Raw genomic sequence first — 144,179 nt, forward strand, 5'->3', positions numbered from 1 at the left:
AAAGAAAGCCCCGAGGTGGGGAAGAGGCGAGGGCCCGAAGGCGGCGTGCGCGGTACAGCCCGCCCTCCTGAGGGGTCTCCCGGCAGCAGCGTACGCCCGAAAGGCACGTTATTGCTCCTCAGCATGAGGATCGGAGTTGCCAGCCCCCGGTTCCTCCTGCGGCCGCCTCGGCGGAAGCTGCCGTCCCCTCAGCGGGAGCGGCGGCCCTCGGCTCGGCTCGCGGCCAGCCGCCTCGCGGGAGTAAGTTCTTCTCGGCCGTAAGCCCCCAGCCCTGCGAAAGCTGGCCTTTTGGGCGGTGGGGTTACTCGCCCCAGTAGGTCGTGCTGTAGTGCGGAAAGGGAGTGTCCATTTTCCGTGCGAGTCTTCGTTTTCCATAACGCTCCCCTGAGCAGGTGCTTAGCAGAGCACGCTGGAAGGCCAGGGCATAACTTCCCTTCCCTTCCCTTCCCTTCCCTCGCCTTCAGCTGGCTTCAGAATTTGGCCCAGATTACAGATTATATTACTTTTAATAGGCTGTGTCAATGAGCTCATAAAACCCCAGTGAGGAATAAGGCATTGATTTGCTCCTGAGCAGGTGTAGCCTGGCAAAGTCATCGGTCCGTCCATCCGTGCACTGTCACCTGTGATTACAGCTGCGGTTTCTGACTTTTAGCAACTTTCTAAACGCTTTCTTTTTGCTCATAGGAAGCGAGTTGAAACCATTCAGAGAAGGAAAAGGTGTTACACTGCTCTTGTGTACTTCTGCAATGTGATTTTGTTGTCCAAATGTTGCTTTCTTTTCCATCTCCCCTTTTTCAACTTTTTCCCTATCACATTCATGTTCTTCCTGCGCAAAAATGCCAAACAAAGAACGAGGAGCCCTACAGCAAGTTTAAACACAGGTCTCCAAATTAGTATTTCAGGTTCCTGTGTACTATTAAGTGCCTCAAGCAGACCATAAGTTCTGTATAACACAGATGTTAACGTAGCTCCGTACTGAATGAACTAGTAATATATACTGTAAACATGGCGCGTTTCCCATTTTTAAAACAGCAAATAGCACAGCTGAAAAAAGACAAGTTTCTCTCTCTTTTAGACTAAAGCAAATACATTATTTTCCCACGTAAGCCTAAGTAATTTCAAAACTGAAGTACTTTTCTGTGGAGTGAGTCTTTCATATTGACTAGCTGAGGTGAATTCACAAAGTGCTTAGCAAATAACCCATACTATCTTAATTAAATACACTTATGTTAGGTGCTCATTCTGTAGCTATGGTTCTAATTACGCTGGCGTGTGTTTTGTAACATAGACCTGGGTGAAATCAATATGGGTAAATAATTTGCAAAACATAGCAAGTTTTAGCATGATTAGGAAGGCCAATGAAAAATCAAAGAAAGGAGGAAGGTAGACAATTGTGTAGAAGAAAACATGGTCTTAAACCAGCTATTGACTCCTAATAGAAAAACTAGCTTGGAAAACTGACAGTAGAAGTAGCATAACAGAGCTTCTTCCTTTATAATATTTTACTTCTTCCTTCATCAGCTACAGTCTAGTTGATTTTTTTTAAATTGGATTTTCACCACAAACTCTTCAGGACCAAACGGTGTCAGGCTTTTTTTGTGTGTGTGTCCACAGGTTTTGCAAGCCAGATCAGATCTTAGGGTACAATTACAAGATCTCACAGGCTTCATATAATGCTGCCAGTCACATGTAAATTTTAGGGTCACCAGCAGCATTATACAGGCATAAACAGTTAGAAACTCAGTATGTGATTATGCTGGGTACTCAAGGTGAACCTGAATCGCCGACAGCAGAGAGAAGGGGAGTAACAGATAACGGGGGCAATATAATATTTTTCATTCCCAAGTTTTTCATTTGTTAGTTTTTCATTCTTCTGCCTTAAAAAAATAACCCACAAAAGACCTACAAATTCTGCAAGCATGCAGACCATTCTGTTCTGTGACACACATGAAGAGATGCTGTAACAACAGTGCTTGAGAGTGGTGGGGAACTCACAGCTTAGGCTTTTGGTGACAAAGGGTCTTGTTTCATTGCTGTGTCGGATTGCCACACATGTTGTGGGAATTCTTACAATCTTCTGCAGCACTGATTTCTCCCTATTTTACTTAGCTTTCTTTTCTGAGCAGACTCAGAAAGGGTAGTTCCTTGTACCAGTTGATGAAAATAAGTGGTTGAATGCCTTGGCAATTAAATACCCTTTTGTCTAGAATGAGATTTAGGCAAGAGGAAATGTTTTGAACTAGATCAAAAGAGGGAAGTAAGCACCTAAAAGCTGATATTGCAACAGTTAAGGTTTGTGGGGAATCTGGAATCCCATCTTAGCCTCTTTAAGTATAGGTAATGCTGAAAAGCCCTATCTGTCACTCTTGAGTGGGGAATCTTTTTTATAGTCAATAGGAAGTAGTAGAGTACTGATCTGCTGTGAATCTAGCTGTTGTTCAGTGGTACAGAGATGTATCTTTGCTCATTTTTGATACGCATTCTAGCATCTTGTTTTCAAGGCAGGGTTTTAAACAATTTTTAAACCCAAGGAATTGCTGAAGCATTCATCTGGATGTATGAAACTGAAGTTCAATTTCTCTCTTTGCTTCGGAGATGCAGATCACACCTCCTGCATCATGCTGAAGTGTTCTAGTAATAGGAGCTCTTTTAAAGAATCCTTGGATGAGAGTTGTTGGACATTAATGAACAGCAACCTCTTGTCATTCCGAATTTTGTTGTGCTTTGTAATTGTACCCTAACTCCAAATTATTGTTGTGCCCAGCAGCCTACATGTATTCATGCTATTTAGACATTTGTATCAAGTATGTATGTTCATGTACAGAGTGAAATTAAATGCAAATGTTGGTTAAAGAGATTATTCATTACTGAAACAAACAGACTGGGTCACCAAAGAGTGAGAACTTTACCCCTTGTTGGGGCAAGCAGCCAGGTACAGAACATGAAACCAGAGCCAAAAAAACAAATGTAGGCATTTACATAAGTATGAAGTAAACCACTATGTATTTCAGTGTAGAAAAATGGCACAACTGTCTCCCAAATTAAATCAATTTAGCCTTTCACTCTGAAACTAATCTGACTCATCCAGCTGAGGATTTTGAAGGAGAGATTTGCTCTAAAAGTATCATGGTACACTGAGAGGCATTTTCTTTCTAATAGATGCAACTTCAGGTGTAATACAGACCGAGAACAGAATCCTAGTGGTCATAGTTGATAAAAAGGCCATAGCAAACCAGCTGGAGAAAAAGGAACTTTTCTACTTTTATCTTAGGATACATAGATTTTTAGTGTGGTTGCTTGTTTACCAGTACTGTCTGTTTTGGGAGTTGTGTGTAAATACCTTTATTTTCTTTTTACCTTGACCTGGTTTGAATGCAGAGTAACCAGAAAACAACTTTACTCCATAGTGTGGCACTCGGAAGCCTTACCAGTTACATAATTCCCTGTCACATTCTTTGGTGTTCCTGGAGAGGAAATACGTGTGTGCCTCCATTGAAGCAGCACTGGAACTAGGGGTTTGGAGAAGAAGAGTCTTTGGTGGTCAGTGGTGATCAGGTAGGGTCCTTGGCATGCAGCAGGACTTAGGGAAGCAGAGTTAAGCCTAGAAGATCACCACTGAGTTTGGAGTAGAGAGTATACTCTCTTCTACAAAAATTTGGCACACAAAAAGATTTTTCAGGATTATTGCAACCATAAAGAGGGAATGGGTTCTTGTTTTCTGGTAGTCGGAATGTTCCTTGGGGAGTGTTATTTATGACTTCTATCTAATGACTACTTTATATGTCAGGGCCCTGTTTATAGGCACCTTCTGAGGGCAGTAGCAATATTTTTCACAGCAATGGGTCCAGATCACCTTCAGCAGGGGAACTGAATCTGTTTTGTACGTTCTTGGTAACTGCTCTTCTTGCTAGCATATCATGTAATTGCGTGAACATAACCTCCATTTGTCTGTGGAAAAAGTGGCAGCTGCTCGTACATTTTAGGGGGAGCCCAGTCAAATAGCTTGTCAGGAGAGCGCACTAAGGGTGCATACTAAGTTGAGCCCCTGAGGGATTTCAGATGGACAAATCTTGATCTCTGGGAAAGAAATGTGATGTACAGGTGTATGAACACGCGTATAGTACAGTAACATTGAAGGAACTCATGCAGATGCAGATACATTGAGTACTCAGAAAAGAGCAAGAACAAGAATGGTTTGCCTGGATAGTAACTGTGGCACTGGGAAGTCTTAGCAAGTACCTATTCCCTAGGACATTGAAAAGATTTCTGGATTTATTTACCCCTTTATCTTCAATATCTCTGTTAAATATTACTTTTAAATTCAATCTTTTTTTTTTTTTCAAATGTGCTTTTAATGGAGATATGCTTAGCAGTGTTCAAAAAAACCAAAAGATGAAATTAATCATTGCTAACAAGTAGTTGTTTTTTCTTCTTCCTTGTTCATCCCAGTCAAACTTTCTCCTTTTACCAAGAGGATTATTTAAAAATCAAAGTAATCTTTTAAATGTTTTTGCAGTGACTTTTAGAGAGTAGTTTCCCAGGTCTCTGACAAACAGCGTCCGCGTCCTTGGTCAATGCTGTGGTCCCGCACTTCTGCGTGAACAGGGAGCGCTTGCGGGGCTCAGCTGGTTTCTGCCATCTGGCGGATACATGGCGTCACTACCTCACTACTGCTGGTCCCCACTAATTCTTAGGAACCAATATTTTAAACAACGAAGCAAGTTATCACCGAATCGCAGAAGGGTTGAGGCTGGCAGGGACCTCTGGAGGTCATCTGGTCCAGCCCCTTGCTCAAGCAGGGCCGCCTAGAGCCAGTTGCCCAGGACTGTCTGGATGGCTTTTGAATGTCTCCAAGGAGGGAGACTCCACCGCCTTTCTGAGCAACCTGTGCCTGTGTTCAGTCACCCTCACAGTGAAAAAGTGTTTTCTGATGTTCACAGGGAACCTTCTGTGTTTCAGTTTGTGCCCACTGTCTCTTGTCGTTCACTCATCACCACTGAGGAGAGTCCGGCTCCATCTTCTTTGCACCCTCCCTTCAGGTGTTTATAGACATTAACAGATCTTCCCTGAGCCTTCTTTTCTCCAGGCTGAATAGACGCACCTCTCTCAGCCTTTCCTTCTGAGAGAGTTGCTCCAGTCCCTTTGTCATATCTTTGTGGCCCTTCGCTGGACTCTGCAGTATGTCCATATCTCTCTTGTACAGAGGAGCCCAGAACCAGACACAGCACTCCAGGTGTGGCCTCACCAGTGCTGAGTGGAGGGGAAGGATCTCCCCCCTCAACCTGCTGGCAATGCTCTTCCTTATGCAGCCCAGGGTACCATCAGCCTTCTTTGCTGCAGGGGCACATCTCTGGCTCATGTTCAACTTCGTGTCCACCAGGACCCTCTGGTCCCTTTCTGCCAAGCTGCTTTCCAGTCAGGCAGCCCCCAGCATATACTGGTGCTTGGGGTGGCTATTCCCCAGGAGCAGGTCTTTGCAGGATTTTGGCTTCATGAGGTACTTGTACAGAGTACTTAATGAGTACTTTTAGAGAGGTTCTACGTAAGAAAGTAGATGATTTAGGAAAAAAGCTTTTTACATTTGGACACTTAGTAAAAAATCTCCTTCTCTTTGACATGTATTTTACTGGCTGATTCACGACATCTGTACTGTTGAATATTTGACCCATGCAGATTTATAAAAATGAACTGGCTAATTAAATCATAGGCATTTGTTCCATATCAATATACACACCAAATGCACTGTTTTCTGTTTTGACAGTTGCACTGATTTAGAGCATAACTACAGTTTTAGTGCAGAGTAGAGCTGGAATCAAGGGGCATATCTTGTGTGATAGCATGCAGTAAAAAGAAATGATCAATAGGACCCTAGGAATGCTCAGCATTTAGCAGTTCATTCCTTGTCGGAGTCAATCATTAAACACAGATCAAGCTTGCTGCTGAAGACTTGGTGGACACAGTTGGTCATGGTTGGGATGACTCATCAAATTACCATTCTGCATCTTGTTGACTATTTCTATCTCAGGATATGTTTGATTTTTCAGAGAGTAAGTTTTTAACCTTTAATTGTACACAGATTCATGTAGGGGAGAATCAGAACCTCAGTTTTATTTTGTTTATTTAGCACTTCTTTTTATTTTTGAAGTTAAAGACAGGTTGCAGGGAAGGAACAGTCCAACCTACTGGAAATGTATGACAAGTATTTTTTATAGGGACCAGAACTGACAAAAGCTCGTTACAGATTTTGTTGTCATGTGGCTGACTAAGAGTGCTAGATAAAAGCTGTCTGCAGATTTAAAAAGTTTCTCTCCTGTTCTGTTTTTCTGGTGTCCAGTTAATGCAGGAACTCGTCAGCCTTTTCTCCAGTTGAAGCAATTACCTTGGGTCTGTTCATGCAAAGCCTTCTTCCTTATCTTTTAAACCTCTGCCCTCTGTCAAAGTTCTCAGGTGTGTTCAGTCTGTCAGACACACACTGTTACTGCATATGGCCTCTTAATGTTAAGAATCCAGTGAAAAAAATGTACTTGGGTCTTGCATGTTGCAAGAACATGGGTGTTAGGGAGAAGGTTTAGCCACAAGGGGGTTTGCTTTCAAACGTTTAAAAGACTCATCAGACCAGCCTTCACACAGTTTGTTTTTCAGGGGGGTGTTAAATCCCTAGGAGGAACTAAAAGAATTTGTTTTTGTAGTGATTTAGAGCTGTCTCGCTGCTTTCTGTTTATCATCAAGCATTTGATACTTGTATTGTATCTCCAAAGGATTAAGTGGCTTCCTGTTGCTGCATAATGACTTGATCCCTATTTGGTGCTGGATGAAAATAAGAGTCAGTATTTCAGGTCAGAATGCTCCAGAATGAGATTATTTTATGGGAAAATTATGATTATGATTTAAGGATTAAATAGTCCTTCAACAATCCTTTTATCATGACAAGTATGCGATGCCCGTTTTTCAGATATGAAGCACATCCAAGTGCAGTAATGGAGGGGATTGCTTGTAGTTTCTTAACACAGGAGGAACACATCCAAAGCCATATAGGGAAAGAGTAGGAAAAGCTAAAAATAGAAGGCAAACCTTATAAACTTGCACCAGGTCATGATCATCTCCCTAGATATAATCTCTGGAAGATACAGGTGTACCTAGAACTGAGAATCATGAAAAGCTCAATCCTCTGGCCGCCACCGAAGTTATATGCATGAAACTTCAGGTTTATCTGCTAGCATGCAGAGTACCCACTATTCACTGTCAGGTGGACTATGGCAGCAAAAGTGATAGTGTTTAATGAATTGGGAGGAGGAGCTACTTTTTCCTCAGTCAAGCTTTTGAATCATCATTTAAGGAGAAAGCATATAGGACAAACACTGCAATGGAGCAAGCTCTGAACAACTTTGTATTTAAACAAGTACAGTTTCCTTTTTATTTCTTAGGAAGTTTACTGTTGAAAAAATGGTATGTATTAAAGCAAACACATTATACACAGAGATTAAACATCAGATAGCAAAACCTTACGGAATGAGCACTACTGGTTGTATTGTATAGGGTTTACAATCAAAGATATACTCAAAACCCCTCAAGAATTAATGTACTTCAAGGTAAATTAGGCACAAAATTTAGCTTGTAACTAGCTCTGCAAGCATCTCACTGTGATTTCACTGTTACAAAATATTACAAGTCATCAAAAACATAAGCTGACTTTTAAAATTTTTTAAATTTTATTTGTACTATGTGCTGAAACAGTACAAATGTATACAGCACTCCACCTTTCTTAAAAAAGCATGTAAAATAGGGACTATAAAGTAGAATCAAGGGGCTAAACAGGAAATTATCCCTTTATTTGGGCGTAGAATTAGTATGACATAAATCTATGGCTTTGCTTTGTGGACATATTTGAACTTGACTAAATCCTACAAATGTGGGGAAGAAACAAGAAGATATTCATAATGAATATGAGGTACAACAGCGATATTTTAAAGGAATATTTTTAGTAAGGAAACCAGCTGGTACTTGACATATATGCCTCCTTCAGTTTTTTGAATAGGATGCAAGACAAAATGTGAAATTTTAAAGAATGAGAGATTATCTCACAAAAAAAAAAAAAAGAAAAAAAAATCCATGGAGCAAAAAACCTTCAAGTGATTTACTGCAAGTTTTTAGCTTAGATGAGGCTTTAGCTTAGAAAGAATTACTAATTTGCAAGAAATGAGAGGGCAACAGCAAATCTGAGGACCATAATAAAATCTTACCTCACAGAAAACACAGGGATCTTCTAAATATACATATTAGAAAAGTGTTGGATTAAAATACCAGCTTTTTGTATCTTCCATTAGCAAAATATATTGCTGAAAGTTGTCCTTTTTTTCTTTTTTAAAATAAAACCCATTATGATTGCCACAGAAATGCAAGGAACGGCATACTTTCTAGGGGTACATTTTTACTGCATTGTACAAGAATTGCCTAATAGGTAAAAATAAACATCTTAAGTCTTAATGCTGTTTTTGATTAGCAGAAACATAAAAAGGAATGCACTGAAGCAAGATGATAACAGTATATCATGCAGTATTTTGGCTTCATGTATAGAATATTTCAAACCAATGATGTGACTGGAGGGTGGGAGTTTTAATCCATTACATTCACACGACATCATTTAGAATTAAAATTGTATGTGAAGGCAAACTGTGTGGAAATGTGAAAAGTACTGGGATGCCTAACAAAAGCGTGCCAGATGTGTTATTGTTTCTAGCATGCAGAGCTAATGCTTGAAGGCCTATCACAGCAGTATGAACTACTGCTACTTCTAGTTCTTTACATTACTGCTTTGTTTCTGCTGGCTGTGGTCTGGTCACGGTCAGCAAGTGCTCTATGGCGTTAGGAAGTTAACCCACAATCTCTGCAGGTTCAGTGACCAACTTAGATCCATCCCATGCTGTCTTGAACTGTTCAGGAACCGGAAATTCTTTCTGGTAAGAAACAAAAGCAACAATGATGGTTAAATAAACAGTGGATACCTCATGCAAACTGGTGGAATACTATTAGTGCTACATGACTGAGAAAGCATTGATAGCTCAGACATGCCAGGATTAGAGAGAAGCCTTCTTCATTACCCTAGGAAGCTAATTTACAATGCCACACAGGAAAAAGCCTTATTGCTACCCAGTTTCAAATAGCCTTGGTACGGTATTACTTTGCAATAATCCCTCTCACACCATTATTTGGAACAACTAAGTAAATAAGCCTCATGACAGAAATTACTTTAGATTCCATTAGTGTCTGGGTTGGAAGACAGTAGAAAGGATTTAAATGTGGAGACCGAGCGAGGAGACTAATTTTAAGGATGAAAGCAGTATTATAATATGGAAGAATTAAGAAAAGCAACCTATAATTTTAAGTGATACGCTTCAAAAAGACTCAGCATCCCTTGTGGGGTACACAAAATAAAGAATGTAAGAGAAAGTCTCCTTCCATCCCATGTATTGAGTGAAAGGATTGGGTCTTTCTCTGTTCCCAGTAAACAGAAAAAAGATGTGAAGAGAAGGTTATCCTCATTCAGACCTCAAAATGGTGTTTCGATAGCCAGTAATTGCAGATGATATGGTGATTTGAGGCAAGACTGATCAAAAGAACCCTTTTTTTTTTTAAGAAATAGGTGAATATGGACCCACTGAAAATTATTCCCTTTTTAATCTGAAGCTGGGCATCCAGCAGTCACTGTTGGAAATGTGGAGCATGGGAATTCTTGTTCCATGTTTTCTTTTATAAAGCCTAGACCCCTTTACCATAGAAAATTCCAGCCCAAAAGATTAGCCAGAAATTTAAGTTCTGTCTATTGCCATTCCATGCAATTTCAACACTGCTCTGTTCAGGAAACTAGGAAACTATTATGAGTACGCTTTGCCTGCATGATGCCTTGCTAGTGTGTGAAGTGACAGAGCATGACTTTACTAGAAATCCTGCAGGGAATAGTATGAAAATCTTACTAGAACAGAAAAGGAGCCGGGAAAATGCACAAGTAGCTTTTAAGGGCATATGTGGAAAATACTAGAAAGTACAACAGATGCTACCCATGTATCAACAGCTTTAGAAAAAACAAGTATATTATACTGTATTATTTCACCTGTAGTAGTACTATATTTATCTTCATTTAGCATCATTGTCTTCAGGCTTGAGTGCTCTTGTATGAAGTGAGTTTCTTTGGGTGATTACGTTTAGATATCAAAAAAGAAAATTAAATGGACAGGAGATGAAGCCATTATCTATCAAAATGGAAAGAAATAATGTGATGTCTGATCTCTGAAGTTATTTTGTGCCCCAGAAAATGAGTTCTTCCTGGACTGATAGCCGAGGTATCGGTACATAGAAATTCAATTGTTTTGGATCAGTTTTGGTGATGTCATATGTGTGGTATGTTAGTTTCTTTCCTAGGAGTTTGAATGCTATTAGCTACTAAGACTAGGGGCGGGGGAGGAAAGCTTTAAAAACACCTCACTCACATAATCACCATCTTGGGGGATGAGGATGTTCATCTCAGATGACTTGGCACTCACAATCTCACAATCTAATGATTCCTCACTGAGGTAGATGTGGCAGCCTTCTGTTTTGTTAATAGAAATGGTTGGCACTTTCCCCATCACCTGCAAAATAAAATTTTCTTAGTATCAAATCTTAAAATGCACACAAAGATACTGTTAATAAAGTCCTCATTGCCTGCCAAGTCTAATTTTGGCCACCAACATCTGATCTGGGTGTCAGCTGCCTGCATGATGCTTATATTTGATTCGTGAGACACTGTGAAAATTCTTGGTGGTGGTAACAAAGATCTGTACACAACAGCAAACATAATATACAGCAAGCTTTTAATACACAGTTTGATGAAAGTGCTTCCTTGATTCTCTCTAATTTCAGTGACACTTTTGTGCTGATATTTAGGCGGTGTTCACCCTGTTCATCAGTGAGAACTGGTTAAGAAATCAAACCTGTCACCTCCAACCCAGTAAGGGCAAATGAAAGATCCCAGCATACCATAGTACTCAACAAGTGATTTGTAATACGTTCTGAAGACTTCAAAGCTCTTCCAGGTTTTACAGCGTACAGTAGGAAAGGGTTTTTATCACCTTCAGGCAAGCTACAATTCTAAAAAAGTACTGAGATCAATTTAATTAAATCTCTAAAGGTATTTCTTATGTCACTTTAAAAGCAAGCACAAGATTTACTTGAGGGGAGAAACAGTAATCTTCTCTTGCTTACAGTTCTACAGATTAAAAGATTTCTTCATGGCTAACTGGCTGACTCACTTGTTGTCAGTAAAAATTCCTCCTTCTCCTCCTGCCCTCTGTAGCAGGGACAGCAATATACTCTGGACAATGCATCAAAAGGGCAGAGGTTATTCTGAGCCATAAACCAGTAACAGCATGTGATAGGTATGTACTTGTTAACGAAAGAGTGTCTCCCATCATTCAAGTTAAGAATGTATTTTCAGCTTCAGTTCCTTAAATGCGACAGCAAACAAAGAACAAATGGTCTGTCCTCTTGCATCCCACCCTGATCCTGAAGTTTGGTCTATGTAGTGGATCAACGCATCCTAAACTGACCTTTCTTTTCTTTAATGGGTTCTTATGCAATAGAGGACAAAAGGAGGAGGGTGTGTTTAATAAATTTTGCAAACATCTGGCAAGAAAAAAAATACCACTGAGAGAATGAAGAGCCAAGCAATATGGCAATGAATTAACTTTATAGCAAAATCTGTAGGATTAATTTACTGACATTTGTTGCATTAACATATCATGTATTTGCAAATTGTAGGCTCAGGTCTTTAAAATACTGAGAAAATGAGGTGCTCAGCACTTCGCGTACTCAAACCCTGCTGAAGCGGCCTGATTCAAGCAGCATATAGCATATAGCCAGACTCTACCTTCTTAAGTGGAACTCCACTCTGCTCCATGACATAGAAGCCTTATACAATATTCATAGAACCTGCTTAATCAAAAGAATTTTGATTCTTAGAAATGATATTTCCCCTTTATTTGGGTATTAACAAGCTGTGGTTTCACGATTCATTACATATGCATTTTTCAGCTTTTATGAATAGCTCTAGAAGTAATGATAAAAATCATCTAGTTATATAAAAAAAACCCAAATAAATTCCTGGGATCTTTTTCTTTAATGAACTGTCTCTGCCATAAGAAGACATGTAGTGATCATGAATAAAACTGCTTGTTACAGTTCAGGAGGTGATGCACAGCTGGTAGCAGTGTCAGTCACTTGCATGAGGTTCAAAATATAAAAGAAATCTTGCTATTATTCCCTGTGGTGGCTGTGACCAGTATTTCTGAAGCATGGAGCAGGATTGTCTACATTTAATCTCATACAGCAGCCAGAGCTTTTAAGCAAAAGACCTCACCTTTCTTGAAGACTGGCAGTTTGATATAATTTAATTAACACTTCATTTATTTTTCTTTTAAAATAACATCCTAAAGTCCTTTCTTGAGATTAGGTTGTGTATGTTGGACACAACCCAGTACTAGAGCATGTATAGTCAGACCTCTTTGGAACGAGATGAATGAAGTGCTGTGAATGTCAGGCAGACTGTCTATGCTTTGAAGAGGGCAAGTGTCCCCAGTAGAGAGGGCAATATATGGATTTAAAATACATCTATTTTCTTTTCACAAGAACCACAAGGAAGGTGATCTCTCATGAAGCTTTGCGTACTGGTTATCAATGACACAACCGGTAGAGGCTCATAGCTCATCTGTAGGCAAGTGGCTTCATTACTTACTCATGTAATGTGTCATGTCACTGGCAGGGGAAATTTTTTAAATCCCAGTGCCTACTTTCATTTTATGTCACTGTCTTTTGACAATCCATTTGACCATTTCTGTTGAGAAGTTAAGAAAAAAAGAAATAGCCATCTTCTGGGCTTAGAAATCAATTAGGTAACTGCCAGGATTTGTTCCATAAGCACTGCTGAACTTTCAAGTCCTAGGAGCTGTTTAACATGATGGCAAGAAAATGAGGGACAGAAGTAATAGTTCTTACAGTGTATAGATCTCTCAGCTTCACTGGAACCAGAAGGGACTGCGATAAGGGAGGTTTGTTCAGTGATGCTCAATAGTTTTCACAGGCATTTTCTAAATACATCAGCAGAATATAGTGCATATAAAGATACATTTTGATGCATCAATCTCTTACTTTTCTTGTGCTCCTGTGAGTTTTTAAAATCTCTTGTAGCTACATGTTGGGCTTTTTTTCCCTGCTTGTTCTCTGTCTATCTTTGTTTTTCAAATAGATGTTTACCTGAATCTGAATATCCCTGGAATTGATCACTTCCACGATTCCCACAACGTTGTCAAACACAAGGCCAAACTTTTTACAGTTGTCTAAAATAAAAGCAATCATAAATAAGACAGGCAAGATAAAATCAAATATACGTACACCTGCTACATTAACTATGAAAATTCCCAGTCTTGCACTGCATAGCTGAGCAGTTTTACTCACGTGATAAATCCATTAAAGTGAATGGAATGATTCAGATGCATTATTAATCACATAAGTAATTTTTTTTCAAGATTGGCATTTAAATCCCAGCTGAGCTATCCACTCACCAATAGTAATTGAATTGATTTTTCCTTTTATCTGAAGTGTAGATTTGTTACACTTAAAAATGTAGGCCACTTGCTTGAGTTCAGTGTTGTTAATGACCAGGTCGTTCTTATCCTCTTGATATTCCTATTTCAGAAGAAAGTTTATTTAATTGGTTGTCTTTAACTAGCTAACAGTCAGACAGAGTTTAGTACAACTTATCCTCCAGTCATTGCACCTTCACTTACAACAGAGCAGTATCCTTCCTGTGGCTTAAAAATCTAATCTGCTTGGTGATCAGATATTTCACCTAATTCATCCTTAGATGACATATGTATATTTGAGAGCTGCAGAACTGAAGAACTTCGCATAGACCATGGCAAAACCCATTAATTTTGTAGCAAAGGCATTATGCTCACAAGAATTTAAAAACGCACTTGCAAAACGGTTGCTTGGCTTCCATCCAATTTAGACTGGCACCTTGAAGAACAGAGCAAGTTTTTGTTCCCCCAAATGTTACATAATGGTCTATACATTTATGTGTTACGAACAGGTGCAGGCATTACCATATAAAATAAGGAGTAATAGGTGAAGAAATGTCCTTTCATTAGGAAGCTTGAAGGGCCATTTACGCTCCATGGATGTCCATGAAAGACTAGGGATCCACAAGGAAAGTTCCGTGTGCTATAACCCTAAAGCAACATAACACAGGCAAACGGTGGCTGCACCTTATGCAACCTCAACTCCACAGTAACGGTTGTGTATATAACTTTCTGCATGACTCAACTGTGTATTGTTTCCGCACCCTTTTAAACAACAGTCATGTGAATTTTCACTCATAGATTCTTTGGTATATGCCTACATAAGTTAACTACCAAACTTTAAACAAATCTATCTTTTCCATCTGTAGATTGAGCAAAAGGAAAACACTTCTTTACTTTTAAGAATGGGAGACATGCTTGCATGGAATGGGCGATGAAAAATAAATGTGTAATTCCATTGCTTAACAAAGCTGGAGAAAGTGCTCTGTGGTAACACTGTTATCTCTCACCCACACAAACAGCCTGCAAGAAGGGATTTTAACTGGAGTTCTCCACTGGACTTGTTTCTGGGGGATTGTCTGATTTTGCAAAGAATTTATATGCTGGTTCTGACATTCTCCAGTTCAGATGAATTAATTAGTATATGATTCTCAGAGACAAATGAATTAACTTTAAAAGCTACAAAATAGTAAAAGCTAAACTGTAGCAAGGCAGAGCAATGCAAGACTCAGCCCATTTTAGTTGCAACTTTGATTTGTTGCACCTTGATCACGGACAGCCTTTTGCAAGGTCTTTTGGTGCTCAAACTGGTTTGCAGTGTGCAGGGTGCAATCCAGAGGTGTGACTGGAACTCACCACTCTCCACTTCTTTCCCTCTAGCTCCAAGACAGGGGCATGGCTCTGCTGTGGGGAGTTCTTGGGAGAGGTGGGACTTGAAGTATGGCTTTTTGTCGGAGAACGAACAGAGGGACATTGGGCACGTAGGCTGGGGTTCTTGTGAGTCTTCTGGTCATCAGAGACATGTCGAAGCCCTAAAAAACCCAAAAGGGTGTTCATGAAAGAGAGTTTGTTTTCCAGTCCTAAGGATGTTCATATCTAAGCAGTAAAGGTTCATTTGTAATTGTGTTAAATTATTCTGTGAATTTACATTTTTATTTCCTCAAGGTTTGCCTAGGTAACAACTGCAAGTGTAACTGCCTTCATACTTCTAGCAGTTCATATAAAACCTCTTTTACTGTGGATGGGCTATCTTAGTATCTTTAACAGGAAATGCTGCAATGTCTTCTAGTCCCTCTCTGTCTGTAGCGAGCTCTGAGAGTTTCTTATATCATATTTTTCCATCCATAAAAATGAGATTCTTTTTCTAATTTATGACAATATTTGACCTATCCCTGCAGCATTAAAGGCAGATATATCAATTGTATGTATTTAAACTCACAGCCATCCACTTTAATTACAACTGTACAGTATTAATACAAAAAGTTTTATTATTGTACTCAATACAGATCTGTGAGCCATACCTTTTCACCTAGCACGTAACACATTTTGACACAGGATGATACACTAAATGTCAATCAGAAAGGGGGATAAATTTTTATTGCAATTGCAACTTAGAGGTTCACTAGCTACTGGGGATCAATCTTCAAAGATGTCCAGTGTGGCCGCCTTAAAATTAAAAGGATACCTTTAAATAAATGGTGTGAATTTCAGGTATGCTGAACATATTTGGGTGGTGTTGCTTCTAAAGGAGATTTTGGTATGCAGTCTCATCCATCAGACTCACTGCAAGCCTCAGAAAGATCTGAGTTGCTTAACCGTAACTTAAAAACTGTGATTTTTTTTCTCCTGACCTTTGGTAATTGCCTCTCCCTGGTTAAGCTGTGCAAATAGGGCTGAGCGAGATGCAGTTCCTTCATCCTTTACGGTTTCTGTATCAAAGATGGGGGGAGGTCCAGGTGGTGGTGGTGGTGGCGGTGGTGGGGAGAGACATGACCCGCTTGTTAGAACAGATCGCATAGACATGGGTGACGCAACAGGACCCTGTTTGAGATAGATAGATGGAAATTATTTTACATACAGTCTTTCAAGAAACATTGTGTTATGATGGCTCTTACTAGGCAGTCCCAGGCTCAGAAGAATTTCTGGTGCCATGATTGAATGTAATACTATGAATCTTTTCCTTTGCCAAAGCAGGCAAGCCTGGCAAGACTGACAGTACACCCGGCTGCCTTACTGGAGAACTACTCCACCTAAAATACTTCTCTCAAATGCTTGTCAAGACTGCTGTTAAAAATCTTGAGTAGTAAAGATTCCATAATTTATTCCAGTGTTTACTTACATAAAAGGGAAAATATTTCCTTTTTTTCAGATACCAAATTCAGTTAGCCATAGCTTGGTGTGCATTCAGAAACATACAGAAAATGTTTTGATCTAACACAAATAACTGGGAGGGTCGTGAGCTCTCAAGTTATACATAGACAACGTGCTAGATTGTATGCAAGATGTAAAATGCTATTCTTCAGACTATTCAAGTCATCTGCAAAGATTCAAATTATAGCAGAATGTAAAAGTACGGTGATTCAAGTCTCTTATTTCTGAAATTCAGTATTTGAGTTTTTAGTTCATTTTCTCAAATTCTTTTTCCTTTTTTTCAACTGCAGGAGATCACAGCACACAAGTTATTAGTGAGGGGGGCCTTGGTAAAGTAAGTAATCCAATCTTTCTTTCCGTTTGCATAATCAAAAGCACATGCTTTGGTCTGAATTATAATGCTTACATAGAATATTATCAAACAGAGAAAATTCTAATAATGATCTGATTAGAATGTTATGCATCCTAATTATAGAGGTTAGTTAGAATCAGAGAAACTGAGAATCCCTTTTTCTGTCTTGCCACTGAGTGTCACTCTGATCCCACCTCTCTGCTGCAAAGCAGAGACTGTTTTAAAAGAACCGTTGTGAAAAATCAGATTGGTTCTGACGAATTTAGCTATACAGACATTATGCATTGCACCAGTACATATTTATTAGGTGGGCAGATGCAATGGGGAAATGACAGGGACTTACAGAGTCACACCTCCTCTAATTGGCTACCTTTGTTAAGAGATACAGGTTGCTAAAAATGCATCCCTGCTAATCAATACTGGAAATAGATATCGCTTAGCTGGACTCAGAGGGTATTTTTAACCATTTATGATGCCACCCCTTTCTGCTTTCCACTAAACTGAAACAGCAGAGTAGCCATCTGGTTCATGCATCTCACATGAGTGAAAACTGTAGCTCTTTTTTAAAAAGTAAACTTGTCCTGTCTTGTAATCCCAAACTGATAGTGGGAGAAGGGATGAGGTGCACATGGTCTTTTTTTTTTACTATTCAGACATTCTTTTTTTTAAAAAAGAAGCCTCGCACATTTGAGTAAGTAACTGCATTCAAACCTCTTAGTCATTATGAACTAATCAGAGCAGCGTGGAAAGGTAATAATATTAGTTAGCCTTTTAACGTACACTCTCCACTGGCACATGCATCTTCAGCATGTAAGTACTGTTGCATTTGAAGGAGCTGTTTATGGAATATGTTAGTGATGAACACATAGCAAGGTTCTTTGTCAGATTAGTGACATTAAGATTGCACTGCACAAAAAAGACTGGTTGAATCCCCGGTGCTTGTGTGAGTAATGAAACTGATGTAGTCGTACAGTTTGATTGTTTCTGAAAGGATCCCAGATCTCTTAAGGGAATGAGCTCTCTCCTACGCTATTAAATCTTTTTGATCAAATGTAAATAAATGAGAAGAATCCCCTTCTGGAATTGATTATAATTTATTGTCAAGATAGACTGGAACGTATGTGGACTGCTTTTAGAGACATTTCATTGTTGCACGGATACATTCGAGACTGAGCGTTTCCGCTTACATACTTAGTAGTTACAAGTTATTGTTTTAGGCTGGAGACAACTTCTTCACTGGGCCCTCAATTTATAATGCCTGTCTTCCTGCCTCTGCTAATGCCAGTAATGTTACCTGCAGCAGAGTCAGCACAACTGTGAATTAGTATGATAAAAAAAAGAATGTAAGTAGATTTAGTGGCACAATCAGTTGTTGCTGCCCAAGGTACAATAGAGATCTTCCCTATCTGTTGCTTGCAACCATAGCAACTGAATCCACTATGTCCCGATTATCCAGAATTATGAACATTGCATTCGCAGGGCTTTTAAAAATACTCATACCCAGAAATGGCACTCACTGTGCACAATGCAGTGTGAACAGTTATGAATTATGTATGCTTTATGGGGACATTAATAGTAGTAGTGGTAGTGGTTAATAACTTGTAGTCTGAGATAAAAATTTCATTTCCCAAATTCCAGATTGACATCTGATTTCCCAAACATACCTTATTGCTTCCACCCGCATAAATACAGTGCTGTGATTTTCCAGAAATTTGTGTGTGTAAGACTCACATGTTCATTTGCGGTTGACACCAATTAAGTCCTACAAAGGCTGCAAAGATGCATTAGAGAAAAAAAAAAGATGTAGAAGTTATCTGGGTATTCTGCATACAACACAGAGTGGTGGGTCACTCTGCCAGTCTCTTTGCTTCAAGTGTCAAACTGAAGGCCATCGCAGATAATGCAGGATACTCCAGGCTCAACTGACGCTGCTGAGTAGTGCATCAGAGACAGTTTCCCAAAGGCCAGCAAAAGTATGGGAATGTCTATGTAACCGAGGTGGAAGCAAAACTCAGAGGCGTTTATCTGTGGAAGTGGATGACCTCTCTCCCAGAACTCTGAAAGAACTACCTTGTGAAAGTACAAACAAAAAGGAAGATTTTTAAATACATCAGTCAAGTTTGGACGAGATTTTTTATGTCTGGAGAACGTCTGTCTTACTTTTCAAGAAAGAGCAGAGGTAGGAAAGGATCTGGGAAACTAGGAGCATCTTTCCCTTCTAGAGCAGCACTGATGAAAAGACAAGTCTAGTAAAAAATCTCAATCCTTGACCTGGGGAACGAAGACATTCTAGTCCTTCGAGTGAGTTTCAAGAGTAGGAAAAAAAATTCCTATCCCTTGCACGCAGGCTGCCCATCTGCCTCCTCTTTTCTTTACGAGCCTGCTCCCACCACCAAAGTCAGTGTCTATCTCCACTGAGCTCAAAAGATTATGAGTTCGATCTAATTAAGAACATAGGAGCTGTCACAAGGTCTCAGAAGACACCTGGGGTTCAGTCACCCTTCCCACTTTTCCTCTTAATGTTGTGCAGTCACAGAAATAAAAGACGGACTGAACCTTTGTTGTTAGCTTTTCTCCTGCATGACAAATTCTTGTCTAGTTTATGATCTGAGTTACAGCTACACAAACTAACAGATATTGTACCGTGATATGTTCAATTATGTCTGAACATCTATGTCCATTCTGGAAACTGAACAACTGCATTCATAAATTAGGCCAGGCAAAATTGAAGGAGAAATCAAAGGAAAAAGGTCACTAAAATACAGGGAGGGATGAACTGCTCCACTGTAGATCTACTGTCTTGCGGCATGGACATATCCAGTGGGGCAATCCGCCATTGAAATAGAACAGCGCGGATAAGACAGACGAGTCTCACTCATGAGGGAGCGTAACAGAGACTTGCTGTAAAGAGGGGTTCAGTCTCACTCTGGCATTTGTCTTCTTTTCTTTGCCATTTTGCTTTACTTGACTGAAATCAAACAAACATTCAAGTGAGGTGAAATTGTGGGAAGAGTGGCTCAGGGCAACCTAACAAGGGGACAGAAAGCACAAAAGTGAACTGGAAATGCAGAAAACACTTTGCACTTCTCACATTCCCTGCATGCCAGGAAGGTGGGAGCTGTGCTGCACTCAAACACTCTGAGGCAAAGGGCAGTTTTACAATCAGCCTAGCAAAGTGGTTCCAGGAAGTTTCTTTTTTCATTCATTTTGAACTCGTATGCATAGACCTCCAAGTTACCAACCTAAGTCACTGGCAATTTATTTGCTTTCCTCAGTCACCCTTCCAAGACCACTTAGACCTTCAGGCTCTAGAATATTTCTGAACCAGACTCTTAAACTGTTCTGGTATCTGGCAATACTTGTGTATAATCCTATCCAATTTCAACTAAAGTGCCCTTCACAACGTCCATTCATTTCTGTTCTGTATAGGCTGGTGTTTGTGAGAGCTGCTGGGAATAAAATAGCATGTTACATGCCTGCAAAAGTTCATCTATCCTAAAGCAGCAGGTGCTTACCAGCATTGCTATTTGCAAACAACTCTTCAGATTAACTTCAAGCAGATGTTAACAACAGCGTATCTTTACACAAAGAGTATTTAGAGCCATTTGGACTAGCAAAGGCAGTTATTTGCAAGCCGCCTTTCTTCCTCTTTTATTTCAGCTGTTTGCCTCGGCAACAGCTGCTGTTCTCAGTGCTGTGGTGTCTATAGACATCACATCAAGTTATGCTGATAGCTGGCTGTTGCCATTAACATGTTAGCGTGGTCGTTTTTCCATCATTTGCAAATACACCCCTGGTAAGAATTATCAGGGGAATAGACAGCTTCAGCCTTACTTTGTGAAAATGTAACACAAAAGCAAGCCATTAGCTTTTAACCTGCTAGCTTTGTATCATAGTGAACTTGATGTGCTTTAAACCTTGCTCCTGGAGCTTTCTGAAATGGGGGAAAATGTAATTCTCCGAGTAAGGTCCTATCAAGAACAGGAGATGCGGGCCCTGCGGCCATGTAGTAACAGCTCTGTAGGGGATGGAACATTTCAGAAATTTCCTTCCAGGGAAAAAAATTGTCTTCAGTCTCCAACTGAACCATGCTCTGAATGGGGTGACAGGAACGGGTCAGGGTTTGCTCCTTGCTGGGTAGCCCAGAGCCATCTGCAGGGAGGCCCAAGGGACTCCCATTGACTGTGGCTCAGTAGCTTCTTCTAGTGACAGTGTCTGAAGCTGCTCATGGAGCTGGGTCTGATAAATGCATATTATCACTGGGCAAGGGTTTGCAGGATTGCAGTACAGCCTCAAAGTATGTTGTATTTCTCCCTTTATCTTGTAGGTCCGGCAGAAGGGTGAGGTACACTTCTCCTTGCTGGCTACCTAGATGGCTCAATGGAAGAAAGGAATGACTCTTTATGTTGAGGCAGCTGGCTGGTTAAAATCCATCCATGTTGAATCTCATTTAGTTCCCTTGAAATTACAGTAGAGATGAGTGAAGCCCTTTGCTTCTGAGAAGCTGGGCCTTGTTACAGCACATTTGTCCTAAAGGCTCCCCCTGGGGCACAGGGCAACAGCCAGTCTTGTTAAGAGAAATAAAATGCTGTTCATACATAACACAAGTGCTCTGGATGCCATACTGTCAGTAATTTTTGGTGGCCATATGCAGCTTGACATTTCTCTAGGTCTGAACCCAGCTACCGAGACAGTTAGAATTTCTTTTTTTGTCTTATCACAGATGTTACTATTTCCTGAGCTATTCTTGCTGAACAATTCCTTGGGTTAGCCTTCCATGTCACCATTACTATATTTGTAGCATTGTAGCAGCAAAGAGCCCTAGTCAGAGGCTCATATCTCTGGGGATACGAGGGGCTTATGTGCCAGGCTCTGTATAAACACCCGCGGTGCTCCTCTGTGTTTATCCAGCTTTAGGCTGACACACTGCAGCATAGAAACTGAGGGGAACAAAGTTCTTGTGGTGGGAACCTGCTGTGGAGCATTTAAATGAAGACACATTTCTTGTAGCTGCAATGTTGTTTTTACTCAGGACAAATAGTTTATAAACATCTATATAATACACAGAAATTAATTATATGTGCATGTGCGTAATATATAGTACGTATTTTATTAGTCATTCATATTAAGAGGTAAGTATCTATTTGCAGCTGAGGCAACAGGTGGCAGACACAGAGGCGTAAAATCCCTTCCTTAATTTATTGAAAAGCCTTCTTTTCATGGCAGATAAACAGGAATCCTAATGGGGACTACATTCTTCTCAAAAAAAAAAAAAAAAGATATCCCTGTTTTCTCCCCCGCCCCCCCTTAATAGTAATCCTAGTTTCACACCTAAAATGATTTCAGCATTCTGTATTGTTCTTTCCATACATATGCACAGCCAAAGAGAAGAATCATGAAGCTCAAAATATCACGTATCAACCTCTGGGAACAGGTGGACTGAGACTCAGGGCCACAGAGCTCTTGTTAAGGTGTTTTTTGTGTAAAAGCAGCTTAGCACAACAGTTCTATTACCTACCGTATTGAAGCCACCTGTCTGCAAGGGGTTATGCTGCACTGAGATCCACAATTTACTAGATGAAACAGCAGACTTACAGGGCCTGTAATCTTTGTGAGCTAAAACACAAACCATCAAAAACCAGGCCAGCCTCTTTTCTTGTTACCGGGTTTCTGCAGAATTATTTATCTATTGAGTCTGTAAACTTTGAAGCCCCTTAATATACTCCTGCCATTTATCACCTGTTCAGGGTTTAAAATGGCCCTTCCAACTTCACAGTTACCCAAACAAAAATGTTTTATGCAGCCAAGGTCCCCTAAATCATCTGAGAACTGTATGCTAATGTAATAGTCAACAAGTAACTTGCTCCCACAGGCACACTAAACCATCTTTTACTTATATAAACATTCAGTTAAAAAGAAGACCAATCCTTTTAGCAATATGGTAAAGTTTTAACAGATGTGCCTTTTCCTTGTCTCTCCATTTTACATACTTTCAATTTTCTTTTTCCTTTGCCTTTTCCACTGGAACTAGGTTGCATTATGTTACAGGTCAGGTAACATTTGTTTTGATGTGTAAATGGCGGGGGGACATTTGTCACTTGAGTGAAATTCTGTATTAGAAACTAAACACTGTAATGAAATTCACTGTTAGTCAGTAAATGTTTCCTGCTTGCAAACAGTCCTGCTGGCAAAATTTGTCCTGAATGACTGTTGTATACGAAGAACAAAAACTTAACTGCAGATCCACTCGCAACTGAGAGAAACATTCAAGACAATTATTCTTGAGCAAGATTTGTTTCTTAACACTTATTTGATGTACAGGAAACGAGAGCAATCTCTCATTAGTACTGATTGTTTTCTTGCTGCAAAGTTAACCTGCAGAAACAGGAGCAGAAGTTTCACTTCCCCCAGCTTACTCATGCAGTCCTTGTAGCAAACAAACTTTTATTAGGCATTCTTGTGAGCGTATATTACAGCTGTTCATTTCTTTGCATCACCAGAAAATGTAGAGAGGGAAGAAAGAGCCATACTTCAATACAATCCCTTATTAGGGGGGGGAAAAAAAAAAAAAGAAAAAAGGGCACTTGCTGTTTATCAGTGAGAACTGAAAAAAAGACATAGGTTACTGTTACGGCTGTAGATTTCATGTTAAAAGTCAGAAAGTTGTAGCAAGCAAAAATGACAGTTTCTGCATGGGTAAAATGCTACAATGGGCATTTAAAATTTTTCATTATAGTAACAGCTTTTGCATAAGACTCACTGACATCTGAGAATGTTGTATCTGGCAGCAGATTAAAACTTGCAAACCTCCATTAGGTTGGTAATTGCAATTGTTCCCGTTGTCAAGATGGTCAAATTGAGATGTAGTGACTATAGTGAACTGCTACTCACCACAGGGGATGTGTGGCAGAAGGCAGCTCACACTTTACATTCAAAAAAATTACACTTTTAAGGAAATACTGTAGAACCATGTGACTTCCAATGACAAGGATATTTCCCCTGATGTATGCACAATCAATTAATGAAAATGAATACTTCAGATCATGGCGAAAATACAGAGTGGAACATTTTACTCTCTGGGACAATCCTGCTCACAAACATATGTACTTTAAACATACAGTTTTCTTCTGTGAGCACAGTACCAACAGACATCCTAACCATATCCGTCATGTCTTGAAATGCCTGCCATTTTCGTAGGGTCCAGTTTTGTACCACCACTCCACATGGGTAGCAAAACAGGCTCAGATACACAAAGGTCTCAAGGTCCTTAACTCCACTGATTTCTTGACTTTCTCCTCACACAGTCCCATGCATTTCAATAGGATACCCTCAAGGAGTAAAATATTGTCACGCATCTTGGCAGAACCAGAGCCAAAGTGAATAAGGAGAGAGAACTGTGTTAGATCCAAAAATCTGTAAGCATCTGTTTTCATCACAAATTTATTATAAAGCTGATAGAGGTAACTGTTATTGTCAGAGCCGACTGCTTAGCCATTATTTCAACCTTTTGCACCTGTTTTAGTGTCTGTCTTGTAGTTTACTAAGACATTTCTTTCTCTTTCCTGAGAGAAATGAAGTGCCTGCCTGTGCTCACTGCCAGAGCCAGCAGCACTTCACTGTATGCGGCAGCGATCTCTTCCAAGGTTGGCTGCAGCTGCCCTGTGCCGCCTGATGGAAGGGCACAGCAGCGCTGGGAATGGCACAGCTTTGCCACGCTGCCACGGAGCATGGCCAGAAACGTGCGCACCACAGTATGCAGTATCTACAGGTAACGGGGCCAACTGCTCTCTAAAAAAACTGTCCCCTCCTTTTTGGAAACCCAAACATAGTCTGATCTAGGCTGATGCTCCTGGGGGTGTTGCTGCAGTTCAAACTATGAGAATACAGCCCTGAGAGCAGCAGTGGTTACTGTTCTCCCTGACTCTAGTCTCTTAAGAAATAACTCAAATACGCTACTTAATAGCTTTTTATATAAAGCTTCAAGCATTGCTTTGTTGACTTCTGCAGACATGAAGGTTAAATTATCGGTATAATGTACTTTAAAATGTGTACTTATACAGGTCAAAACCTTTCTCTCATTCTCTCTCCCTCTGTAACAAAACAGCATTTCTGTATCAACATCTCCCTGTCATAAATGTGCCACTTTCTCAATGCCTTGCCAAACTACTTTATTTTCCTTTTTTCCTTTTATGCATATAAGTGGAAGCTGCTGTGTGCAATGATTAACAACCGTGTCTGGAATATATCTACAGCTTTTATATATATCATATTTCTGTCTGGGCCCTGATTCTGCAGACCTTTACGCTTAAATTCACACAGCATGAATCTGTGACTTTCATTCTTACTTTAAAATGTATAACAAAAATCAAATTATCACTTGAGTAACTCATTGCTTTCTTGAATGTATTTGCTACTAAGCTTCATAGAAATATTTAAACAACATTTAAACAACAAGCTATTTAAACAACCTGCTAACTTACTGGATTCTAGTTTCCTTACACTCACATGAAATAAAACTTTAAAAAATTAAACATCCATAAAAATTTGTTTGTAATTTAATCTTTCTGACACACATTACATGAATGATAATTTAAATGAGCCATACTTCCATGACAACTTTTAGATCTGAGTGATATCCAAAGTGAGTGAAATCAATACTTCAGATGCAGTAATGGGCTCATCACTCATGATTGAATGAGCACCATTGGCAGGAAACTATGCTTAATATGAATAAATAAGTCACACCTCGATTTGTATTCAGCACTTCCTTGCACAACTGGAGAAAGGGAAATAGAGAGATGTGCTGGCTGAGATGCTGGTTTAAGACCAGTCAAATATAATCTGCAACAGCTACACTTCTGAGTAAGATTACCAGTTACTCCCAGCACTGACAGTTCCTCCTCTTTGATCAAATGGCTGTAACAAATCTTTATCTTATAACACTATTTCCATACTTGTAAAGTTCCATTAAAGGTGAAGATGATGATTCTTTCTCTGTATTAACAAAACTAAATTTGTCCCAGATTCTCAGGCTAATTCTGCTAACAGGGTACTACAATTTCTTTTCCTTATCTAATAACAATTCTAAAATCATTAGCTCTTCTCACATTCACTGATTAAAATAAAGTAGAATGTAGCACGTGTGAAATTTTGTACTAAATTAAGGAAGAGAATCGTGTTTAATATTTTAAATTTTTACTACAGAAACCTACAAAGTAGCAGAAAATTCCAGCCTTCTAATTTATCATGTTTAATATTTTTGCATTGCTTCATACTAAGAAGTACACGCAGATCATGGTCTCTCCTGTGTTTGAACTTGCACTTGAATACTTGAGTACTGTAAGGCCTTGTCCAATGTCTAATGAGGGTGTGAAGAAAAAGTTGCATAATCTGTTGCTGAGCAATCTGTTGCATTCTCTTACATAGTTATCACCTCCATACAGGGGGGGGATTAAGTAACTTTTCCAGGTACCACAGAATCATAGAATGGTTTGGATTGGAAGGGACATTTAAAGATCACCTAGACCAATCTTCATGCCATGGGCAGGGACATGTTTCATTAGACCAGGCTGCTCAAACCCTGTCCAACCTGACCTTGAATGTTTCCAGGGATGAGGCATCTACCACCTCTCTGGGCAACCTGCTCCAGTGTCTCACCACCCTCATGGTAAAAAATTTCTTCCTTGTATCCAATCTAAATCTACCCTCTTTCAGTTTAAAACTGTTGCCCCTTGCCCTGTCACTACAGGCCCTAGTAAAGTCTTTCTTCATCTTTCTTATAAGCCCCCTTCATATTTTGAAAGGCTGCAATAAGGTCTCCCCGGAGCCTTCTCTTCTCCAGGCTGAACAATCCCAATTCTCTCAGCCATTCTTCATAGGAGAAGGGTTCCAGCCCTTATTCCATGTTAAGATGCATTCCATCCAAAAGCTCTACATCACTTCCCTATGTTCCTGAGTTCTTACAATGGTTTGGTCTGGGAATTAAATTATCTGGTGGCCTACATAAGTCCTCTGAAGAGTCATTCAATTAAAAAAAAGAATATTGGCCTATACAGAAGAAATTATAAACTTGGTGTGAAAGACTGCCTGTGCAAATACGTGAGTGCACTGGTAAGTTTACGAGATGATAACAGCAAAGAGCTGGCTGCTTATATTTTTAATACACTTCAGCAATTCTCCTAACCTGATAATAAACATGATCACATTATTGGAATAATATAGAACATTCTGTCAATGTAGATATAAACTCTTACATTTATATCCAACAGAAAATTAATTCTTTACGTTTATTCCCAGAGAGGTGGTAGATGCTCCATCCCTGGAAACATTCCAGATCAGGTTGGATGGGGCTCTGAGCAACCTGATCTAGTTGAAGATGTCCCTGCTAATTGCAGGGGGCTTGGACTAGATGAACTTTAAAGGTCCCTTCCAACACAAACTATTTTATGATTCCATGATTCTATACCTCTTTTAGAGAACAATATTCATTGCCATCATCTGCTATGCATCTCAGATGTAACACACAGAAGACTTTTATATAAATATACAGAGTATAAATAGTTATGCATACAGTTATATTTTAATCTCTCCATATACATATTTCAGAAATTATTTCTGTATGTATGAAATAACAGTTTTATAAAGATAGATATCTATGAAGTAATAAGTTGGTATGTATCCCTTGTGTTTCTTTCTCCTGCTATTAAATAACTCTCTTTGTTCAGATTCTTTCCACCATTCTTCTCCTTTCCCCATCACGTTACCCCAATTTTCCTTTAGTCTGACATGTCCTTTAAATTTCTGGGGTTTGCTTTTGTTCCTACCTTCTGGTGTAGTAGGCCTGGAGAATTGTGTCTGCATCTCACCATCTGCAGCTGGGGGTTATGGCTATAATCATCACAAATAATTCTTCCTTCTTCCTCAAAACCTGTACCACAATGGCCTGACACGTCTTCTCCACCTGCCTTTCAAACCTTTATTGGTTTAGTTGGTAAGTCCATGGACCACGACTTCTGCTCCTGGCCTAAATATTTATTTTTCCTGAGCTAATGACCTGCATTAAAAGTCAAATTGGTTACTGGCATTTTATGGTTCTTCATGAAGAAGGAAAGAGTACTTACAGTTTTACTCCAAGTGAGACCTGTGGTATGATGCTCTTTGATATAAGCTTGAAGATCAGACCAGATGTTCAGATATGACTTCACCCAATCAACATGGCGTGCATCACTGTAAAAACAGAGACAGTATTTATATATGTGAATGTTTGTACTTAAAACCAGCTTAAAAGCATTGCTACTCTTGTTTAAAGCAGGTAAAACCCAACGTCTGCCTTAAAGCCAGGGACAAATCAATTAGCAGGCAGACAGCAGGCCAGCGCTGAAAATACTGAGGCCTCCGACACTGGAAAGCTTTTGGATCTTTCCAGAGGATGAACAAGGCAAAGGATGCCTCTAGCACAGAGTGCTTCCTGCTGGAAGGGTGTGTCATCATCCTGTTCAGGCTCAAAGGCTACTGAAGAAGCACTAAAGGTATATGGAGCTGTGCAGCAGCTACCCAGACACAGTCTCAGGGTGCTGAATTTTAGAAAATTAAATATCCATCGGTTCTGTGAGATATTCTAGCTTCCAAGTTCAAAGATAGCCAGGGTAATGTTGGATCACATTATAGTCACTAGACTAAAATATTTATACATCAAGAATTTTTGAAGTACAAGTCACAAGTTGGCTCTGGAATCATTATTTGGAAGGCTTAGTCTTCCAGTGGGACAGTAAGTGAAAATAAGAAATAGGCAGAGAGAGAGAAACTGCTTGTAAGATGGAGTCCCTACTTATGAAGATCCAGAAAAGGATTATTACTGAATAGTGACAGCTGTGGACTGGATGCTCACAAGGATTTGGGTGTCTACCTCCTATTTATTTCCTTTGGAGTTTGACGCTTAATACTGCTGAGGATCTGGATCAACAGCTTTAATCCAAAGCCTACTCAAGTCAAGGGAGAGCCTTCTACTGCTTTGGAAGACACTGTGATCTGACACAGTGAAAAACAGGAAAAGAATTTCTTATTAGGGAAAGAACTAAATACCTCACTAATGTACCCTGTCTATACTGTTATGTGAGACATTTTCTTCTCCAGATTAAGTACGTCTAAAGGTACACTGTAAAAATCTTCAGTTACCCCAGTAGGTACTACCTTCAGTAAGTAAAATAAGGCTGCAGGAATAATACATAATATATATATAACATATATTATATATAGTGTATAGTATATACTTATACATGTACTATAAATAGAAATATACACAAAAGTTTTTTATATATATAAAGTTCTCCTCACTAAAGAGGAAAAACAAAACTGCAAATACGGTTCTTCACTGGGATATGTAAATCAAGAGCCAAAATCTGGCCTCCAGACGTACCAAATCAACAGGATTTATATATGACTTTTTGTAAGAGGGCATAGGAAGGACCTGTATTTTTTCTCTTTCTCTGTCAGCTCACAGATCTCATTCATGGAACTTTGCTGTGAATTCCTTGTGCTCTTTAAGAACAATGCAGTGGTACAGAAAAAAAAAATCATTTGGGGAGCTACGGAATTAGATGCTCAGTTGTATACACCTACCAGCTAAATGCACATTTTCAAGCGAAGAGCAAGAACAGCAACAGTGTGAGTCCACAAGTGAGACAAGGATGCGTAGCAGGTAGCTAGCCACACACTGATATGTAAATATGCATTTGCATATAAGTTTATGATGCTGGAATACCAGAAAATTAAATATAATCCTATAATTTGCAGAGAGTGAAAACGAGCACTGCTAGTGCTGCTGCCATTCTCACTGCAACACACTGCAGGTCAAAGATGAGGAGGGGAAAATACACTACTGCAAGCAGATTTTATCAAATGCTTTTTAGTTTATAAAATGCTTTCTGTGATGACATTGTGAACCCTATTGGTATGATTAATGCTCTGTTCTCTGGCTAGCAGATACTGGGGCTTGGCAACATACCTGTGCTTGTAGTCCTTTAATACCCTGTTAGTATAAAAGGTAGCAGCATCATTCATCTCCTTGACATAAGGGCCTGGTTTAGGAGACTAGGACCATCAACCCATGGTAGCAGGAAACAACAGAAAGAGAAAGGAAGTAAAACATTAGTCAGACACCCTCCCTGATGTATTAGGTATATTATAAAACACCTTCTTGGGTGTAGTAGACTGAAGAACTATGCAGCTGAGACTGCAGAGTTCTGCAAGATTTGGAACTATTCTGGGCCACATCATCCAGAAGCACATTTACAGCTCTCCCAACCATCCTGTCTGTCACTCACCACTGCTATCCAGCCAAGGGCAGGTATGCTTTCACTGACGGCTGAGAGGTGGTTGAACATTTTACTTCCTCTGTTCCTTTCTCTGAAGTTCTGAATTTCCTGAATTTTCTCTGATATTGGCTTGAGAAGCATTGCTACCTCATTCTGAAAGAAAAGAAAAGAGAAAAGAGAAAAGAAAACAGAAAAGAAAAGAGAAAAGAAAAGAGAAAAGAAAAGAGAAGAAGAGAAAAGAAGAGAAAAGAAGAGAAGAGAAGAGAAAAGAAAAGAAAAGAGAAGAGAAGAGAAGAGAAGAGAAGAAAAGAAAAGAAAAGAAAAGAAAAGAAAAGAAAAGAAAAGAAAAGAAAAGAAAAGAAAAGAAAAGAAAAGAAAAGAAAAGAAAAGAAAAGAAAAGAAAAGAAAAGAAAAGAAAAGAAAAGAAAAGAAAAGAAAAGAAAAGAAAAGAAAAAGAAAAAGAAAAAGAAAAGACACTGCTGTTAAAATGGGTAGTCCAAAACCACCCTGTGGTTTAACATTGTCCTCCCCGCCCATTGATTTAACAGTTGGAAAGAAAGGTCAGCATATTCTCTACACTAAAGTAACAATTTAATTACTCTGCTCCGGTTGCAGCAGCAAAACGCACAGACGTTAAGTATTAATAATGTGTTGCAGGAAAAAATTGTTTTCAGCACTTGCCGCATTTTTACATGCTGCCCAGGTTAAGACCCATAGAGACCCTATCTCTCAGAGTCAGCAGAGTGCTTGTATCTTTTATCTGATATCCCTGAAACTTTTTGAGACTCTTTAGAGTGGCTTGAGCTTTTCATATTATTGACCAAGTTGTTCTTTCTGTAAGAATCACAAATGACTTGTTAGGTTAGTGGCCTCTTATCATCCGGCAATGAGATTGAGAAAGTAACACACTGAAGGCAATATCAATTTTAGCTTTCCCTATTGGAAAGTTTTAATGTTTCCTTTGTCTGCAAGTAATGTGGGAGGATTTCATGGGAAAAATACTGCCTGGAAGCCATGGCTTGGGGAAATTCTCCTGTGTTAATCAGAAACGAATGGTATCCAGGGGAATGACTGTTGAGTGGAAGGAATAGTGTCTGGAGTGAAGAGAAAAGCAGAATGGATGTTGAAGCTATCCAAGCTCCTTCCTGTGCAAAGTGAATGCTAATCACACTAGCCTAGTGTCTCAGAAAAACTAATTTAGAGCACTAACTTAATGGGAAAAATTACTCCACTCAGAAGCAGCACATTGAGGGACAAGGGGTCATTAGTTTACAAGCAGAACAACTGCTGTACCTTGCTACCCTATAAAATGTTTCTACAAAAACAGTCCAATACTTTATTGCAAAAGTATGCCTGCAGAACCCATAGTATGTCCCACCAAAGAGAGTGCACCATTGTGATTTTCCCTGGCACTTCACTCATAAATCACTCAGGATGTAGCAGGACTCTGCATTGTTTCTCACCTTTTCTCAGGACTACTTGTCTAATGGAATTAAGTGCTTGTTGGAGACAGCTAATCCTCATATTCTTGAGGACTAATGCTGTCGTGACACACAGAAGATGATGTGTGTGTATGCACTACTTGATCTCTGTCATCTGTAATACATTTCACCCTTCTGCAAGACCTCAGCTTTACAGAATTTTATGTCACCTTAAAATAAGCATATTTGCTATGGATCCACATAAGTCACAAGACACTTCCAAAAACAGGACAGAAGGAGGTTCTGCAGTTTTAGAAGAATTTTGATCCAACTATGGAGCCTTAATGTTCTAGTGGTAAGGTAATTTTGAGAAAGGCCTGTGCATCTGAAACACATGGGGCTATCTGGTCTTCTCCTACAACAAAGTGGGTTGGGAGAAAACAAATATTTACAGTATTACTGGGAGATGAAAAGATTTTTTGTTGATGGCTTAATGACCAGCATAAGCCATTAAGTCTGCAAAAGCCCTGAAACCTCCATGATTTGTAGTTCTTAAAAACTGATTTTGTTGCCATAACATGATAAAGTCTGCAGGAATTCTTCTTCCTAATTTTTGCTTGTTTACAACATGCTGCAGCTGGTTGGTTCTTTCTTATTTTGCAGGGAAATCTTTCAAGTATGACAGTAGTTAACAAAACTGAAATTTATGAAAGTGCTTATTCTGCTTTGAGATTATGCCAGTTTTCCTCCCATAAAGTCTAAGGGATATTTACAGTCTTTCGCTTACTGTGAATCTTCATGGCCCAGTTCCAGCCAAAGAGAGTATCGGGGCTAAAAATACAGCTCCACAGATGCCCGGTATATCTCGGCAGCACTGGGAGGCAGCATGTTTCTGTGGATAGGGCATAGAACTGGGAGTCAATAAACGGGGGTTCTCTCCCACCAAATTATCATCAGGTTTCAGGACAGTTGCGTTACCTTTTTGTGCTTCAACTTCCTATATATGAAATGATGCTAATATAGCTCTTTTATTTTGCAGAACACTTCGATAGCTACAGATAAGAAGGCAAAATTAGGGCCAAACAGTTTCCTGAACGGTACCATAAGACCCACGCTTCCTCCTCCTCTTACTAGAAAAACTCCCAGCAAGTCACTTTTGTGAGGGTTTTCTATCAGTGCTACAGACAGAATTTCTATCCCTCAGAAGACAGGACTTAACCTGTCCAGTGAATCAACTGTTTATAAAAATGTAGTGGGTTTATACTAATTTCACAGAAAAAGTGCCCTGTGGGAGTTTTAAAGGCGAAATATATATTGCTAAGGAAAGTCTCTCGAAGTAATCATTCACTTGGCACCGGAGTGACACCAGAAAGAGCCACAAAGGGCTTGAGGCTTTGCTCAGCTCTGTCCCATGTGAGATGTTCTGGGAGAGCAGCACAGCCTGCCTTCCCTTCCCTGGGCACTTGTCCTGCTGGGTAATGGCTGCTGGCTGGCTGCACAGAATGTGTGTGCCTGTCCCTGCAAGCCTCCTGTGATCCAAGTTGGTGTGTAAGGGTTGGACACAAAGGAATACCAGCCTGCAAGGAATCACTTAATTGAGTCCTGTCTCCCCGCAGTCAGTTCTAAATTTTTAGTTAGTGATTAAACTGCAGATGAATTATAGTGTATACGGCATACGAGTATAGAAAGGCTCATTAATTCTGGCAGCAATCAGTCTTGTTTGGCTCTACAACACAGAACCAGTTCTACTGAGGGTTCTAGAAGAACTCTTTATTGCCATGAATATTAAAACAGCTGTTTGTTAATAAAATGATTGTCTATACTGTATCTCTAAGAAAAAAAATAATTCAAGGAGATGAATCAGAGCTGTTGGAAAAATCTTCAGCATGCCGTTGGCATGTGCTAGATAAAATTTCTTGTCATTTAAGACACAGTACAGTTGTTTAACAGAAATTTAAGAGTCTTTGTACAAACACCATTCCTATTATAATATCAGTTTTGCTGAAAAGTTTAAAAATGCAACAGTGGCACAACTTAGAAATATCGAAAGTAATTCCTCGTATACCTTTGTCCTTTTAAAATAATTATTAAAACCAGATGGTCTTTTTAAATATTAATGCCTAAACAACCTGCCAGCTTTGATCCATGTCTTATAATTCATATTAAAAAATCAAAAGTAGTAAGACTTTAGTGATTAGCCAAAAAACTCCAAAAAAGTTACAGCATGCAATAAGAACTGCCTTAGGCTTTGGCTTCAGAGACTTAACAGTCTCAGCCCAGACTCATAAAATGGCCTGGCATATTGGTATTCCAACAGACCGCACCACTTTCTTCTCCTTCACATTTTTGTAATACTCACTCATATGAGAAGTTCCCCATATGACAGGTTTAACAGGACTAGGGCACATGGATTTAATTCAGGACAATGGCCAAACTTTTGTTTTTTGTGATTTCTGTGACTTCCCCTTGAAGTCCCACTGAGAGTGGCTTGCTTAACCTTTGGTTGCTTGACCCAGTGCTTACTTGAAAATCTCAGCTTTCATTTGAGAAAACTGGTATTTTCTCAGGAGCACTGTTGTCGAGAAACCTGCCAGCATGAATCATAAAGACATAAAACCCAGCAGGTAAATAAAAATACAGTTTTTAAAGATCTTATGTATTTTTAAGGTAATCTTACATGGTTTTGAGGGGTGAAATTGTTGACTGAAAATTTTTTATGTTGATGGGTGGCAACACAATTCAGACCTCACTATTGTAATGTTTAAATCAACCTAACCTATTATGAAAAAAACATGGCAAGGGAACAAATATCCTTTTAAGTTATGCTAGCTAAGGGGGTGGCAGCCTTTGGTGTAGGAGCAGTAAAAGAAAGCTGAGAGCATTTGGGATCAGTAGCCCCTTTATTTTACTCAGCTGCAGCCAGAACAGCACAACTACTACCTTTATTTCACGGTCTACAGTTCTGTTATTTTCTTCTGTCAGTTCAAAATCTCCATCATACTTACATTCTATTTTTCACAGGCAAGTTTGAAACATGGAGTTGATTTGAATCAGCGGTCTTTGTGTATGCTGGCAAGTAGTGCAGCCTAATAGGAATGGTTCTGTAGAGCAAAACAGTTGGTGCTGAAGACCTGACATTCACACTGCACACCTTTGGGGGGTGCTATTTTGGACTAGCTGTAAATTGTGGATTTGGTGCTGGCTGGGAGTGTATCTTCCATTTAACGTCACCAGAAAGATACCCATTTTGTATACCCTAACACTGTTCTACAGTGTGGATCACAGTATAGTAAATGGGGCTGATTTGAAGGAAAAATATCCCACTGTGAACTAAAACACTAATGTAGACACAGCCATTATCTCTGCAAACAGCCTAGTACAGTCCCATCCCACATTTCGTCCTTTCAGGGGATGAAAAATGTCATGGATAACGTCCGCCACACAGCTCTAAGTTTAAAATGTGAGCACCTGCTCTCTGCTGAGACTTGATTCCCTCTACTGTAAAGGAAGAAAGAGATGTCCCTGAGGAATTCATTCCACCTATTAATAGATGTTAGAAGACTACATATTAGGAGACATTAATAGATGTGAAGGGTGCACTCTAGAGGCGCTGCCATTTACTGTAAAGAGAGCCTAGGAAGACACCTTACACAACACGCCTACCTTGACAGTTAAAGCTGATAAGCAGAATCCCATCCTCTATCTATAGGAGTAAGATACTGGTAGCTTCAGTGATCACCAGTGAGATGCATTTCTGCTATGGGTGGCTATGATTTTAAAACTAAAATAGTTTTGGATTAACTGTACATTCCCATATTTTTATTTTGTAAAAGGCAATCTGTAAAGAAGACTTTAAAATATAAGTAAGTCCTTTTTTGTATTTGCGTGGTTTAAGAAAGGCCTGTCTTTGTTTTTTTGTAGCTGTGTATCAACAGTCTGAATGGAAACAGTGTTCAGATTAGGCTGAGAAATGACCTCTTTCTTTAAGTATATAGAAAATATTTTTTTTTCCAGAGGTGAATCTAAGCTAGTTTGTAACTTTGAGCCTCCCAGTGCTGCATCCAGATTCCTCAAATGCTTACTCTTTTTTTCTTTTCCTTACTACTTCCATAGTGAAATACTACCAGCTGTTGTTGGCGGCTGTCAAACTGTTCTTTTAACACAGCCTATCTCCATCTCTCCTTGCAGAAAGTATTTCACATTTGGTACCACACTTTTACTCTTAAAATCGCAGTATAAATGCAAGCATTTTCTAGTTGGCAGTAGAGACCATCAATGAGATCTTTCTCTACAATCACTACATTCATGTCCCTCTAGTATTCTGATCTTTTCAGGGTTCCAAGGTCTTTTCCTAACTACAGAGAGACATTAATTTATTCTGGTCTCATTTTCTTGGACTGTAAATCTTCAACATAGTGATGTAACAAGTGTTTGATTTGTTTGTCAATAGTACAAGTTTTGCCACCTCAACTCACTGCTGTGCAACAGCAGGACTATGACACAGAGAGACAGATCTGCAGAAATGTCTGGTCAGCTTCATCAGCACAGATGCTTAGACACATTTGTGTGCTTCCAAAGTGACTTAATTGGTATTTGGCTTTTATTCCTCTTAGATAGCACATAAATTCTCAATCTAACAGCCAATAGTAGCTGTAGCAACTTTGTGCTTCGTGGGGAAAAAAAAGGGAAGACCAAACCATAATCCCACATGACAAATTACTAGTTTAGTCATTTGTGGGTTTATTTTGAAATGTAAACTCTGAGGGAGGGCAAATGGAGAGGAACGTGAAAGACAAATAGCTTCTAACCAGCGGAGAAATCCAGGGCCCAATACAAACTGCATGCATCAGTTTACAGCAGAATCATACCCAACGCTTTTGGCCAGGACTCTGGCTCGTTTTTAAATGAACTTGAATGCTCTAGATACTGTTTTCCTGGCCACTACAGCTCTCCATGGGCAGTACATTCAACACAGAAGGGTCCTGCTGCTTTAAGCACACAGGCAACATCCCACACCTAATCAACAGGAACGATTACACAAATGAACTGTTTTCAACTTTTTGATTTACTACTCCTCAGTCTTTGCTGCTGTGATCATAGTCCATGTCAGTGACGCCCAGGGCATTCCAGGTAGCAAAGTTCTGCCAGAAAATGGTGTTCTGTTGAGTCACAATTGCTTTGTTCATAACGTCTGAGATCTGACGAGTCTTTGCTAAGGCCAATTAGGTTTCATCCCAGGACACGGACGACAGACGGTGCAGGATTCCAGTCTTGAACATTTATGTGTTTCACCTGAGATCTCCCCAGAGACAAACTGTAAAACTGCCAGGTTCAATAAGCAGTCCTGGAGTCTGCATAACCTTCAGAATTCAAAAACCACTAGTTGTGGTCTGATTTAGACTAGAGTGAAATTGGAAAAAATTGAAATAACCCGTGAACTGAAGGAACTACAAGGATACCTACAGAAATTAACTACATGAGCAGAAAATATAATGATCTTGAGGCTGGTTAAATGCAGTTGAGTGCCTTTGAGACAAAATTATGAGATAACAGGTGTCAGGAGGCTATCTGGCAATATGTTTACAATGAAGTAATAATCAAGGATTACAGTGGACCTGAAACTGAGTAAGAGTTTGCAGTGATATCCAAAAATGAGCCTGTGAACACTGTAAGGCAGCAGGCTAGACACTGAAAACTGTCAGTTGGTCCATCACTGCGGCTGTGACCAAATGCCGCATGCAGTTGTAGACTTGCTGATAACAGAAATATGTCAACAGTTTGGCAAGATTTCAGAGAACAGGAGTGGGGGGAAGGCGTTCCCTTTGGAGCTCAGGGATCTCAGGCCCTGTCCATGTCACTCTTGGCACCTCCTGTAAGTTTGGGACCTGAGGACCTTAAAAGGACTGAACTAAATTCTTCCTTAAGCTATTTCTAGATACAGAGGTGCAAGTTTGCAGCAGTCAACGAACTGAGTAGAATGGCAGCAAAACTTGGCTGAAACATTTTTGCATAAGTAAGTAATAAATTTATGAGGTGAGGAGTATCCTGCTCTTCATATTTTTGGAAGACAGTAAGGGTGATCCCAGTAAGTATGAGGAAAAGTAGTGGGAAATGGAATGACATAAGCAAGTCAAGGTAATTAGAAAACAAATCCTGCTAGGACGCAAAATAAGAAGTCCCAGGAGTCCTGTTATTTAAGTACTTTAAAAATAGAAGACAGGAAAAAATGAGCCATCCTGCACTGACAGAGAGCAGGGAACTGTCAATCTCCATCTTTGATTTCTACATAAAAATTCTGAGAATGAGTCCTTTATTCAAGGAAATTGCCACAACTATTCTGTTCCTACAATAGATTTTTTGCTTGACTATAAAAAATTTAAAACCTCAGGATTTGTTCTCATGGCTCTAAGTCTAACTTCAAATACAGTTTCTTGGGTTTCAGGGTTTTTTTTCCCTTTTCTATGAAAAAAAGGGAAAGCCCTCCTTTACCTCTCACTTTCTTCCACCCCTTTCCTCCCGCCTGTGTGTAGAATCTGGATAGTTAAGCTAGGTATTTAATTGGAATGTTTGTCTACACAATGTTAGTAATTAAATCCATGAGCTCTGGCAGTCATATGAACTCAGCATTTTTTTTTAATGAGAAGTTATGTAATCATTTATAGTCTGAACTGCATCTGTCGTTTAAATCTGTTTGTAGTACTTCTTATCATGACTATGCTCGCCCTGCATATGCTTATATTGATTCACAGAAAAACTTACCTCATTAATTAGTCCCCAGTATGGGAACAATGGATTATTCATGCCCTCAAAGCAACTCTTAAAATTCTTTGAACTCTTAAAGTGAAATGAAACAACTCATCAAGAGAAGACACTATGTAAGTTATCATTCACAAAGAATTCAGTGCAGTGACTTTGAGCAGTGATCTTGTAAGTTAGTATTCATGATTATAAACTAAAAAAAAAACCCCACATAAACTTGCTCAGGAACACTAATAACTTTCAAAATTACTATACAATAAAATAATAATGTTTCAATCAGAATTGTATTTGGCTTAGACTATGTGGAATAGAAAATTCAGATACAAACTATTTCATAATCTTTTGTGAAGGTTTATGTTAAAATGTATCTTCTGAATTGCGCAAGCAACGTGAACAATATGGTCCGAAAATACCTTTTAAAACAAATTCTTGGAGAATACAGCAGTATTCTAATTTATTTTCCCTTCTCTAACTTCTCTTTACTATCTCATATATAGTAAACAACTTATAATAGACATTTTTTGGCTTTAATGTTTGCAGTTTGGCGTCAGAAAATAATTACTAATAAGTGGATGAACTGAAGAATCCCATCTTGCTGAATGAGCCTGTATCCAGCAGCCATTAGCTGGGAACATACACAAGCAGGAATATCAGCCGGTGGTTTTGTCATGTGATCTCTTCCACTGCACATACAAATATAGAACATGACCATAAAAAGTAACAGAACATGCTCTCTGCGAAGTAATTTATTGCAGTGGATGCTAGATTGGTATGCCAGCTGGAATTACCTTCTCGGCTCCTACTATTTTCACATATACAGATAATAAAGGCTGTGCACTGCAACAGATTCCCAATGAAAAAATATCAACATTATTAACAAGAAGCAAAAGTCTGCAAAAGCAACTTCAGCCAGCTTAACTGTTTGAAAATGTTTGCTAGTGACTCATAGCAGGAGTTACAGAGCTAAATGAATAGCAGGGCTTCAACGTTTTCATAGAGGGGAAAAAATACTGCTTTTTGTACAATATACATTTCTCTCTCTGCTGAGCACAAAAAAAATCTAAGGATTATTACACATGTAGGAGCTTTCTTTTTGTTTGTATTCCTTATTCATTAGTTTGTAAGCTGCAAGAGCTGAGCTAATTTATTTTTCCAGGGCATTTTCCCCTCCCTCTTTTTTTTTAAAGGCACCATGTATGACATCCCAACATGACAGGAACTCAGTAAATCCCCTCAGTCTCCACACCGCTGTCTCTGAATGTCTACAAAGCTACTATGCCATAATCGCAACTCGCTGGCTCATTCACAGCTTTACATTATAAAGCAAACAGTCTAGACAGCTGAATGACAGAATTACTCTCTTTTCTCTTGCATTTATAGATATGCTGTCATCTTCATTTGCTTTTCTCTACTCTGTGCATTCTGATACGCTAATGATTAGCTTTCCTGTTTGGATTCCACACCGACTCCATGGCTCTAGGCTATAAATACAACCAGAGCCCAGATGACATCACATCGATAAGGTGCTGGGGCATGGGGGGGAGGACCCCTGCTTCTTTCCTTCTCCTAGGTTAGCTGGTGGTAACCAGCTTTTTCAAAATGGTTAACCAATGTGGCTTCACAATAGGCTTTTCTTCCCCACTGAGATGGAGATATAAAAAGCCTGGTGCCTGGAACCACCACTCTCTGGAGTGGAAAATACCATTCAAGTTGCACAGAATAGGCAGCCTTCAATTATTTTCAGGTCTGTCTATAGTATAGCTGAATGTATCATTGCAAAAAATATGTGCAAAATAGAGAAGAAGAATAAACAACAACATGTGTTTGGATGTCTATAAAAAATGTGTACCTAGCATTCTTTATGTTAAAAAAACTTAAGTAACTGGCCTGGGTTTGTTCTCACTGAGAAAGGAACTTTAGTCTGTAACATTCCTGGTATTTTGACATTGGAATGATGCGTACACACATTTCATGTGGCATTTCCCTGGTGCTAAAAGATTTAAATGATAAAAGTACATACTTTCTTGCCTTCAACAAGTTGCGGAAACCTATGCAAGCCTGATAACGTGCAACTAAGACATACGGATACACAAGGCCAGCTCTGGTGATGTTTATAGCAAGGTTTTTATTATTTATTGCTTTTCTTAATGCTTCTGTAACTGTTGTTCTGGATTGCTGGAGAGTCTCTTTTTACAGCTGTTTTTGTTTGCTTGTTTTGTTGCCATTTTTAAAATGAAAGTTTGTAAACTTTACGGTTGAAAAAATCTCAAAGCCTTGCCTTGAGGTCAGAAAGTTGTAAGGGTGAAAGTGGGGAGAAGCCATTGCCATTCTCACTCGAAAAGCAGAGAAAATCATATATCATAGCACATGAGCACAGGAAGCCAAACAGTGAGCCATAGCTTTTACTCTTAACAGAGCTGGGACAATACCAACACTTCAGAACGCTGCGTTACATTATGGGCCATCGGGAAGTTTTCATGGGGGAATATTTTACCTGTGAGCATGAAGAGTTTTGTGGGCCACTGGGTGCAATTGTATTCACAGCCAATATAAATGACTGACTGCTTGAGGCCTGTACCAATGGGAATTTTGCCTGGTCTCTGTGAGTCATGACCCAGTTTTACTCTCTGAGATCAGGGACAGCTGGAAAAACAACTGATCCCTTCTTGCTTGGAACTCTATAACTTGCCTGGAATATCTGTGCTTTTTTTTCCCCCTTGAGTACCCTTGCCATTAAAACATACTGATTAGAAAAACTTCTAATTTGTGTCTCTAAGAACAACAGCGACAGCAAAATTTCAGTAAGTTATACCAGTGGCAGAGAGTTCTGATTTGACAACGTGGAGTTTGATGAACTACGGAGCAGGAAGCTGGTGGAAAAAGACAGAACTGAAGGCCGTGGAGAGACTGTGCAAGGGAAGTTGTCATTCTCTGCACACTCCAAGAAGAAGGTTCAAGGGTGGTCCCACAGAAGGGCTGCATCATAGCTTTTCCCAGGAATGATAAAGTGTTATTGGCCAAAACCTTGTGCCCCCCAGAAACTACAGATGAGATTTCCTAACAACTCCGCAGCTTCCCTGAGCTTTTTAGTTGTGAGGAGAGGATTTAAATAGTTGCCACTACAATAAGTATATAAATCAACTTGATATAAATTGTTTTTTAATTTTCTTGACAAAATGCTTTGCCTTCCTTCCCGAACTGGCCTAACCTGGACCTCAGCTTGGAGAACACCGAGTCTGGGGACTAGTATTGATTTTTCTCTCAATAGCTTATGCCCTGACTTCAGATTCTGTCAGAGCAACCCTATGGGGCTAGCAAAAAGCCGTTCTATTTCATGGCATTTCCAGCTTTCCAGAGAAACACAGATCCCACTTACTTAAAGCTGTAAAGTGGAAATCTCCTTTGGTTTCTTCAATGATCTTTTATACATTGGTACAGAAAAGGTTCTTAACTCTGAAGCATGGCTTTCTGATTATTACAGTGCCATGGTAATAACACTGAAAGCAAGCATCTAAGTGCACTGTATAAATGACAAATAAAAGCAAATGCAGGGACTGATATTAAACATAAGGGAACACAGCCTTTTTAATACACTGCCTCTTGAAACGCTAGGTCACTTTTCTTACCTCTTGAGGCTCTTGACATTGGGACGCTAACACCAGGAAAGATCTCTGTGCTTGGAAAGCAGCACGTACCATCTCTGCCTGTAACAAAAAGAGGAATAGAAATTAAACCTTAGCCTGTAACCTCCAATACCTCTTCTTGGCAGCTCAAAGTCAAGTGTGACAGCTCAAATCTTTCTTGCTGCTTCTCATCTAAATCACAGCAATGCTGACTGGAAGAAATGTATTACAGTACTGGCTTAGCTATAAATTTTTTTGAAATCTAAGGTTAAGTTCCCTGTCTGCTTCAGATAGGAAATAAAACGAGTTGATATGCAGTCTTTTGGTTATCATTTATAAGATTAGTCACAGGAGGACTTAATTTAAATGCTTCAGAGAACTTCTAGGCATTTTAATGGCGATGTTTATACTCGAGTGCCTGATAACAACTTATTACCGCTGAGAATGGCAACCTGAAAACTTTCTGTTGAACTTCAACTTAGGCTGTAGCGATGTTTAAGAAGAGTTGAGCTTGGCATATTTGCTGAGGGACTATGCTGTAATTCATTCCTTGTCTGTCCTCTGTGAGCAGACCCTAAGATCAATGGCTATGAGAGACGGTGGCTGAAGATTTTTGGGCAATTTTCCCCCACAGAACTCTAGAATTTTCATTAAAGCTGCATCTGACAGCATGTTTACATGCTAATACTGTGGATGGGAGGTAAATCTCTACACTCCCCAGTGTTTCCTACTGTTCAAATTTCTGGGCATTTGGGGGTTTTTTGAACACTACACATTTTCTGTACATTATGTACTAATTATGATTAGAATCTAATCGCTATTTCCGTATCAGCTATACCTCATTCAAGTGGATGAGTAGTGACTAGGAGAAAGCATTATTGGTATAGAAAAGAACTATTCATAACGGATGTATATTGCTAAATAAAAACCAAATCAAACCAAATGCTGTTTGGTTAATCTAATATGAATGGGTACATTTATAATCACTTTGTGAAAGGGTGGAGAAGCTCATGCTGTTTTCCTTGGGGTTTCTTCAATCTAAAAAGAAAACAAGGACATTTTATATACAGGCCTATGTGGATGCAAATTAAGATACATAAAAGTCGGGAAATTTGAAGTTGTAGCAAAGTAAAACAGCCAAATTCTGTTTATTCATCTTAAAATGTGATGGCATGAATAAAACATAATCTGTTAGGAGGAAAATCACTGCGAGGAAGATGGTAAAAGAGGCCCAACTTGGACAGTATTTGAGGAGAAGGTGATATTATGGTCTGACAGGCTCAGATTTGGAAGAGGGTAATCATCTCTATAAATAGATAAAGAAATGAATAATAAGGGAAATTGTATGAGCATAGGAGACACAAATTTTCCAGACATAGACATAAATACCATCAATAATAGCAAGGTTTAGAAATTCTTAGACGTTTCAGAAGACTGACTTTTTGATACTGAAATTCATAAAACAACAAAGTGTGTGCTATTTTAAGCTTAGGGGTTTTGTGTGAGGAGGATCTTGCAGAACAGCTGACTAAAAACTAATGTTCTAGGAGGAAGTGATTATGAATGGATTCGGTTCTTAAATTGCGGGATGGACAAAAATGTATCTATAGTTAGGACTTGGTATTTTAGAATGGCAAACTTTTAGAAAATAGAAAAATCAGTGAGTGAAGATGACTGAGGAACTTAATGATTTGAATGCAGGAAAGGATGGATTTACATTAAGAATGGAAATTATCTATGCGTGCTAGACAGGAGGGAGAAATTGTAGGAAAGGGCTAGAGACTCTGAATGAAAAAATAACTAAAGCAAGATACTAAGAATAGATACAAAAGCCCCAAAGAGTGAGAAGAGGCCTTGACTATCAAGGAGAACTTTTTTTCAGGCATTATATAATATAGAAGCAAAGGATTGTTGAATAAATGCTTTTCCTCAATTTCAAGGAAGTTGATGTACATGATATTGAAAGGATAGCTAAGGAGAATGATGATAAATCAATGGGAATTACATCATTTGAAAGGAAAGTCAAATATACGTAGCTTAGTGTGACAAAATAATTGGGTCCATACCGTCTTCATTCTAGAGTACTGGAGACACTGGCAGATGGAAGCACAAGTAGAAAAGACTTTAAAGATATATCATCTGGAGATAGGACCAGATAACAGAATTATGCAATGATGGCTTGGGCAAATATGCACAAGAAGAGGAGGAAAAGGTATGTCAAGTGATTTCATGGCTGTTAGTTTGACTTCAGCACTGTGCACATTTAGAATGGATTTGAAACAAGTGATTAAAAACACATATGAAAATTAAAACTGGGGGAAATTACAATTGGATTATCTGTGGTTAAAATCATTACTTTTAGGGATTGCTTAGAGTTTTCAGTTCCTTAGACAAGGAGAATGTGTCAGATCTAGTATGTTTAGATATTATATAAAATGCTTATTGCAGATCCTCATAGGAAACTCATACTTTAAGTGGAAATGATGCAAATTAGTATAAAAACTCTTAATTTGGATAAGAAGCTGAATAAACAGAGACAACAATAGGGTATATTACAGCTGGTGTTATTTGAAAGGAGGAAAGTTACTAGTTGTGTTTCTCAGGAATTAGTTTTAGGAACCATCAATATGTTTGTTAGTGTCCTAAGAGCAAGAATTAGGTGTGCACTCATAAAATTCATGGGCAACACAAAGTTAGAAGGTTTTAATATTCTTGAGAAGGACTCACTCATCACTTGAGAAGAGTAAGACAACTTCGTTGACACAGGTAACGTGAACAGGATAAAATTTAGCAGTCCTTGCCCCCACCCCTTTAAAAAAATGCATAATTTTGGGTATAAACACAGAACCGATTAATTGGAAATGCTGAAGACTGGAACATGCAAATATAAAACCCAGGAAGGTGGCGTTGTGAAAAGAGCTTATGCAGTTCTACGATGGATGTGGCAAAATATTTTTAGTAGAGCTACAGAAGTGTTAGTATCATTGGAGAGGACCTCCTCTGGCATTCCGTGTAAAGCACTAGTCATCTGTGTTAAAGAAAGATGAACTTAAATCAGAATTGATGCAGAGAAAACCTGTTTGGATGCTTAGAGCAGTAAGTATCTGTCATACAAAGATAATTTTTTAAAGTTTCACTTGTTTTGCTTAGCAACACAGTGGCTGAGGAATATGATTCTTTTGCATATGGAATGTAAATAACAGAGAAAGAAGAAAATGGTAGTGTCAGCACATGATCACAGGTCTGTAAACTGAGTCAGAGTAATCATAGTCTCAAATTTAGAAGAAGATTTCCAACTATCCAAAAAGTGAAGTTTATGAGGGATTTTCCAAATTCCTACAAAGAACCAGCATTATTTTAAGATAAACCTTTAAATGAAGATGAGCAAAGTGCTCTTAGAAATAAAAAATCAAGATTGTTTTGTGAGTTCTTGAACATATACTGAGCTGGTAGCATCAATGAGGTTTGAAAAACATGTCTGTTGGGCACTTTGTTTACACTGCATTAAATCCATGCTTTTGGGTTCCCACTGGCCATTCATGGAGGCTGAGGAGAACTTTTTTCTCTGCTCAGAGCACAAAGTAACAACTGGTTTCTTGTCTCATTTTTCACCTCTTTCTGCTGAAGCACTGGAATTTGGTCAGAGCTGGAGACAGGCTGTTGGATGAGGTACACTGATGTTCCTAAAGACTGACATTCCTCGAGTATGCCTCATACATGTCTCTTGCTCATCTGACCAAGTTGAAACTATTGTTGGATGTGGCATCAGCTTGTACTTCTCCTCCAGACATGTATTACTTTTTTATGTTTATCACTCTTCCTTCTCTACTGCAGAGTGTGGCCAAGGCCACTTTCTCAAAATGTCTGGGAGCTGTCTTTAAGAAATCTTCTGCTATTGAGGGCACCCAAGCCATTGGTAACACTCTTTGAGTTACCTCTGGTGCATTAAAAGTGTGGCTTTTTGCATTTTCTTATTATCCTAAATTTATTATACGATGTTGGAAACATTAATTGGTCAGTGGACTAGATACTGATTGCAAGGCTTGTCCTGTATGCCCAAAATGTATCCAGCCCCAAGAGCTTTTAGTTGTGCAGGGATCAGAGCACTCACATCTCTCACCTTTGAATTTAAATCTTAATCAAAGGATCATGCTAACACAGGTTTTGCATTCTACAAGCAGAATTTTATAAGACTTCTGCCAGAGTTACTTCCTTCTTTCTCCAAGAGCATTAAAAATGGCATTCTGGGTTTTACTATTTCCAAGCATGCGATACTTCTTTCCATGCATCCCATCAAAGTAATAGAAGATCTTCTTCTCATTAAGAATGCATTAGTTCAGTCTATCACCATTCCCGTTCTTTCTTGTAGTCTTTGAAATGTGACACTTCATTGCCACCTCCTTCTACATAGCAGGCAGGCTGTGTACCTAAGCAGGCAGCACTATTTTTTACAGGGAGATGACTCTTTCATTAGACCCTCATATCCAGTGAAGACTAATAGGTGAAAACAGGCCGGGGGGCACATCTCAGCAACTTGGGCAGCTCAGTCAGAAGACTGCCACAGAGCAAATCAGCTGAAACTCAGTTATAATGAATTATGGTAATGAAGCCTGAGTGTCAAAAATGCATGGGAATCATGGGTAAATTTACTGGAGTAGACTAGAACACAAACTTGCACACATCTATCTGCAGATAGAAATGGGCATATTTTGGAGCAACAGATAATTGATGTCTAAAAACTTTGGGTAATCCTCTTGGCATTCTTGGGATTATGCATGGACACAGCAACCATCAGGCAGATTCCTCAGCTGAGGTGAATACTTTGAAGGAAACAAGTTCCTCAAAGCATTTCCTACTTTGCTTTTAACAGTTTGTTCTAGAACCTGGAGGAGAGGGCTGTGACTGTGGACCTGAATGCCAGGACCATGTGGCATTCCATTCACCACCTCAGTTTCTCCATCAGTAAAGTGGGGAATAAGGTGTCTTAATCCTCTACCTCAGGTGTGTTTGATAGCTGACTGACTTAGGTGATCGGTATGGCTGGAAGAGCCAAAGTCTGACATGTATGCCATGTCAGCCCAATTCCATGCCTGTTGAAACCTGGGGCTGACGACAGTGAGTGACCTCTCTGTCACCATCGCAGTAACAGCATAGACGGGCCTCTTTACAGTTAAGACTGCAGAAGTTAATGGAGGAATCATACATATTTAGAAATCATCTTTTTAACAGCAGTTGGTTTAGCCTTCTCTGTCACAATACAATGCCAACTTCTGATACTTCCCAGAAGCCGCTGCTTGAAAAACTGCCAGAGGCTCTGTGAGGGATGTCTAATGGTGGCAATGCTTCTGACCTGTTTGAAGTAGAGTGAGTATGGATTCCGCCTAAACTTGCACAGTTTCAGACTGAGTAGACATAGATGCACTGAACCTGAAGCTTAAACTACCAGTTTGCTTTAGCAAAGTCCAGCTCTCCAGAGCAGATGTGATTTTAGGATCTACCTCTTTCTCATTTTAAATGTTATATTCAATCTGCCATCACTCTGGTATCCAAGCAGTAATAAATACAAATATTATTTATGTGACAACAGTTTGGCAAACTACAAGAAGAAACAGGCACATGCATTCAGATCTCAAGATACAAGTAAATTCAGTTTTTGAAAAAAAACAAAACTAAATGGAAGTAAGATTAGGATTTCCTAATGAAATTTAGTCAAGAAAATTACCCTATTGACCTGATAATATTAAATTTGTCAAATATTATTATATTTAATAACATATTTCCTCAGAGTCATAGCGCTGAAAAGCATAATATAAATATCAGAATCCACTGGACTTCTGTTGTCAGAGAATAATACACATCTGCATATATATACATGCAAACTTTAACAGTGATAATTTGCAAATCAAAATACAGATCTATGTACGTTTTGTATGTCTAAAATGACTTTATTCTGAAACAAAATAGTAAAGAGGATGTGAGGGAAAAGAATTGGGATTTAGCGGTCCAGAGTTCTAATCATAGTTTCTACAGAAATAATTTTGGGTCCTTTGGGCTTAGCAAAAGACCATGACTGACAGCAAATGACAACTACAGATGGAGCTTCATTGTTATAAGCAAAGACCCCAGTCTTTCTCTAAAAGGGCCAGTTCTGCCAGAGAAGGAGAAACAGCTTGTCTTTTACATTCTGTTTTCAAGAGCCTCTTCAAAGTGAAGTGGTGAAGTGGCTGGTGGCTTGAAGGGGGAAGCAAGAAATGGAAAAAGAATGAAATCTACATTAAGTACGGGGCTGCCATAGGAACTATCCAGGACAGCTGAAGAGACAGGATTTATTTTGTACAGCTAATTGGCTGATAGAGATTTTTTTAAAACTGGGCCAAATGCTGAAGAGTCAGTGGCAGTTCTTCAAACAGAGCACTTTATACTGGAAAAGGAAAAGGAAAGAAAGAAAAAAAACCCGTCACCTTTCTCCTACTGGTCCATGCAGAAAACAGGGTTGAAATTCTAGTAAAAATTGAAGTCAATGGGAGATTTGCCATTTATTTTGATACAGCCAGACACCACCCCAGATACGTTCTTTTCTATTTTCAGATAGATACATTTGACTACTACCAATCAGCTGTCCTCTATTAGTGGGGGGTTTTTAGTGTTTTTTAGCCTCCATGGCTATGTCTATATTAGGAAATTTTTGCTAAAGTTTCTCAGCATTGCTACTGCCTGTCCAGCACCAATCTAAGGTTATATCAGTGCTGGTCTCTCTAGCTGTTTATATCTGCCAGTGTATTAAACACTCTGTCGTGTGCACAGTGCTAGGCAATATTACTCACTTCTTGTTTCAGAGTAGCATCTGTATCTACGTTCATTAACTTTACCTTTTAATAAGCTTGACTGTGACTTAAACCATTCAGAGCTCTTATAGCTCTTACCTCTAGTGGAGCTCAAACCATATTGATCTTAAAGATCTTTCAGTGCTAATGACATAAGACAGATGGATAACATTATTTGGGGTAAAGTGTTGCGCATCTCTCTGCCATTTTAGTTTTATGATACTGAACTGTACAGATGTAAGGGGACCAAAGGGGTATTTAAAGCCACGACAGTTGCTTTACATTAGTTACAAAATTATTGCCTTGTATAAAGAATATACAGGTTCTGCATCTTTTGCACCAATAAAATTTGCCCCAGTGTTCCAGAATCTCATCTAAGCTCTCCCAGTTTTGAGTAACATGAACTGTTTTGATTGATCTCAAGGGATTGTTAACTTTAAAACCTAATGAATACTATTTAAATGTCAGCTTTGTTAAATAATTAATTATTAATCTTGGTAGCAGAAGCAGTCAGTCATTTTGTTTGTCTGTCACTGTTTCAAACAGATAAAAATATTTGGCTGCAGGGCCATTGCGACTACTGATTACTGCCAAGTGAAGCAATAGGAGATCATATTCTCCGAAAATATCTCTAAAAACCTCCACCCACCAGAGAAGAAGAGCAAGTCCAGACCAAAGCTCTTGACTAGATGATGCTCTCCTAAAGCTCAGGCTGCTCTCCAGATTCATAACTTCTTCAGGAATCTCTTTTACAACAGCCAAAAATCTGCAACTCTCTTGACGTCTGTTCATTTCAACTTTTACATGGAAGTTCCAAAAACAGATGTAGTGTATTGGTAGCTAGGTATTCCAGAAGATTCAGCATAGAAAAATACTGAGAAGTGTGTGCAAAAATAAATAATCCACATATTAATGAAGATGTGGTCTATTTACAGACTAAGGGATTTTTTTTGTTTTCAGTACCTTTCTTTTCTGAACAGTTTTGAAGATGTTCAAGAATTCAAGTTTGCCATTTACATTGCAGACTGCTGTCTTCTGCAAGGAGTTAGTCACCTGCTGGAGATGTCAAAGCCACCTCATTGCACAGCATACAGTCATGGATCTACATTTAAAGGATTCCACTACAGTAGAAGTTGTTATTGGCACATTGCGACACCTGATATTCCAGACCCTGGTGCTTATCTATAGACTGGACATCCCCAAAATTGATTATCAGCTGCACAGAATTTGTGCTGTCATGTTCTGCCTTTATGATATGTAATTAGTGATAATCATAGAAACAAACAGCTGATAAAAGCAGCCAAACATTTCAGAACAAACATAAAAACCATAATGAGAATAAATCACTTCCCTACAGTGCAGAGGATACATCACTAAAATGTATACGAGGCCACCATTGTTGGTTGGAGCTTCTAATAACCAAAGACTGCCACAGTATATTTTATGAGCTTTAGAGCATGAGTAACAGCAAATAGTAATCAGTTGGTTTTGACTTGCCTCCAGTTTGTCCTCAGGACTCCTGAGGTGAAAGGCTAACACTGTAAAAGAATGACAGCTCAGAAAAGTACGCAGTTTTCCAGGGGGGATTAATTTAACTAATGACATGACAGGGATATCCTTTGTATTGCATATCAAATGTTACGCTGTGACAAAGTTGCCGTTTTTTTGGAATCAGTATTATGGAGAGAAGATAGAAAGCACCCCAACCTGCACAGGCACTTTCAGAAGATAGCCACAATCTTCCCGAGAGAGCTCTTATAGCTCTTCGTCCTGACTAGCCTGCAAAAGCAAGCAGGTTTCTCAAAAAGAGATGGGAAAGGAAAACCAGCCCACTTCAGAATTTCATTAGGAACAGAAACTGTAGTACATTAAAGTTTCACAGACTTCCAAAGCTTCTAGTTTCTACTATTACTTGGAGCTACGTTGTGTATCTCTGAAAGCGTGCATTAGTTCCTTAAATAGGAACCACATACAATGTACTGAATAGATGAAGTCTAAACTTTGGCTATTATCAAGTTCAACCATTGTTTAAATTCAGGTTCCTTTTTTTTCCCATGGACATCTGAGTTCAGAATTCTTTGGAGGGCGAAGTTGCCTGTGTCAAGGAATTATTTGTGGAGCTACCTCATTTCCCTGAGGAAAGGCAAACCTACATTTCCTACATGGAACAGATGCTGTAAACCACCACATGAGACAACCACAGAGATCTCAGGGACCTGCAGGTCGCATTGTCATCTGTACAAACATGCTTTTGCCTGCTCTGGCTGTAGGCACTCCAGTTATTTCTCTGATGTGCTGTTTTGCCCCTGAGGTCTGCTGCTAAGCAGTCCCACTCTCTATCCCCAACTATTCTCTCAGAAACCCTTCTCAGTGAAGGTCCAAATCCATGCTGAAGAAATTTCAGAAAAGGCTTTATGATTTCACAGGTTTGGGATGTTATTCATGTGTCCCTGTTTTAATAAATACAAGTTCTAGGAACTTCAGATGCGTATCTCTATAAATTAAAAAAGTTACAGTACTTGTTGGGGTATCACTTCATAAATATTCTTTTGACAATGTTCACCTGCCACCCTACTGTGGAGCTGATTTCTTGACTTTCTGTGTCTGACAAATACCAAATTCCCTGATATAAAGACTGGAGAACCATTCATTTCTAAGAAATTGCGCTGTCTTTGAGAGAGCTTTTGGATATAATAGGTTATTATATTGAAATGGCTTTGTGTATGTTCTTTCTCTCACACACTTCAGGACAACCAGTGACATTGCCCACCTCATCCTGCAAGTAGTCCCACTGAGCTCCTTGAAAGCAGCTCAAAGGCTAAAAGTGCCAGAATCTGTCTCCTTGTAACTTCACTTCCATTTTTATCACCTTGAAAGAATCCCAGACCCTGACCAAAATGTGCTAACATGGAAGGGAGTTCAAAGCTTAAAGCTGACACATCTATAATGATATTTAAGGTTTCTTCCCAACTGAACCATGCTCTTCTTTTCAGAGGTGCTAAATACCAAAAGCCTACATTTACTTGGAGTGGGGGCCTCAGCCTCTCTGAAAGGCAAGGTAGTCATTTACATGCACAGTGATGTGATTGAAAAGCAGATCTGACCTGAGGTGTTTTTTTAAACAGAACATGTATTAAAGCAACAAGAAAGAAATATTTCGGCCTCAAAGATCTACTTCAAGATTCTAAACCAATCTTTTTCTTACAGCTCTGGGATTTAGAATAAAATATAAAATTAAACCTATGAAACAAAATAGCAAAAATTAAACTGCTTTGCAGTTCAGATTATTTATGAAAATATATAGTTCAATGTATGGATGTAAACAGACAGAAGTTAGCAGTGACAGTGACATGGTTTAATCTATCCTAATGGACTCTCCGATATTCAGAAATCTGGCCATATTAGTAATGCAATTCATACTGGATAAAAAGAGGCAACACACATTTGCAGCCACATTCTACCCTCATCACTCCTGACAGTACTCCCAGCTTATTTAAAACAACATTCAAACCATGCACTGGTTTCCCTTGTGGCTTAATTCTCATTATTCACTGAACTCCTTTTTACTAGAAACTGACTGAAGAGCCAGATTCTGAGCTCATTGTTTGGTTTTTTGCTGACTACAATGAACAGCCTTCTCAGTTTCCAAGCCCAGCATTTCTATACACTCAAAACAGTTGCAACCACCAGCTAGCAAAATAAAAGCAGGTCAGGGATGGGGAGGCAGGATGAGTGAAAAGAGTGTGCACGTGCTTTTCAGAAAGAATGAGACTGAATATTAATAAAAGACTTGCTCATAGCTTCTAGCAACAAATGACATCAATCAAGCATGGAAGATGAGTTTCCCAAAACCAGAAAAAAATGTAAAAAAAAAAACAACATTCATGGATGCCTATTTCTCAGCTTGAAATAAATGGGCTTAAATAATGTTACTACTCCAACTTGAAAAATCGTAATTCTTCGCAACAGAAATAAGAACCATGGGCACTGATGCCAGTAAAGAGAGTTTTCAGTCATAAGAGGTTCATGCTGATGATGAAAACAGGGATACTTTCTCTCTTCTCCTCTGTCTTGGTCTTCCTGATGGATCAAGATAGTTTAATTTGCCAGTGGTTCACTGGAAATTAATGTTGTGAGAACCACAGACCTCACTGTTCTGAGGTTGAGTGCCTGAGATGACTGCTACCTATGCCCTTCCAATCCTGGACTGCTTTGAACCAGAGAGCAAAGTAAAAGTCTAATTACCTTATCAAGGCTTCCTCATGGACCTTGGATTTGTGCCAACTCCATGTCTCCAAATCCTCCCTAGTAAGTTTCTCCTTACTTTACACTGGCAAGTGTCCTATGCCATGACTTTGCAACAGGCTCACCAAGACACTCTCACACCCTATTTGTGGCTGTGAGTGCAACTGGTCCACACGTTAATGCTACCCGTCATTTAGCTAGATAATTGAGCCATGTAATTTTATCACCTTATGATTTTTCCTTAAGCTGACACAGTGGTTTTCAACCTGTGGGGCACTTATGCCTCTAGGTCTATACACTACTTCTGGAAAAACACCAAGAAAAACAGGTTTCCTGTCAGTAGACTCAAATTTGCTCCTAAAGGGCTTCTATGAAAAATTTTTAGAGATAGCAAAATTATCATGAGCCAGAGCCTATGATCAGTTCTGATTTAGACTTCAAACGGCTGAAAATATAATGTACGCCTTGATTAATTACTCCAATCATTAATTAAATTAATCGATAAAACATGGACCTTAAATCTAGTCTGAACACTGGATATTATTCTGAATTCATCTGGTTGATTAAAGAGCCCTTTACTATCAGAATTTTTTTCATATGAGCAAGTTATATTTTAACATTTTCTTGGGCAAACATGATGGAGTTTTTGGTTTCCCATTGCATATATGGTTTCCCATTGCATATATGGTTTCCCACTCAAATCATTCTGATATCTTTTTCCTGGCATCCTTTGGAGATCAGAAAATCCCATTGTACTGGGTAACCACATACAGATCTAATCCCTGCTTTTAGGGGCCAACAGCTTTAGACCCTTAAGCGGTCCCTGATCAACTGCACTACTTTGATATCAACAGAGCTACTTATGTGTTTTGTCGGGAACCACTCCATATGCAAAGAAGCCCCACGAAAGCTGTTGACAGCCTTGACTGTTTGTGTTCCTGATTTCTTGTATTTCTGACAGAGGGAATGCCATATGGAACGTTCTCATTATATATTCCCACCATCACCCCCCTAAATTTACAGGCACATGCTTCTCATGCCAGCAATACACAATTAAATGCCCGGTATTGGCTGCCATGGCATGTATTTGTCAATAGAGTCTGTTTGACTCTTGTCTCTTCCTTGCCTTTTTAAATAAGAAGAAAAGTAAGTGGTATTTACTGCAATGTCAGTGTCAAGAAACTAACAGCCTGATCCAGCTCCCATTAAAATTAATTAAAAACTCCCACTCTTTAGGGGGTGTTGGTCTAGACCCGCAATGGACAGGTTCTTCGTGCTCAGGAGCCATCTTTATTCCCAACCAGGTGTCTTACAGTCAGACAGGTGCAATGATGTCTGCACACCACTGCACCTGACCCAATAAATCCTGCTTGTTTGGAAAGCCAGATCCAATCAAAAGTTGTAAAAGCTCCTAAAAATTACACTTTTCCTGGATTAGCCACTTGGCTACATTGTGTATATTGCGTTTCCATCCTTATTCTCATACTAAGGTGAACATGCTTTATTGCTTATGTTATGAAGTATCTTGTAGTACACATACAGGGTGAGAAATATACCTGAATTAGCATTACAAAATCAACTTTAATATTGATAGATTTCCAAGGTTGGTTTTTTTGGTGATGACTATTTGGGGTTTTTTTCACTTTTGGTGGCTAGCAGTACTGTTTTCTACACTTAGTCTCTTTCTTTCAGCTGAGTGCATTTTGTATGCTGTAAAAAGTTTGTCTTTTTATTCTTTTTTATGTATTCTGCTTTTCCCAGTCCTGTGGTAGCTACTTGGTTTGGTGTTTATTTCACGTGGCAGAAAATATCTATCACAGAAATGCAAAGGCAGCCTGACAGCAAGCTTCTCTTCAGGCATGTTGACATCATCCTCCTCTCTGAGCTCTAATTCAACTTTCAACACAATGCCTAAACCCGTACAGCCTCGGGGCACAAAAGATGAACGGCAGAGTACACTTGTGCATTCTGTTGCCCTGTAAGCAAATTGCCTTGTTAATGAGGAATCAGTCAAATAATGGGTTTGATAGTCTGTGTTTAGATTAGGTAAGATAAAGTGCGAAAGTGTTTTTTGGTGTATCACAGACAGCAGCACTTCCTGTTCAAAGTTCAGGGCTGTGAAAGTCATTGACTAATTCTTCAGCATCTCTCACAAGGCAAGCTATAGCTATTACTTCATGTGTAATAAATACTCTTTGGAAAAAATGAGGAAGCTAGGATTTTTTAACTTCATTGATAGGTCAAAACAGAGTTGCACTTTGGAAAGTGCATATACGCCTCAAAAAAGGTAATTCCTGTTTTCAGTTGTCTGTCTATATTTGCATGGACTATGCCTGGAAGGAGGAGAGGAGAATGCCATTGCTTTCATGTAATAGATAAGGAAAAGAAACTCTGTGGGTACGTGCATACGAACAATGTTTGTGGGGTGAACATTGCTTCTCTTGCTCATGATGATAACAAATCAGTGCATGCACACAGAGAACCCCCGCAGATCAGAGAATGTGCTGTGAATTGCTGCTTTGTGCTATCTTGTTCGAGTAGTCATACATGTAATAAGCTGTATCTAGACTCTCTCCCAATAAGCAAGCTAACCAACAGCCTATTTATTTCTGAATGCTGGAAACCCACAATGTAGTTGGTTGTCTTTCTGAGCTCTGCATTTCAGCAGCTGGGAGTTCATGGAAGAGAGGAGGGAAAATGCATCCATATTTCTACAGTTTTCTTTTCCAAGCTAAATAGCTTGGATGAGAGAAGAGGGAACATAACTGAATCACTCAATCTGTTCTTTCAACTGGTGGGGTTAGGAGGTTAAAAGATTTTTATAAACAAACAATTAAAAAAACGCAAGTATTAGTTTATGTGCTTGACAGGAAGGCTGTAATTCTGCTCTGCTCTGTGCCACATAAAACACTAAAATATGGAAATTTTATGTTATCTGTCCTTCTCTTGTAGAACTAGTACATTCTCTTCTTATCATTATGTCTCATCTGGTACATTATTCAAACTCAAGCCAAAGTATTCCACCACTTGACATATCACACAAACAAAAACAATGTGAAGAAGCTCAATAAACACATTACAAAAACATGCTTCTTGGCCTTCTAAAATCTTGATTGCCTTGTTTTGACAGGGTGAAGAGCCCATCAAACCTGCTTGACCAGCTTCCTCACTGGGATACAATCTGAAGGTAGACCGTGTCTTCCACAGGCAGCCCATGTCTTCCACAGGCAGCTCTTTGTCATCCTCAGCACATTTTCTGTAGTGGTGGATGCATCTGGCCAAACAGCAGTGGGACTCGGGTCTCTGTGATCCAGCAATCAGCCAGTGCTATGCTATCTGCTGGGCGTAAGAGAACTTAAGAACGTAAGAACTTCTCTTAACGTAAGAGAAGCCTACGCGTAGACCCACAGTCTATTTTATACTGCTTTTGAATTTCCTTTATTCTGACAGAAGAATGGTTCAGCGTTGGCACACATGGTGAGTCAGCTTCAAGGCTGTAACAACCTGTAACAGTTCATGACAGCCTCCAAGACACTGGTATGTCAGGCCAAAGACAGCTGGTTGGTAGCAGTCCTGGCCATACTCATTCTTTTACTGACTTCACATGCTCTATAGTTATGACATGGACAGCCAAAAGTGGTTTCATAAAATCTGTGCCTGTAGGGGACTTCGTATTTCATAGAAGATTATCCATATAATCACCAGATTTTTATTCCAGTGACAGGACAGGAAAAGGATCTCATGTTAGACATTTAGAATAATTTGTTTGAAATAGACTTAAGTAAAAACCCTAGCCATTCTCTCGGTCTGTCTTTTAAAAAGTGGTTAGTTTCGCTAATGCAGTTGACCTCAGAGACTCACCACTGCATTGTACTGTAATTTGAATGAGAAATATGCTGCTTTCAAGATTGAGACTAAGCAGAACTCTTCTTTGATAAACTAATCTTCATAAAATCCACCATGCTGCTGTGGATGAGTGAGCTATCCAGGAGCTACCTATTAGTTCTCTTTTTTATTTTGCTCTTTTTCAACAGAATATTTAGAGTACAGTATGCCGAAAACATAGGAATGGGGGTCCCCAGTAGGTATTAGTTATGGCTGTATTCTTCTTTTCGCCAGAAACACAAACCACACAATCCTTACAGCAATCAGTATGAAACACATCATGTTAAATCCCTCATTTCTTTAGCATAATATGAAGTCTCTCTTTTCTCTCATGTTACCATTCTGGTCAGTCAGGTATGTGAGGTTTTTCTAGGCAACAGGTGTTTTTTGAAATAAAATACAATCTTCCCTTCAGCTCATTATGTGAAAGAGACAGCAGCTGCAAGTATAATGCTGAGGACACATGGTCTATAAGACACCCAGAAGAAAAATACTCCTTGTTCCACTTGTTAAGGTAAAGCACAGATGTTGCTTCAGTGATAAGCATGAGCATAAGGCAACCACAGTCTGCTTCATGTTGTAAATTCAGAATCTAGGATTTCAGAATATGTAATAGGCTGCAGTCAGAATCACCAGTTTCTTTATGTAAGGGAAAGTTGTTTATATCTAATCTCATAGTCCTAACAAATACTCCCTATCACAGTTTGCATTACACTATCAACAATATGCTAGAGACTATCCACAGACTTGGCAGATAAATTATTAATAATATTTTATATGGACTCAATGATGAGTATCAAATAGTGACAAATGTATAAATCAATACACTTACTGATTTAAATATTTACAGATAGTGTATATTAAAAAGGTTTTAGTAATTTAGAATGTTAAATGCCTTTTTTTTCCCTGCTTAGTGTTGATACTAAGGCTATTTCTGTATCTCTCAGATCTAGACTGTTGAGAAATCAGCTGCAAAATAATGGTGTCTGATGAACGTAATGACCAAACCTAGAACAGATCCTTTCCAGGGAGCAATTCTCTGCTCCGTTAGGTAGACAATTCCCTCCCCCTCCTTATTATTTTTTCCCTAATTTCTTTTAAGAAAAAAGTATGTACATAGTAATTTATAGTATAACTGTTAAGGTGAAAGGGCTTTTCCAAATAAAAAGGAAAATTTCCTTAGGAACACAAAGATCCCCTAGAATTGCCTGATCTCCTTACTCCCTCCAGTTTTCTAGGCCTAACTAGGTCAGAAACTCTACCCTACCAGCAAGAACATGTAACACCACAGAGAAAACACAGTTCACAGAATAATCCCAGAGCTCGTGCTCTGTTAGTAGACTGGTTACTTTGGCTGTCTTGCAAAATATTTATGCTGGCCTTGCAGCATAAATCCCAGTAGCTTGCAGGACTGCATGTTTCTCTGGCCACAGAGTTTGTTATGTAGAGCAGCAGCTGCAATGAATTGGGAAATGTACACATGGAGAAAGGCCTGGTGGCATGGTTCTACTAGGAAAAGTCAAAAGCTTCCCACTCCAGATCCAGCTCAAACTGACCCTGGTTCTTTTGTGGGTTTTTTGGTTTTTTTTTTCAAAATCTCTATTGGTCAGCTGTTGGTGAGTCCATCCTTTGTCATTCTATTACCACCAGTTTTACAGAAGATAGACTTAAAAAATAAAATGAAACAAACAAGCTCTGATCACAAGATATTATAAGGTTACAAAGTAATTTCATAAGGAAAATACTAGCATAGTACTTTCTTGCTATGACATATGTGGTAAAAAAGGGTCATTTAAATGCCTGACATACTCATTTTGTTTGCTATGTTGTTCCAAATGAGAGAGCTGTGAGTAAATAACAACACACAGTCAAAAGAACAAAATCTCTACATTAATTGGAATGATAATACACATGCTTAGAAGACAACCACAAGAAGTTCCCACTGCTCAGACCCACCTATTGTTTGCTGCTCTTGGTCTATTGACTCTTGGTCTTAATTGTGTTCCTGTTGTGCAAAGGGCTTAGCAGCCAACAGGACAATTCAAACTGCTTGTGACTGAGAATATTTATATATTTTGCATACTATGCTCTTCAACCTTTAGTAATGTAGAAGAGTAGTGTCTTCTTATGAATCCATACAGCCTTTTGCCCTTCCTGAACCAACCAACTGTCCTTAGTGTGTTATGCCAGGTCATTACTACAACAAGAACTAATAATTCAGGGTACTGCTATGAAGATTCTCCTCTACTCAGCAATCAAGGCTGAACACACAGATTCCAAGACTCGTACACTTATGTCATGGGGAGAAAATTTGAGTAAATACTCACATGTGTCTTCACGTCACCTTCAAGAATCTTGCTGTACCTGAGAAACTCAGCGACACTTCCGTTCAGCAGCCTATCAAAGGCCTCAACATATGGTGCTATGCCTGTAGAAGAATAACATTCCATTATAATAGGTTCATATAGTACATAATGCATAGGACATTCCTTTGTAGCAGATGGAGGACAAACACCATAGAAACAGGGGAAGCTGCTGTAAGCTGATTTCTGCCATACTCATTGATTTGTGAAATCAGTGAAAAAGGTTGTATAATGATTTTTTCCTAGCTAGAAAGGAAAAAGAAAAACCTGCTCTTGGTAGAACTTGGCTAGAAACTTGAAGAGAATTTACTCTGTGTAATGTAGTGGGAAGCCTCTTTTGTCTTAAAATAACAGGTGCTAAAATAAACATTTCTCAGCCCTTCAAAGGCCTAGTGGCCTGATAAAGCATGATTGTCTTAACAAAATTCTACATGTACGTAAAACAAGCATTACTCCCTAAAAAGAATCTGCACTGTACTGAACAACTATTTTTATATGACCCACCCATTCCTGAAGATCTTTGTATTGTTTGGTGGCTTTTAATAGCAAAAGATTCAATTTCTAGTAAGATAGTCTTTAGCATCTGTTGACAGTGGATTTATGCAGCGAGATGTGGCTTTGTAATATCCTTATTTTGTTGTCTGACCTTGCAAAACCGTCACTGGATAAAGAAAGCTCAAAGAAGTCTTCTAGATGGCACATCCCATTGACTATATACATGCTATACATTCTAACAGAGGAATAAAATGCTATTTTCTATATGGTATACAGAGGAGTTTCCTGATAAGTGGACATCAGAAAATGCAGATGAGACTCTCTCTTACGCACCTAGCTTCTAAATGGCTCTATGTGGTACCTTTTAAGACAGCAAAAGTAATGTTTCCTTGGATGCTTTCCAGCCCTCCCTTTACTCTCTGACATATCCTCATGTCTTGTCTATGCCCCAGAACCTTAGCCAGGTCCAGCATGAGTGATGCACATGTGAATTTATGGCATTCTCTAGGATCTGAGAGACCAAGGTTAAAATTCTTCCCAGCCTCTCTCCCTCATTAATGAAGCCTGAAGGTTGCTCTGAAGAGGTACTAGGCCTTCCCCAGAGAGTTTGCTTTAACCTTTTGGCACTATATGACAATTGTGTCCAAATTCATAATCTTGAAAGCCCTCTTTATTCCACAAGAGTCATCTGGCTCCTTGACAGAAAAAAGAAAGGCTCTGGCAATGGGTGTTTGCAATGGCCTGTGTGGAAAAAAAAATGTAGTTAGTCAGCTAGGGGGGATTTCAACGCTCCTTTTGTTTTCTTGGTGTCACTCACCTTCAATTCTGAGGAATTTCTGGGCTTTCTTCCATATTAAGTGTTTGTGTGTAAACCCCTCAAATGACTTAGTGTACAAAAGGTTTTAGTCATGGAGATGCTTTCCAAAGTCTGTTTATGTTCTTTGTAAAAATCTGTGTATGTCTCCAAGAGAATCATTTAACCTTTTACTTTAGAGCAGAGTTTTAAATAGCGGTTCACCAAATGGCAATTGTCCTATGCAAAACTAGAAAGCAACTATGCTATTTTTTACTATTCAATACAGCTAACTCCCAGGAGCATTTACGAGAATTTGCTGTGGGCCGTGCAGAGCAATTGAATGACTTGTTTGCAATCCTGCTGTTGTAATGCCATTTAGGAAAACAGCAGAGTTCTCCCATCCTCCTCATTATTTTGTTGTTTCTGAAAAAGTATTAATTGAAAAGTCAAGGTTATTTTTCATAGTAATTCTAATGATGGGGTGGTCTTTTAGGGGAGGGGGTCATGGTAGAAGCAAGCAATGTATCTCCATTTCCACTAGAGACTTAAAAAGATCACACTCTGGCTGAGTGTCAGTTTTAAAGAAGAAAGAGAGACCTGTTCTCTCAAGACTGTCAACTCGGCAGTTGCTGTGGAGATTAGTGAACCTCTGCAGAAGCACAGAAACACAGACATACAGAATGATGTTTGTGGCACTTACATGCGTATAAGTCGCCCAAACTGAAGAACTGGTAGAGTCTTTCCTAACTGCACCAGCAAAAGCTAATTCCCGAGTCCCCACGTGAGGCAGCTCTGCCTGGAGAGGCGGTGCAGGCTGGCAAGCGCCCCGTGGTGCCGCTCATCTCAGCTTCTTACTGCAGTCTCCCAGTGGGTGTGTTTTACAATCTCACTCCCACAAGGTTTGTCAGTTGGTTTCTTCTGGGGATCTGCTGGGGTTTTAAGGCTCTGCTTCCCTGGGGGGTGCATCTTTTCGCCTGATTGACCTCTCAGGTTAGGCCAAGGGTATAGCAGTTTTCACGGGAGTACCTCACATGGCGAGTTCACCTCCTCTTCTGAAAGCAGCCCTGATTCTGCAATACTGAGCTCCGGATTAATCTAGAGGTTAACCTAAATGGGTTCATTAGAGAACTGAATCCCATATTTTTTAAAAATGCGGTGGTGATTGATTGATTTGTCAGTTTGTACACGGATCGTGTTCCTCCATGACTTTCCTACGGCTTACTTGCTGTCTAGGTTTTCTCTGGACTATACGCACGTTATTACCGAAGCTTACGGTGACTGGCTGACGCGCCTGCTGTGGATGCCTGCTGGAAGACACTCCCTCCCTGCCGCAGAAACACGCTGCTTTTGGGCAGCTGCTCCCCAGCAGCTGCCAGCGTGTAGACCCACGGCACACATGACTGTGGGGAAGGTCCCTCACATGTGTCTTTGGGTAAGGGCCGGCGTACAGGGACAATAAAGCAGCTGACGTACACTGACTTGCTTCTGCATCAGTAAGGAAGCTGCCTGCAACTTTCTGCTTGTTCTGCAGCTTCTGTACAGCAACTGAGGCCATGCTGGGACGTGCTCTTCCCTGGAGAACGCAGGAAAGGGACAAGGGATACAGAAAGCAAAGAAGATGAAGCTAATAAATGGATATCTGTTGGGGTTCTGAGTGAAAAAAACCAAGCTCTGAGAAAGGGCACCTCTATTCAATCAGCATGCTAACTAACTGCCACATTTATAACGTTATCTACCCCGTAAACTTCAGCAACAACAAAAAAGATTAAGGAGTGAAAAAATAGGATTTGGTGATATGATGTGACTAAATGAAGATAGACTTGTTTGGTGTATTCTCCACCAGTGTAGGGGAGAGCACTCCTCCAGTAGTGCTCTGGAGGTTCACTTGAGAAGGGAGAGCTCTAGAGATAACACAAGGTGGCCATGTATGTGTGGCAGCCCTTAGTGAGCAAATGCTTATGAACAAACTCGTATTTGATTAAGGATATTAAACAATTAAATGAAGTAGGTTGGCAGTGTGAAATTCAGAGAGCTGGCAAATAAACTCAGTGTTTATATTGCTAACTTCTTTAGGAATATTTGTGCTGTAAATTTTGGGGATGTCTCATTTCTTCTGCTAATTCGGCTCAAGCAGACATTTTCATCTGGTGAGTTATCTACCACAATATAAATGCTAACATGGAAAGAGTGGTAAATCTTGAAATATGGACAGTATATTTAACAGACTAGTCAAATCTTGAATTTTCTAGGCTACATTAATTTAGAATTATGCATAAGCTAAGCTTGTTACACGACACTAAGCCTGTCACATGACATTTCTAAATTCATTTTTTAAAATACTACTTTCTTTTGACAAGGAATTCATAAGGGGTGGGATTGCACTCCCTCTTAGAAGACAAACACGTGCTCTACTTGCAATTTTTTAATAACAGAGACATGGTACTTCAGAAAACCAGACTTACTTCCATTGACTCCATTGATGGCATCACACTCCACTCCACCAGATCTGTGTGAATCTGAAAATAATGATTCAAGTCGAGTCACTGCTTTCTCCAGTCTCTCCATCAAACCATGAGTCTCTGCCATTCTGAAAAAATCATTAAGGATAGAAACAGCGTTAGACCCCTCTGAGTATGCTTTACTTCATGCTACCATGCTTTATTTCATGTTACAGTTCTGTTCATCTTGTGGCTTTATCTTTTATCAGCTTTTATGGTAAAACTCATGTATTTTTTAAATATTGTCTTTCTGGCATATAAGCAGTTGCAGTGAAGCAGCTGACATATGGTAACTTGCTGCTTTGTCAACAGGGAATATGATCAGTACTCAGCCCTGGTTTTTCATTGTAAACAGCAGATTCAAACCACTGGTAGAGTAGCTTTCGACAGTCTATATGTTGACAATTTATGACAAATATATGTCTGTGCTCCCAGTCAGACATTGAGATGACTGAAATACTTATAAATGTAATTGGTAAAAACTTATGCCTACAATGATTTGCATCAGCTATTTACAAAGGCAAAAATACAGACTCAATTAATACTTGAGTGAAAGCTAGACTTTACATTTATACCTCCTGATTTTTGAAAAGGTACATTCTGAAATTTGCCTCAGTCTTTTATGCTTTGTAGTAAGACTCAGACACTTTACTAAAGACTACACAAGAAGCCAGGAAGGTCTTCTGTTTGTTCTTCTCATATGATTTCCCATCACTTAATTTTTTTCTTACAAAAGTACCTGATGTGAATCAGTGTTTCCCAAGCTTTTTACATCAAACACTAACTAACCTTTGGAAAGAAAAGAAAAAATCCAGAGGCCTGCTTGTGCAGTACTGCTACAGTGCTTTTGATTTAAAATTAAATAGAAATAACTCACACATTACTTATTTTCAATGTGATTATCTGCTTTCTTACATGTGAGGAAGTGTGGGCACTGACATTTTTGAATACTGGCCAACGTCTCAGGGAACACAGTGCTATATACACTACAGGCTGAGAAATGGTTATGTAAGCAAAGACAAAGCGAGGTTTAAATCCCCCATCATTTACTATAACGAGTTTAATGTACAGGTTCCTCACGTAAGGTTGCAAGTGTTTCATCCCGCTAAGTGACATACAGTCAGGGGGGCGTGAGTGTGCGCGTGTCATCTATCGCACTTGATTAACGTGATCCGGATGCACAGTTCCAGCTCAGCTCCCACGCTGGGGCTACACCCTCTGCCCAGGACTGGGGTGTGCAGAAGCAGGGGCAACGGGGGGACTCGCATCCCCAGCTGAGGAAAGCAGGTAGTCGGTGGCTCTCTGGGGTCCCTACCCCGTGCACTCTGCCACAAGACACTGATTGCTGTATGGCTTGTAGGCTAGAAAGATTAGGCATACCTGGAATATCTGTGTAAATGTATTAGTTCCTAATGAACATCCTGCTAAAAGTGCTAGTATTTCAGAGATACTAAAGTGTAATAGTAGATTCCAATAAACTGCAATACTACGCAACCAAAACAAACAGTGCTGCTTCAGTGTCTCCGTACCCAGGGGAGAATGCCTAAATGTCATAATTAAAAAGTAAAGCAACATGAAAAGAAGGGGTTTGATTTACAAATTAGTATGAATAATTCTTATGAATAAAAATAATAATAGTATTTTAATTTTTAAAATTTAAATGTGAGAGAAGATTAGCTACTAGGACTGTAGAAACACATGCAGAGCTCTTGTGCTGAGTCATGCAGCCTGTCAAACAAGGTGGGACCTTCAGACTTTACCCTATAAATATAACGAGGTTTGTGTTTGACCTAAAAGTGAAGGAGAAGATTTTACAGTGAGAAACCCTCAGGAGAACCATTCTCATGAGAAAGTTTTGTCTGGAGTTTATGGTTTTTTCCTATTTACATTAAATAAAAAAGCAAACCCCTGAAAGAGGATATCATTAGACAGTGTGCATATAAACACTGTCAAAATTCAGAGGGGCTCTCTTTGCTTTTACTGAAAATGCACACTATTCTGTTTGAAAAACCAATGAATTTAAAAAAAAAAAACACGTTAACTTTTTGTAAGTTTACAAGTATCTTGGCAGGAATGAGATGAAGGTATCAGGAGAGCTTCTGAAATGTGCAAACTTTTGTGAGAATATTACACCTTTTCCTAAAACAAAGCACTGTTAATCCTCAAAAATACCACGGACATATTCTTTTCACATTTTACCCTGCTACATAAAAGCCTAAAATGCTGTCTATTTTAAAAGTTACGTTTTAAACCAGTCTAAAGCTAGGCTGTTAGCATACTAGCAGTAAACTTATTTCACCAATATTCTGAAGTATATTTCCAGTATAGTTCCTGTTTGTCTTTATTTGAAGATACAGTCTGGTAGGGTTGGTTTTTTTCACCTGCCTTAAAACTTTCCTTGATGACACATATAAATATATTCAGAAGACCTGTTACTTTTTGGCCTCTTCAGCCTGATTTTGCCTGTGGAAGGACCCAACTGTTTGACTACAAACCCAATGTGTTTGCACACACTTGGAGGTCTGAGGAATCTCACAAATGTACAGCGGTGTATTAGACTTGTAATGTTCTACCCAACAAACTGCCCTCTGTAAGATGCATACGTGGATTCTTGGTGTGGATATGCTAAGGATTACAGTGTCAAAAGGTCAAGGGAATAACCCAACTCAATAACCCTGTGGACGTTTTTATGCAACACTCTCCACCTGCAAACATAGACTTTCGCTCACTACAGTCTTCACAGCTTTGTTCTAGTCCCATTAGCTGGAGAGCTACAATATTATTCTTCCAAAAGCAGCCATCATCAGCAAGGCAATCACAGAATAATATACTGTTATAGTCTTTTTAGACAAAAGTGGGAACCCTTTTTACCACAAAATTAGGGATGCCAGGTTTTCATTGTTTTTATAAGGAACGTTACGCTTAACTCCTTGATCATTATGTTTACACTGAACCTACCTTTTATCTGTGTACTTGTATATTCATGACTACATGGTATTTGTATCTATGCTTATATATATGCATACACGTAAGCATACAGACAGGTATCCCTGTCACGTACAAATAAAGTGCAAGTATACTTTTGCCATTACTGTATATAACACTACAAGAGCAAATCAGTTGTACATATAATAACCTTACATTTACACTTCGCTTTACCATCAGTTGACTGGGTATCTATTTTACAAACCAGACTGGAATTAATGTTACTGTTCTGAAGTGAAGACTCCACTGAGCAATAGTAGGACAACTCTCTTCATCCGTTCTCAATCTAAACATTGACATCTTTGCCTATATTTAGGGATTCACATATTTGGCTCATGTTATGACAACCTTCAGCATTTTCTTGGCCTATATTCAGCTGTTCGTCTGATTACTTATCATTCCCCACTGCACTCTCTGTGGTCACACCAACACCGCAAAGCCACAGCTCAAAAGGAGTCAGAACACAAACAGTATCGCTTGACTCTGTGAAGATACTGTCTGTGCGATATAGCATCATATTATAAATATCATAAATAAATAATAATACTGGTCTACGTACAGTGCCAAATAAAATCTTTGCATGCTAATGAAAAGTAAAGAGAATGTAAATACGTCTATGGGATGCTTCTACTCCCATAAAGCACATTTTTACATCAAGACAGATTCTCTATCTCACCTCTACTAGGATTTTAATTGAAACTTTGATCTTGAAGTGGATTATCAGGGCTAATTATATATTTTTTCCTGGAGTTGATGCTGACCACCTATAAGGAGTTAAAAACAACAGTGCTTCAACTCCCATGTAATCCTGTATTCAGGTGCTCTCTTGGTGAAGTACACTGTCCTTCATCGAAAATAAGGTCAACGAAGAGCCAGGAAAGGTGTTAACCCACATCTACTGACAATCACTTAAATGCTGACATTGTTAACTGTCTCCTGCGCACAAAAAATAAAAGGGAGGATCCACAGATCTGCCTCGTTTACTGTTAGTGATATCTTTTTGCAGACTGCTAAAGGCATGTGGTAATACTACCATCTGTTGTTTCTTCCCCAAAAGAAACGAAGCCAAAACCAGGTAGAACAAGGCATGCTGAAGACCAAAAAGCAGGTATCTTTTTATAGACAGGCCTCGGGAGCATATCACTGCTTTTCTCCCCAATTTGACAGCTGTCTCAAAGCATCATTTATCTATCATCAAGGGAAAAAAAACTTGTCTGTAGACTAAAATTCCCTGACATACTCATCCCAAACATACTCTTATCACTGTATGTGGCTTACAACAGAGGACTGTATTGCTCTATCTCCAGAAGAAACAAACTGTAACGAGCCACAGAGAAAAGCAGTAGAGTAGCATAAGGAGAAAAAATAAACATTTGATGACTTATCAAGCATGAAAAAACATCAGTTTTGAACACAGGAATGGTACCACCCTGTAAAGTATGATATTATTCTGACAAACATCAGCAAGAGATAGTATAAAGTTCCACAGTTTGTTTCACTTCCTAGCACTCTTTTAATTTAGAAGAAAAAAACTTGTTCATTTATTTGATTTTTTCCCCCTAAGTACACATCCTTCCAAATCCACTTTGCATCTGAAAAATTAAACCAGGCCTCACTCATGCTCATCATCTGCAATGCTACAGGTCTGATTTTGCTTTTCCTCTCTATGCCAAAAAAGGGCAATTGCCTAAAACAGACTACAGGCAGCAATGAGGCATTTTAATTGTATCTAACATTCCTACACTGCTTGGAAAATCACAATCTTATTGAAAGTATGGTAGCCCGCACGTGTGTTTTCTCTTTAATCTTTTAATAATCTTTTAACCTCTTTAGTCTTTTAATAAATGGCTACTGAGATACAAAATAAAGTACACAAAAACCTAGATTGCCAGCTGGTCCCATCAGAGAGCCAGTTATGAACGTTTTACAGATCCAAAGTACTGTGTCTTCCAAGAGTTCTTCTGTACGATACGTATCAACCTATATCAAGGGAGGGGAAATGCGTACGCGTTCCTGAACATTCCCCCAAGTTACAAGAGCATCTTATGCTACTTCATTTCTGAAAAAAACCCAGTCAGCTTGAGCCTGAAATGGCTAGCCTTCCTACACTGCCATTCAGTAAAGCTGTGTTTAGCGAGAAGCCTTTTTGCCACCTTTGGCATCAGACCCAAATTCCTGCTGCACCCCATTCTGGTCCAGACAATGAAAACCCACAGGCTTGGTACTTCGGGGGGTTGCTCATTCCCAGACAGAGCTCAGAAGCAGCCTGGTACTGGCTGAGTGGCTAATGAAGAGCCCCTGAAGCTATTTGGGTTATTACTATAAAAGATTTTGGGTGGAGAATGAAAAGTGAGGGAGTATTTGTTAGAAGAAGGGGTATGTTGGTAGACAGACAGAAACATTGCCTTCTATGGTTTGTGTTTTGTTTCCCATTAGCTGTATGGGAGGAATGTAAACAGAGTCTTGTCAAACTGATGTCAAATTGGATTAAACCAGAAGACCTCTCAGTAAAGCCCTGTGTGAGGAGAATGATTCAGGGTTCAAATCAGAGCCTTTGGTGACCTTTTTTTCTTGTTTTACCCCTCTATCTGCTACAAACTCCTTTGGAAGCAATGTTCTTTTATAGACAAAAAATATCCTCTTTTATCCTAGTGAAAGATATAGTCTTGTATATCTAACAGTATTAGAATTTTGAAAACTTTTTGGGTTTTTGTTTGGTTGTTGTTTTTTTTTTAATGGACAAGTGTTACAGTTAGAATAGCAAAAAGACCAAAATGTCTGTGTGACTTCTGCTTTTCGTGGATGAGTGTGCCATTTTGACTGATGAGCTGGTTTGAAGTCTTGGCTAGCTATAATATACTTATCACAAAATATTTCTGTCTATAGCTCAGCGTGTGTGTTAAAACCACCAATATGCTACAAATGAGTCCTCTGTTGCTGTGCATAAGAGCGTGCTACCTACGTTATCTTGTCTGTGGACTTCTCTCTTTTGGCATGCTGTTTTTAATGGGTTATTGTTTATAAGCAAAAAATATTTTTGTGAAGAACAGGAAAAAGCAGGTTCATGTTGCACCTCTTCCATTTAACCTCAGTTTTTTTCCTTTGTCTGGCTTTATGCTGTTGGCACCACAAAGTATACTTTCCTGTTTGCATTCTGGCTCTTCCTCTGCTTCTCTCCCTCTCCCAGCAAGCAGGCTGCTGTCTGCACAAACATGCAGGAAAGGAATGGAGGCATTTTTGTATCCCACTATTTAAAAAACATTACTGTTGTGATTTAACCCCACAAACTGCTTTGTAAAACAATGTCTATTTTGACAAGTACCCCTAAGACTGTTGATGCATTTTAGATTTCTTATGACATCCCTGTTTAGTCCCATAATTATGGGTGAGCAACTGCATACGTCAAGCTGTGTGTCTACAAGTCAATGTAATAATGGTGTGGTCTGTGGTTAGGCCTCTGATAATTGAACATGAATTGTTTAAAATATGTCATGTGTTCATGTATGTGCTTAGTATCTCCTGGAGTATCAGTTCACTGTCTAATTATATGTAAGTTCTGTGAAGAACTCCTATCCCTTGCTGAATAATTTTGACTGTCTTATCAATTTTGTGATCACAAAGAACAGGTTCATTATTTAATGATATACTGAAGCAGTCAAGACTTGACAGTCTGTGTAAGCATGATTGACTTAAAATAACCAAGGCAACCCAGTTTCTAAGTACATTCTCCTATTCTTTTTATGCTCCCTTTTTATGTCGCCACTGCTCATAGTCCTTTGTCTTGGTTTTATTTTCTTCTGTCCCTCCAGTGAAGTGCATGAGTTTTAGGATCTCTCCAATCAACAGAAACACAATGTTCTTAGCCACCTCATTTACTATGTATTAGTGTGGTGCTTTTCATGTAATCAAGCATCCTAAAGGCCTTACAAGCCATTTAATTACCTGTCACAAGTCCAATTACTGTATGTAAGTAGGCTGCCTTGCTGAACCAAGAAAATACCGCATGCAGGCATTGATTTTATTCAAGTGCTTCAGTTAGTTCATAAAAACTGAACAGTAAGGTTCTTTATGCGATGGTCCCAACCAAATTGAATTTGCACTGTCCGAAAGGGTAAACTCCACAAAGTACAAACCTTTATGGAGTGTTTCACTTCAGGGATGTGAAAGGAGAAAAGCAAAGGGGGAAAAGTTAACACTAAACAGATAGTTTTGCAAGCTCTAAAAACACAAGCTTTGAAATGACTTCTGCAGAAAAGACAAGACTGTAGCGTTATTCAGTACCAAGGTTAGTAATGGTTTTGTTTGCTGTGACGGTGGCCTTTCACAACATTTCTACTTCTCATGCATATCCATACTACACCAAAGCCTAAATAGTTGGGCTTGATTTCAGCCAAGTTATCTAGTGTTCTTGCTCTTACCAGAACATCCTGCTGCAATTATGATCTCTGTGTCTGATGGTCTCAGGCTCATCGTGGCTGCCCTGCTCAGCCTGCAGCCTGTGGCTCTTCTTCCAGCATGGCAGCAGCCAGGGGGGCTGAAGCAAACTTTTTGCCATTTGAGTACTCCCTTTGCTCTGCAGCTCATTTGTGATCTTTATTGATCGCAAAAACTCAAGGCCTTCACCCATCTCCCATTCTAAAATTCAGCCCACTGAATTCTGCAGCACTGCTAGCATTGCAATGGGTTGTGCCATTGCTTCTGATTCAGGATGAAATGGGCCACCTGCTACTAGAAAAGACCTTTCTATTTCCTGCTATGACCTGGTTACTACTTAGACATCCTGAGTTTTAATGATAATACATGCAACCTTGCTCACTTACAAGATCTGAGACATTCAGCTATTTATCCCTCCTCTGTTTCAGTGTGAGGTGTCGTGAAGCCCAGAAAGATCAAACCAGACCCATCCTAGATGCTTGCAAAGTTAGCCTTTTCTATGACGGTTGCTTTAGAGGACCCAGAGCTATTAGGTGAATGATTCTGCTGTTTCTTCTCCCTAAACAATGATGATTACACATGGAAATGTAAATCATTCTTTGCATTCCTTCCAAAAAGCAATTAATGAAGTATTTAAACTAATACAAAAGATAACTTTAATGCACAGGATCTGAGCATGTCTTCCTGGAAAAATATGACATTATTCAATTATGTACTTGAGCATTTACCTGTTTTTTTAATACATGCTACAAAAGCATTAAGCCTTTGATTCCCAGCATACTACTACCGCTATTTTTGATATTACAAGAAATTTCTTTAGCCTGCTATTCTCTGAAAAATTGTGGGTCAGACAGAGCAATTTCCATTAGCATATACTCAGGAAAGTAGTCTCAGTGGGACCTTTTTTAGCAACAAAAAGTCCCTGAAATTTGATATAGTCAGAATACCTTACATACACAGGTGAAAGGAAGACAACAGTAGCCAGTATGTATATGGACTAAGGCTATGTCTATGCCATAAAGTCTTGCTAACATGGTGACAAAGATCACAGAATTTTAAGAAACCCCAAAACCCATCCCCTTGCTGAACTGGCTGAATCAGCATAATCTCTTCCATAGGTGCAGCTGTGCTGATATCTGCTTTTGTCATTTCAATGTACACGGCTTAGTAAAGGTGCTGATATCCTGGTATAGTTCTAGCAGTGACATTCTCAAAGAATAGCTGAGCCTTTAGAGTTCAAAGCATTTTTATCTGAAGAGTCAGCAAACCATATCTGCCAAAATTACTCATTTTTCAAAAATATGTGAGCAACTGGAGCTGACTCTGTACCTCAGGAAAATGACTAGTGCCCAATTGCTCCCCCTATTGCAAAAGATGCACTTAAAATTTTAAAGAAAGGAATTAAAATTATTTATATATATTAGGGGTGCTTTATCAAGCCAAATCTTTTAACCATTTCATAATAAAACAGCTGTCTGAGTAACTGCAGTAATTTGTACCTGATTTACCATAGTTGTTTCTTTGGTTTTGCCCCAATAAGCACGATTAAGTAAAGAATGTTCTCTTTCATGTAGTCAGATGTTCTAGTAGGCAGCAACTGCAACTATTGAGTTTGCTGCTGTTGCACATGATGTTAAAACTCATGCAGAACCACAAAGAGCATTTCTTTAATGTATTTGGCAGTTCACCTTTTCTCTCTCTAAAGTTCAAACCTATTGCAATGTTATTGTCACTGGCAGGCCACAGATTGAAACATGGAAAGACTACCTGACTTGCTCCAGGTAATGTCACAAGTCAATGATATCAAGGCTGGGAGCTGAATACAATTCATCTGGTTTCCAGCCCTCCTTGCTGCACTCTGCTTGTTTTCCAATACCTGCTAATTCAGATTCCCATGAATTTTAGTCCTGGGTGAATTTTAATTCTTCCCCCCCGCCTCAACTTAGGTACTCCAATGTATTTTAAATGGTTAATAAAAATTATACACTGGGATTAGAAAAAATAATGGGGGGAGTTAATATATGTCATCTTAGTACCCTTGCTCCTTATGGTATATCAAGAAGCCCTTTTCTCCACTGAACTGAGTGCCATAGCTGACAAAGAATTATGAAAACATGTCATGTGTTGGTTCTACTGTAATAGTAAATAATGCACATCCTCTTCATTTTTATTTAATTGAGAAAACGTGTTTTATTCATTACCTTTGGAGTTGTGCCTGTCCACCTTCCACATCCGAGCACCATTCGTTTGAGGGGGAAGACGCAGATGAATCATAAGAATATTCTGAAGACTAGCATTTTTGTTATGCCCAACACCTAAAAGAGCCATAGTGTTGTATATGCCTTGCTTTGCTACAGAAGGTGGCTTGCCTTTGTTCTTGTGCAAACTTGCTCAAAATAGAATCAGTGTTATGAAATCCTTGTGTTGAAAATGTAAAGAATCAGAAAAAAGGTTTATTATCATTTGCATGATAAGCAATTAAAATGAAATGCTAGAATAAAATCTGAATAAAATTAGGATATCCAACTTGCAGTAATGCCTTAAAAGGCCAGCTCTGAGAGTACCTTATTGAGTTTTGTCTCACTCTATCTAGTACTTCGCTAGTCTAAATAATGTTTAAAGCTACATTTCTGAAGTAGGACTAGCTTCCTGACTACAGTTTCACAGAACAATGAAGCACAGTAGTCCATGAACCATTGCCACTTCTGCCTAGCTTAGAAATAAATTAATAAAAATTTGCAGTATTGATCCCACCCTGTCCCGCTGCTAAACAGACTCCTTCCAACTATTTCCTGATGGACTTGGCCTCCATGTAGGGTTTTGTTTTTCTGAAAACATTTGCCACCATTAGAAAAACACCACATTTAGGTAATGCATATAAAGCAAGCTTTCTTCCCCAGATGGTCTTTGTTTTTAAGACTGCCCCTACGCATTAAGAAATCTGAATTTTACTTGATTAAAAAAATCTTCACTGTTGATCCTGTAATGCATAAAATAAGATACAGATCGATAAGCAATCCCGAAGGAAAGGGCAGATTTCGCATTTTTAGGTGGGGTCACAAGTTCTCCTCGGCTTCGTGCTGGGGGAAGCACTCCTTTCAGCTGTCAAGTTACTGCAAAACGCAGCATCTCGGCTTCACGGTTCTTCATTTCTGCCTTCCTCCTGCCGCCTCTGAACGGCGTCTTCTATTTGCAGAGTCCCTTACACCTTTTTCATAGAACGGTATATATTCTGACTCCAGATGTCTCACACTAAGCTGCTGTTTAAGCCTTTACTCCGAGCGAAACCTGCAGGCTGCGGGGTCACCCCCGCCCCGCACACCCCTCGGGCTCCCGGCGGAGGGGGAGCCCCGCTCCCCGCCGCACCACAGCTGCCTCCCTCAAAACTAGATCACCTCACGCGATTAAGGGAGTTCAAGACTGGCATCGCTTGACAGAGGCAGGTCTGCATCAACAAGCGGAGGGCATTTTTAATAACCTGTCGGACAGCTGGGCTGCCGGGAGCCGGGGTGGGGGCTGCGGAGCAGCCGAAAGCTCCCCCGGGCAGTCACCCGCGGCTGCCGCCGGCGCTGACGGCAGGCTGGGCGGAGGAGGCGCGGGTTCAGCCCCAAAGAGGATCCTTCATCTGCTGGGGTATTTCATTAGGTTTTTTTCCCCCCTCTCCGGTTACCTCCTCCCCGCGGCTCTTTGCCGAGGGGAGCGGGAGGCTTTGGCGTGCGCAGGCCGGCGCAGGTGGCAGGAGGGGAAGCTGAGGGGCGGGCCGCAGCCCGGGCCAGCAGCACGGCCGCGCCCGCGGGGCCCTGACCCAGATAGCGCCCGGGGCACTACCCGCTCAACGAAGCACGCCGCCGCCCGGCAGCCCCCGGCCCCAGCCCGAAAACGTCCCCTCAGCACCACCCCACTCCCTCCCCAAGATGTCCGCTGCCGCCTCCGCCGCGGCCGGGCCCGGGCCCCTCCGCGCCCCCGCCGGCGGGAGCGCACCCGCGGCCCGGGCCGCCCCGGGCCCGCCCCAGCCTGCCCGGGGCCCCCGGGGGGGGGGTCGGGCCGCTCCCCGCATCCCGCCCCTCCCGCCACTGCCTGCTCTTGAGTTACCTGTTTTGATGACCCGTGTAGCCTTTTTTTTCCCCCTCCTCTCTGCAATGAAAATCCGTGGCCGGCCACTCGCTCCCCCCTCCCTCTCCTCGCCTCGTCGCTGCTCTCCCTCCTCCTCCTCCTCCTTCTCCTCCTCCTCCTCCTTCTCCTTCTCCTACCTCCTCCGCGGGAGCCGGTGTCAGTCAGTCACATCAGCTGCCCGGGCTGGCAGGGAGAGAAATGCCCAGCGGCTTCCGGGAGTGCCAAATAAAGACAAGTCCAGAAAGAGAGAGAGACGGTGGCAGAGATGGAGAAAGAAAGCAAAAAGTGGGTGGAGTGTGAAAATGGAGAGAGAGGGAGAGGTGTCTCTCAGCGGCGGTGTGGCGGCTCAGAGCCCGGGAGGAAATGGCAGTGGTGGAGCATCGCTGAGGAGCAGGGGAGAGCACAGGCATCCAGGGTAGGGGCACCCACGGCCACAGGCGTGGCGGCCCCGTTTGCCCATCGGGCAGAGCTCGGGTGAGTGGGAATCGAGCACCCCATGCCTCGCGGGCCTGGCCCACACTGGGAAAGGAGAGCAGGGCCGGTGTGGAAACCTCAGACCCCTCACGTGGCAGGGGAGGCCGAGGGGAGCCTCATGTACAGCAAGGTCGTTCATTGTCTACTCCGAGCCGGACGAAACTGTACTAGCCTGAGCGCTGCGATAGCTGGGCCCGCAGCGGGGTTACTGCCTCCATTCAGTACGGCCATGAAATCAGGACTTCTCCCAGCAGGCTAACCCTCGTGCCTAGGCCTCGTTTGGGCTTCACGCCAGTCCGTACCCCTAGCCAAATGGGAACACGCACGTTTTGTACTTACGTGGTGCTCGTCACCACGTGGTCCCAAGAGGCATCTGATCACCCACCTGAAATCTTCACCAGCAAGTATCAAATGAGCTGGCCTTCTGCACAGAAGTCTTGGGAGTAGACCATGAATTCACAGCCTTTAAAGGAACAGTTTGCTCTTGAATGGAAAAATAATTCATTAGTTAGGGATTATAAAACAGACCACGTAAGTTTTTCAAGCCAACCATGTGGTTGTGCGAAAATCAGTAGCACTTTTCGCTATCAAATATATAGCTTATTTTAGAAGACTTGGTGTTTCATTTCTGATGGTTTGACAGCAACGCTATAAAATATGGAATACAAGAATTTGTTTTAATAGTGCAGCAGTTAAATGGGGGCTGAGGAAAGTCATATTTTAACAAGGATGTCATAGTTAACAGCAGCTCACAGACCTCACATGACTAAAGACAGCATTAAGCAAAAGCAAGCTGACCACAAGGATCAGTCTGGGATCCAACCTTACTAGTGCAGGCAAAATAATTGGCATCGGAAATCGCAAAAATTCAGTGCCGCAGCTTCCTGTACACAGTGAGAAGAACTCTTCTCCTTGACATGTATAAACAGCCAGATGAAATCAACAGAAGAGCACAGGTTTTATAGCAGAGCGTCTTGCTGGACCTTCCAAAAAGGAAAATGGTAGTATGGAATTGAAGACCCGATTGAAAAAATGCACAGAACACAGAAATTGCTTAAGATAAGCAAGAAATAAGCCCAGAAGATCTCTTTCTGTAAAGAAAACCCCAAAGGATTAAGAAACTGTGAAACTGCTACATTTAAATTAAAGCTCAAGGTTCATTTTCCGTACAGAGAGAAAAAAATCCCAACACCTATGCACTGTCAGCATGATAAAGTGGGTTTATGATGATAAATGCACTTGAATTTCTTTGGAATGTCAATTTAAATTGAGAAAGATGTCATGTAGTTAACTTATGAACAGTTTTACAAGCTCTTGCTGGAAGAGCACAGTCAAGAACTCCACATCATCCTTTTACATCATAGGCACATGGAAAAAAGAGGGAAAAACTGTTGGGCATTTCCTTTCCATGGAATGTCTTCTGAGGCTGCCAAACTGTCAGATGCCCTACATGTCTAATACAAGTTCCCTATAACACACCTTCGCTCTCGACTTCTAGTGCTTTCTTCACAAAACAAAGAAGTTCTTTTTTTGCTTCCCCAGGAGAATGCTGGCAAACTAGCCTTTTGGCTATGATTAAGGTAAAGGGAACAATAAGAAGTAATAAATTTAGTAAGAAGGGAAAAAAGGGAGATTCAGTAATTGTAAAGTGACCTCTAAAACAGAGGAAACCCAGTGGCAAGAAAAGATGTAAGATGTAGCACCTGAAAACATTAGAGAAGAGCACCTTGCAGTTTTTATATAAATAAAGGTAATCTTAAAAGGCAGTTCTTCAAGTAATTTTGTAGTTATTAACTCAGGCCGAGCAACAGCCCCCCTAAAGAGAAGAAGGGAATGAGAGATGTGCAAATTGTGGACTTTGCCAAATATTGTACGTGCAAAAATACTGACTAGATGACATGCTATTGTTTCATCCCATCAAGGAAAAAGGTTTGGACAGCAATAAAAAATGTTTTGAAAATGCTTGGCATTGGCATCAAGTGAAACACTGAGCAAGGAATGACTGGAAGATCAGAATTTGTGTTTGAGTACTTTCCCCTCAGTCTAACGATGCATTCATATATTGGCCTAGTTCTACACAAAAGTCTAGAAAGTACATTGATGCCAGTAATGACAACATTAAAAGTTAAAGGTTTTCATTTGTCTACTTCTTTTTAGTGGGGACAGGGTCACCAACTTCAGGATCAAAACATTCAAAAAACTCTTAGAATCCTAATTTATGCTATAGTTCTCCCGAAATTATGAGAAGCACTCCTTATACAAGAAATGCAGTAATAGCCCTCTTGCAGGAAGTTACCCAATTAAAATGTAGTAGCTCGTGGAGTGTAGTGTATGGCATTTAATATAACTTTATGATTTTTTTTCATTTTACTTTTTGACTTTGCTGCTACAGACGATCTGTGCCAAGGCTGACATGTTTTATTCCCTTTTATAGAAGAATGTATTTTCTAAAGTTGTGCGGGGATCCCAAAGTACATGTCAGAGGCTGTAGAGATAGACTATCAAAATCTCTATAGAATGACAGCATTGTAACCTACTTAGAAGAAAATACTCTGGTGCATCTTCTATTTGCATATATGTTTTTTTCACAGAAGGAAACTGTTGAAAATGTTAACGCTTACCTTCCTGGTATTTGTTGAAAATGGACTTTCAATGTATATGCACAAGGCTATGGGACCTGATGAGATGCATCCCAGAGTCCTGAGGGAATTGGCTGATGGAGTTGCCAAGCCACTCTCCATGATACTTGAAAAGTCCTGACAGTCAGGTGAAGTCCCTGGGGACTGGAAAAAGGGAAACATTGCACCCACTTTTAAAAAAGGCAGCAAGGAGGATCCTGGGAACTGCTGACCCATCAGCTTCACCTCAGTGCCTGGAAATATCATGGAACAGATCCTTCTAGAAGCTATGCTAAGGCACATGGAGGACAGGGAGATGATTTGAGACAGCCAGCATGGCTTCACCAAGGGCAAGTCCTGCCTGACCAACCTAATGGCCTTCTATGATGGAGTGATCACATCAGTGGACAAGGGAAGAACTACCAATGTTGTCTATCTGGACTTGTGTAAGGCCTTTGACACGGTCCTCCACAACATCCTTTTCTCTAAATTGGAGAGATATGGATTTGATGGGTGGACTGCTGGGTGGATGAGGAATTGGTTGGATGGTCGCATCCAGAGGGTAGTGGTCAACAGCTCAATATCCAGATGGAGATCCGTGATGAGCGGTGTCCCTCAGGGGTCCATACTGGGACCAGTACTCTTTATTATCTTCATCAGTGACATAGATGGTGGGATTGAGTGCACCCTCAGCAGGTTTGCAGATGACACCAAGCTGAGTGGTGCAGTTGACACGCCTGAGGGACGGGATGCCATCCAGAGGGAGCTGGACAAGCTCAAGGAATGGGCCCGTGTTCAATAAGGCAAAGGTCCTGCACCTGGGTGGGGGCAAGCCCCGATATCAATACAGGCTGAAGGATGAAGGGATCGAGAGCAGCCCTGCTGAGAAGGACTTGGAGGTACCGGTGGATGAAAAGCTGGACGTGAGCCAGCAATGTGTGCTTGTAGCCCAGAAGGCCAACTGTATCCTGGGCTGCATCCAAAGCAGCGTGGCCAGCAGGTCGAGGGAGATGTTTCTGCCCCTCTGCTCTGCTCTGGTGAGACCCCACCTGCAGTCCTGCATCCAGCTCTGGAGCCCTCAGCACAGGAAAGACATGGACCTGTTGGAGTGGGTCCAGAGGAGGGCCACAAAAATGCTCAGAGGGGTGGAACCCCTCTCCTATGAGGACAGGCTGAGAGAGTTGGCATTGTTCAGCCTGGAGAAGAGAAGGGTCTGGGGAGACCTTATTGTGGCCTTTCAATATATTAAAGGAGGCTTGTAAGAAATATGGGGACAGACTTTTTAGCAGGGCCTGTTGTGTTAGGACAAGGGGTAATGGCTTTAAACTAAAAGAGGGTAGATTGAGATTAGATCTAAGGAAGAAATTTTTCACAATGAGGGTGGTGAAACACTGGCACAGGTTGCCCAGCGAGGTGGTAGATGCCCCATCCCTGGAAACGTTCCAGGCCAGGTTGTACTGGGCTCTGAGCACCCTGATCTAACTGAAGATGTCCCTGCTCATTGCAGGGGTGTTGGACTAGGTGACCTTTAAAGGTCTCTTCCAACCCAAAGATTCTATGATTCTATGTTTGTAAAATTTCTCTATTAATATAATTTGCATCTAAATGTTTCATAGATGAATTTGGAGAAAACCACAAATATTGTCACTCATTTCCTTGATGTAATGACGTCTGTCTTTGGTGGGGCAATGCAGAAAATATTAATATGAATTAAAATTACACAAGCACTTACTGATGTGAAAATAAATTGGAATATCATGTGAAAATCTTGGTAGCGTGTCTTGCAAGATCTGCTTTAATAATATCAGAGTGCATTTGAGACATGTTAAGATGCCTTTTTCTTACCAAATCTGCTGTTTAGTCTGCAGAATTTGAAAAACAGCATATAGCTAATTAACTAAATGGATCTGTGAAGAGCACTTTGTGGGTATCTTGTACAGATCAAGTGTCAAAACATGCAGGAAAAAAAGGGAAGATTCTGCCAAAGAAGTGGACTATTTCTCTTCTTTCAAACTAGTGTGAAATAAGGCTGAACCTGTCATCATTCAGTCTGATCACCTGTAAAATATGATTAAGGCAGATTCCAATTACATTTAGTTTCACAGTTGTCACTCTACTGCTTTTTTATGTCTTCTCTGTATTCTCTTGTCTTTGTGCAGTAAGCTCTGGAGGTGTGGACTCTTATTTCATAATTGTACATTAATTAGTTGTATGCTTCTCTTTAGGCATGGCAACATAAAAAGTTAAATAATAAGCATGTGCTTATCATTAAGTATGTGAGTAATGGCATCGCCGTGTAGCAGAGCACTTAGGCATTCCAGTTGTATTTAAGCAGGTTGTCACATAGGGATGGAATTACTCACTTGTTTATAATTCAGTATATGTTTAAGGGCTTTGCTGAATCCAAGGGGAAAATGCCCTGATCTCCCAAATACTAATCTTTGTGACTACTTTTACTAATGGTAGTTTTGCGGTTTAATTCAGTTCTGTGGAGCTGTTCTTTTGGGAAAGCTACTCAGAGAATATTGTAGGCTTGGGCCTCAGTTCTGCTAAGTATTTACATTGCCCTGTCTACTTACTATCATGAGATACAGGCTTGTGTTCCATTTTTTCTAAAATCCTCTTTTATACAGTACTGGTTTTGATATGGATTTCAAGTGATGTTTCATGTTTTTCATTTAATTACGGGCAGAAATTTGCAAGGAACTTTTAGTGAGGATGATTTAACTGAGAGAGGAAGGAAAGCAAAATTTTCAAGTGTGTGAGTGTAGTGTTACCATGTCACCTTGAAGTACTCTTTTGCTATCTATGAAATCTAAGAAGCAGTAGTCACAAGGAACAACAAAGTCTTAATCATTGGTCAGTGTTAGTTTTGCTGTTGCAGAATCGTTAGCAATTCTGTTTGAGCTGCTTAGTTCTGTTTTCACCTTTCTTTAAATCTAGGCTGCAGGGGATCCTTTAAGAGACTGGCAGTGTCCTCTGGTTATGCATCAGTACGACTAAACGAACTGAGGTACTGCTTCCAGCTTAGTAGCTGAATATACAGTGCTGCTTTGACAGAGTTTCAGGACAGCTTTGCCATGATGCTGGGCCACCATTCCAGCCCCAGAGGTGAGCTGTGAAGCATCTTAGTACGATAATTGCAGCTGATTAAGTGTCTGTGCTCTTGACCTTGTCATTGTCAGTGCTTTGTAATCCAGATGTGTCTGAGGAAAATGCAAGCGTACCCAAATATTGCTGAAATAAAAATGTTTTGTGGTCTTCTTCATGCCACAGCTTCTTTGACTCATTCAAACTGTCCCAGCATCCTTAGGAGCTCCAGCCACTTTCAGAATGTGCAAATGGATCAGGCATGAGAATGTGGTGTTTTAATCTGTGTTTTCTGGCGGCTGCAGTTTTCTCACACTTGATGCCATTCTTTTCCTTGTTGTCTCCTGCTTTTTTCATCACCATGTGTACGATGACATCAATGTCATGATAAGAGCTTTTCAAGACTTGCTGTGTCTACATCATCAGTTAAATGCATCAGTCCTCTTCATGTACTATTGTGCCAGTGGTTAAAATCCCTTGTTTAGTGTTCAGTAAGAGCCATTTCTGCTTATTGATGAGGAGGTTCTGCCATGGCTTAATTTTTTGCCAGTAAATCCAGGTTGCAAATTCTGTTTCAGCCCCTAGAAATAGAAAACATAGAGCCAGCTCTAAACTTTTTACTGGGATGACTTACTCATGATTCCCTGAGATTGATGTTCTTGTTGCATGGGAAAGCCCAGACAGTTGGTGCAGCAGAAGTACTGAAAAATCCAGACACACAGAAAATACTTTTTTTTTTTCCTAAAAAGCTGGAGATATTTGAGGTTCTTTTTGTTGCTGTTTCTGAGATGTTGGGGAATAAAGCAATAGGATGAGAGGAAATGGCCTCAAGTTGCGCGAGGGGAGGTTTAGACTGGATATAAGGAAAAAATTTCTTTACTAAACGAGTGGTTAGGCATTGGAACAGGCTGCCCAGGGAGGTGGGCACCATCACTGGAAGTGTTCAAAAAATGTGTAGACATGGCACTTCAGGACATGGTTTAGTGGGTGTGGTGGTGGTGGGTTGATAGTTGGACTTCATGATCTTAGAGGTCTTTTCCAACCTTAATAGTTCTATGGTTCTATGATAATCAAGTAATGAATTCAAGGTTTACTATACAACCCGTTGGGCTAGAAACTTTATTTTTGTTTGAAATAATTACACAATGACTCAATTCTAGGAAATGGTGCTTTAAGGAGAACACCAAATTGTGTGAAATTTGTGGTAAAATCACATGAATTGATAACTTGGTGACATAATTTTTTACAGAGGGTATACTTTGTAGGATATAGTCAAACAGCAATGTGGACAGGTAACCAATGTGTGTTCTGACAGTTAGATATTTGATGTTGTTACAAGCACTTAACTAGACTGTGCCCTTATTCAGACAGTTGTTCATAAGTAGCATAACCCCAACTGCAGTCATTGCAGGCCAAGTCAGTCAAACCAAACCCTTAGAGACAGAATTCCTCTGTTCTTTCATAACAGTGAATTAGCTACTGGGTGACATTTGCTACCCCCTTCTGCCAGTGCTGCTTTTCTCCATCTCCAAGCTCTTTTGTGCTGGATGGGTGAGGGGAAAGTGAGACAAGCACTCAGTCCCTGTTAGATCAATTCATTCAGGCAGAAAATAAAGACCTTTACCTTGCCATATTCACCATGCTTGGGCTCATCCTATAAGGACCCATTTAACTTTTGACAGATACCTTCTGTAAATACAGTTACTATCCTAATATAGAACAGAGGGGGAAAGACCATGAGTTTTGAATGTGAGTCTTTGAAATCTTTTACTTAGTTCTTGAAAGGTACTGAGGTGATTTGTGCTTTTCCAATACAGAACTGGAATGACAGGGACAACAGCGGCGTGAATTTTCTTCTGCTCTTTCAACCTCTCCCTCAACTGAGGACTTGAAGAGTGAGGATATCTCAGTTTTATATCCTCCTGCAAAATGAGACTGCTGGCAAGGATCCCTAGGTACAGTACATTGCTTATATTAATACACAGTTTTGTCAGTTTAAATTACTATTTTACAAATTATGATGACCTAGATTAGGTATAAGCAGCTGAGCAGGCACAGCAGCACAGAGCCTAGCACAGTCATTTTGCTCTACCTTTCGTGCTCTCCATGGCAAATGGAGTGGTATCATTTTATTTTGCAATATTCTGAGAGATTTTTAAGACCAGATTCTGAAATCTATCCTTCTCAGTACATGTTTTTCCCATACAGCTGTGGCAGAAGGGTTTCCTCTGTTGAGTAGAGAAGGGTTTGTTCTTTTAGAATATCTTTGTTAGTATAAAACTAAAACAGGTTTTAGGATAAATCAAGGCAAGTATGGGAATAGAATAGAATAGAATAGACTTCAGTTGGAAGGGACCTACAATGATCATCTAGTCCAAGTAGCCAGATTATCTTCCTGTCTTCCTGGTTTTTTTTTTCTAAAAAGGTTTTTTTTTCTAAAAAGAAGCAAAAAAAAGGAACAAAACATATTTAAATTTAATGCCTAAAATGGATTAGAAGGTACTATAAATATTTCACACCGATGGGGTGGAATCCTTGTTCCCCTCAAGTCAGTGAGTGTTTTGTTACTGACTAACAGGGTCAGCACTTCACCTGACATTTCTGGATTAATGTTTCATTTGAATAAATGTAGGCTAATGATTTAGGTATCAGAAATAATCTTTTTATTTCAAAACCAGTTGTTTATTTCATTCTTATTTTCTTGCTTTCCTGTATTTACACAGGCTTTGTTCATACTGCATTGTATTTCTAAAAGCTATCATTTTCTTTAGAAAAGAATATTGTTTGCTCTCCTGAATAATTCATCTTGGAGTTCTCTTTTAATCCCCCATCATATGTGCCATTCTTCTATCTTCATAAAGGAAAAGAAAGGAAAAAGCACTCTAAGGCTGATTTATGAATTAGACCATGAACATTAAAAATATATAAAGCTTGGAATAAATAAGAACTTCAGTTTAGATTCTGATTCAGTTATATTAGTACCTCTGAAACAACACTATTGGTGGTATACAGATTTCCACTAATGCAACTGACTTATCACAGAGTATGAAAAAAGGAACATAAGAGAGAAATATGATGAAGATTTGATAGTTAGCCTTGAGCTAATATGGCTGACAATATATGTAGGATTTGAAGGAAAACAGAAATGCTTGGAGTACAATATAAATTCAACAGTAAATACAATGTAATTTATAATATTTGTGAAACAAGCAAATAGTTGATGAAAGAGCTTTTAATCCAAGTTCCTATATATCCTATTAGGTTAAACCATAAATATTCTAGATGCAAAGGAAAGAAACCAGAAAAAAACTTCATAGAATCTATGGCCCACAAGCACTTGTAAGGTCTTTCATTAGGTTACTGTTATACATTTGATGTACATGTCAGATTAGTGAGAGACCTTTCAGCATTCCAGTGAGGTTCGGCTCCATCTTGTCCCTCTGATCTGTAGGTCATCTGCCTCAACTGCCCAGCTGCTGAGCTGGGGTATCTCCAAATCTTTGTTGTAAGCAGCTCCAACTCATTTTCTCAGTGTAAGACAAGACTCAGGCATTGCAGCTTGTATAGCATTGTTTCAAAGCCGTGTATCTTGTGGTATTTATAAAGCTTATTAATAAAGATTTTAGTCTAGGTTTGTTGGAGGGAGAGCCTCAGGTTTAAAGGTCTGTTTGTTACCTAATGATGGAAGTGAGCACAAGTTTAGCCATTGATTTGAAAGAGCAGGTGGCAGTCCTTAGGGGTCCACTCCTGTTCCAGCTGAAGTTAACTGAGTCGCTACCTTTATTTGATAGGAGATAGCTGTAATTCAGCAAACAATTAGCAAAAATGTCAATAAAAATGTCCTTAAACCTTTGTGCAGCTGAATCAGCTCACCTTTGAAGAAAGCTTGTTTTCGTCAGATGTTGGGGCTATTGACGAGAGCTGCAGTAGCAGCTGCTGTGTGGGTGTGGGTCTTGCCCGGCAGCCTCATTCACCAACGGTGGATTTCACCTCCCACGCTCCACCTGCACAGGGCATGGTTACCCAGTTTCTATACAGCAGCGGTAGATTCAGCCTGGTGTTCATACTTGTTTGAAAAGCAGTTGCAGTCTCTCTTTTTCAAAATCCTTGGATGCTAGGAATGCACTTCCAGCCCCCTTATGCAGTATTCATGAATTTCAGAATAGCTGCAAAGGTGTGATTGCATGCAGAAGGGTAACTACAAATAAACCAGTATTATATTAGGACTGGTTTGTTGTGTGTATGTGTGTGTCTATGTATATACACGAGTGACTGATTTTGTGTAAGGAATTGCAGTACTAATAGTCATAGTAGTTACTTCTCTGTTGTCATTACACCCATTGAATTGGAGAGCGTGCTGTTAAAATACCTGATCAAGAACACAGAAAGATCCCTTTTGCTTTCTTACTTTTTTTCTTTGCTAATACTTTTTTAGTTTGTAACTTTACTTCAAGAAAATAGCCACATTAACTTTTCTTTTATTTTCTTTTATTTGCACAATATATAGAATATAAAATACAATGGATAATAATTATATAATGTATAATATACATTATATGTATCGTATATCCTATAAAGTATATAATATATATAATTATCAAAGAATGACAAAATTGTTCATGTTGGAAGGGACTTCTTGAAATCATCTAGTCCATCTGCCCGTAATTTTTTTTTTCCAAAATTATTTTTCATTTCAGCAAGTGAGTCATTTTATGCAGTTTCTTCAGCCTTATTTAAACTGTTTCTATGACATATCCTAAAAAAAAGAAACCAAAGATAAATACATGAATTATAAAGTACATGAAACAAAAGCATGTTTTAGAAAATTTTAAATAATTTAATCCAAAAAAAGATAACAAAGTTTAGCAGTGTAAGCAGCTATCACGCCTTTGAAATTAATAAGAATATGATGACGATTTTTAGCACCTACAACTCTATATCTGAGTTATTTTATGATTGTTTAAAGTAATCATTCTAATTATGGGGTTTTTACCTCTTTCTTTAAGAACTGGTTTGATCATTCCATGTGAGAGCCACACCCAACCAAAAGGCTTTGCACACCTATTTTAAGAGTTAACCTGGTATCAGTGTTAAACCTGTTTTAGTCTGTCATTCTCTTGCTTAAAATGCTGTGGAACTCAAGGGTTTGTATTTGCTTGTTTAGCAAATCAATTTATTATAATTTGCCATGGCTTTGAACTGTGTGCTTTTCTTCCACAAGAAATAATGGGGAAAAAAAATTCACTAACTTTTTTTTCTTTTCAAGTGTATTGAATGTAACAAAAAGACAGCTTGATAGCACTGTAAGCTAAACTCTCATAATTGCGCTCAGAGCAGACAACAGACAATCAGATCTCCTCACATAAACCTGGAAACCTTCAGCCTTTCACCTATGTGCAGCTGTTTTTATGTGCTCTTGCTGAGGTTTTCAGCAATGGTCACAGTTGCTGGTCACCAAGAAATGGACTGATATCACTCCTGATTGCTCCTAGACTTCTGAAAAGGTTTTGTGGGAATTTAAAAAAAAGGCTTATTAATTCTTGTTGCTTTAGGCTATCATGATGCTACAGTCTAAAAGATCCCTAGCTTTAGAACTGCAGAATCCCTGGGAAGTTCAGGAACCTGACTCCGCAGTGACCTTTTCTGAAAAAAAGGTCAGCATGCCACAGACAGACTTGCCAAGTCAACTGCTTTTCCCTGTAGACTAAAGATTTGTGGTCTTATCCGCAGATCTGTTAGGAAACTTGGCCAAGCTACTCCTTTTTGTTGTTTCAGGCACAATTTGTGTGTTGAATGGAATTTCATACTAAGTGAGAGTGATTTCAGTACAATGGAAGCAAACTTGGCATTGGAAGTGCTTAAAATTCATTGTGTGGCTTCTTCTACATTATCTCCAAATTTTTACAATTTTAATGCAGATTTCCTAGATTTATTCTCAGGATTTGGTTCTGTACAAATCTCACTCTCCCATTTTCATGCTTGTTCTTCTTTTGTTCTCTCAAAGTTGAGGGGGGGTGGAACTTATTGGGTACATTAGGGAATGATCTTCCAATGGTTTGAATTAGCTTGGGATCAAAAAAAAACCTCATTACTGCCACCTCATTATTGCTATTGCTTATTATTTCCTATGCCGAAGAGCTTTTAAGTACAGGCTTTTATTTCCTGTATTTTACAGGAGCATTTTTGGGGTACAAAATATGGACAGGCCATTACCAGTTATTTTAAACACAGTCATAGAAATGTTTTGACAGTTGGAGGTGGCTTGGGGTGGAAGTTTTGCTTTGTCAGTGGCTTGGGGCTTTTTGGTTTTAACTGAAGGTTAAATTTGGGCCAGAACAAATATGTGCTCTTCCCATCCTCTTCCTTCAAACTTCTCTTTGTGAGAAATGGGCATTAATACTGAAAAGACTGCAAAAGCTGAATATTTTATTGTATTAAATCTCTCCAGTATCATATTTCCCCCTATTTTCCTTTATCTCTTTATCTCTGTTCATTTTCATCTTAGATTAGCATACCTGTTTAGGGCAAGGACTGTGTCTTCGGGTAGTATTAACAAGCTAATATATCTTTGGAGACAATTATGTGAATTTTTCTGTTTTAGAAATAGACTCTTACCTGTAACAGCTATTTTTACCTATTACATATTTCAGGTCAGATTCTCAGTTCTTCTAGGTCTCCAGACATGTACAGAAAGCTGCAGAGATGCACTGATTTATAGCCGTTGCACGCCTGACCCAGCATTCATGCAGTTATTTCACTGAAATATAATCTGAAACTAGGAATGTGTATGCTGCTAATAATTTAAAATTTCATTTATGTGACTACAGTAGCAAAAATACATGGCAGTCAACAGTGGCTTCTGTATTGAATATTGTCAGGTCATTGTCCAGTCATGCCCGCACAGACTCCCTAATAGACCTAGAATTCAAACGCTGGACATAGGCACGGCATTGGAAAGTGGGAACTCTGAGGTTGCACTGACAGGGATCGGTGAATCATGGACTGATCCCCGTCAAAGATGTTACTCTCTTAATTTTTTATTAACCTCAGAAGCCTCAATCAAGGTACTTGCAGCAGAGTGAAGTATGAATATGTCAAATTCCTATGTAAGTCACAGACCAGATGCTGTGGATCAAAAGCTCAGTGGCTGAACTTTGCACTGGGCTTTATAAGAATAACTTGCACATGAGAATCCCGGCCTGTCGCTCCTGCAAGTTCCGTGTTTAGACAGCTCTGCAGTGTTGCAGCTCAAATACATTCACCTAGAATTTGTTATGTGCTCTAAGGAATAACTTGTCATCAGACCTGCGTATCGGTAACTACATATGTAGTGAATAAAGATAGGTTGTTCTCGTCCATGGCAAAAAAGCAGGGGAATATACTTCAGTTGGCTGTTAGTTGTTTTATGATTCAGTTGGCTTAATTGACTGAAATAAAATTTTATGATACAACTCGCTCTTCAGTTGTCTTATGATACTTTTCCTATCACGTTCCATCTGTTTCAGAAGGGTGACAGATCTGAATTTGTGGGACTGCTGTCCTTTGGAATTAGTAGAAGGACACAGTGAGATATTTTGAGCCTGGCAGCACCACTGGCTAGTTTGGCTGGTGGTGGTGTGCAGGGTGAGATGGGATCGGCCGTTACCAGCTCCACGCATGTGTTGTAGCAGCAAACATTTGGTTGTCTCTGTGGGTTCTATCTGACAGTACGCTTGTGGTGCTGTCCAAAAAAGAAGAGGGATATTAGTGGTGATGCATAATATAATGCTCAAATTTATTCCGTTGCTGTGTTTCAGTAATTGAGGGAATGTTGGATTTTATAGCAGGATCCCTGATCAGCTGTGAAATTCTGGTGCAGCTTTATGAAGAACTGAAACTTTTTAGCAATCATTTTGCTTACATGCCACAACTTTTTACACGACCTCTTAAATAACCCATCTTTCAACAATTATGGATTTGCTATGACTACTTATTCATAAAAAGCCTGCTGCCTTCTTTTGACTGAAGATAAGTCATTTAACAAACAGACATTCTTTCTGTATAGATCCACTGTCTTGGCCAGGTAAAAATGGCCATTAAAACCACAACAATTCCAGCTCAAGTATTTTGAAATAATTTGTCTAACCCACTCCTCTCTTTTTAATGTGAAAAAAGTCTGTATTTTTCAAGCAGGGCTTTTTGGTTGGGGTTTTTTTTTTTCCCCCCGAAGAACAGCGACAACAGAATGTCACAAGACAAACTCAGTGAAAGGTACACAAGGATAAAACCTGGCCCACTGATACTGAGTTAATTTGAAACTCCACTCATGCATACCGTCATCTGAGGCGTTTGGGTTTGCAGCTTTGTGCTACCACACCTGTGTTTGTTACCTGGCGAGTGCATCTTCTGCGTTCCACGCGTTGTCTAGCTCTCAGTCCACACACAGATGCATGCGTGTATATTCACACTGGAGTGAGCAAAAGTGATCAAACAAAACTGGTATACTGTGCAATAAAACACCATAGAAATGTTGAAGGAAAGGCAATGTAGAAAATACTTCTAGAAAATTGTGTTCATCTATGCATGTGTAACTGAAAACCGGCAAATTTGTCTCAACACTAAAAGAATTTGTTGATTAAAAGAAGATAACCAATATGCAAAAAATATGTGTGGTATGCATAGAATGAATGTGTTACATACATGTTTGGTACTCCATAGCATATGTGAGTTAAAATTCAATATGCAATTATGTGAAATTGTTTACTGTATTTGGTTAATTCTTCCCATTCTTTCATACCTTAGTGTTCGATGACAGGGATTCAAGTCTGTGACATCTGTTCTTGACTTACAGTCTGTGGCTTTTAGAGAGTTACAAATGTTCATTTCAAAAGCTACATGGAAATATGTATCATGTGTACTATAAACATTGTACAGCATCCACGCTGTGTCAGCTTTGTTAACTAGATGCTGACAGTAGATTTATTGGAAGATGAGACTTGAAAATTAATCAAAACAAAAATATAATCCTTCTCTCCAAGCACTTACAGGTCCTTGTGCACCTCCATTCGCCCTCATAAAAGAACATTTAAATGGACTATGTACTTAGGGAATTTTGGTATAATGATTTTTCCAGAGAAAACTTTGTTTCAAACAATGAAAAATGGGGTGGCTTATCTTCCCTCCATTTTTCATTTCTTCTTAGAGTTAGCAGAATATCATAGCTGTTTATACAATACATTCATAATTTGTTGTGTTGCTATATTGCTTTTATGATCGACTCTATGAACCATCTTCAGGATTTAGTTCAGTTTTAATCAGACAGGTAAAGCTAGGCAATCCCTGTCTTGTATTTCCATTTGAAAAACAAAAAATCAGCAGAAAACATTTTACATAGACAAAAATAAAACTGAATGAAGAATCTACAGAAGCAAGCTTTACCTTAGGTGAGCTAGTCCCCCTTGCGTCCTTTTACAAGCAGGAGGAAGAGGCTCCTTCTGACAGTAATTCAGAGGATCTATGTGTCTCTTGACCACAGAGCTAGAGTATGGAGATTAATTTTCCTAGCATAAAGTTAGGCCTTTCAATTTTCTCTATTAGAAACAAGTTCTGCTTTGCACCCGACTATAGTATTCAGTACCGGTAAAATGCAAGGTACAGAATTATAGTGTTTAGCATCATCAGACAGTGTTTGTCCAATTCATTGCAGTAAGGGGAGGACATCTATCCTATTGTCTTTTTTTTTTTTTTTTAGAGGGAAAGTACTTGAACCCATTCTTGCCATTTAACTTGATGCAACCCTAGATATAGAAAGTGATTCTGTATTTTGTATACTGAATATATAATCCCATTCCCATTTCTCACTGTCAAAGATATCTGGTGATCTCATGTGGAAAGTTCAGAGTGCTGTGTCACGGTCAGCATATTTGGTTTCTTTGGAACTAGGCAACCCCAGCTTAGTCTATTCCAAATGACAACATTTCTTATTAATAGGGTTCTTTTTAGAGTATCGATAGTACTTGGCAGATATGGAGAACTGCGTGTGCTAGATGATGGCCTAGTTAATTGTGGAATTTGATTCTCCTTGATTTCATGAGCTGACTTGCAAATCCTCTCTTTATCAGAGAAGCGTTTTGCAAGCACAAGAAACCAAACAGGGGAAGCACGTAGGATATTTGTTCTCAGGTCTAGTAACAATCATCTCATGTGTTGCAAAGAGCCCACAGCCATCCTAACTTTAGGAGTGTTACATCTGTTAATGCACTTTATTAAAACCATCTAATCTGAAGACAAGACCACAAGACCCAACCCAAAGTTCTCTGAAGGTATCTGGAGAGCTTTCAATGATTTCAGTGTGCTGTGGAGAAGGCCACTAGAGGCTTTGAGAGGGAAACAGTCTTCAGTCAGTATGAAAACGTCTGTGATTCTGTTTAAAACCTCTCTTCCAGTCTCTCCTGTACTTTATCCTGCCAATTCTATGCTCACTTTTCTCCTGACTACTGTAGTGACCAAATTGGTTCTTAAACTCAAGTTGAAAGCTCTTCTTGGTGTTTTTCAAAGCCTTAGGATACAGTTCCTTTCTCCTTCTAACAATTTTAGAATGAGCAGGCAGATCCAGAAGTCCTTTTACCTCTCCCAGGGCCAGGCGTTTCAAGAGACAAAAAGGGAAGAGGATGAGCAGAGGAGCCTTTCTCCACAGTGGTAGAGGAGGGTTCCTTTCTCAGGCACTTCGAAACATGTGCCCATTCTGCAGCCTGGTGTGACATTTATAAATGGATTTTATGAGTTCATGACCTATTTCAAAGCAAGTGTTGGATGCCAACATGTTTTGTCATGGCTCATCTGTGGACAGTGGGCACCTGTTGCAGAGAAGGTTCTTCATCCAGGCCTCTCCAGCGGGTAAATCTAAGCTTCTATCTGGATAAGAAAAGGTCTTGAATAAAGAGGAACAGCCCTGGGTGAATCAGATAGAAACTTATATCATATGCAGATAAGGGTTTTTTTTAAATTATTATTCTTTTATGAACCTTCAAGCATGTTTATTCAAATGACATTGTTAAAAGGGAGCTTATAGAAAACCCAGTTAGGATTCCATAACATGGCCAGATTTCATTTTACTTTTGCCAAAATATGGAAAAAAGGAAGGCAAATAGCTTTGAAATTTAATTTTGAGTACATTTAATTAGATGGCCATTAGATTTTCCTGTAAGCATACAGGTTTGGGGCAAAATTTTACAAAGCCAACATAACATGAAAGCATTACCTGCTTCTTAAAGGGCAAAAGAATGCATGAGAATGACCACCAGGCGTGTGTCTAAACTGTCACTCACACAGTTAAGAGGAACCTATGTGTAAACTTTTTTTCTTGACCATGAAAGTGAAAGGCTTCACATATGCCAAAGTATGTTTCTTAAAAATACATAGAGCCTTTTCCACGTCAGTTCCAGAGGCTGCAGTCTGCAAGAGAGTGTAAGAAATGGGGAGACTGTTGGGCTAGTGATTGCAAATTGTACACTGAAATTAGCTGAAATGTCTTCTAAATTTCAGAGGGTTTGCGCACAATCTGGGAGATTGGGCAGGACTTAAGAGAACAGAAAACAAGTTTCACATGAGCTCTGTGAAACAGCAAGAGATGAGATATGATTATCTGATCATGGATTATTGTGTTTTTACCACCTTGGTGGTTTCGCACCATGCTCTCCTCCTCTCAGCTTCCCAGCATTCGCTAATAGCCAAAAGAAATTTTCAGTTTGGTGCATGAAAATCTTGAAAAAACTTGGATGAGCTTCCTATTAGGGCAGAAAGAGGCTTTGGAAATCTACTGTCATCCCATCAGCCCACAGAAACACTCCAAAATACCATATTCTAGGGGAGAGTATGGAAACTATCTAGAGTACCAAATGTGGCAGCTGGAAATGATTTTAAAAAATGCACAAGATGGGTAGGCCAGTCATGTTATGAGGGGTAAGAGAGGCAGCTGAGAGATTTAAAAAGGAAGGCCTGAGAGCAGCTGAAAGATGCCAGCAGTTTGTTAGTGAGAGTGTCTGAGAGCTAAGTGGCTGTGTGTGATGAGAAAACATGCCAAAACGATAAGAAAAACAGCTGGAGAAAAACAAAATTTCAAAGCCTCTGAAACAGGGATGGATATGCAAATTTTGCTAACACTATCGAATGCGTAAATGAATTACTTTTTTTTTCCCTCTCTGCTTTCAGAAGTTCCTCTTGTTTTCACAAATGACTTCTGTCTACAGAATCTGCAAGAGTCCTTTTCTGCTGCCTCCTCCTCCTCTTGATCTTTTGAGTTTTGGTTGTTTCCTTTACAGAAAATAGGTATCTGTGAACAATACTGTTTTATTACTGTAGTCTCTTAAGCCAGTATTTTAACTGTTTATTTTTCTATTTCCTGACCTTATCAAGACTTTTCCTGCTTGTCATTCCAAACATGAAAACCCCTCACTGGCATACCATTCTCTGTGAGGAAAATGCACTGGTAGCAGTTGATTTTAATAGTTCCAAATCTCATTCTGGGTAGGACCTATAAGACTTAGATGGCTTTGTGTTCCAGAGGGCTAGCTGGAGGAGCTGGCAGGCTTGAGGGGTCTGATGAACAGTCTCTAGAATTTGGCAGGGTCTAAAACAAGCGTGTAATAAGAATGTGGTGACTTTGGAAAGTAAACTGTAAAAATGCACAGTGGGGCAGATTTTGAAGGCTTTATGCATTACAACAGCACCTGTATTTTTGCATGTATTTTATTATACATACAGCTTGGAATTTACTTGCATCTGATTCGCGTATGTGAATCTAGTCTGTGTGCAAGCATCAGTGATGTAAAGACATCTGCCAATATCTGTATACAGTAGCATGTTCTTTACCTTTGAAATTGTGGCTCTGTTGTTTTTCAGCTGTGAAAGCAAGAGACAGCATATGTGTACTTTTTTTTTCCATAGATCATAAGGAAAAAAGAGCTTATGTGAGAAGAAGAGTACAGGAGAAGATCTTAATAGATTCTGTCCCATCAAAAACTGAAATACAGCAACATGAAAAGAGCAAACATGCTGTCTAGCTTCTCTGAAGCTGTTTGCTAATGACCTCCAATGAACTAGAAAATGTTAGAGAGCATAGTCTTAGCTTGAAGCCTGAGAGAAGAAAAAACAACATGAAAGATTGAAAGAAAGTGAACGAGAGAATGGAGATAGTCAGTAATTATTTTTCAACAACAAAAAAACCTTAATCAGGCAGCAAATTTTTGATAGCTTTTATGCTGCCTGACCTACACTGTTATGTCCAGGAAAAGCAGCAGCAGCAGTTTTGGAGAGCATGAAAGTAGACTAACAGAATAATAAAATAATAGAGCAAATTGAAATGGGGGGAGAGTATAAAACTGCAGATTAAAATATATTAGATTGAGCATTTTATGAAAGACAGCTGAATGATTACCACTTACTATTGTTGAACTGTAACTCATTATGTAGCATATACTAAATATTTTAAATAAAGCAAATAATAGGGTCAGGTCAAAAGATTTACAATCCAATCTGATAAAATAACAAATGAGACAGAGAGAGCTAGAACATTTGCCAGGGAAAGTTATGCATGTCTGGCATGGGGAAGAATACTTGGACTGAAATGTTCACAGTGCAAATTAATTGTTTTTAAAGAAAGCATTTAAATTAACTTTTCAGAGACCTGATAGCCTTTGACTTCAAAAGACGGTCTTTTGTTTGGAAGCCCTTGACATTATATTCCCCTAACAAGAACAATTAATCAAAAGCATGAACTTAGAAGAAATTGTACATGTAAGATCTAGTGTTGCGCTTTTTATGCTTAAATAAATTTCTCTCTTGGAATAAGAAATTTCATCTTCCCTCATTTTCTCCGTGATTAGCAGCAGATTAGGCAATTTATTATTCTACATTCTGGTGTAAATATAGATGGTCTGTGTTTTTTTTTAAAAAGTGAGTTTATAAGAAATGAGTGCAGGTGCACTTATCTGAGAAGTGAGATAGTGGATTTGAGAAATAATGGGGGAGGAACTGTCCAACTGTGTTAAAATAGCTCTGTCTTCTACATGTCCTGCTTTCCAGCCTGTAGGTTAAGAAGATCTTTGCCAGTGGCTTTGCACCACCTTGTGACTTAGGAGAATTTCCCCCCAAGAAAGCTGTCCAGGTTTGTGTAGCCGTGGACTTTGAGAAAGAAGGAGGATTTCAGTTGCAGAAGGAAGAATGGTTTGGTCAGTTATATTTTTAATTAAAATGATGTAGTGGTGGAGAGACTGAATTTGAAGAACCTCCTACAGCAGGAGCATGAGCCTGTAAATCCAGACAAGCTGCTATGAAATCTACAAACTAGAGATGTGCCTAGGTGGCTACATTTAAATGGAGTGCAATACTTCAATTCTGTAGTTGGCACGGTTCCCCCACATGCTGCTCTTTGAGTGATCTTACTCCATATTGTTTCTCAGAAAATCCCAAGGTGTGCTGCTTTCTACCACTTCTCAAGAATGAGAATGGCATGAGAGATTTCACCGCTGATAATTTTTTCAGACTTTGAGGAATAAGCTGAGCATCACTTTAATATTTCTTTTTCCCCTCCTCTCCTCTATACCAGGTCATTACCAGAAGAGGACCCAAAGTTCATCACAAGCATGAACATGTACCTACCCTCTTCTTCTTCCTAGCACATCACATTGAACAGCAGAATTATCCTTCCACTAAACAGACTCAGGTGTTGGAGTGTGTTCCCATACTCCAAATTTCAGAGCACGTCAATGGCCGGTAGAACAAAGTGCTGTTTCGAGGGTTTATATGCAGCTTGCTCTGCTCAACAACAAGGCCTTCGTCAGTTGTTCTCTGGGGTAGCCAAATGGTCTTGCAAACACAGGTAATCCTCTAAATACCAGAATCTGTGAACAGTGCAGTAAAATAGTTCTTTTCTTGAGATCATTGCTGAATTAGGAATTGAAAGTCAGTATCATTAAATCTTTTACCTGTATGACTGACAGACCCTGAGACTTTGCAGGTAACCCTGCCTAGATTTAATAACATCCCACTGAGAAACAATTTGTTTTCTTGTTGGCATATTTATGACTTTGTCCTCAGGAGTCACCAAGTGGGCAATAACTTACTAACTCGTTCTCAGCCAGTTAAGACCTGGAAGATGTGCTCTTAGTTTTTAAACTCCAAACAATCGTACCGTCCTCATAAGCACATTAAATACCACAGTAAATGTCAACAATCCATGAAGATCTTTTGATGTTTGCAAGTAATAGCACTTTCACCACCAGTGAGCATACTGTACTTCTCACCCCTTTAGAGTGAACCTCTCTGACCTCCAGAAATTCTCTCAGATACTCATGCAGATCTTCTGTTTTCAGTCTGGACCCTGGATCCTGTCCCTGTGTACCAAGCTCATCTTGATGCTCCCAAAGTTTGCTATTCTGTTCTCTCTACAGCAACGGCTGTGGCAGTTAGCAACCAAGCTGTCCTGCTGAAGCAAAATACCATTAATACAGTGCAGCCGCATTTGAAATAAACCATATCTTAAATGCAGGAGAAGACAGAGTAGAGGCAGTGCCTGCTTCTCTCTAATACTGCCATTCCCTGAGTTTAGGAAAGCCAGATTCCTTGAGGCTCCTCCACACACTGTTTGTATCTCTGCCAACCTGTATTCTTAGAGAACTGCTGGCAACCACCACTGCCATTGTCAGGATCAGACCAAGGCACTCCACAGGGTTTGCATTATGTTGAAGACAAGATACAAGATCTTTGAAGCCAGCTTCATTCTTTGAAGTTCCAGGGGGCACCAAGACTTTCTCCCCCAGAAAGACGCTACAGTGCTGTTTTGTTTGCCCTTTGCCTAACCTTTATTAAGCTAAACCAATGCATTCACACAAGAAAGCCTTGCAACTGTGGTGTGCCCTTCTCAGGTGCTCGCTCAGCTGAGCTACTGCAGCCGTGTCAGGGGCAGCTCCCTTCTGACACAAGCCCTCTGAATGCTGATGGGCCGACTTCTCGAGTTTTCACACTCGGCCGCCACTTTTGGAGCTTTACGTTAGATTGTGATTTCTTTTGGCAGGATCCCAGGTGTTGTTAGAATAGACAGGAAAATTCCTGTTCTTGATAAGGTCAGAGGAAAACCAGTTTCAAGATACAGTAGCGTACGCGGAAGTGGTGACTTTTACAGAAGAATAAATCCTGGAGACCTTTGTACTCTCTCTTACATGAAAACCAATATAAATTATGATGGCAGTCAGGTTAGAAAAAGGATGCACTTTACAGAAAATGAGAAAAGTGTTTGCTTGATAAAGTAGTTCTCTAATGGAAAATAGCCAATATTGATGAAAATCAGGAAAGAATAATGCACAAACTTGCATATTGTGATACCTAAGACTTGGTTTATGAAGACCACATGCGCCTTAAATAGTGTTCATAATATATATTGCCAAGGAATGTGCACTGCTCCACAATCATATATTGAAAAAGAAATGGTGGACATTCCTTATTGCACTAATGCGCTACTTACCATCTTCCAAGGCTAGGAAGAGAGCATACAGGACAAAGAGAGCAGTCCACTTTTAAGGCCCTTCATTGCTAGTGTGATGAAGAAATTACATTATAATTGAGACTGACCATCACTTAAAAAAGCTTTGGACATACCTTGAAAAAACTTGTGCTTCAACATGGTTATACCCGGGTTGTTCCTCTTGCTCACGTTAACTTGTCTGCATAAAACATTCTCAAATTGTCTGACTATCCTCAGTGAAAACAAGATTTGCTTCTAGACTTTCATTCATATCTTCATTCAGAAATATTACTAGTGAACAAATTAGGAGATTAATTCCAATGGTTTGAACAAATAGCCAGGGAATCCCAATTTTTGGCAAAAAAAAAAGTATGGTATCAACAGCCTTGAACAAGTAATCAGTCCTCCCTTTGAAGCAGCTGGAAACTACACTGATGTGTTTTTGTTGAAAACCATTCAATTGTAGCGGTTCTTGACAGGGAAAAATCAGAACATTCCACCCTGGTACTTTCTAAGTAAGTGCAGGGATATTTTCTTTTTAAGCAATTTATGATTTTTTTTAAATAGTTTTTTTAAATTATCAAAACACAAAATGTTTAAAAGATCACCTGAATGTTTTTCTGGGAGGGAATTTTGTTTACTGCAGTCTTTTAAACTTCAGCTTATTTTTGTCATCACTACAAATCCAGTCAAAAAAAACCAAAACAGTGGAAGTTTTTCACAGGGTGGCAAAATCCCTCATCTGCAGTCCTGGATAAAAACGTGTTCTGTTCTTCAAGTGTGTGGTAAAGATTGATTCATGTCCTTTGCAAGTGCAGTGACAAAACCCTTTTAGTAGCTGAATGACAGATGATGGATTCCCTGAGCTTTGCTTATGATCTACCTTTGTCCATTTTGGTATTTTGACATGTCTTGCTCTGGTTCAAATGGAATCGGCAAATTCAGAAGAAGGTGAGCTATGGATAGGAAGAGCTCTTTTGTAAAGATTTTTCCATTTTTCATGAAGTTTGAGGTGAAAGACTCTGGGGTTTTCTTAAAGTCACTGAAACATTTTACCCAGTTTAAGTCTTAAGTAGGAAGTGAGTGGGCACCTGCAAGAAGCGGGGAGTACATCACCCTCAATAGCCACATCCAGAGACGGGAGAAGAAGCAGTAGGCACAGTGAAGTCTAGTCCAAAGATTAACACAAGGGTACTGAGCTAAAGAGTATATCTATCTCTAAGAGACCTCTCACCAATTAATTTGGATACCATCTTTTGACTTTCAGATGCTTCTTTGGTGGGTTCATCCCTATTCCCAGACTGTTTAGGTCAAAAATAATGATAGTGTAAGCCAGCCCAAATTCATGGCTTATCTCAGCAAAGTTGATACACGGAATTGGGAAATGTTCCAGAGCAAATTTTCTTTATGTTGAGAAAAGCTGATAATTGTTCTATGATGTGCATATCTGCATGTTTGAACGCAGTCATAGTTGTAGTTGTCTCCTTATTTTTTGACACTAGGTCAAGAGACTGGGCTTTGGAGGAAGAAAAGAATCTGCAAACAAGCCCCCAAAGCCCAATCATCAGTCACAGTAAGCCTTTTGTAAATTCACACATAACCATGCTATTTTCAAAGTCCTTAAAAATCTTTAATTGCTGCTACTGTCAGGTGTTTTCTTGGTTTTGCTAAATGTAGTATATAACAATATAATGAATCTGTTCCTTGGGATCCTTATGCCCAGTAATACGGTGGCATGAATGTAGTAAACTAGTTTAAAAGAGCATTTCCCCATTGTTTTCAGGGATATACAAAGAGCAGCTGGATGTAAACTTCTTGCATGCATCTTGTAAGATAGTCTTGCTAGCCAATAGGCTTAATATGTGGTAATATTAAATGTAGTGTAAGGCTGAGTGGTTTTCCTTTTCTTGCACTATCATCTTCCCATTCTTCTTACTGTATCCCATTCACAGCATTGAGTATTTTGGTCATAGTTACAAGGCCAAATTCCATCATAATCCTCAATTTTTACTTGGTAATACATTTTTCACGAAAAATTTCCTAAGGGTCTGAGATTTTTACAGTTAGACTTTGCCCAAAGACTGTTTTATTGCTAGTTTGAGGAAGTATAACCTAATAGTTTGAAGTTCAAGCACACCTGTGTGCTTGAACAAAACAGGAGTTACATACTTCACAGTCTGAATTCACTGCTTACATGTTTATTTATACCAAAAACCTGGAAAATAAATTGAACTGAAGACAATTTAAATCACATGTATAGGCTCTTTAGAACTGAAACATAGGTTCAGAATAGAATGCTTTTTCTCACAAAGTTTTGAGCATAACTAGGGAATTGCTCATTTTGAAATGGCTCAGCATCTGATGAACAAGACTGAGAGGTGCTTTGAATGGTTGCATCATTATTTTAATCCTAATATAGTTCTTTCATGTGCTCGGAAAAAAACAATAGAAATTAGATACAATGAACTCTACTAATGCCAAGTTATATTCACTAGTTAATAAGAAAATACAAATCTTAGGAAAAACTACAATTCTAGCAGCCAGGTCATCAATGTAACCTTTCAAGATATTACACCTTTTTTAATCTACACATTCCTTAGCAATGGTTCCTAGTTTCAACTTCTCCCTCCTCCCCTCCCTCTTCAAGGAACTCAACACTGGTCACTTTTCAGTGTAAAATCTCTTTTGAATGTTTGGGAAAAAAATTGAAATTGTACTGTGTGCAATTTCTTGCTGCTTTCATATATATGCTTTCTCTCCTGTAAAACGCTAATATTTTTGCTGAGCATTTACATATTTCACAACTAAGTGCTGCTATTTCTCAGTTACTTTATTTTGGTCCTGGTAATATGAACTATTGTCATTTCAAGTATGTGAGGTGTTACTGAGGTGTATTTTATGTACTAAGGTCTGTTCTGCTACTCCTTTAGCAAAAAACAAGAGTTAGTGTTCATGTTGTATGCCCAAAACTAGGTTTGCTAGTGGAACTTGCACATTTACATTTTTGCTGAGGTTACTTAATCTGTCAAGTTATAGAGCCAGCATGCAATTGACCTTTATAAACGGAGTCATAAACTTTTATTCTGTTTCTGTTGTGGCTTACCACAACACAGTCCCCCTCCAGGGTAGCAAGCGTTCCCCTTCACATCCCCCTGGGGTGTCTGTCACCTCCAGATGGAGGCAGGGGAAGCCCCAAGGACATTGTCAGGCATGTATATAAGTAGGGCAAAGATGCTTTCTTCATCCTATATCAAAGAATAGGTTACTGAGCCATCAGTGTCCTCTGTCTTCCACTCATAGGGACTTTGGGTATTAATTACTACTTGATACCATGTCTTGTAGCAGACCCTCTCTGGGGAAGACCAGGGCAGGGAAATGAGAGAACAGAATAGAAAATGGCATTTATTGTTTCCTACTCACCTCCCTGCTGGGTGTTTACATGCTTCTTAGCAGAAAGAATACTACATTGCGCTCTGCAAGGTTGCAGATCTTAAGGTCGGCTTGCAAAAGGCAGTTCAGCAACACTTCTCAGCAGCCAGGCTGTAAGCACTCGTTAGGAACAGAACATGACAGCATCAGCCCAGGATGTTAGTGAATGTACCAGTTCTGGACAACTGAGTCTCAAAAGCCTCCATGGTGAAATGCAGTCTGACCCCAAGACCAGGAAAAGTCTTTTCTATCCTTCAATTTCACTTCTGCTCTGTTTTACAGATGAAAAACGCCACTTTTGTGGATGAAAGAACAGCTCAAATTCTGCAGTCAAGCCTGTGCTTCTGCTGAAGTCACTGTAAGAGTGACAGCTGCAGTAATGAATTTCAATATGAAGATTATATGAACATCCTCCCCATTCCTCAAAGAACTGGCCAAGACTGTCATGCATTTCATACAGGCTTCTTTCAGGCATCAGGTAGCAACTGCTCTTTGTAATTAGTGGCTTGGACTGATATTGAAACATTGAGTATTCCTAAAGATTACGAAGCCATCATCAACTGGATCTGAGCAGCTACTTCAATGCTTCCTCATTCAAGTACTATGCAAAAAGGTGCCCTAGCATTTGGGTTTTTAACAAAAAGACTTTGTACTTACAGGAAGGGTTCCAGGACCAAAGAAGCTGCCAGGTGTGGAAGGGGATTGATTCAGGGACCTCTTGAGGAATCTCAATCCACATATGTCCATGGGACCAGATGGGCTGCACCCAAGGGTACTAAGCTGGCTATTGTCATTGTGAAGCTGCTCACTATCATCTTTGAAAGGTTGTGGAGATTGGGGAGGTCTTCCATGACATTATCTGAAAGGCAGATTATGCACCCATCTTCATAAAGGGCAAAAAGGACACTCTAGGGAACTACAGAACAATCATGAAGTGAGCAATCTTGGAAGTAGTTTTTGGGCACATGAAGGAGATGGTGATAGGGAATAGGCGGCATGGATTTACAAGAGTAAATCATGCCAGACCAACCTAATTGCCTTCTGTGATGAGATGACTTCATCTGTCGATGAGGGAAAAGCAGAGAATGTTGTCTACCTTGAGTTTAGCAAGGCTTTCCGTATAGTCTCCCACAGAATCCTTGTATCCAGTTTCAGATGGTTCAGTCTAAATAGGCAAAAAACTGTCTGGATCATTGGTCAAAAGGACTCACGCTTTGTCCAGAGGCTGGTTACAGTGGCATTCCCCAGGGGTCTGTCCTGTCCAATATCTTTGTCAATGACCTGGAGGAAGAGACAGGATGCGGTACTGTCAGGTCTGCAGACTGATGATACTAAATGGAGGGTGTAGTTGATATGATTCAGATCAGGCCTGCCATTCAGATTTGCTGGAGGACTAGGCCAACAGGAACATCATGAAATTCAGCAAGGGTTGAGGCAGGCTGAACAGGAGTCAGTGTTAAACTCTGGCAGTCGTGAAAGTACATCAGACTCTATCAACAGCAACACAGATGGCAGATCAAGGGAACTGATTATTATTATTTAGAGATGATGATGATGATGATGATGATGATGATGATGATTATTATTATTATAGTTATTTAGAGTTAAATCCAGTTGGTGGCCAGTCACAAGTTGTGTTCCCCAGGACTCAGTACTGGGGCCGGTCTTGTTTAGTATCTTTATCAATGATCTGGATGAGGGGATCAAGAGCTCCCGCAGTAAGTTTGCAGACGACATCAAGTTGGGTGGGAGTGTTGATCTACTGGAGGGTAGGAAGGCTCTACAGAGGGATCTGGACAGGCTCAACGGATGGACTGAGGCTGACTGTATGAGATTCAACAAGGCCAAGTGCTGGGTCCTGCACTTGAGTCACAACAACCCCATGCAACACTGCAGGCATGGGGAAGAGTGGCTGGAAAGCTGCTTGGCGGAAGAGGACCTGAGGGTGCTGTCTGACAACTGGCTGAACATGAGCCAGCAGTGTGCCCAGGTGGCCAGGGTGGCCAACAGCGTCCTGGCCTGTATCAGCAATAGTGTGGCCAGCAGGAGTAGGGAAGTGATCATGTCCCTGTACTCAGCACTGGTGAGGCCGCGCCTTGAATCCTGTGTTCAGTTTTGGGCCCCTCACTACAAGAAGGACATTGAGGTGCTAGAGTGTGTCCAGAGAAGAGCAACGAAGCTGGTGAGGGGTCTGGAGAACAAGTCTTATGAGGAGCAGCTAAGGGAACTGGGGTTGTTTAGCCTGAAGAAGAGGAGGCTCAAGGAAGACCTTACCGCTCTCTACAACTACCTGAAAGGGAGTTGTGGTGAGGTGGGCGTTGGTCTCTTCTCTCAAGTGACTAGTGATAGGACGAGAGGAAACAGCCTCAAGTTGCGCCAGGGGAGGTTTAGACCAGATACTAGGAAAAATTTCTTTACTGAGAGTATGGCCAAACATTAGAACAGGCTGCCCAGGGAGGTGGTGGAGTCACCATCCCTGGAGGTGTTCAAAAAACCTGTAGACATGGCACTTCAGGACATGGTTTAGTGGGCATGGTGGTGTTGGGTTGACAGTTGGACCTGATGATCTTAATGGCCTTTTCCAACCTTAATGATTCTGTGAACAAGCGATAGTACAAGAGTAAACAGCCTCAAGCTGCACCAGGGAGATTTAGATTAGATACTAGGAAAAATTTCCTTCACCCAAAGGGTTGTGAAGCGTTGAAAGAGGCTGCCCAGGAAATTGGTTGAGTCACCATCCCTGGAGGTATTTAAAAGATGTGTAGATGTGGCACTTAAGGACATGGGTTCGTGGTGGACTTGGCAGTGCTAGGTTAATGGTTGGACTTGATCATAAAGGTCTTTTCCAACCTAAAGGATTCTAAGATTCCCTTTTACTCAGCACTCATTAGACCACAGCTGGCATAGTGGGTCCAGTCTTGAGTCTCGCAGTACATGAAAGCTGTTGAAAAACCTGAACGACTGCATTGGAGAGCCAACAAGATGGCTGGAGGTTGAAGCATGAGACTTGTGAGGCGAGGCTGAGGCAATGGGGTTTGTTCAGCCTACAGAAGAGAACAGCAACTTGCCAGTTCCTAAAAGGAGGTTACAGAGAAGATAGGGCTGGGCTGTCTGCCAGAGAATGAGTGACAAAGGTTATAAACAAACAGGGGAGGCTCTGGATAGATAAAAGGAAAGGAAAAAAAAAAAAAAGACACTGTGTGGATAATTAGACAGTGGAATAGATTACCCAGATGGGTTGTGCAGTCTCCACATGGAGGATTTTAAGATCCAACTGGACAAAGCCCTAAGCAACCGGGGACATCCCAATTCACTCTGCATTATTTTATTGTAACTCTCAGGGTGGATCTGCTCCAGCTTCTCTGCAGAATTTCCTCCATGTAATATGGTTCATATCAGTCTATGTATTTAAAGTCAGTGCATATGCTGCTGCTCACCCCACAGACCAGGAAAATTACATACAAGGTTGCCCCCCCTAGTTTTAACTAAACAAGATCTAAGACAATTTGAGCAAGAACATCACTAGACAGGATGCGACAACATTTTTTTATTGTTTTAATACGAGTGAATAGATTAAGAGATCTGAAATGTTGTAAAGCAATATACATACTGAATAAATAATATGCACAGGAGAGTCACATCGACATTGTAACACTGGCTAGTATGCAGAATACTTAAAATAAATCCAGTGACATTGGATAAAGTCCATAAAAATGCTATCCTGTCTTCCCTTGTATGAAATTGTTCAAGTATAAAAAAATCCAATACAGTGTAAAATATTAAATTCCATTTCGGTCAAGAATAAAAATTGCAAGTATTGTAGTTTCACAGGACAATGTAAAGCAGCATTTTCTAGCAAAGGGAAAAATAGTCAGTCTACATACAGATCAGTGAGAAAACGGCACTAATGTATTTGAGAGGTCTACATGAAAAACTAGTAGAGGAAAAAGAATGAACTAGCAATATTTTATGTAAAAACCTAAAAAAGTGTTAATTTAAGAGTACCCTCATACAGTGCACATACTGAATTTAAATAAATCCAAGTCAACATCCTTAGTTAATTAGGTTAATATTTAATATGCTACATCTAAGCCTACTAAATAATTTATGCCATGAGATGAATACATAATTTTACAGTGTCACATCTAAAGTCATTTTCTTTAGAGCGCAGCATAGTAAAACTTTCAAAATAAATATTTCTTTTTAAATAGCATAACAATTAAGGCACAGTATAAATCACATACCATTAACCCTTCAAGAACTGCAGTCTTGGTAACAAAAGTCGCCTTGTGTACTGTATGTTTGCTAATAAATATTTTAAATATAATCCTGAAATAGATACTAAAATTGTACAAATGGTTTCAGAAAAGAAAATTCCCTTAAAACAGTTCTTAAAGGTTTTAATTCATTAAGCTTCTTCCTGCCTTTATTCACAAGTTACGAATAGATGCAATAAATAGAAAGAGAAGGCTGTCGTAGTAAAGGGCTGATCCTATTTTAGAATCAGAATAGCTGACACCAGCAGTTAAAGTTTCCCAAAAGTGAAACAGGATGGGGCGAGGGATTAGGATGTGACAAGCTCATCACATGAGCACGAGTGATGTGTTCTGTCCAGAACTGTCTGTGTTATTGATTGTCTCTACAGCTGTTGCACCCCTTACTTCCACATCACTTGCTCCATAGTTCCACTCATCCAGAGGACAGAGAAGAAAATAACTTTGGTGCCTGTCCGCCATCTTACTAGCCGGCCATCTTCCTTGGGTTGTTCGATGCCCGTTAGTGAGACAGTGAGAAGGTACTATCTCACGAAGACAACTTCTGAAAGCTAGAAAGGACAATCAGTGCTTTAAGCTTGTTTCTTCTTAAAATGGATAAAGATTACATATTGCTGACTCAGTTTTTTCCCTGGTTCAAACTTTTCAAATTCCATTTTCTTACTTAAAAAAGGCAGTTTTGCTTCCCTGATACTGTAAAAAAGTACACCTTTGCTTTTTTTGGTTCTTGTTTGTTTGTTTGAAAATATGAAGTCCCATTGCTACTCCTGCCACTCTTTCATGACAGTACAGTATTTTTCCCCCACCCCCCCATTTTCTTCTGGCTTGATACTTGAAACTAGATATGCCGCACTACCCCTCCCCTCTAACAACATGATTTGGATGCATACTGTATGAAGACAGTGGAATAAAAATCTTTAGTTTCGCAATAGCATTGCTTTCCTTAAAGCTCCTTAGTTAATATCAATTGTCTCTGATTAACTACTTATACTGGAAGGCTGAAAAGAGGAAGAGAAAGAAAGAGCTTCCTTCAGGAGTCCATCTGCTATTGCATACGGTCTGTCTGCAGCTGTTGGGGCTGGTACTGGCCAAAAGCAGCAGCAGCAGCCGCCGCAGCGGCCGTCCCAGGCGCTGCTGCGGTGATGGGCTGCTGCACCGCGTAGCCGTAGCCCCCCGCCGCCACGTACCCGGCAGCGGCAGCCGGCGAGGCGGCGTACGGGTACTGCTCATAGGCGGCCGCGGCGGCCGAGTACTGGGCGTATGCAGCTCCGGTGTAATCGATGTAAGGCGTAGTGGAAGCAGCGGCTGCTGCGGGCTGAACATGGGGAATTACCACTCCAGGCTGGACAAAAGCCTGTGGATAGACATAGTGAGCAGGTATCCTGTTGAAAGATGGGAGAGGGAGTTAGAGTTGGTATGCGAGTCCACGCCTAAGCGTCATATCCATACTCCGAACTAAAACAAACTCAATTTAGTTGTTGTTATGTGCATAGGGTTGCCACAATAACTAGACCGAATGGATCGATTATCAGTTCACTGGCCCGAGGAGATGCACTGCTCCAAAGCACAGCATTATAGCCAAGTTAAATAGGAGTGTTTAACGTTGCTTGAGGATATTATGTTTAATGCTATTAAAATCAATTACTGATGTCAGTTTTAAGACAACCCTAAAGGAGTAAGCTTCATTATTCCATCTGGAAAATTGCAGCATTTGTTTTCAAAACACCTGTAAGTCATTTTTATTACCCTGCTTCTCACTTAACTACTCAACTCTTAGTAAAATGATTTCCTGCAATACTTTTATTATTAGTAACTGAGCAGTTTGACAGCATCACTACAATGAGTTTGACAATAGCCAATAAGGCAACAAAATGGTTGAACCCTGACTTTACGTAAAGTCTTCTCAGGGAGAGGGGGTGAAAAGTGTATTGTGGCAACCCTACTTAAGTTGCTATGCAGACTCAGCACACATTAATTTCTCTGCAACCTCAGTCACCCTTATTAAAAATAAGAAAAAAAAACAACACAGGCGACAAAGGAGTTTAAATAAAGTTCACAAGTGTGGTAGACACAGCAAGAATCACACTTTCCAAACGAACGATAGTGCAGCTCACTCCGTCACAAGAGGCCATTGAGGGGAAGCTACATAGATGCTATTAAAATCCATAACAGTGACTCCTAAGTACATGTGCATCACACTTTTATAAAGTTTGTAAGGACACAAGGGTCAAACCTGTTTGATTATCAGGCCACTGATGTCCTGTTTTGTGCCAGCTTGTTTATTTCTATGCAAGACATACAGCATAGAGTTTTTTGGGAGATGGGCATAGGATTAAGTCTAAATAGATCTGGTGCTTAACAAAAGCAAAAACACAAATTTACAGCTTAAGAAATAACCATTCTGAACAAATCAGTACACGCTTTCCCGTCTTCTCCAAGTCACAAAACTCACTTCCTTGGCTTGTTTACTTAGCCCTTCAGTTTTGAAAATTCATCATATCGTCTTAGCACACAAGTGTACATAGAAGTTCATCTCAGTTGTATTTTATCATATAGTATGATTTTAGAAAATAATATACTTAATATAATTATCATCTTACATTCATAACCCTGTCTTGCATCTGGATTTCCACAGAGAAGTACTTCATATATGCAACTCCTTTCCAGTCACTGCATCTTTGTAAAATCTGTGAAAAACTGCTTATGCAGATTTACTGCTATTTCATACTGAACTTTACCTTTACAGACAACTCTAAAGACTGCACCAACCTTTTAGTGCACTGTAAACACAGATACAAATTGCAATGGTAAAAACTGTCCTCTTTTCTCCAAATTCAAGATTTAATGGAAGGGGGTTTTTTGTTTGTTTCATTTTAAAAATAATTTCAAGATTTACTTAAGTGGGCAACAAGGAAACATTTCACTCAGAGAGGATACTGTCAACTAGATTCATAGCAAAACATAGTTTAAAATAAGTGATCATCAAGTTTTAGAACAGACTAATTTTCTTTTTAAGAAAAAAAGAGCTCAGTTGATTGAATAGGAATATTAGCAGAGAGAAATGTTCAGTTGCCCTGTTTAAGACATGAACACCACAATCATAAAAACCCAACATGTCAATGAAAGTAATTTCCTGTTGTGTAAACGGAGAAATGAAAACAAAACAAAAAAAGAGAGTGACAAATAGGGACTGAGAAGGGAAAGAAAACATAAAACAAAACCGTAAGTTGGGTTTTTAACACTCACCTAATTTATGAAGTGATTAGCCAGAAGTGCATTTGAAGCATACTTAAGCTGGCTCTATGCATTTAAATACACATCATTACCTGAGCTCTCCATACAAAATGGATGAGCATAAAAAAAGCATTTTAGTCACCAATCAAGTACGATCCTAATAAATGTAACACTGCATTTTTTAAGTATTAAGGGAAGAGGTATAAAACGAAATTTGAAGTCATTGAGAGCCTCTTCTGCATCATTAAGAGTTCATTTAACACCACATCAAAGGAATCTTTATATACAGCATTTATGACTGTCATTCTAACAGAAGAGACAGTAAGCAAGCTTATCTAGGTGCTTGTGGTGACTTGAACGGATGTTACTAAGATTTTCTGAAGACATTAGGACATTGGGCCATATCCTTGAACAAGACAGAAAGATACATGTGCACCCACTTAAACTCTTGTGACTTGTTTTATTTAAGCCAAGAAACTAACAGGTGGTCAAGTTATGAAACATTATCTGTTTGCCACATCTTACCCTACAATAAACATAAACCCTGTGCAGGCTCCTCAGCACCATGCCATTTCACACATGATGACTGACAGCATAAGCTGCAGTGGGGCTATTTTTGATCATCTGTCATGCTACAACTGTTTTGAGTCTAGTAAAATGGCTTTATATGGCCAAAGTACATTTCTACCTACTGCAGAGGCCAGCACATGTAGGTCTCAGCCATTCAGAACCCAACTGTTTTTAATGCTCTGCCAGGTCAAAAGCTGAAAAAGCAATTCCCAGTTATGCTGGATATCGTTAGTATCCTCGTTTTTAAATAAAAGCTGCTGCTTTACTTTTGAGAGGAAGAGTGTAAGAATTATACATGGTAAGCTTTATTTCCTGGCAGTATTTTTTATTTTGGAATGTATATTTACTGTTTTTGCAATAAAGAAAAAAGGGAAGCCACATTTAACTTTAGTAGTAACTGCAGCTTTGGGATATTCAAACTTGAATGACATACACTCCTGCTGTGTGCTGTTAAGACCTTTGTTGTTGTTGTAACAGAAGGTTTGTGTTTAACTAAGACCTCAAAAATAATCCTATAAGCAAAAATAAAGTGAAAGCTAATTGTTTCAAATGCAAGAAAGAACTTTGTAGGCTAATGCGGAGAGCTGTGGCATATAGAAATTCAGCAGTAGTAGCACATCATTGACTCTCAACGTTAAATTCTCATGAAAGTAGATATTTAACTTTGAACTCAATGTTTTGCTTTGGCCCTTGCATGGCATCATCTGGTTTTGTAAGCATAATTAAAGAGTACATGTTCACCAAGGCACAGCTTTCCTTATAGCAGAAATAGGTTATGTAAACATCAAGACACATAAGACCCTTAAAATGCTTCCTTTTAAATTTGCACCTGATACCATTAAGAGGACATTTAGCATTCCGCAGGTTAACTTCTGACTGTTCTGGCTTCATTCCGTCTTTCCAGATTATCCATGGTCTAGTATCATACAGGTCTTTTGATCATAAACTCAGGAGAGGGCTTTTCCTTCTCTCAGGAAAGGCAGAATTGCCTAACTATTGGAAGATAATATGAAGCAGGTAGGACCAGCTAACCATTTGATGAAGAACTTAACAACTTTGGATTTAACTCTGGTCTCATTAAAAACAGTGGGAATGTTCTTACTTTGATTGAGGTACGAGTTTTAGAGAAAAAATAAAGGTAAAAAAAAAAAATCTCTGACAGAACAAGTCATATCCTACACCAGTAACTCTGTATAACCCCATATTTTCCCACAAATATTAAAGTAAAAATTATATCAGCAAAATGAGAAATGCTATCTTAGGAGACAAAGTCATCTTCCCCCTCCATAAATTCCTACTGAATTCAGAGATAGTATTTTAATAAACAATCCTGAAAACAGAGCTGTATAGATAACCAGTCCTGTGATCAAACAGCTTTCTACAAAACACACTAACAGTAAGATAGATGCTGAATGGAAAGAGCAGGGAAAAGTGTTATCTGGTGGACGACTTGATCTCTGCAGCACTTAATAAATAAAAATTCCCAGCATTTTAAATGCTTCATACACTGAAGCTAATCTAGTTTCTGGCTCCCACCACCATACTAATGTCGTACTTAATTCAGAATATTGTACTTCTACATCTCCTCAGTAAAAGTAATGTAGTATTATTGAATTATTTTCAATTTCTTCTTTGGTAGGTGGGGAACCATATGAAAACACTGCTGACCATACGAGAATATGGCAGCACCTCATTAATTTGCACGCCAGTAGGAAGGAAAAAAAAAAAAAAATGCAAAACATTTGGAGCTTTTGTGTATGGGTTAGAGTATTGGTAGTGAATTGCCACTATGACGCATTTTACACAGCATATTAGTAAAGTGTACTTTTAAAAAAGTACAACTGCACAGGAGGAAGAAGGGCTTTAAGGTGACCATGTATTTCAGTGCAGCCCATGTAACATACTCTTAGAGTGAACTCTTCACTAAAAAAAAAAAAAAAAAAAAAGATTCCAGTAAGCACTGAAACAACCCTTTTTATTGTCAAGGAATATAGTGAATGAAGATGTTCATTCATCCTAATGAATGCTGCGGTTCTTAATCTGAACAACATTCTTTAGAAAAGGTACAGGTCATTGGACATTTTGAGGAGGAAGCAGGATTAGTAATTTCCTTTGTTTGCACATAGCAAAAGAAAGGCAAAAGCCAAAGATTAAAAATTACCAATTTCATATACACATGACCCTGCAACCAACACTCTTTTTCTTTAGATTTATGTACATTGCACCAGAAATAAAACCTTATTCAGCCTGCTGGAAGAATTTCCCTGACCTAAACACGATTTACATGATCTACTGTTGGCTCTGGGTAAGGAAAAGCAAGAAAAAGCCCTACATCTGCACAGTCCTTTAAGCAATGGATTGCCCACAGGTTTTCCCTTTTTTGTTGTGCTCAGCAAATACTTAGTTTCTCCACGGCTGATCCCCGGGCAGTTCACTGGTTCCTCTTTGCAACAAGTGCTTAAACAGCTCTGTAGACAACGCGCTCCGCCTCCTGCCTACCTTAGCGCAGGCATCATAAACTGATCACTGCATATACGCTGTTGTAGCCTCACGCTTCAAAGTCGTTGAACAAAATACAGTAGAGGATCATCATAAGAAGGAAAAAAGTTTTCCACAACCTCCCCATGGGTCTCAGAAGAATCAACATTCTCTTTTAAAAGTACGTAGAGTTTCTAAGAGAACTTTTTCCCTACAGTTTTTTCCCTACAGTTTCCCTGTAGAACACGAACTGTTTCCTACCGTTTTGACAAATCTCAAACTACTGTGAAGCTATTGTTGCTTAATAACAGCTAGGTACAATATTCTAAAGTTATTCTAGTCAAATAAACAAAATACATTTGTGACGCATCTTCTCTACTTTATTGTTAGCTTAATCATTATTTAGCAAAATGCATTATTTTTCAATGAGTTTCTCAGTCAGTGTGCATTAGTGAAGTGACACTGTATGGAAAGTTTAAAGCAGACTTCACCTCCTAATTATATGCCTATAAGAAGCAAGAGTTAGATCTACTTAGGAAGAGTATACTCAAGTAAAGGAGAAATGCGCTACATATTAAAAACAGATTGAAGAAAAAAAATCTCAAATTAGAAAGCCCAAATGGACGCACATTGTTAATAGGGAGCTCCACACCCCCCTCCAAACACTCCCCCAAATTATGAACATGCAAGCAATACGTTGATTTACTTAAAAAAAATCAAGAAGTCACACAATTTAGCACTCACTACAAAATACGGTTAAAAGTCACAAGCTACAGCTTGAAAGCAAGGGAAAAAAAAAAGGCCCTTTGCTCCCCATGGCAAAGTCACCCCTCAACAACAAAAACAAATTTAAAAAGACACCCCCCCCAACTTTCACTACAGCTCTTTCAATTAAATAAAAGCACACAGTTTAGCTATCAACACCACTTCATTACTGTAATAAATAAATAAGAAAAAGCACACGGAGGTCTATTGACTATATGAAAAAAAACATACATGCATCGTTAATCACCATTTTAGCTTGTTTGTGTTTGAGTCTACTGGTTACAGAGTTTAATTCCAAACAGAACTATTCCACCTCTTATCATCATATCCTTCTGATCAGTTATCTTAACTGTAAACGATCCCTGTCAGATTAGAAAGAGATAAATAACATTGAGTCAAGCTGAAAAAAGAGAAATGGGGCACAGCAATCTTGCATCAAGTCATACCTCCTTGTTTTATCATAGGGTCATACGGGACTGGACTGCTTAGGTGGAAGGGACACGTCCCACACAACTTGACTCAGCTGCGGCATTTAGAACATGACCGACAAGGTGAGCGCATTTATGGGTATACATTTCTAAGTCTGAGAACTTCAGCATTGCTGGTGAGTTTAGAAGGCTGCTACTGCAAGAGGCCTTCAAGGATCATATTTTTTCTTTCCTTTTTTAAAAAGTAAGATTTTTCCTCCCCTGTTTGAGGTCCCATTGAACAGACTTACCCAAAAGGCCTCTGTATGAGAGCTGGATGAAGCTGCTGGACACCAAAGGCAAAACCTACCAACAAAAACACATTCTCTGTATGGGTGTGCTTTTGGCCACTTATTTACGCTATATATACACACGCACACAAATGCGGAGTAACAGCCTTCACTAACAACCTCCAGTGATGGATGTCTGAAAAGCGGCAGAACCACCATACAGAACTAAAGTCAAGCACACGCTTTCCTAGAGACGTTTAGAAGAATGACTTTTCCAAAACAACAAGCACAAAGTTTTCATTCACATTTTATTTTGTGCTCTGTTCTGGTCCCTCACTTTAGCCTCCAAAGGATTATATGGTGCTTTCCATTCATTGGTGTTATTTGTCTACTTCCTACAGACTTAAATTCGAGCCACCCCTACTCATGAGGACTTAGGATGGGGGTCAAATCCTAGCTTCATTTCTGTTCAAGGCATAAACCCCTTCTTTCCTTGGTGGGCACTGAACTACTCACGGAAGTGTTCCTCAAGCTAAGCACATGGGAATTCAGAGCAGCCTCCTTTCCAGCACAAACATGCACACGCTCCTGTCTCTCTTGCTGCAAAGCAGCAGTCTGGGAAGCGGCTAGGCCATCAGATTGGCTCAGATGTGCTCTTAGGAAGAGCTGTTTCATTTTAAAGTCCACATAATAGCTCCCATCTGTTTAAGGGGCTTGCATTAAGATATTGTTTATATTAATAAGAGCACACACACTGGAAGTGATTCATTCCTAGGCCAGTCTTTCCCTGCAATGATACTGTAAATGGTCAGTGCCACCACATTCCCAGCAGCAGGAATAACCAATGAAGCGTCTGAGCTGTGGAAGTCTTCCTGAGGAACTTTAGATATTTTATTCCTGCTCTCTTTTGGTTTTTAAATAAGGCACATGTACAAAATAGCCAGAAAGTGAACTACACGCCATACTTAAAAAACCCAAACACACCCAAACAGTTGGGTGCACCTCAGGAAAGTGCAGGACGGCACTGCTTTTTTTTTTTTTTTAAAAAAAGTTTTACTCTCTTCAGAAACCTGAGGTACAGAGAGAAAGGCCGTTTGGGGACGCTTCCTTACCTGGCTGCATTATCCGCGGCTTGGCACCCAGGTACGCCAGGTTCACGTTGGCTTTCCTGCCATCGATGATGGGGTTGGGGTCTTTACAAGCCCGTTCAGCAGCAGCTCTGTCAGCCATGGTGACCTTAACGGGCGATGCCGCGTGTTAGATCCCGCGCCGAAGGGGAAACCACTTTGCCCCACGGCAGCGACCCAGCTGCCCCCCGCCCCGGGCGCGACGGGGCGCAGCGGGGACGGCGAGGGGCCCTCGCCCGCCAAGCGGAGCGGAGCGCTCGGGGGCGGCGGCGGCGGCAGCAGAAGCAGCGGGGCGCCGGCAGCCGGTAGCCGCAGCGGGCGCAGGGCGGAGGGCGCGGGCTGAGCTCCGCCGCCGGCAGATAACCCCCGGCGCGGCCGTATCAGGGAGCAACAGGCGCGCTGCCGGCGCTGCGAGCAATTAGGTAATTCCCCCCCCTCAATCTCCTTTTTCAGTAATTCCCCCCCCTTCTCCTCCTCCTCCTCCCGCCTCTCTCCAAACTCACCACCCGGCAGAGAGAGGAGAATCAAAAAACAAAAAAAAACCCCAAAAAACCAACAAACAAAAAAAAACCCGGCCGAACGCCCGACGCCCCCCGCCCGGTGAGGAGACCCCTGCCGAAGTTTCGCCGTGACGCCGCCCATGCAGCCCCGCGCCCCGGCACTTACAAAGCCGTATCCCCGGGACTTGCCCGTCTGCCGGTCGGTGATGACCACCGCCTCCTCGATGTCCCCGAAAACCTCGAAGTACTTGCGCAGGCTGGAGTCGGTGGTGTGGTAGGGCAAGCCCCCGACGAAGATCTTGGTGTAAGTGGTGTCCTTCTGCGTCGTGTGCATCTTCCGCCCGGCCCTGCGCGCCGCGCCGCGCTCTGCACCCACGCGTGGCCGCCGGGGCGTGCGGGTCCTGGGCGGCGAGACCCGCTTCCAGAGTCAGCCCCGCTCTTTTTTCCTTTTTTATTTTTTTTTTCCTCCTCTCTGCCCACCCCCGTTTTCCCCCCGCCACCCAGTTACAACGCAACTCCCTTTCGCCTTTGCGAACCCAGCTCCCTCCTCCTTCAGGAGCGGAGCCCCGCAGCCGCCGGCGGATTTGAGGTAGGTACCGGCAGAAGGCGGAGGGGAGGCCGGGCTGCAGCCAGCCTGGCGGCCGTAGCGCCGAAAACGAGCAGCTGCTGGAAGAGGAGCGAAAGGCCCGGGCGCTAGCAACTGAGTGGCCTCGCCCCCGCTAAAAGCCACCGGGTCGGGCACTCTCGGTTCCTCCTCCTCCTCCTCCTCCTCCTCCTCCTCCTCCTCGCAGGGGCGGGGACGGCTGCGGGGCGGACCCCGCGCTCGGCCGCGGCCCAGCCGGGGCTGACACACCGCTGTCGGGCAACAGCTGGATGTTCCCCCCCCAAAAGGCGAGCAAAGCTACGATACCGCAGCATTGCCATTATTACTACTATTGTGGTGGTGATGGTGGTTGTGGTTCTTGTTCTTGGTTTGGACATAGGATGAAAAAAAAATTGTAAAGCTGCTTCCCTTGTTTTTCTCCTCTCTTGCTGCCTGTGCCCTGTTCTGGGACTGAGAAGGGCACAGGGGAACAAAAAGAAAGGAGCGTCTGTGTGACATGGAGAGGCAGAGGACTGTGGGAGTTGGGGGGAAGGGAGGCTCACAAGGAGACAGGAAGGATGGGAGGAAGGTTAAAGATTGGGGAAAACAGATGTGCACATGTGTGTAGACTTCTAAACCATTCCCTTGTGGTCCCAAAGTCTTGATAAGTGCTGGTGTCTCTTTTTCTCCTACTTCCCTTGTCTGTTAGACTTTTTCCTGTGAAGTCCCTCTCTCCCTTAGAAAAAGGAGCAATGCACCAGTTTGCAGGAGCGACTTTCACAAAGCTCTTCAGCCCCTTCGGTACCAAATGTTAACCATAAGGACAACACTTAGCCCTAAACTTAGGTCCTGCTTGCCCCATATCTAACCTTGGCCCCATGTTATCCTCATTCCATGGCAGTCGTTATCCTCGTTCTAATGGGCTGTACCACACTAGGTCATGCTGTCACTAAAACTAACCCCAAGCCCTACTTGATCCTTCAGACTCTGCAGATTAAATCATTTGTTTAATATGTTAGGACTAACTCAGGTTGAAGTCTAGCAACCCTAGAAGGATCCAGACATAAATGTCGGTTTTCAGCTATATGATATATGACAAGCCTGAATGCAGTTAGGCCAGCTAACTCTGCCCCAAAATTTTTCCCAGCATGGCTCTCATATTAGTGTGGGACACTGTGTTGAACTGGACACTCCAGCTACTTCTGTTCCAAGGCCTAATTGTAACTTTAAACTCTGGCCCACTGACCTGCACTTAAATACGAGCCCAACTAAAGGTGTCATCCCCTTGTGGACCTGAAAGATGAACTTCACCTAAAACCAAACATAGCCCATCCATCACATTCCCTTCGCCTTGCTGTGCCCAGCACTCCTGCATGTCTTGTGGTGTCTGCAGGAACAGTAAACTAGCCTAGTTTTTCAGTCCTTACAAAACCTCCTGTATTAAGGCCAGAAAAGCAACACTTGCCTGAGAACTAACTGCAGCTGTATTTAGGAATTTGCCTCCTTCATCCCAGACAACACAGCCCAAGAAAAATTTGAGCTCAAGTGGAAGATTAGTGACTTTGACAGACCCAAACCCCAAACCTAGCCTTTTGGTCTAACAGCAACAGCAGGTCTTCCAGGATCTAGAAACAAATCCTAACTTTCCACATCTATATCCCAACAAAGGACGAACTTCCTGCATTCTGGTACGCATCATCAGGCAGCCCTTGCTCTAACCTGAGTCCTTCTGTCACAAGTCCAAACACAACCACAATACCATCGTTAACTTAAGGTGTTTTAAGAGATGTCTTAATAAGCCCCCCACCGCTTATTTCCCTCAGATGTCGCTACTCTGCTTACTATTTTTGCAGCCTTTACAGGTTCCTGTAATCAAGAAGCCTTTTCTGGTCCTTCTCTCCTAAGGCACAAACCTGATTGCAACCAAACATAGCCTTAAACTAAGAAAGGTAGCCTCTACAGCAATGAGACCTAACTTGCACTACAGCACTACCTTCATGCTACAAGCCTACAAGACCCTACAAGACCTGAAAATATATCTTCAGCCCAAATTGTTGCCCACTAGATTTTTCTGTGTGCCAGACCTCATCCTATTTCAGTGGCGCCTACAGGATTCACATATAATATCAGCAGTCCTTGTCCTTCTTTTCCTAACCTCAAACTGAACTGTAACTCTGTAACTGTTGTTGGTACCACAGCCATTGCAAAACCCAGTGGTCCTGGAACTACAATTCTGTAACCTCATTTCTCTCATACCCTAATCCCAATCTTCAACCTAACCATAGTTTAAAATTAAAAGAGGTGACACTGCTGTCCTCTGAGTATCCTGCGTAATGTCACTAGTAGTGTCCTCCTTGTTTGATATTCCGTAGGGGATTAAGATGGTCACCACAAATCTCCATCCCCTTCTCTCTCAGACCAGCTCTGTCCTCAATTCAAACACTAACTGTAGCCTTAACACAAGAACTGTTCCTGTGATGATCCAAAGCATGTACAGCCCAATTTTCATCTTACTCTGGTAAGCTAACACATCCTCCTTTCTAAAACCAGGAGAAGCAACCCTGGCCATTAACAGATCAAAATATATCCTGTAAGCTATGCTACAACCATTCTACTACTGTATTAGTATCCTCAATTTAAGATGGCAATCCCAATAAAATTCAGGAATAAATACAATTCTCCAGCCCATTCTTTCCTCTAACTCAACTGTATTACTAACATTAACACTATTGCAAGAAAAGAACCCTTACTATTGAAGGGTAACCCCTCAAAACTCAGTTTTACCCTTTCACCCCCAGCAGCATGAGACCTCTGCCTAATTTGGTGGTCCTGACAGAATCTAGGGTACAATTTTCCAGCCTTAGGATTCCTCAGGAATCCTAACCTAAATCCCAGAGAGGTGATGCCTTGCTGTTCTCTAACTAACTCTAGTCCATTCAGTCCATTGTCAACACAAGCCTTTATTTTTGCATGGCATACCCTATGAAGAACACAGGCCTCCTACTCTTGGATGGTTGATCTTCACTATCCTATGACCAAACTGAGTCTGATTTGGTGCTACCAGCACCAATCTATATCTTACTTCAGCAGCCCGCAGAAATAAAAATATTTTCCAACTCCTTCTCAGTCTTAATCATCACTTTAACTCTAGGTTTATCCAAAGAGAGGTGACCTCTATCATCTGGAAATTAATTAAGACCATTTGAACACTTTAGTGTTCAGGAATATATTGTATGCTTCTCTCCTGTATGTGAACGTCAAATTTTAGGCTAGTCTTAGCCCAAAGGAGGTGACAACAAACACCCCAGGAGGCTAGTTCTTTCAGATTACACCCATTTTGGGTATGTTCTGGCCTGATTAGGACTTTTGTCTTTGTGCTAGGGTTAGGGGTCAGTACAGTGAAGCTTGAAGAGCGAGGTTCATCTATGGAACCTGTAGGTACCACAGGAAACTGATGAAGCTGAACAAATCTTGAGATGAGGATGTTAGCTCTTGAGTTAGCTCTTGGCTGCATGGTGTTTATCTGGCTATGCTGGATGTCTGACTATGTTTGCAGTCAGGGTTTGAAGATTTAAAGGCATGGACTATAACAGCATCTGTTTTGCTGCAAGGAGATTGGTGGGCAACTTCACCAATGTCATTATCCCAACTTCTTGAGATAATATGTATTTTGTATTTCGGGACGGGTCACCAGGATGATTTACTGCTAGGGATCTGGTTGTGGCGTTGGAATGCAAGTGTGGAAGAAAGAAATTTATTCCTATGTCCTGCAAATTTTGCAGTAGTGATGCACTGGTGAAAGCATGACAGTTCAGGCATGCAGTGAGAACGTGTGGAAAGAGGGGTGTATAGGTAGGACATTCCTGGGAGAGATGTGAAACTGGCGTTCCTAAACCCATGAAGAGATTTGGAAGTTGAACCTGGGTCACCCATGTCCTGGTAAGTACCACAAATGGTAGACCACTGTAAAACCTGAGAGAAGTATCAGTCTCATGGGCGCTAGCATTTTCAGAATCTCAGTTTTGAATCAAAGTAGAATGTAGGCACCTAGGTCCTGCTTCACTCTTTTATATTGCTGTGAGTCTCTCCCAGGCATGCCAATATTGTTACTGAAGGCTGTTGTAGCTGACAATTACTGTCTGTGTAATTGTAATGGTTTTTAAAAATATATCTGAAGCTATACATTAAAAAGTGGTCTAATATTTCTTTTGGAACCTAGTAGCATGACTGGAGGAAGCCCCAAAAGCTATCAGTTACAATTAATTGTTTTTACTCAGAGATTTTGTGGTTTTGCTGTCAAGGTCAGTCAAGATAGAGTAGACAACTTGCCAGCTTACCAAATGTTACCACTCACTGGTATCAGCGTAACTGTATCGTCATGCTTTTTATTTATTTATGAGCACCATATGCCTGTCATGTTGGAAAACAGTGGATGTCATGTGTTCATTCATTAGGTCTCTGAAAACAACAAAGACCCCTGATTATGTTGCACAGCATTCATTCTTGCTCATGCTTTATTTCAGTAAATAATAGTGGTCTTCAAAACATTCAGTACACCATCAATTAAACACAGTTGGAATTTCTCTATATGTTTACATAGACATAGACATAGACATACATTTTATTTGCTAACACTATTATTAGAATGCCTAGGACCTAAAACTCCATGTTTTTTAGGTAAGGCTGAAAAGTAATTTTTCTGTTAACCTAGTAAGGCCATCAGTTTGGTCAGTGGGACTTACTTTTCTGCTGAAGTTCCGTAATGCCACAGCTCTATGAAAGCGTTCGGCTACTAACATTAGGCATGGCTTTGTCTGCTAATCTGTGCACTTCCACCAACCACATCCCATTACAGAGAGGAGCAGAATGTCTGACCTCTGCTCTGCTCAGTGTATGTTACATGGGCGAAAGTTTGACTGTCTGGGGAAGCATAAAGTACCATAGCAGGTAGTACACTCATGTTGTTAAATAGATCACAATGTGAGAAACTTAGAAACCTCATCATCTTCTCACTCTTCCTGCTGATGTACAATCTTTATCTACGATTAGTTCTTGAATTGTCAATTTCTGCTAAAAATTTCCTAACTGAGGAAGCTTCCACCACCTCTATTCTGATAGTGTGTCCCCATTATAACAGATTTCATCATAGTTTTTTTTTCCCCTGAAACCTATTAATCTTACTGTTTTCCAAAGTCCCTTTTGCTATAGTATCTGAGCACTAATCCGCATGATCTTTGACTACTGTAACCTCCTCATGCCCAATGAAATCACCAGATGTAGACCACCAAGGGTAGTTTCTATCTGATGGGAATATTCTTCCCTTTAAAGGGCAGTGGAGGAGGTGACACAGAATTTCATCAATTCGGCAAACAAAATTCAAAGCTTGTGAAACTGTGGATGCAAAACATATTGCCTATATATAGGAAAGTAAGAGGTATGTCAGGTGAAGCAGGGGTAAATGACAAGTGTACCCAGAAGGTTGAACGCATTCATAAAGGTTACAGTGAACACATGATGCTGGTAGGGGAACACATGGAAAGGAGTGGTAGAAAAAAAAACACAAGGGGAAGGGTTTATGAATACCAAATCATGAGTGCTATACTGAATAGTGCTTCCCAGTGCTAGAACAGATCAGCAGGTAGAATGAGGCTAGTGCCTGGCATGAACTGAAGTTGTCCTATGATGTTGTAATGGAGGGAGCGCTGACACCAGAGGCTGAACCTGCAAAATCACAAGGCTCCCACACCTGCCATGTGACATGCTGAGAGTCAGGCGAACAACAACCCTTAATGTGGACAACAAGGAAGGCAGTTGTGCAGAGGAAGAAATAAACATGGATTTGCAGACTATCTGAAGCTTAGAAATTGGAGTGTGAAATACCAGACTCTCATTCCAATCTGTCCTGGTCACACGCATCTAACAACTCTGCAAAACCCCATTGATGTTGATTTGTGTGGCATAATAGCTGGATGGCTCTAGGCTAAGCATACTCCTGTGCATCTTTAAAATGTTGTACGCCCACTCCCATTGCGATACCCGATGGGAAAACTAGTGCTCAGAGCTGCCTGTTGAGCCTTATACACGTGTGGACTGATACCACATAGCTCATTGCGTGCTTGTATTTTGTATGCAAAACAAGAAGTCCTGGTACAAAGAACATTGTTGAGAAAAAATTCTCAGCCAGTCTCAATTGGTGGAGCACTGCTAAAAGCAAAGAAACTAAACCAAATTACATCAGGTTACATTTTGCATTCAGTCAATATAAGGAGGAAAAAAGAGACAGAAATATGGGGATGCTGGTGAAAGACAGAGCCACTAAACCCTAGTCAGTTATTATTACAAGGGATTAAACTGACAGTCGACAAGCTGTATGAGAGACATTAGCCTCATCGAACAGTGCACATCTGTTAGTAGAAGTAGGTTAGTAGAAAAGAAAAAAAATGTGGATAGGGAGATAGAAATGCAGACAAGAACTCATTCAAACACTCTTCCGCCCCTCCAGTTCTTAAGCTGTGTTGGAGGAATGCTACTGGGGAAGGTCCTTAGTGAGCAACTAATTACCTGTCACATGAATATCCTAGCGCTGCAGCTCTGGATTCAGGAATTGCCTTCTCTGTAGCTTCATGCACTCTCGGCCCTCCAGAGGAGCGACTTGCACTTTCCTGTCAGAGAGCTGAAAGGCTCTAATTTATGGCCGGGAGATACACCACATCCTCATTTGCCAAGTTCAACCCAACACTTTTTTTTTTTAAAGGACTTCGTTCTTGCATTGCTTGCATTGGGGAAACTGAGCTTGCAAGCAACTTGGCTTTCATCTAACCGCTGATGCAATTAAAAGAGTCCTAAATGTTCCCCTGCCTACTTTTCATTAAGGGAAAAAGGGAGGTTTCAGTGTTCCTCAGTCCTCACCCAGGGACATATCTGCTAATCCCTGAGTGAGCAGAGAAAGGTAGGGAGAACTGCTCCACAGAACTGTCGTCTCCTTTCCTTTGAAGGTATCTGGGACACAAAGTCACACATAAGAAGAGAGGATGGATTAAATTTGTGCTCTGTCTTCTTCACCCAGCACCTTTTGCTAGGACCGTGGAGGAGTCCTTCATGTTGTGACTCGGACACTCAGACTAGAGCTTGCGACTTCCTTTGCAAGTGCTGGAAGAGAGCATTTAGGAGGGAAGATGGACTTTAGCCAGAGGTCATCTCATTTACATGCTGTCCTTTCTCAGGACAGACAGTATATTGCCAGTCTCACCCATAACGTGCTGGTGAGTTGTGTTGTAGGAGTATATAGCTTGTTTACTAGCTCAACCACGATTTCTGATCCTAAGATATCATATGTTGCTGTCAAGTATTTTTAGTCTGAGCTTCTTAATATCCAGTTTACTTTGCAGTCTTGGTTTCTTCAACTAAAAATAGCTGCAAGACAACAATAGCTTTTAGGTGGTTCCACTTGTTGGATTAGACATCATTTGTTAAAAAAACTAGCAACACGTGATGGTAGTTTGGTGCCTTCATTCCAGAAGGATCTTGGAGAGATTTACTAGCCTGCACCGAGTCTCACCACCTGCTGCTGTAGTACAGCTAGCTCTCCACTGTGACACAGCATTCCTCTTCTCCAAGGACTGTCAGAGCAGATTATCTTTTCTGCTTCAGAGATTTTTTTTTTCTGGCTGGGTTTTTTTTCTTTTTTTGATAGGTAGAATGAGCTAGGTTAGAATTTGTCCTGAACATTGAAGTGAAACAAACTTCCAGCTGAGAAATATCGTGGAGGCTTCCTTTGCACCCCTCCAAAAGGTTGGGATCTCTGTAGTACGTTCTCTTGGTAAGGTGATACCTGCAGGTATACAGCACTTCTCCCATCTTCCTGTGATATCCAAACAGAAGTGACTCAGAAGGGAGGAGTTCTGCCTGCACTGAATCACCATTGCTTTCTATATTTATCCTACACATTTAAAAGTCAAATTCTGTCAAAAATTATGTTTAACGTGGAAGATCCTAGCCCTGAGGGCTACAGCTTCAAAACAATGCAGCAGGTTGCAGGTTTTTTGGGGGTTTCTTTGTTTGTTTTGCAGTGCCAGTGGAAATTTGAGCATGTTACTGCTTGAGCAGTGGGAGTTTCGTCAATGTAGCATCTACACACTCATTGCTGCAGCCCAGTAAGGTAATATGAGGTTTTTAAGCATTCTTACAGCCTTTATTGTCCTCAGTTGGAAAAGACATGACTTTTGCCTTTAAAAAGAAGTAAAAAAAGCCTTCTGACTTTGTCATGAGAATAAAAATAGTACTGTTTGGCTGGTTTGTGATATTTGTCCCTTAGTCTTAAGTTTCACAGTTCATCTAAGGTGTGAGGTTATGAAGTCCAACACAGAAAACGTGTCATGCTCTAATGCCTCCCTTTTCACCTCTGGAAAGGACCTTTGCTAAGACACTACAGCTGTGAGTATGTTAACATGCAGAAAAGATTATCACATTGCCCTTTGGTTAGCTGTGTACAAAGATCAAATCAGATTTAATTCTACTGAAGAATTCTCATGGCTTTGAAAAATGGACCCTGTCAACATGAAACAATTAAAATTTCATCTTAATTGTGTATAAGGTTCAGGTATAGTGCTTGGATTTTCTAATACACAAAATGTAGACTGTCTTCAGTCCTAAGATAAGCATCCTGCCTACCCAATTAGCATTTGTCAAGGTCTATTAATTTTCACTAAGGTTTACCTAGTCATTACTTTTTAAAATTAGAGTCTGAGCAATAATTTTTCTGACATTTGATCATTTTACCAAGATGTGTTAAGGGGTTTAGCAAGGTCAGGTAAGCAAGAATCAGTCCACTTGCTGACATGCTCTTGCACATTGCCTTCCCACTGGGAGCTGCAAGTATGTTGCAGCACGCTGTCTCCCTAGGGCATTTGGAAAAAGGTAAGAAATATTGGATCTGCTGCAGGAGTGTGTCTGGGACCTTGGTGTGGCCTGTGCAAAAGTGACTTGCTGTCTGATTTGTACATATTCAGCCATTCAAATAAGCCTGGACTAGGCAGAATTGCCTCACTTCAATGCACAATAGAAATTTAGGAGCCTAGAATGCAATATCATTAAATCAGAATTACGAGAAGAAATTGCATTCTTGCACATTGACAAACAGGATTTTGCTATACTGGCTTGCTAGCTACTGTCATACACACTGTCATGCATTCCATATTGAAAGCAGGTGTATTAAATGAAATAATGAGACTACAAAAACTTCGTATTAAAGCATAATTTTTTTAACCTCCCTGGGAAAAACCTTGGTCATTTCAGCCTATCAGCTGTTTCCTTGGTATTTATTTTATTCTGTTCTTCTTTGAAACTCAATAGGAAATAAAATACCAACATAAATAAATGAAGAAGAAGGTTTCTCAACACCAATAAGCTCAACAAAAGAAACAGAACACTAGAGAATGTTTACTTATTCATGATATCTTCATGAATGCCATACTTTGGAGGGAATGGGAGATTTTTGTTCATGTTTGACTCTCAAGCGTGTTAATCAGGTTTTATTAAAATGGGGGTGGGGGACAGTTAGCTTGAAAAAACCAGAGAAGCTAAATGCAACCAGATTAGAAGTTCATGTGAAATACTAGTGAGTAAGAGGAGTTGTTTAAAGTTAATATTATATGCAGGGGGATGGGAAAATATTTTCATAATCTTATTTAAGGGGAAGAAGTCTTTGCGAAAAGATGCATGGTTGTGTGGTGGAAGTAGAGAGTTTGTTCTGGGGGGTTTGTTCTGTTCTCTTCCCTGTCCTGTAAAAGTGTCCTGTGTAAGTTTTAGCAGTTTTGTCTGTGCTGTCATTGTGTCTAATAGGTATCTTCTTAAATACATGAGAAGGCCCCTTGACAATAATAACATGCCTTATAATGAGTTCAGTACATACATAAGTGTTTTCAAGATTTCAGAGTATCTCTGTGGTTCAGATTCATCCCGCCTGCCTCTCTCTGTGCGTGTTTTGCGTTAGCATGTAGCACAGGCAGTTCTGGCTTGGGGTTTCTCTGTACTGCTGTGACCCTGGAAATGTCAGGAAAACAGTCCTAAAAGTGAAATCCAGGTATTACACAACAGGTTTCTCATCTGGCTAACTGAGAATTGACAGCAAAGTACGAGAAGATAGAAGCAGGAAAAAACAATCCCCTGTAACTGGCAGGAGTATAATTTAAAATGTCAGATCAGGCCTCGTCACGTGAAATTTCTCAGAGCTCCATCTTTGCAATATGCTGTGCGACTTCTCTTACCACAGAAGTTTAGGGACTTGGGCCGTGTCTAGCCATCTTAAAGTCTATGCGTAGCAAAACCACGCTGCATCTTGTAGGATCGGATTCAACAATACAGTCACTAGACCCTGTTTGCTGTTTGTATGGTCTGTCTAATGTCATTTCAAGTTATCTGATAGCAGTTCTTAAAATGCTGGCAGTTTCCATGCTTGTTAAGCAAATGAGGCTTGGAAGAATTAACATATATATATATATATGGTCAGTGGCACAATACAGAGCAATATATGTGTTTTTGATTAAGTGGTTTCTTTGCAGATCTTCTTCTATCCCCAGGATTCCTTTGCATTTATGTACATTTTCATTATTCTTTTTTAAACAGCATGTGCATTAGAAAACAAATGTCAGATAACCTTACATTGCAATTGTCACCCCATTAACAAACAGCCACATTGGGGTTGAGGGTACCTTCTCAATCCAACCATAAAGGACTTCAGATTTTTGTGAACTACTTACTCATGGGGGGAAGTGAGCTTATTCTTTCATATAGGACAAGTCTGGTAGCATTTAATTTTACTAGAAATATTTGCTTTTTAAAAATTGGGTTAATAAACAAGACAATGTAATGCCAAAAGTCCAGCTGTAAGCTCCCAGAACAGCCTGGGCTAATGCGCTGGTGCTGCTGCTGCGGGTGCCGATGTGGGTGAGAGGTCATTGGTTTCCTTTGCTCCGGCATCTCTGTACAGCTCCGCTGCAGTTTTGGTTGTGTGGAGGGTGTGGCTTGAGCTTTACAAACCTAATGCCCCTCTTGCATAAACAGATTTCTCTTCTATTCTCCAAAATATCCCATGATAATTATAATAAATAAGTCTGCATTGGACTGTGACCTCAGTCTAAAACCATATATTTGAATAGACGTAGGTAACTGCGAAGAAACACTTAAAGATCAAGGTTAACTGTTTAATGGTTCATGTAAGACTGGCAAGGTCTTACGGGTGTGACAGCTTCTTGCTGTACTGGGGAAGGAGGTAAGGGAAGGGAGGTAAGAAGGTAAGAAGGAGGGAGAACAATGATCTCAGTTTCAAGTTCTTAATAATTTTAAAACTATTGTAAAATACTACTGAAAAGGGACCTTTGTCTAAAATACTTGGGCATTACATTTATCGTCTTACTCTGTAGGAACACGTTCAAGACAAACAAAGACGAAAAGCCCGACGACTTTTGCCATTGTTAGGAACATGGGGAGGCCATTGCTGATTAGAAGCAAAACTATGTGGGCACACTGGGTCTCATAGAGGCTGATTTTGTACAGAGCCCTAATTGATATCTGTGTCTGAAAAAGGTGTCAGCTGCTGCAGAAGCTTCTTCCATGACTGGGACAATCACAAGCATGTGTACTTTTTTGCCTCTTGCCCCAGTGCTAATGTGGATTCTTGCACAGCTAAGAAGACAGTGAACTAACTTTTCTAACAGTCAGGGCATGGAAAGGATCTCTTTTCTCTGCCAGAGAACTGTTTTCTTTAAACTTGCACAAACTTACCTGTCTCTGAGAACTGACCTCCTTTGCTGCATTTGGTTGACACTGCCAATGGATTTGCTAGTCATGAAGGGAAGGGAAAGAAATACCTGGACAGACAAACACTGTGACCACATACCTTTGAGGCCACTGTTTAAAAAAAACAAACAGGGAAGTAAAAACAGAGGGGAAACATAGACCTGTCCTGGAAATGTCATCATTTGGCAATGGGCAAGGCTGATGTTTGAAACCATTTTTCAAGTTCTAGTTTACCTACTGAAGAAAAAAAAAGAAAAAAGAAAGCTCAGACAATCCCTTGGTATCTTTGAGCTCCACCAAAGTGCAGACAAGCTCACGAAACCCTCTGAGATATCGACAACCCACCAAAGACTCAATCCACAAAGCATGGCATTTGCAAAACTCCAAGGAGGTTGTGCCACATTCAGCAAGTTCAGAGACTATGCACAGACGTGACTTGGACATTTACGCCATGTACTGCACGTAGGGCCTCATTTTTGTGATTGACATGGCCAGGAGCGTATTTTGCAGATGGCAAAGTGTCAGCACCTTTTATTTTCTATTTTTGCCTGATGTGGACACAGGGATCAGCCAAGACTGTCTGTTGAAAACAACAGGTTGTTTTGTGCCATCATTTTTCTAGCCTTGCTTTCAGTTGATCTCAGTGGTGAAGGGGTCACTTTAATATCTGAATTCAGAGTCGGAGCCCATGGAATTTCTCAGTGTAGCAGAGGCTCTTGCTGTACCGGGGAGGCAGGAGGGTGGTAAAAAGGAGGGAAAACAATGATCCCACTTTCAAGTGCATAGTAATTTTAAAACTAGTGTAAAATACTACTGAGAAGTGACCTTTGTCTAAAATACTTGGGCATTACATTTATCGTCTTACTCCGTAGGAACATGTTCAATACAAACAAACAAAGACGAAAAGCCCGACAACTTTTGCCATTGTTAGGAACATGGGGAGGCCATTGCTGATGAGAAGCAAAACTACATCCAGGAAATATTTGTTGCCATAGTGACCATATTTAGTTGATTCCTTTTTCTGCTGTACAGATCTGATTTAATTAATTCAGATATTTATAAATAGCTTCCCATGGGGCCAAAACTAATGCTTGCAAAGTGAAGTTGCAAAGACTCTGGATGTACAGCTCTGTACGGACAGATGGAGACCCCATTTCAGCAAAGCAGTTAATGCGAGCACACAGTTTTAAGCGTCGTATCTCATTCAACAGAATTGATCCTCTGCTTAAAATCATACATGTGCCGAAATAGTTTGCTGCACTTGACAGCAGATAGTGAGCATTTCTATTTTAAACTGTGTGGTTTGTTTTGATCTAACTTTCGTGAACTCCAGTGGAAATAAGTCCTTAAGTAGTTACACCATTAGTCATACTAGGAGTGGCCAATTGCTTACTCGGCAGTTGCTGTGAGCATTACAGAAAATAAGGGCATATACACCTTTCGTGGTTTCTTGTTGCTTTCTCTAATCCACAGCCTCTGTGAGTCATCCTCTGCAGCCCTTTTTTCCTTATTTTTCTTTATACTAGCACTAGGGAAATGGTTGAAACACATGCATTTTGCAATTGCCTAAGAGGGAATTTCTCTGGAAGCGTGCAAATTGAGCATGCACTATGTGTAATCTCGAATAGTTCAGGCCCCTTCAGTAGGAAACTCTCTTGAAAGCTTCAACATAGCCAGGTGTCAAAAGTCTTGCAGCTACTCTGCATCATTTGCTTAGAGTATGAGCTCCACATCCATTGACTGTGTTGTCCCAGGTGTTCTTTCTGGCTTGTAAATGCAATCACATGGTCAGTTTGGGACAGAAAGAGGCAAGAGGAAAAGGTTAAAATATTTACCATTCCTTGCTGCTTTTCAGAGGTTTGTCCCCTTCCAGGAAAGCATGGCATATGCAAACAGTTCTCTCCACACTTGGCACATCAGGGGGCATTAGCGTGTTTTCCAGCATCAGGATAGCAAGGGACAGCTGAAACTGCAGGAACAGAGAAGGAAAAGTCCAGAAGCAACTTAAAAATTACAATGATACAAATTGCCATCTGCAGAGACAAATGATCAGAAAACTGGTTAACACCTCTAGCATCACCTTTATCCATAGTCCTTTCTCATCTTTTCAGACCATAGTTTGTATCAGACATTTGACACTTTTTCTAGCCTTCTGCACTCAGTCTTTTTTAAAATCTGGGTTTTGCATTGCAAATCTGTTTTTATGGAAGAGTCAGGATCCAGGTGGCATCTCTACAAAAAATGTTGGGTTTTTGTTATGCACTTCAGCTTCCCTGAAGTGCTGTTCTCACTTTCTCGACCCAGAAATTACATGGTCCTTGCCATTTTCTTAGACTTACGGAGACCCAGACTGCAGGTCCCTCAGACTGTATACGAAGAGAGAGGACGAATGAACTGAACTTCGACATTCACTCACCTGCACTTGGAATCCACAGAGAAACACTCAAGACATCCTGAGATTGTATCTGCAAATGTCGCATGGCAAAATCTGTGCCATGGGGCCCCTTATTTATTTTCACTAAGGCAACACCTGGTGAGGGAGGCTTGTGGGGCAGAATGTCCCTCTTGAAGCTGTGCTGCTGGACAGGAGCAAGGTCTCTTCCTGCAGCATTTATTTTTGAATGTCCGTTAGCTCTGGAGGCCTGTTATCTACTTTCCTTACTTTACTATGCATGTTTGTGGGCAGCTTGCCCTCCATTTCACCCTGCCAAAGAAGTCTAGGGTGGGTTGCAATGGTCCTCTTCCACAGAGGAGCTTTTCAGAGAGGAACAGCAGTCTGCCCAGAACTGGGGTGAAGGCTAGGCAAGGAGGGGTGCCAAAGCTGTCTCTGTGTTGTTCCCTCTCCTGTCTCAGGAACACAGGGACAACAGTGTCTCCCGCAGCAGGAGCCTTTCTGGGATAATTATTTGGTAATTGTGTGCTTTTCTGTTCTGCAGTCCTCACTGTAGTTTTCTCTCAGTATGGTTGAATTGAACTTAGTGGGAGATTGATCAAATAAATAAGAAGTGTCTCAGTTTTTAACCCAGTAAGTTCATGTCTTAGAGCAGTGATGTCACGATAACCAGATGCTCTTGTTCTCAGTGCCGTATTTATCCGAGATTTGGAACTTTTACACCCCAAAACAATGCAATTGGTATGGAAAGGAAAAGTCTCTTCTACACGTCTCATCACACCTCTGGGTGAGGAGGGCCATTTTGTGTCAGAAGCTGAAACAGGGAAAATCAAATGAAGGAGAAAGGCACAGGCATTCCTCCGCCTTGGCAAAGCCAGAAAAGGACATGCTGGAGAACCCCTCACAGGAGGACCCAAACAATCCCAGAAGGATTCAGCTGTGATATACTGTACACGGTAACCAGAGCTGAACCTGGCAACACGCAGCCCCATGAAGCATCGCTCCAGCGCTCTGTGTGCAAGAGGCTGTTGTCCATCAGCTCCAGCATGACCCTGTGCACGCTGTTATGACAGCTGTTGGAAACTGTTATATCAGTCTACCCTTTCGGTCTCTTCAGGAATAGAAGATGCTGTGCTCTTTTGGATTTTTTAATGCCCTGCTTAGTCTGGATCACAAGTTAGTGAGACATTGATAATTTTAACCACCTTCTGCACAGGCCTATTTGTTTATATTGCTGGGACGTGCTCTTTGTTTCTGGCAAACACTTCCAGAGACAGCCTATGTAGAAAGTGGCTGGAATAACTTCTCTTTCCTTACACCTTTATCTTCTCTCCTTCTTCTGCAGAACATTACTATGTTACCACTGTATTCCTTTAAAAGGAACTTTCCTGTCTGAAGTTTCCTTTTGGCACTGTGTTATTTCTTTTCCAGTAATTTTGTAAGGGACAGTGTCAGTTTGGGGTTTACCATCATAACTAATGCATTACAATTTCTTTCTGCTCTCAAACCTACACAAATCCACTGTAATGCCAATTTTACAATTGCATTCCTTGCTTTTCTACCCCTGCTGCTGCTTGATTTTCAGAGAGAAAGGGAGAAGCTAAATATTTATGTAAGGAAAACTGAATTTACATAATAAATAAACAGAAAAAGCAGAGAAATTATCCCCCCCTCTGCTCTTTAAGCTTCAGCAACACTGCGTGTAGGCTGTTTCAAAGAGAAGCGTGCCTCCTACCCTCGTCTCAGCTTCGGCAGACATCCCTTTAACTGCTCATACTCCTTTTTAACTCCTTTGCATAAAAGAAAAACTCCCATTGTGTCTCAGAAATTCAATATGATATGGAAAACAGATAGGTTGTTGGTGGTGGGTTTTTTTTTTAAAGAAGTGTCTCCTGCCCAACTTTAGTATGGCAAGGAAATTTGATTATCACTTGTTGACAGGCATGCAGGTCATGTCAAGTGTTTCTGACATGTCTATTTTAAGTTAAGCTAGAATTTGTATTTTTATTATGACAGAGTAAAAACACTTGGACAATAGATAGTCTTTGCCTGTGAATGAAAACTGGAATATGCAAGTTATGGTCAGACAGATTTCTGTTAGGGAGATGAGGCTTTGGTTGGGTCACTGCCCAGATGTCCTAATTTAAAAAGAAAAAAAAAAGAATCAAAAACCCAATACCACCCTCCCTTCTGTTTGAAAGAGAAAAATGTGATCACAGCAACACGAGAGAACTAACATGAAACTACTTGTGAAAGACAACTGGAGATCTTCCTCCTGCCCATTTTAGTCAGGTGATAAAGTAACCACTTCCACCTGCTTAACCGTCTGTTCTATTCCACAAGCCTGCGTTTCTGCAGCATCGCACGATATTTTAAGTGTTAAATATCCTGTGGGTCCGCAGCAGTAACTAACTCAGTCGGAGTCAACAGCTGAGACCCAGGACGAAGCCGGTGCGTGGTCAGGAGCAGGGTTCTTCGCTGGCTTGCCAGCATGCTGGCCCCTTCATGCCTTCGGGAGTTGGCAGCGGCGGCATCACCGCACAGCCCTTTGCAAGCCCCCAGCAGCTGGCTGAAGCAAGCTGAAGCACTCTACATCCGTAGGTCTGCGACCAGCGTCTCTGTCTGTGTGGTCTGTAACGTTAGGAGCAAAGTGCAGAGCTCAGTCAGAGGCCATTTATCTGTGCCAGTATTTGGGGTCAAGGGCTCACCAGAACTGGAGTCCCAATATGCAGTGGGGTCACGACCAGAAAACATTTGAAAATGGCTAACAAGGACGTTGTTAGATTTGAGAGTAGTCCTCAGTAGAACAAACCTGAAGTGTTGCTTTCCAAGCAGTTGTCATGTGAAGTCTGGAAGCAAGGACCCTCTTGGTCAGTATTCAGCTCACTCTTTTTGGAAGCAGACTGGTTCTTGGAAGAAAAAATTGTCAGAGGATGTGAATGCTTCTGAAGAGGGGGATGCTGAAATTTTGCTGGATTCAGTGTCTGTTTGGTCTTCATCCAGCTCTGAGCTCAAAGGCAATGCTTGTGATAATACATTTTCTTCACCATAGAGACAAATGCACCTCCTGAGGGAAAAACAGTTGCTTTGACATTTCAGGCTGGGAAACCTGTCCTTGACACATGCACAGGCCTTGATACATGGTGTCTTGGCTTCACATACTTACGGCTGTCTGGGAGGCTGGCACCGTCCCTCTTCGAAGGCAGTGGCATGCCAGCACCGCAGTGGTGAGTTCCCCAGAGGAGATGTTCGCACCGGGAAGGCCGCAGAGCACGGCTGTGACGGATACACTTGGCCCCAAGCCACACTGCGGTTTGAGGAGCAACAGGGCTCATGCCCTGTGGTGAACCTGTGGGCTGGAAAGCTCCTGGCTCAAGTACAAGGGAGTGAAGGTGCCTCAGAAAAATATTTTGAAAGGTGGTTTCGAAGCCCAAAAACGCAAGATAACCAAAGTACAGAACAAAACACCAGAGCTAAAACAAAGATGTCTATCTTGTCTATATTATTAACTAGCAGCCAATTACTTCACTCTACAAATGTTACCATCAGGATGAGCCCAGCTGGAGCTCTCCCTGAATTGCAGCTGGACACCACATCAGGTGACTCTTCCCTTGATCAGGGACACCACTCAAGGTTTGAGATTCCTTACCTGAGACTAAGAGATCCTTCCTCGCCCAGGGTGGAGACATCTCTAACTCACGGCAGATCCTCGGTAAGTGACTGATAGCATGCTGAATTAATACTAATGAAACGTTACTAATCTATGTAGCTACTCAATATTAATTATTATAAACTTTGTGTAGATAATTGCATTAGACATAAACTGTTGTCCAGGTCTGAGACTAAGATTGGACCTAGCTGCACCTAGGCTCCGTAAGGAGTTTAGAAAGCAAGAGGGTCCACTCTGAACCTCATGATATTTGCCTTTGGTAAGGAAGGGTCTTCCTTACCTTTCGCATCTCCGGTCTCTGTGTGAATCATTCTAACTCAATTTTCCTTTGTATGTTTCTTCCATGCAGTAATTAATAAGGTGAACCTTGCCATCAAACTCATTGAACCTTGGTAAACTACTGTTAAACTTCGTTAAATTCCCTCAAATTTATTGAACTCTGTCAAATTATTGTTTTACCTCAATAAAACGTATTGCTGCTTCTCTCTTTTGAGTGAAGTGCATTCCACTCATCCGTGACAATGGCAAATACCATCTCTGTCATAGGAGATGATGTTTTCTGCATTAGCCATGGCGTTGTGCACTTGCTTACACGTGGTAATGTATTTATGTTAGCAAAAGCCCTGATGGGACAGGGGAAAAAAGAAATGGAGCTTATGTTATGTTGTGGCTGCCAGCAGTCACAAACGGCACTGTGGCAGGAAGCTGAGTGTAAGAATCAACTGTGGTTTCACACACCTTCTAGGAGCTGCAGTCTTGATGTACGGAGCTGCAGCCTTGATTTACAGAGCTGCCAAAGACCTGCAGTGCTCCCACTTTCAGCTGGATGCGGGAGTAGCCATTCCGGAAATCCGTCCAAGGGATTTAAAATCAAGCCCCTGGCTAGTAACAGTACTGTACGACTAAATATTGGTGTCCAAAGGACTAGATAGCAAAAAGCACAGAAAAAGTGACTGGGCAGAGAGGTGACTATGCTGGAACATAAATCATTAATACAAGTGATAAGGTGATGCACAAATAAGGGAACATTTACTACTGTGGTTCTGCATCCATAGTCACTGTTTCCTAACACTGGTTGGCCAAGACCATGTAAAAACTCGACCCTAACAAATATACTCTTGGCTCAGTGAAGGTGCTGAGGCTGATAGTTATGGAGAATTCAATACAGCCAGCTTTACTGCTTGTTTGTTCTTCTTCACCAATAAAATTCTCCTTCAGCAAAGTAGGTGCTTACTGACTAGCTGATTATAGAGCTGTAGGGTTATAGGCCCATAAAACCAGAGGGCACTGAGAGATGATCTCTACATGTGACAGTGAGATGTGCAATCACGTCCAAACACAAACTATGCCATTAGTATTACTTACTTTTAAAGTACCATTATCCCTGCATTGTTCTCTGTCATTAACAGTTAGTCATTCAGGCCCTTGAGAACTTTAATACAATAATCCCTACAAGCTCATAAGCAAATCTCACACAGTCGCAATGTTGCATACAAGATTTATAAGATGGAACTGGCTGGATATGAATGTGGGAGTAATGGTCCATAAGCGAATGTGACGTAAAAAGAAGTCAGCCAGGAAAGCAGCGTACTGAACTCAGAGAGCCTAGCTGTAGTGGGAGATGCTGTTATTTCAAGATGGCTTTCATCTTTTGGGGTGGAAGGGAGTAATTTTGTCATAGGAGGAGAAGCAACTGCATAATGTCCAGGGCATTTACATACTGGTCAATGAAAGTCAGTCCCTGATTTTGAAATCATGTAGCTGTATGCATTTTCCATTTGAATGCTGTATTAGGAGAGCCTGCGTGCCTCCATTCCCTCCCCCTTCTCTCCCTTCTCCTTTTCAGCAAAAAGAGACCTCATCAACAAAGAGAAAATACTCTTTCAAGCAAAGCTTGAGAGAGACTTTGGCACATAATGTCTCTAACGTTATGTTCACTGCCCTTAGAAAGCAATAACCAAATTCATTCTGCTGGCAGTTAGCAAGTGCAGTGATTTCAAAACAGATGAGAGAAGAGAGGACAAAGAAAGAATATGCTTAGAGCATCCCTTTCACTATGAACCTATGGGCCAGCTGGAGTGTTTACAAAGCTCTAAGGCCAGCCAGCAGGGAGTTGCAATAATCTAATTTTAATTATGTGACAAAAGCATGAAGAATCATTTCAAGGGCTAGGAGAGGAAAATGGTTGCAGCCTGCCAATATTCCTTAGATGGTAAAAGAAGACAAGTGAACTCACAGAATTTAGTTGTTTCTCAAAAGACTAAATGGGATCTATCACAACTCCCAGCCTGTTGTTGTTAGAGAACAAGTTGGTTGCCAGAAAAAGGCTTTAGATGTTAAAATAAGTTCCCAAGAGGCATCTAGGCAGAACAGCAATACCTACACTCCTCTTCTTAAATAAAAATTATACTCTACCAGTGAGAAAACAAAAGTCCCATAATCATATTAAACCAGCTAATAGGAAATGCAGAGTATACATGTTGCTAGGTATAAATTGACAGAGCTTCCTCTGAGTTCTCCAGCATCACAGCCTTCTGACAGGATCACAGTAATAAAACAGTTATTTTGCTGTCCCAAAGCAAAGCACAGTTAATAAAAGGGAAAGGGAAGGGGAAGGGGAAGGAGAAAGCGAAGGGGAAGGAGAAGGGGAAGGGGAAGGAGAAAGCGAAGGGGAAGGAGAAGGGGAAGGGGAAGGGGAAGGAGAAAGGGAAGGGAAGGGGAAGGGGAAAGGGGAAAGGGGAGGGAAGGGAAGGGAAGCAAAGGGGAAGGAGAAGGGGAAGGGGAAGGAGAAAGGGAAGGGAAGGGGAAGGGAAAGGGGAAAGGGGAGGGAAGGGGAGGGGAGGAGAGGGGAGGGGAGGGGAGGGGAGGGGAGGGAAGGGAAGGGAAGGGAAGGGAAGGGAAGGGAAGGGAAGGGAAGGGAAGGGAAGGGAAGGGAAGGGAAGGGAAGGGAAGGGAAGGGAAGGGAAGGGAAGGGAAGGGAAGGGAAGGGAAGGGAAGGGGAGGGAAGGGGAGGGAAGGGAGGGGAGGGAAGGGGAGGGGAGGGGAGGGGAGGGGAGGGGAGGGGAGGGGAGGGGAAGGGAAGGGGAAGGGAGGGGAAGGGAAGGGGAAGAGGAAAGAAAGGGAAAAGGAAGGGAAGGGGAAGGGAAGAGAAGGGAAGAGAAGGGAAGAGAGGGGAAGGGAAGGGGAAGGGAAAGGGAAGGGGAAAGGGAAAGGGCAAAGCTCAAATCCTCCTGCTTTGCACACATCCCAGCCCTTTGGCAGAAAAGGAGTGTTGTCTCCTGACAATAACAGAACAAAGCTCAAAGCAGTGAGACAAATTATTTTGACTCCCCTGAGTAGACAGCCATAGTGAAAACATAGAGAAATGAGTTACATTTCATGCTAACAGATGAATCCATAGGTTCTTATTTAGGATTTTCTTTTTCTTTCTGGATGCAATGAATCCAAACTTTTAATACAAGATTATCCTTAATTTTATTTTTCAGTAATACCTTATACTATCGTGGCTCTCTTTACTCTTTAATCTCCTGTTGCATGGGGATTTCATGCTTTGGTTTTATTATTGCTTGAGACAACCAAGTAGTGAACAAAATTTCAGTCTTTTGCAAAGGCATTATTGGAAATACTGCATATTCTCCTTGCCACAGCATCACTTTGATGACAATGCTACATAGGATACCAAAACGTGCAGGTAGTCTGATTTTGCATACTCTTCATTATTCCATTTGCTTACTCTTCATTATTCCACTAAGTGAAATAACACACTGGTAAATAAATGCATGGCTTTCAAGTTGAAGAAATGTTAACCTTGCTCTCCATGTATAAAATCTTTAGTTAAAGTACCTTATCATAAATAAGAGCAATTGTCATTTGAAATAGGAGCCCACTTCAATAATATGTGTATGTTAAGCAAATGCAGAGTATGGTGTGTGTAGTCACTGGTTTAGCACAGTCCTGTTTACATCTGGGTCTGCAGTTTTGCAGAGAGAGTGTATCATGGAAATAGGATTTACCTCCTGTATAGCCAATGGAAAAGCATGTGAAAGTGGTATAATATTTATTGTGCATGTCCTCAAAATTAGTGTAGTTCTCTTCAAAGAATCAATTAGGTCTCTCTGTAGAGAGACTTTAATGAAAGCCTCTACACAAGTACAAACGATTATTAATAAGGTATTGTACAAATTGTTATTAACAAAGTAACAAACTTAAAACTTTTCTCTGCTGACATCCTATACTCCTCTCTTCTTTCAAACAGTCTTAGCGGTCATTACTAAATGGAACCTCAGAGTAATTATTCTCAACAATACTGCCAGCAAATATTGCCATCTGCAAGTTACTTTTCCCCATTATGTGACAGTGATGTTCTCGTTCTTGATCGACACTGTCATTCAGATTTGACACTTGAGGTCCTTTTCTGTGAATTTAGCCACTCTTGCATGGGATTTCTTTCCAAAACCAAGTGGTTTTGGCTCAGGTTAATAATGCCTTTTTGCATTTCTCTCGAGTAGGATTTAAGGTGTGATGTTAGCATTCCTTTGCTTATTTTCAAACTTTCCCTGGCCCAGGCTTTAATGCAGACATCTTGCATACGCTTTGAAAATATGTCTGCTGTCACCTGTTAACAGATACTGCCATCACACCTTGAATCAGGGCCAGCTTCAGGCACAGATAAAGGCGGCTATCTCCTGTGTCCAGTAGTCTGTCCTCCTCCGTGACTGCCTATGGTACCTGTGCTGGAGGAGGTGAGAATGAGCTATTTGACCACTACGTGCTGCCTGAGCATCAATTCTTGTCACCGGTGACCAAAGGTGTCAGGGCAAGAAGGGGAACAAGGTGAATGAATCAATAATTACTGTTGTGAGGGCTGAGAATGGGTCTTCCTTGCAGCCAAATTCACCGATGCGTCTCTCAAGAGATGCTAGTGGGGAGAGATGTAGCATGATGCTACATTGGGTCTTAAATATGTAAAAGAAATTGGTTTTGCAGCTAGACAACAGCCATTGGCCTGATGATGCTTGAATTCAGCTAACTAACAGCTTTATGTGGGTAAATTAAACTTTTTTGAGTCCTTTTAACCAAGCTGTAAGCTGTTCCTGCCTCTTTGGAACATCTGATAGGCACAAAGTCAGACTGATGAATTCAGGGCAAATCGTTGGGTGAATTTAGGAAGCATGTTACAAAAGGGGAGAGTGGTTACAAAAGAGAAGAATTTGGGGGTATCATCAGCTTTCTGATGATATAGGTGTTTGTATAAAGGTTTATCCTAACCTGCCAACAGGAATAAGTCTTCAGATAGTTCTCAAGTAATTGTTTTATACTCTACTGTTCTTAGTAATCTGGTGAGGGACATCCGCAGTTTCTGGAAAACTGCAGCCATTTGCTATGAAATTGGCAAACTAGGGTAGATTTTGATAAGTAGTCCAGGGGCAAAAAAACAAGGAAGGCTAAGGCCTTAGAACAAGTGTAATTTTTGAAACAATCCAGTTCAACTTTTCATTTAAAAAGTGATCCTCTTTCATTTTTACGATGAGGTTTAAAATGTAAGGTCTTGAAGCTAGATTGGATGACTCCATATCCAACCCAGCAGATTTTTTTTTTTTCACTTATTTGATGCAGAGCCTGAAGTGAAAAGTCCATTATTCAGTCAGCTCCAAAGGGTGAGAGTTTCAGAAGCCAGAACAGGGAACAGAGATGGGAGAGCAGGGCAGAGTGGAGGGAGTGATAAGCTCGGCACTAGCTGTTGGTTGACATTGCAAAGATTGTTTTTGTCAAGGGAAGAGGTGGAAATATCCTCTCTCCTTTTCTATTTTTTGTTCTTTAAAGAAAGCTGAAGTTCACAACGGCATTCCCAAATTCTTAAAAGTGATATACATCAGCATGACCCTCTCCCTTCAAGTTATCTGAAGAATCATGAGGCTGCTTTCTAACAAGATGCTTTTTCCCCTCCAAGAAGATAACTTTTTCTCCAGCTGGGGAAATGCCTGGAACCCAAAACAGATGCCTTAAGAAAACTTCTCCCCCTCCATACGCATTTTGAGTTTTCTAAAGTCAGGGACACTTTACACTGGAAATCTTCTAATGCCATAGATGCCCAGAGTCTTTGTGGACTGCCAGCTCTGACAAAGCTGTGGTATTTCTGTAAGGCAGACAAGGTGCAATGCACCATCCATAAAAAAGGTCTTCTTTTGCTTCAGCAGTTTCACAACTAATGGGATACCATGGAATTATAGATCCTTAGTGAAAATCTTCAGAAAGAGTATATGTTGGTTAAAACTGTTAGACAAAGAAGTATGTACAAACATCTAAGAATATGTCTAAGAATGTGGCCACCAGTTATACGTCAGCATTGTTTGTTCTGAATCCAAAATGTCGTGTAATATAGCCTAATGTTTCAGTCCTACACAAGGCACACCTGCATCTTTACAAAGTACCAACCTGGAGTCAGCTTGACAGCTCAGATTCCAAGTGGGCTATCTGGTAACTTCGTGTATTGAATATAAGCGGGGAAAGAGTCCAGAAGTTTGCCCGCTGCTCCATCTAGTGCTTGAGTTCAGTATCCTATAGGATCATGAAGTATCTTTCTTGTGAACGCTGATATCCTAGGAGAGGCATGGATATGCCAAGGAGCAGCTTAATTGCTGGAGAGCACTTGTAGTGCACTGGCTTCCTAGCTCATGTGGGCTGTTCGTTAGAAAGTCTTCTCTTCTATTGGCCTCTCTTTTTTTGCCTGGCAGCCTGCTGTAGTGAACCAGTGTTCCCAAAGAACATCTGAAATGCCTTTGCAAACGGGTAATTTTCCAGGAACTCAAACTAACGGGAAAAGGTATATGTAAAGCATGAGATATCGATCACTAGAGACGTTGTGATAAAAACACAGTATTGTGTCAAGCAGATTGGGTCCAGTTTAATGAATTTTGCATTTAATATGACTGTTGATTAACTAAAATAGCTCATTTCTACCAGGTAAGTGTCAAATCGTGGGATAATTAGATATTTTGGCAGTGTACTCAAAGGCACATAATATAGAGGATAGCAGATGGACTACTATGCTTCTCAGAAAGGTGAGGAAAACATAATTTCAGACAGACGGTGTCCATTCTAGTAATTTAAACAGTGTCAGGGAAGGTTTCCGAATATAAACTAAATTGTCATAAGTTCAGTTGTCAGAACAGTCTCTGGCAGTTGCTACATTGGCCAGCTAGCACTTTCCCAGGCAGCTCCCAGGCATAATTCAGAAGATACTCTGGATCAAGGACCATCCATTTAGTAGGATGGATGTTGGCGTTCCATACCACTTGACCCAAGGCACGTTTAATTTCCCAGTGTAGATGAAGTCACAGTGTAACAGTGTGTTACTGAGAATTTTGATCCCTTATAGTCCTCACCTGAGAGCTTTGGCTCTGTAACTCCAACTGTAATAGCTCATGTTTCTAGCTCTAAGCATCCAGGGAGCGTAACAGGAAAGGCACGGCTCTCACAGCTAGGTAAGAGTACAGCTTCAGAAGGAAGTTTTTAGCGTCTAGCAGGACTTCCTACAGTTTGCAATTCTGCAACTGGATCTTACTTATTTGATTTCTAAGTATGACTCTAGTCTAAGCAGCTCTCAGAGGTGCCATTGCCAATAATCATGAACTTCTATATCAACTAGCTGGCTTTAGTATCTTTTGGAATATAGATAGGCTCAAAATAATGGAAGCAGTTGTATCAGCATACTCTAGTAGCCAGGCACTACATATTGCCACAGCACACTAAATACTCTTATGTGGAGGAGAAAAAATTTTCCCTGTGCTGTCTTTGTAAATCTTTTTCTGAATTTGTTTGTGTTTACCTTTTGTTTTCTTTCCCCCACTTTCCTCTCCCCCAAAACAAAACACTTCTTATGCTAAAACTGCCAGAGAGGAAAAATGGGTTTATGACCTGCCAGAGATATTAAAATATTAAAAATAAGAGATGGCCTGTTAAAGCCCAGGAGGAACAACAGAAAACAGAGTATCAGTGGGGTGGGAAAGTGCTGGTAGAAGGCAAGTCTATTGTGCAGTTTATTTATCAGTCAGGTCTTTATTTCAGAACAAATCACCCCACAGAATAAAATCCCAGGCAGAAGGGTTAATGGGGTAGCTGTGAGCAAGGGCATGCAGGGGTCACACACCCGGGTAGGACGTTCTAACTCTGCTCTGTCCTCACCCTCCCCGAGATAGTGTCTGTCAGCTGGAAACACATCTCCAGAGCTGGCTGCTTCATGGAGAGGAGAGGCTGTGACCAGAGCTTATGTTTGATATCTTGATATCTTGGCAGGAGAGCTCTGTTAATACCCCTGACAAGATCTCTTTATCCTGTGCCTTCCTAATCTCCAAGACAACAGGAAAAGGGAAGGAATTCATTGTGCTAAATTGAGTCCCTGCTGTGTGTGATCGGTACTGGTTTTACTTTGTGAAAGTTGCCTCTTTGTTTTATCAAATGCTTCATGTTTTCTTTCAAAAGGAGGAGGAAAATATTTTTGTTATTCCTATTCCGGGAGGGGTTGCACAGCAGAGACTTTTCTATCCTAAACCATCCCAGTATCCAGCCCTCTCTCCTCATTAATCCTGCTCTCTCCCTATGCCCTTTGCCCCTAAACTTTCGCTTGTGCATTAAGACCTGGGAGTCTTCTGCCAGCTGGGATTTCTTGAGTAGTTGCTTATACAATCACTGAAGTCTCTTTTCAGTACTGGCTGATCATGTGCTGGGAAGAGAAATGATGGTGTCTCTTGATGTGCTGCCTGAAATAAGAACTTATTGGCTCCTCAAAGGAAACCAGCACTTCTGACAGCACTTGAAAAGCAGCCGAGTTGTTTTGAAATGTGAGATTAACGTAGAAAAGCAAAGGGAAGTTTGAAGGCCTCTGATTCAGTATTTTCATTTAAGATCCCTTTGTACCCTTAGTACTACACTCAGTAATTAAATGTAATGTTCTGTACTTATAGGAGGTCAGATGACATTATTTACTGACCTTTCCTGGCGTTAAGCTTCCTGAATTCATGCCAAAGCATCGCATTGTGTAGCACAACTGTACCCCAGCTTTTAGTAATTTAGCTTGGTCTGAGGTACATTCACGGAGGCAGGCAGCTAAAACAAAGCCTAAATAAAGCTCTAAGGACTGAATCTAGATTCATCCTTGCAGATAATATTAAAAGTGTGCTCAGAGCAAATTAGGAAACAATGCAGCTTCACAAGAGAGAGCTCCCCGGAGCTGCCGCAGCACACTGGCTCAGCACTACAGGCTGTTTATAAAACAGAGACTTGCGTAAGATACAAACATTTGGATGTTGAGTTCATACACCTCAAAATCGGAGAGATCTCAGTTCCTGCCAGCTACTCCTGTCTATTGAGGGGCTTATTTGAGAATGCTCTTCTTGGTCTAGGTGTGCATTTTGTTTCCTCCCGGAGATGTAGGGCATAGTGGTCAACTGTGTCTTGCTTTTTTGCGAGAAAGCTGTTTGTCCCAGATGTTCACACAGTGCCTTGAAAAGGAAGGGTTTCGGTGGTCCAGCAGCAAGGACCGATATTTTAAATGGACCATTCTTCTTCAGCATGTAGAGACCTGCAGTGCAGCAAGGACAGACTAGTGACTCCCCTACATGCAGGAGAGAAGGCAAACTGGGCCAGAGGGAAGGCCAGAAAGAAGGCCGTATCAGAGGAACAGATGAACAAAATGAGGAAGGCCAGAGAAAGATACAAAATCAGGTGTTAGGGGAGAAGAAACACAGACTCATGAAGGGAGCAACTCTGACCATGTCACACTGGGAGCTCCAGCAGTGCTCCTACCTGCTTGAGAACGAGCTCGACGGACAAACAGGGGTGTCAGCCCCGGGAAAAGGGACCTGACCCTGCACACTTGCACCAGCGCAAGAGCCATGCTACTGCCTTTCCTTCAGACAGAGGCAAACCCCCATCAGAGCAGAACCTGGCCCTGATCCATCTATTATTTTGAGTATTTCTTTCCCTTCCTTCAAACTCTTCATCTCATCATCACATGGAGTATTGTCCTTCAATACAGATGTTTCATACAGGAAAAAAGCTGGTAGGGAGATGGCTGGTGTTGCTTCACATGGTGGAGTTGTCTTTGTAGTAAGAGAAAAAGCAAACTGGTGGTATATGTGTAATTGTACTTCCCTTTGACTTGTCTTTCTATATTCCTGGAACTCTTCCCCCCTCCTTGTTTTTCTTCCTAGTGACAGCATGAACGAATAGTTACTCCCATCTTTCTTCTAGCTTAGGGAACCGCGGCTGAAAGGGACGGTAGCATAAATACTGTGTGCAAGGTATATTCTCCCTTCCTGTTCAAACACTCGTGGGAGAAAATGGGCAGAAGTGAGTACCTAACCTCCCCACTGGCAGTCTCGGAGCAGGCGCCTGCGGGCGGACCCCGGGAGCCTGGAGCGGCTGCTCCGTCCTCCCCGGCCCCCGCGGCCGGGCCCGGCGGGCTGGGCACCGGCTGCTCCGGGTCTCCGCTCCCCCGTGGCGAGGCGGCTCTTGCGGGCAAAGAGGGGGCAGGGAAGGACGCGAGGGCCGGGGCCAGGGCCGGGAGCTCGGCGGGGCAGGGTGGCACCTGCCCGGGGCGGCGGGGGAAGAAGCTCTGCCCTCCGCTCCTGCGCCGGGGCGGGGGTGTGGGGGGGTGTGGGGGTGTCCGCTGGGGATGGCCGTCTGCCGTGAGTTATACCCGGCTCGCAAGGGACGAGGGATCTTGCGTGGACTGGGAGGAGCGCGAGGCTGTCAGGAGACCGAAGATGATAGAATCACAGAATCGTAGAATGGTTTGGGTTGGGAGGGACCTTTTAAGGCCATCTAGTCCAACCCTCCTGCAGTGAGCAGGGACATCTTCAACAAGATCAGGTGCTCAGAGCCCCATCCAACCTGGCCTGGAATGTTTCCAGGGATGGGGCATCTACCACCTCACTGGGCAACCTGTGCCAGTGTTTCACCACCCTCACTGTGAAAAATCTCATCCTTAGACCTAGTCTAAATCTACCCTCTTTTAGTTTAAAACCATTACCCCTTGTACTGTCACAACAGGCCCTGCTAAAAAGTTTGTCCCCATCTTTCTTATAAGCCCCCTTGAAGTACTGGAAGGCTTCAATGAGGTCTGCCCGGAGCCTTGTTTACTCCAGGCTGAACAATCCCAATTCTCTCAGCCTGTCCTCATAGGAGAGGTGTTCCATCCCTCTGGCCATTTTTGTGGCCCTCCTCTGGACCTGCTCCAACAGGTCCATATCCTTCCTGTCCTGAGGGCTCCAGAGCTGGACGCAGGACTCCAGGTGGGGTCTCACCAGGGAGGAATAGAGGGGCAGAAGTAAGCGGACATCTTCTACTTACCTGTCCCTTTGCAACACACCCACCCCATCTCTACTACCTCCCCTA

At 40.6% G+C, this 144,179-nt stretch overlaps 2 protein-coding genes across 2 annotated transcripts; both read right to left on the minus strand.

Moving 5' to 3' along the window:
• Window positions 1-8,870: 8,870 nt before the first annotated feature.
• CAP2 (cyclase associated actin cytoskeleton regulatory protein 2) lies at window positions 8,871-63,143 on the minus strand (the record flags this gene model as incomplete). The annotated part of the gene is made up of 12 exons (XM_082014771.1): window positions 8,871-8,954; window positions 10,485-10,625; window positions 13,285-13,367; window positions 13,593-13,716; window positions 14,967-15,142; window positions 15,962-16,151; window positions 27,954-28,059; window positions 29,837-29,922; window positions 30,156-30,299; window positions 41,953-42,030; window positions 59,231-59,331; window positions 63,020-63,143. 12 exons carry the CDS (start codon window positions 63,141-63,143, stop codon window positions 8,871-8,873), a joined length of 1,437 nt encoding a protein of 478 aa, XP_081870897.1.
• Window positions 63,144-105,918: 42,775 nt separating this feature from the next.
• Window positions 105,919-115,083, minus strand: RBM24 (RNA binding motif protein 24). Its single transcript, XM_081996961.1, has 4 exons — window positions 114,508-115,083; window positions 113,827-113,950; window positions 112,736-112,790; window positions 105,919-106,352 (listed from the first exon to the last, which is right to left on the minus strand). The coding sequence occupies exons 1-4, from the start codon at window positions 114,673-114,675 to the stop codon at window positions 106,016-106,018; spliced, it is 684 nt and encodes a 227-aa protein (XP_081853087.1). The 5' UTR covers window positions 114,676-115,083; the 3' UTR covers window positions 105,919-106,015.
• Window positions 115,084-144,179: the final 29,096 nt, after the last annotated feature.

The sequence above is a fragment of the Phaethon aethereus genome (genome assembly GCF_964289735.1).
Source record: "Phaethon aethereus genome assembly, chromosome: 2".
Taxonomy (NCBI): domain Eukaryota; kingdom Metazoa; phylum Chordata; class Aves; order Phaethontiformes; family Phaethontidae; genus Phaethon; species Phaethon aethereus.

Excerpts from the sequence above, each read along its gene's own strand:
- RBM24 (XM_081996961.1), bottom strand. The coding sequence starts at position 114,675 with ATGCACACGACGCAGAAGGACACCACTTACACCAAGATCTTCGTCGGG. Across the intron at positions 112,791-113,826 it reads GCCGCGGATAATGCAGCCAG|GTTTTGCCTTTGGTGTCCAG; the intron begins GTAAGGAAGCGT and ends TTTTGTTGGTAG. Across the intron at positions 106,353-112,735 it reads CTCATACAGAGGCCTTTTGG|GATACCTGCTCACTATGTCT; the intron begins GTAAGTCTGTTC and ends ATCTTTCAACAG.